General features: G+C 42.5%; 2 protein-coding genes across 2 annotated transcripts in view; one reads left to right on the top strand and one right to left on the bottom strand.

Annotated features, from left to right (window-relative positions):
- The window catches only part of si:ch211-127i16.2 (amine oxidase [flavin-containing] A), a 41,826-nt gene extending 22,984 nt beyond the window's left edge, over window positions 1–18,842 (top strand). The window contains exons 8-12 of the mRNA XM_061068564.1: window positions 86–186; window positions 6,912–7,070; window positions 9,294–9,380; window positions 10,907–11,007; window positions 18,265–18,842. Of these exons, the coding sequence (XP_060924547.1) occupies window positions 86–186; window positions 6,912–7,070; window positions 9,294–9,380; window positions 10,907–11,007; window positions 18,265–18,376 (560 nt within the window). The 3' untranslated portion in view covers window positions 18,377–18,842. The remainder of the gene's footprint in view (window positions 1–85; window positions 187–6,911; window positions 7,071–9,293; window positions 9,381–10,906; window positions 11,008–18,264) is intronic.
- A 12,746-nt stretch (window positions 18,843–31,588) lies between these two features.
- lrrtm4l1 (leucine rich repeat transmembrane neuronal 4 like 1) lies at window positions 31,589–89,222 on the bottom strand. Its single transcript, XM_061079721.1, has 4 exons — window positions 89,187–89,222; window positions 88,538–88,733; window positions 55,662–57,292; window positions 31,589–31,654 (listed from the first exon to the last, which is right to left on the bottom strand). Exons 1-4 carry the CDS (start codon window positions 89,220–89,222, stop codon window positions 31,589–31,591), a joined length of 1,929 nt encoding a protein of 642 aa, XP_060935704.1.
- Between the last annotated feature and the right edge of the window lie 54,957 nt (window positions 89,223–144,179).

Raw genomic sequence — 144,179 nt, forward strand, 5'->3', positions numbered from 1 at the left:
AAGTAGTCCAGGTGAGAGCAGGGGAGGGAGAACTAAAGAAGCCAGTTATTAGGATTCATGATGCACTGTTGTTTTTTTCCACCAGCAAAGATCCAGTACCATCCAGCCCTGCCCAGCCAGAGAGAGTTCCTCACCCAGAACATGCCTATGGGCCACCTGATCAAATTCATTATCACCTACCAGACGGTGAGTAAAATGAGATGAAGCTCAAACCTGCAAAAACATTAATTTGACACAATCACATCTTTTTTTTGGGCCTCTACACAGTCGGTGCCATTTCTACATTTTCTTCTCTCCTGTGAGTCATGTTTGCTCTGAACCACGTTAGAGCGTCCACATCGATATCGTGTAGGTTGGCAACAGCAGATTATTGAACTGGACAAACATGCCATGTTGTGTAGTGAAGCTTTTTCAATCGACAAAAAAAACACAGTTTTTGTGAGGAGTTGTTTCTCAGAACTTTATATAATCATAAAAACATACATTTCCGTGGGCGATCGGAGCCGATCCCGGCTGATCATTGAGTTTAGGCATGGATTCTGTCAAATGGCTGCACAGTGGGGTCCAGATATGAGTTAGCAGCAGGAGATCATGCAAGATGAAGGACATAGCATATTAATAGTTATTACATGTTCTTGTTTACAGAACATTGACACCAAAAGCTCTCAAATCTCATCCTCTTTCCGAATTGTTCATAACTCTTCTTTATGTCCTGAGGTCTTTGTACTTCTTTTCTTATTTCGAGTTTTGAGTCGATCGTTTGTTAGAAACGTCTAAAGAGAAATGACCATTTTCTCCTGGTGGATCCTCCAGATAATCCAGTTCTCACTCGGACGTTATCCAGGGTTTTTACCAGGTTTCTGGCAGGAAAAACCTCTGACTCTGATATTTACGTTCCCACATACAGGGTAACTTCAAGAGATTACCTGGAGTTTGGTGCATGTGTGAAAGCAGTTATATATCGAGACAACTTAACATCATGTAAACAGGCATGTTTGATTTACCCAGAGAAAACCCAGAGACTCCATCCAGACCCCGGTCAGTCGGCAGGTTCAGACCCAGACACTTTTTGCCGCCCTGCTAAACTCAAAAGTTCAGCTAAAGTTCTTCCTCTCCTTGCTACATTTTGTATTTCCAAAGTTGTTCATGCAGAAGCTTATTTCCATCGCATCAAAAATGTTGGCGGCTGCAGTTGTTGTGGCTCTGCAAGTCGTGTGTGATCTCTCATGCTTTTTGTTTGGAGACATTTGTCGAGATTAGTGGAAGACGACAATATTTATTGTGCAATAATCCTCTCTGTGTCGAGATTCCAAGACAACTTGTAGTTTTCCAGCATTCTCAACCCAAAATACATCTGAGATCAGATTCCCAGAGCGTGGTTTTCTTTCAAGAAAAAAAACGAAACAATGTTTTCCTGTGCGTAGCAGCATGAGCGGAGGTGAGAGGAAACTGTTCTCGAATACGTCTTTGTTCTCCTGTTACGAGACAGAAATCCTGCAGCAGCACATTCCTTTGGCACAAGTTCGTTATGGAACTCAACACTTTGCGCAGAAGAGCTTCCAGCACATGAAATTTGATTTGTTCTCCGTTTTGCACTTAATTAATTCTGACAATTAATTAACCAAATGCTTGTGCACGTTGTTAGCCGACTGAATTTGCCTATTGTAATGAACACAGAATCATTTATTTGATCTGTGCGCTGGTGTGTTGCCAAGACGCCTATTTGAGTTCTGATGAAAAGCTCAAAGATGTTTGTGACGTGAAACTCTTTCTGTTTTCTCGGTGACTGATTGCAGAGCTGCACTTTGCTTGCTGCAGTTATGAATAGGACATGTTTCCCTCTGCCAGCTGTGATTCAGGAGGCGGAGCTCCGGGGACAGAAACATGCAATGTACTCTCACACTAGAATGGAACTGGAAATTAATCTCGGGGAGCAGAGCCGGTTTCCCACCGACTCACAGCGGCCGTGATGGAAAATAATGCAGAGGGAACATGTAAGAGATGAGAGTGAGAGAAGGCGGCTGAGGGTCAGAAACACAACGACATGACAGAGGAGGCAAACTCAATTAGGACCGACAACAAAAGGCTTTGGGGGGGGTTCTGCATCAAGGTGCACGGTTTGATTCCCAGCCTGGTTGCATGTTATACCTCCTCTCCACATTTCCTGTCTGATAAATGCAAGAAAAATACCTTAGACAAGTTCTGATTTCAGATGTAATTATGCTCAGAGAAAAGATGAAATCATCCTCTGATAGCTTTGTTATTTTTTATACATTTTAAACTTCTGGACATCCCCTATTCCATGCACATCCTCCTTTAGAAAAACTGCTATGAGGTATTATGGTCTGTTTCTATTGCCAATATCATCATCTTCAATAATCTGGCCCCTCTTTTATTATGGAAACAACATCCAAATACTGATTTAATTTGTAAGATTAAATTGAAACAGATAAAATGAAGCTATACACTACATAGTGTGGGTTTACACACTATGTGGATCGGTAGCACGAAGCAAGGAAACATGTATTCATAATTAATTTGTTTAATTATCCTTTGTAGGAATTGATATTGAACACGAGGCGCACACAATTTGCACATCGTGATTCTAGAAGAACCAGATTAATTAAATTTCATTAAGGATCATTATGTTTTATCAATTGCTGGTATAACAGTTTCTCAGGGTGAAGAGGCACATTCACAATGATCAACAACAAAACGTGACTGCGCAGAACAAAGTCCACTGAGCAGCCTTGCCTCGAGTCTTTTTGGACCTTGACGTTGCTTTTATTCGTTAAATACATAGATGTTTTTATAACGTTCTAACTCAATACCAAATTAAATTAATTAAAAAAAAGACCTGCCATCCAGGGTTTATTTGCCTGAAGCGATCCTCAGGTTAAAATATCAAAACCTTCAAGTCTGTGTTTACTTAAGTTTGGATCTGAGATTTCTTGCAAAAGCTTGGAGGGTAAAAGCTTTACCCACAATGCACTGGTTGGTGATTTTAATCTCATATGTGGTGGGTTATGTTTTCTTGTGACACTGTCGTCTTACCTCCTGCAGGAAACACTGCAGAGGAGAGTGATTAAAAACCAAACCCCATGAGCAGAGGACATCACTCAGACACTTTGATAGCAGGTGGCAAGAGGCCCCTAGTAGCACATTCAGAGAGAGAGAGAGAGAGAGAGAGAGAGAGAGAGAGAGAGGGAGAGAGAGAGAGAGAGAGAGAGAGAGAGAGAGGGAGAGAGGGAGAGAGGGAGAGAGGGAGAGAGAAAACAAGGAGCTGACGGAGCACTTCGATGAAATGCTCTTGTCATATCACTCGTGCAGGGTTCGTGGATTTTGATTTTTCAGCATAAATGTTTGAATCTGCATTTCTGCTTTGAATTAACTGTGCCTCAGTCGGGGGGGGGGGGGGGGGGAGGACCCCAGAAGCTCCAGCTTGTCCTTGTAGGCCGCCCGGGGCCGGGGGCGTCACATCTGTGCCTTCACTTACCTGTGACAATGTCCCCCGATGTTGGTTAATTTGCCAGGGCAACGCTCGGAGCAGCTGAGTCCTCTCCACGCTGTAAGGAGCTTATGTGAAGTAAAAAGAGACGACGTCAGCAAATTCTCCTCCGTTAGAGACGCCTCTCTCCCAGGAGTGGATTACTGTAGGAAACCACGTCAGGCTGAAGGCACCACCTCTCGAAGCACGAGGGTCTGTGTACACCTTCATGAACAAGATCCAACAAGGAGGCAATTACCAGAGCCAGTGAGTCAGATCCTCACTGAACGGAACAAAAGAACGGTTTATTTCCTCAAAAGTCCAGAGTCCTGATTTGCCCTGAAAACCTTTCTCACTTCAAATTGGTCTTTCAGTGCGAAGTCAAATTATAATCCAAGAGCATTATGCCTTCATTTTTCTTTTTTGTATTGTGTCAAGCAACAAGCAGGTAAGTGCAAAGCCCCGGCTAAGTGACCATAATGTGAACGACTTGAGAATGAATAACACACCTGGTGTTTAGATTGGTTCATAATAGGTTTGACTTTTCTTTCTTTTACCAAAAGCGTCAAAGGAACAAAGGAAGTGATTCAGCTGCCGCGTAACCAACAAACAAAGGATCAAGCTGTCGGTAGCTTTTTCCAGGAGGTGGAACAACACCAGTAATTTCAATTGGATTCTATTTGTGTAGCTCCATGTGTCAACTGAGATCTCCAATCACTTTTCATAGTCAAGTACATTCAAGAGAAAGCCAACAAAGAAAGAGAACAAGGCAAAAACTAAAAACTGAAGTCATTTTGATTTTTAACTGTGTTTTGTTAGCAGCTATTCTTTTGCTAAATTGCGCAAGACAACCGGGAAACTGAATATCTTTCCTAAGAGATCATTTAGCAAATCAAGAAAGCGTTTGTTAGGAAGACAAACGACAATCAGATACAGACGCAGCCAGATGCAGGCCAACATGTGTAGATGTAATTATTCTGAGCACGTGCACGCAGACAACTACACAAAGTCGTTTTTCCGTTTGTCACTAAAACGAAGCTTAAATAAAACATGTGAACGTGAAGTGTCATTCGATGCCCACTCACAACAGTTGTCGTGGCCAGAAGCCTTTGGTTGCAGGTACATTAGAGTCACTTATTATTACATGAGGCTTCAGGGTTGCCAGCAGTCGGCACAGAGTAAGAAAGCCAACTGCTTATTAATATTTCAGGAGGCATTTGTCTTACATTTCTGAAGCTTTCTGAGGAAGCACCACCGAACCGCCCTTATATTAGATTTGGAAATTGTAAATTCCACCCGTATGAAACATATTTAAATATATTCAGGGTTTTGTACACGGTTGTTTATACTACACTGCATATTTTATGAATCGATGAATGAACGTTCCTTTGATTCTTGCATGCAATCGCTTCAACTCTCCGAGGAGGCTGCACAGCATTCAATTTGCAGACTGCTCATTCGTACTCACTTCACAAACATGCATGGCCTCTATTCTGTTTACCATGACGTGAGTGATCCTGTTTATTGCAAAAATTCAGCCAAGCAGAACAAATAATATCTAAAGGTGACTTATACGCTTGATGTCATTAAGGATTTGAAGCATCTTCCCCCTGGAGTGTGGGGAAAAGTTTGAAAGAGCTGCTTCACCTGGTGAAAATCTGGTAACTGAAATAAAAACTACTTATTTCCCTGGAACATTGACAAAGATGAGACACAGGGAAGTGGCTTGTGCTGCTGCTGTGGACCTGCACAGGAAATAATGGAACAGTTGAAAATGTCATCTATCTCTCTCTCTCTCTCTCTCTCTCTCTCTCTCTCTCTCTCTCTCTCTCTCTCTCTCTCTCTCTCTCTCTCTCTCTCTCTCTCTCTCTCTCTCTCTCTATCTATCTATCTATCTAGCTATCTATCTGTCTATCTGTCTATCTATCTATCTATCTATCTATCTATCTATCTATCTATCTATCTATCTATCTATCTATCTATCTATCTATCTATCTATCTATCTATCTATCTATCTATCTATCTATCTATCTATCTATCTCTCTCTTTCTCTCTCTATCTATCTATCTATCTATCTATCTATCTATCTATCTATCTATCTATCTATCTATCTATCTATCTATCTATCTATCTATCTATCTATCTATCTATCTATCTATCTATCTATCTATCTATCTATCTATCTATCTATCTATCTATCTATCTATCTATCTATCTATCTATTTATCTATTTATCTATCTGTCTGTCTATCTATCTATCTATCTATCTATCTATCTATCTATCTATCTATCTATCTATCTATCTATCTATCTATCTATCTATCTATCTATCTATCTATCTATCTATCTATCTATCTATCTATCTATCTATCTATCTATCTATCTATCTATCTATCTATCTCTCTATCTATCTCTCTCTCTCTCTCTCTATCTATCTACCTACCTATCTATCTATCTATCTACCCATCCATCCATCTATCTATCTATCTATCTATCTATCTATCTATCTATCTATCTATCTATCTATCTATCTATCTATCTATCTATCTATCTATCTATCTATCTATCTATCTATCTATCTATCTATCTATCTATCTATCTATCTATCTATCTATCTATCTATCTATCTATCTATCTATCTATCTATCTATCTATCTATCTATCTATCTATCTATCTATCTATCTATCTAACATAGCCTTCACTTTAAACTGCATTTTTACATCCAAGCTGTTTATAGGCCAGGTGTTACCGTTTTCTTTTACAGTGCAGTATCCAGACTGTTTATGTATTCCACTTTGATTTAATTAAAACACGTCCTTGTGTGAAGGAGGTCGTGCTGCCATGACCTGTGATACTCGTATGACAATCAAGTTCCGTTCGTGCAGCATTTGTGTTATTGGTTTGTTTGACCATTTATCCAGGACAACATTTTGATACTTAACTTCTGAACCATGTGGTCCAAAGTGCATGAGGTGCATTATTTTTTTTGCTTTTTTACCATGTCCGATCCAGGAATGCAGGTAGCTGTTATTAAATATTGCCCCAAAACACCTGCAGAGACTCACTTTGTGTTTTTGTGGAGAAACGTTGGACCAGTGAACCGTGAAAGGAAGATGGAGTCTAGGCTCAAATATCTGCTGTTTACACTGGAAGCCTCAAAATATCAGCTGTTTCCCCCTGATGCTAATTATTTGTGAGACGATAACTGATTTTCAAATATTCTTCCAGAAAATCGGTGTTACTTCTCCAAATTAAATCTGATCCTCAACACATTCACAGACATTTTGGACAAATTCAAATCGTTCATTTCAAATTAGATCTACAGTCCAGCCTCATGATTTAAATATGTCCCTGCAAAAGTGAGTACTTTGGTTTTGAGGTGAACAACTGTCCTTAGTGATGATCGCCTCTGTGTGTCTGCAGGCGTTTTGGAGAGAGAAGGGCTTCTCTGGAGAAATAGTCACAGGATCCTCCACCGAGTGTCCGTTCTGCGTTACCTTCGACGCCACCAGCCCCGGGGGGAACGCTGCTCTGGTGGGCTTCATCGCCGGCCAGCAGGCGTCTCAGTGGAACTCCAAAGAGGTAAGGAAATATTTCTCTTTGTATATTTCTCTTTATATTTCAATACATTTTGTATTCTGCTTTTAATTGTCATTCGATATGGTTTCATGTAAACTCAAATAAAAAGGTAAAGTGTGTCCTCCAGTTGCTATTGGAACACACATCCACAAGTCTACGAAATAAACTTTAATTGTGTTCAGGCATAAAATACAGTTGCAGAACATCTCTCTACAACGAGTTGCCTGTAGTGAGACTAAACACTTTTTCCAAAACCAAACTACGGAGTCCTGGAGACGAGGTGTTTAAATTCAGATGTGGGCGAGTTGTTACGATGCCTCGAGAAAAGAGAAGACAGCGGTTGAATTTCCAGCGTCCCGGGTGTGCGTGCGTGTTGTGTTAATGCCGTGTGTGGAGACAGATGCAACATAACGTGCAGCATCCAGACGTTGTTGTTGTGTATAAAAAAAAAATGCTCAGGGGCAGCATTATGAAAACGGCATGAGAGATTGTGAACCAGCTGACCTCTGGAACACTGGAGCATATAGACTGAGAACAGTGGGGCCCTCCTGCCAGCTGCCAGCAACACTAACTCCAAGTACATGTAGAACATACACAGTGTAAGTTCCCTTCAATTTAATTTTTTATTATGACTTTTAGATCTTTATTTGCAGCGGGTATTTGCATAATCGCTTGTTTATCTCCTTTAAGTGTCAGTCAGTTGCAGTGAAGCGAAAACAAGCGTCATAATTGCACATGGAGGAAGGTGGAGGTGGAGAGGAGCCCACTCGCCATAAAATGCAAATAAACCAGTTTCCATTTTAAAGTTTAAGGAGCCTCTTGGTTGCTCATTGCTTATCCACATTAAAAGAGCAATCTCATAAGAAATGGCTTTAAAAAGTACCTGACTGGATTATTCTGGATTATAGATGCAACACAGCATGATGGTTAAAAGTGACGGGTGTCTTTTGGTTGCGGGTTAGTTTCCCTTTATGCCTGCGTTTCTGATTTGGAATATATTTTTTCAATTATTGCTATTAAAACAACCCATGAGCCCCTGTTCATAATTCTTCATATTTTAAGTTTCCAAGCTGAACAGTGGAGATAAATGCTGGTATTTAAATGACTTTTAAGTTTTAATTGATCCACAGTTCAGCATTTCTCTTCAATTTGCTAGACCGGATTCGGTTAGTTCCACACTTCTCACAGGAGATCCTGCCTGCACCCCACTAACTATCAAATTAATATAGAAAAAAGTTAAAAAAGTTTCATTGTATTCCTGCAATCTTCTTCCTCCCTTTCCTACTTTGGCACCACCCTCCCTTCTTTCTCCTTCTTTCTTTCCCTCTGTGTTGACATTACCATTAAATCCCAGTGCTTCTTCTTCCACCTGAAGGAATAAATGAATCCAGCCTTGTCTCTCGTGTTGTTTTGGCATCTCAGCCATTATCCCGGCTTGCCACAAAGCTTTAGACTAGCCCCCCCCCCCCCCCCCCCCCCCCCCCGCTGTGCTGTGCTGCACAGGGTGCTAAATAATTAACCTCCTCTCGCTACTCCGCTGCTAAACAGAGCAAAACAGTGTTGGTGTGTGTGAGGCGAGTGGCATCAAGGTTACGCTGAGCTGTCCAAGTGTGATTCAGCCGTTAATTTTAAAAAAGAAAAATGTTTTTCTCGTGAAATATTTGACTGTGTTCTCAGTGCGCAGATGGTTTTTTTCCGTTTCGGTTGAAAGTGGCTCAGAAGCGTTGGAAGGGCACGCTGCCATTCCTTGTTTGTTCCCCTGTCAGGAGGATCAGCTCCAAGTGGTCCACAGTGGTTTTGCTGGGAGCAAAAGGTAAAGTGACATGCAGATGAGGATCCGTCAGGACGCTCTGCGCTGATCCGGCCTCTCGGTCCTCGGGCCTCAGCTGCTCGGTGTGTAACTCACCGTGTGTGCTAATACAACCGGGAGCAAGTGCTGACCACGCTTGAGTTATTCAAATTGACTACTGCTTCCTGTGTCCAGCTTGGACTGGTTTCTATAGAGTATGGATTCATATCTCAGGAGCTGCTGGTATGGAAAGTATATACCTCCACCAAGGAGGGTGCGTTTTCACTGTTCAGGGGGAGGATCTATATAAAAGGGTGGGTCCAATTAACTTTATATAACACAGGGATTTGAAGTATTCGCTCTCAGCGTTCCCCTCTAGTTGCAAATGAAATGAGTTTAATGAGTACAGGCATCTTCTCCCTTTGTTTTGTTTCCAGGCTGGAGAGAGAAGGGAAGCTGTGGTTTCCAGTCTGGTCAGATACCTGGGACCCGAGGCTGCGTCTTTCATCCACTATGAAGAAAAAGTAAGTGGCAGCTGTTGGATGTAATAAAACAAATAATCCTTTACCTAAACATTATTGTTTCCTATTGACTGATATAGCAGAGATAAAAAAGGGGTCATAAAATTCACATTTCTATGAGCCTGTATTTTCTATTCCAGCATTTTTTTTTATTAATTTTTTTTTTTAACAATATATTTATGGAGTTTTACATATAAGAAACATACATTCAAACATTTATAAACATACAAACGTTTATGAACACCCCCAACCAACAATCAAACACTCAGGGTAAAGAAAAGGAGGCAGAAATTAAATAACTTAAATAGGATTAAATAAAATAATAAAAAAATACATATATAAAAATATAAAAATAAATTGAAGTAAATAAAGACATAATTATACAAATACAAATAAATAAAATAAAATTCCAATCAATCAAATCAAAAGCCTAGATAAAATAACGTTCTCTTATTCATAATATTAGTTAGTTACAATTAATATTCATCCTATTAGGTGCAGCTATTTTATTCTGTTTCTATTCCAGCATTTTAATGCAAATCTAGATTGATGCCAGAGTGGACCACAGATGTTTATGACACAATCCATATTTGAGACAGATCGCTAGATAGACAGTTCATCTAAATGTCAGAAATATGATGAGCTAAGACAACTGAATCATCCTGGATTAACACTGAATAACACCAGTTGCCTGTGAGGGATCAACACGTGTTCCGGCGAGCTCGGAAACAGCCCAGAGACGTTTTAAAAGAAGAATTGCAGAGAGAGAGAACATCCACAGAGACACTCATACATAATGCAGACAAGCAAATAAAAAATCATTATTGTATATCTACTGGGTTATAGGGAGTAGGCGTGTCTTGCCTGCCTAAGGAGAGCAGAGCCAAGAGCCTCCGAAGGGAGCACAGTCGTTGTATGAGCAGACGTGAGCCACGGCCACATTACTGAGACCGTTTTGCATGCAGTTGATAACCCCACTTTCTTAAATCATGCCGTGACACACATACAGAATTAGTGCTCAGGTCCATTACATGATGTACAGCACACATTGGCAGCATGAGAAGCAGCAGGTTTATCATGCAGACGCAGGATCCCGGTCCCCGGACGGCTCTTTCTCTCCGCCGCTGAAAGGCGAGATTGGAAAGAACATTACTCCCGAGGAAAGTTGGGGCGGGGATGTTGAGGGGAACATTGTGATTTCACTTTGTTGACTGAGAGACTCGAGGGGAACATCATTTTATATAGAATACAATAACAGGAACTCTGAGTTTGGTGAAGAGACGTAAAGCAGACGTATTGATGGTATAATGCTTGGCCTGGTTTTAAAGCGGCCCAATGGGCATTACAGTTTATTTATATTATACACTAATTATATTTGTATATTTTATTTATTTAAGTATGAATAATACAGAAGAGACAACCCACGTGTAGTTTAAAATGTCTCTTGTGGATCCTGGTGGGTTTATTTTCTTATTCGGGACACGATCGAATCTTCACAATGTCGTCATTGAACTGTTCTGCTTCTTCAGGACTGGGCCGAGGAGGCCTACAGCGGCGGCTGCCCCGTTAACGTCATGGCACCGGGTCTGCTGACATATTACCACCCGAGCCTGAGGAAGCCCTGTGGCAGGTAATCACACAGCTGGTGACAAATACACAGCGGCAACACACCTCTACGTCTATCTGCACTCTGAAGAGCCTCCTATCCTCCTTGTTCCCACCAAAACAAATGGTTATGCACAGGGATAGAGTTGAGTGCACCGGGGTGACAGATTCTCTCCTGATATAAATCTTTTTAACGGCTAAAATTGGAGTTTGTAGATTGTATCACTCTGTTTGAGATACGGTCTGTGGGTCGCTGGATGTTTTTACTACTTTTACGGCACAGAAACAACAGAACGAGCACCGGGCGCCCACAGATCATCGAGATGAGTGGTGGGAGTGATTGTGCCTCCGCTGAAACGTATTAGTCCTGTTCCAACAAAATGGCAAAGAGGTCGACCGGAGTGGGTGTTCTCATAGGAAAAACGTCCCATAATCCATTTCTAATGGCCTGCTCAGAGATGCACCGAGCCGAGCGGACACGAGCGAGAGGTGGGGGGGGGGGGGGGGGGGATCCAGGTAATTCATCTCCATAATGGCATTAAGTCCGCGGGGAGCAGAAGAAGCTCGTTTCGTAACATGACTCAAGCAGCGGCACGGGGCAGGAGCCCTTTTTTCCATATTCCCATATAGCAAATGGATCTTCAAGGACACTCTGCGACCTTGACACTAATCCGGCACATGTGATGAAGCCAGGTTCCCGCATTCGGAAAAAAGATGCAGCCGCCGCCGCTTCATACATTCTGTATTTAACAGCGCCACCCGTTCCAGTTGGTGTGCGGTGGATTAAGGGATTTCACTCGGAATAGCAGGAATCTCAATAATGACCAGTGTGATTTGTATAATTAGAGTGATTATCCCTGGTGGATATATGCCTGCATGAGTGGTCAGTATGTGAGAGGCCCTCCCTTCTCTATTCTAGACGGGTCGGGGGGGGGGGAGTGAGGGAGAGGGAAGAACCGCTGCCAAGAACTATGAATAAAATGTACCCCTGCGGGTCTGTGCTTTGCTAAGTAAAGCCTCTGAGTGCATTAAACACAGCAGACGTGCTTTGTAGAAAGCTGAATTTTCCAAAAATCGTACGAAATGCTTGTTGTTGCTGCTCCTTTACATTGTTTTGATAATTTCCACAAACCGAGGAGGATTAGTTCATTCAACTTATGACCCAGGGATGTAATAAATAAAAGAAAAATCACAGGTTTATTCTTCACCACTTAAGAAATGAGGGCGATAATTATATCCCATAACTCTGGTCATAGCAGCTAACTCTAATAATTACATGTGGAGCTCTCGGGCTGAGCTCTGGGGGTCGAAGGTCATATTCATAGCAGCACTGCTCTTCATCCTGAGAACACTGAGATGACTTTTCAGAAGGTCCTTCGTGTGATCAGGGAAGAAGAGCTAAAACACCTTGATTCTCTTTTCAAAAACTTGATTCTCAGAAAGAGAGGCTGTCACAATAAATGTCTACACCGATTGAAGGATGGTTGTCAGGAGAACAAGAAGAGGAGATGGCTGAAGCACTTAGTGACAATGTTTTGTGTGTATTAACAAAGAGAAGATGGAGCCAATGACTAATACATGAGATAAAGGGACGCTCGGTGAATACGTGTGAGTCTCCAAGGTCAAAACAATTATCACAACTCCCCACACTTAGTAGAAGATAAAGAGACTCAAGAAGAATGTATCTCTGTGAAGGCCAAACAATGCATCACACCATCGCGTTGCTCATATAGGAGAAATCTAAGAAATTGGAAAATCAACAACATTTTAAAGAAAGGGGAAAATAAATTCCTCACTAATCTGCACAAAAATATATAACGGTGCCATCACTCCACCAAGTTCAGGGGGAATTGGTTCAGTAAATTTAGCTTAATCCTGCTCCAATACCCTGAGAATCATTTTGATGGAACTCTGACTTTCACTATAAGGAGAACATCCCCTCTTTCGTTTCTACTTCCCACCCTGGACGCCTGCTCTTGCTCCAGGTGACTTTGGCGAGTGGAGCAGATCTCCCATGAGAAGACTGTACTTAAGATCAGATGAAAAGACTTAGAAGTCATGAAAACCAGCTTTCATCTTCCATATCCAGCGAAGAACCTTTTAAATTATTGACAATTCCAAATGGAGTTAAGCGACTTTGTTAAAGCAACAGTTCTCCTGGTCCGGGCGGTCGGAGATCATGAAAATCTACAGTTTGCAGCTCACTTTTTTTCTGTGACAGATTTTAGTCAGAATACTCAACTGTCCAGAAGTGCTTGTTTGATCTGGGTCGGATAAAATTTCCGTCCGTTGGTCCGAGGAACCTTTCACACGTGTCACTGTGGCTCTGATCAAACTGAAAAGTTAGAACATCAGGACCAAACAAGGTGGGTTTGAAAGGTCAACGGTAAAAAAAAAACATTAAAGTTTAATAAAGTTGGACTTTTAGTTCAGCAGTGACATGTAATCCTTTCTTGCCCCAAATGTCCTGAAAACCACCCCTAAATAAACCCAACAGGTCAAATCTGATGAGCCGGCACAAACAAGTCCGCTGACTCAGCAACTATCACGGTAGATTAGCATGAACAAGCCTTGGGAGGATCCCGTCCTGTCAACACATAGAGCTGGACTGTAATATACCCCAAACAGAACCACCAGCAAAGGATCTGTTTATACAAGGACAACACAATCAAAACATATCAATCCTCACTTTCTTTAATCAATAAGACAAAGTGATGGAAACCTGCGGAGGGTGACAAATTGTCAGATACCTGTGTTGCGATGGGGCAAGTAGATAAAGGAAACCGGTCCTTCCCCATCTTCTATTAACATTCACTTGCTGAAACACAGGGTAAATGAACCCTGACTTCCCACAGTGAGCACAAACAACCATCCACACAGATCTGGTGGAGATGCAGAGTTTCCAACTATCACAAGCACCAACTCGAAAAACAGAGAGGAGATCCCACGAGTCCGCGGAGACAAAGGTTTACTGCTTTCGTGAAATCATGACGAAAATATAAACTATGATTTGCAGTCAACCTTTACACCAGGGAATTATACAAACTTCTGAAACAGGCGAATAGCTTAGGATGCGAGGAAGCGTCGGAGGAATTCATCCAGTCAAACTAAACATGCAACTCAATTTCTTATTTTCGTATATAGACACAAGGCATTTCATTATATCTTATCTTTTTGACCTCTAGATGATTTGGCTTCACCTTTAGGGAGCAGTCATTTCAGTTATATGCCAACGCCTGGTTTTTAGAATGGATAATAATAATAGAAACAGAAAGAAAAAGCCTCATCCCTCCGTTGGTCTGTTCTGCTTTATGTGACAATGAGGAGCAATTTCTTTCCAAACCCATTTTGTTTCTCTCCTATTATATTATTTCATTGAGCCCACTGGGAAATGTGATTAAATTCAGCCCAACAGAAGAGCAGTTTGTATACAGAGGTCAAAACGATGTCCCAGTGGCTCACAGGGATTCTTTTATCTTTATTCCCAGTTCGGGAGCTCGGATTAATCCCAGACCACCGTATTCACCAGTGTTGCATTAAAGTCACGGCTGCTGTCAGACGAGCAGCATCGGTCAACGCTTATCTTACTGGCACGAGTTTAAACCAGGCTCCAATCAAGTTCCATCGAGGCCACGAGGCGTTCTCTTCAATCTGTCGTCTCCGAACGCTGCTGCTAATGTGACTGCTCACCACCACCTGCTGTGCATGCTGCTGTAATAAATGTGTTAACTGATCTCTCTCTCCAGCACTTTTTCCAAAGTAATTTCTCATTACCACACAGGGAGTATGCATTGCTTTCCTTTCACATTATCCCTTGTACATCCTGTGTCTGGTTCTTCTCTGGGTTTATCACGCTGAGGCACGGCTGAACTCAGCTGTTACAGAACAACCCCCCAAACAAATCTTTACAACTCTTTGCTGCTGTATCTGCTTATGTATCCTATAAAGGTTTTCTCTGTCGGGCAACTGCAGAAAACATTTTCAGGCAATTTCATTTTTCCAAGACTTGAAAACCCAGTCTTAATCAGATAGAGTCCATTCATATCTGAAGACCTCTGAATGAATAGGCAGCTGGTGAGCGTTACCAACAACAAGCTTGTTGACATGTTGTCAAGAGTCTTCTCAGTCCGAGGTCCCGAGCTCTCCGCTGTTCTGCAGATGAAATCTCATATTGCATCTCGTAGTATAAGCTCGACGAAAGCACTTCTGAGTGGATGTCTGTCCGATCCAATGACTATTATTACGCTAATTAAAGGTCAATTGAATTTGTCTGACCGTGATACAACACAGCTGCTTCTTACTGGATGTTCCCTGAGCTTCTGGGTCCATGTCATGCGTCAAAAATATAAAGTTTATAAACTTCAATTATTGATGTGACACGAATGAAAGTTGTGACACGAATGAAAGTTGAATTGGGAGAACGCGACCCCCCCCCCGACAGTGACCCGGAACGATCTGCTGGAAAGACGTCGTGTCACTCGGGCGAATATGTTTGAACTTAAGAAACACTTTCACTCGTGCTTGTGCGGCGGTGGCGGCGGCGTTGCAGAGTCGAACTCGTCCTCTCACAGAATATCTTTGACAGGCACTGACGGCAGCATGCAGAGAGCACACACGCCGACAACAGCCTAGTTTAAAGGAGCGTAGCTGCAACACTTGCAGGATAACGCTGCTGTAACAGCATTAATTAATCATCACAAGGTTCCGGAACAGATTAAAGGTGGAAAGAGGGAACCCTTCTCCCCTCCTGATTGGCTGACTGGGGCGAGGGGCTGGTATGGGTTCCACTTGAACCTTAAAATATTAAAGCGGGGTGGAATGGTGAGTGCAATCGTTCTGTCAACCGTCACCGAGGTAATTTGAAGCCGGGATTATAAGAGAATAGGGCTTCATGTTAAAAATATTGCATAATTGCTCATATATGAATCTATGTATAGTCGTAGGTTGCTGCGGCTTTCTGCTCTGCCACCGTTCATGTGTCTGTAGAAGAAGGTTAATTCTTTCTCCTGATATTTTCTTTTTACATCAACTTTTAGCGTTAAAACCTGTTTAAAACTCTTCATCAACTTTCCCAGGCCTTAGCAAAAAGCTTTCTTATTCATATGTGAATTTAATTTTGAGATCAAGCTCGTGAATAAGCCCGCCAAGGAGTTTCCGAGCCGTCTCGATTAGTCCAGCCCACAACCTGTTGTTTATAGACCTGATGATATGATTCCCGGCCCTTAGACAGACCTTCACTAGCTTGTTGTGATGTGTGTGTCTCCACTGCTCCATGAATAAAACTCAGACTTGCACCTGGAGGTATTTATATTCTTCCACACATCCCAAAACCCCAGAACATGTTGTGCAGAAGTAGGTAACAAGTCAATACAGCCTCTTTTCAGTGGGCTGGCTCGAAACTTAAAACACCCAGATGTTATCTTGAATCACGCGCTAGAGACTAAAAACAACATGTGAAGTTATCTTAACGATCGCTATGCTTCTCACATCAGCATGTTCCTGCCCTGAGGCATGGAGAATCACAAACACTCAAACAGCACAGAGAATACTACCCCCCCTCTTGCTGTTTTCTGGTTTATCAGAGAATAATCGGACTAAATAAGAGACTTGATGAACTGATAACTTCCTGAAGAACACTCTAACTTCCAGGAAGGGGGCCTGTCTATAATCTGGAGAGGTGGCCTCACTTGACAAGACGACTGAACAGAACATAACCTATTCACTCCGTTAGGAAATACAATCAGATTTGATGATATCAATCAGTGCTCGCAAGGTGACGAACTCTGGAGCAGACAAAAGGAATTCAAGTACAGCAATTGCACTTCTGTTCTCACCTTCACTGCTCCGCTCTCACCGGGTGGATTGGACCGATTGAACGACTCCCGTCGAAAGGTTGAACTCTTCACGTTGGGCTTCGGCTCAGTCGCTCGTTTCCAATCAACGCAGCCACAGAAGCCAGAGGAGAAGCACCTCAATCTGTGATCCAGAACAGTAATCTGTGCTTAGAGCTGCACCGGCACTACCCAAGGAACATTGAGTTTAATTCTTCCACTTTATGGTGTGGGGTGTTTTCCAAAAAGAATCTATGGATAATGTTACCTTGTACCATTGGACTCACATTAAGGTTCCTACCTCTTATCTGACTGCAGAGGTTATATGAGGAGCTACAAAATGTTCTTCTTCATTTCCACAGAGCGATCGTGTTCGATTTCTCGTTTGGCATAAACACGACATTAGAGTCCTGCCACAGCCATGTAAAGTTTTCATGTTTCCTTTCAAACTTTTTCCAGCCCTCATGATGTGCTTCTAAATGTGTTACTTGTTCTTGTGTTAAACTTGTGTAGCATTGAAAGGTTAGACAAGGTGAGTAAAGCTTCACTCTCAAGCAATGACGTGCTGCTTCCATTGTTGTGAGATGCTAATTCAACGACGTGCCCGGCTTAAAGAAGCTTTCAAAGCAAAGTTACATCACTCAAAAGGCCGACGTTGGGTTACCTCAGGTTCTGTGTGGTTCACCTCCAGGTGTCTCGCCAGGTTTGTGATTTTCTTCCCATAGATTTCGTAGCCGCAGGGCTTCTCTACCCCCCCACAAAACTCCTGACTCTCACCTTTTCTCTCTTCTTTTTTAAAATGAGGCCAAATGTCAGCCGCTTTTGTTGCCGTCATGTTCTTTTCCTCTCGCTCTGTTATATTCAATCTCCTGCAGACGCACAGCATGTAAGTGGTGGAGCTAAAGTCCAGTCGGGAACAAGAAAGACCAATCAAGTGCAGGAAGAAACTGTCCAGTTATAATTATACTGTTGTTAAAAAGTCATATTTAACTCCTCGATTCTTTTGAAAATAGAATAAATTACTTTCTTTTTCTTTACTGCACCTCAGTGATGGAAGAATTTTGCTATTCAGTTTTTCCGCACCCATGGAACAGAGAAGAAGTGAATGGAGAGTTGTGCTGTTACTGTGTTCCTCTGAGTAACCCCTCCATGCTTGAGCAGCCTGATTTCCTGAGCACGTACTTTCCTTTCACAGAGACACGGAACATCTAAGCCTACAGAGACTTGTTAAAGGGCAAAACTACTGTATGAGTTCATCAGAGTGATCTCTTGTTCCCCGTAAAACTTACAAAGCAAATGAATGTTAATGGCTTAGGACGCTGTGTTAATGTCCCGAAAGCGATTTAATTACTCTAGCAGAGAATTCGAATATAAGCCCTTTTTTTCTAAAAGCGACATTAAAAGCCCGGTGCTGGGAGCATGGCTCACAGATGATCTTGTTTTATTTGCAGGATCCACTGGGCCGGCACGGAAACAGCCACCCAGTGGTGCGGGTACATGAGTGGCGCGGTGCAGTCCGGGCAGCGAGCCGCTCTGGAGGTGCTGTCTGACCTTTGCCCTTAAAGCCCGACCCCGGACGAGTAGCAACACATTCAAAACTGTCCTGCAGAGGAAACACCATCATCCAGTCTCACCTGATGCACCTGTCTGGGAGAAGATCGGCTTTCTCTCTCTGCTGTTCTCTCGCTGCCTCAGTGTCAAAATGCACTTGATGTATTTTCAACATCAAATTGTAACATGTTCCTTTTGTAAAAGAATTCATGTCATGTGATCGTTTTGGATTGAGACGGATTTAGCTGCGTTGCTCTAGCTGAGTAAAGATGGCTTTGCAGATTACGGATTTAAATGCTTATTAATTAATGTCATTTTATAACAGTAAATGTGTTATAGCTGAACAAATTGAAGTATATATTAAAGCTGAATGTGCAGATTAGATTCTATGTGATCTTTATTCATTAATCTGTTCAATCGTACAATTTGTGTTTATAAAACTAGAATAAAACCGGATGAAGTCAGTGATTTAAAATAACCTTCAAGGGGCTTTACTGTCATTTTTCAGTTCATCTTTTAAAATATTCTAATGTATGCCAAATAATAAAGTAAAAGGGAAACACCATGTTAGAAATCAATTAGAGTTTGCACTATAAGCAGCACTTTACCTCATTCGCCATTCTGCATATTTATTATTGATTAACTTGAATTAAGGTTGTGCTCATGAGCTTTAGAGCTTCACAGCGATCATGTCGTGTGAAAACCAGTTTGCCTACTGGGAATCTGGGCTTTCACGTTGTCAACCTCCCATTGTTTCCCAAAGAGCCATAAAACCTTCCTGAGAGGCTTGGAGCCGAGCCACACGTGTGGGTTTGTGTTTCCACAAAACCACCAACGTTCAATCCAGTGAGCGTACGATGGATGAAGCCGTCAGAAAGTGGAGAAAGTGATTTAATCGCTATCTCTTGATTGCACAGTTGATTGAAAAGAGTTGTGTCTCCTGCAGAGAGAGCAGCTCCGACGCCTGCTGACCATTTTAGGGGAAAGTCTCCATCCGTGCCTTAGCTTGCTATTTGTCTTTGTTATCACCAACTTGCACTGAATCAACTGCCCTGTTCTCCCTTGTTTTATTTAAACCTCTCCAGGCCGACTCAAGGCCGACAACCTGTCTCTAAACACAGCCAGTTTTTCCGCTCCATTCGGCCCCTGATTTGGTCGTTTGCTTGACGCTCTAAAGGTTAATGTGTTCTCGTGTGGATACGAGATTCTGATCTCATTTCCTGCAATAAATTAAAACAATACACTGGAAGATATAGTTGCTTTTTTCCCGGACCTGACCCGACTTTGAATAAAACAGATGGCTGAGCTATCTCAGGGACATCGCAGTGCTAAGACTTCTTCTTATGGTATATGTCATCACCAGCTCAAGGCATGTATGCGGTAACGTACCATCTGGGGATTTGGGCATCTTGCCTTGTCTCTTCCTTTTCCCCAGTCAATGCAGTTCAGCGCTTGGAGTTCCAGGGTTAATGCATGATCATTGTGAGAGATGAGCATTTAATTCAGTCTGCTGAATCCGAGGTTAAACAAATCAAACCAAAACGGGCGAAGCTTTGGACGACGAGCTGCACAGTGCAAGGGAGTGAGAGGAGAAAACAGCCGACCCTTTTGAGAGTTAATCATTTTTAATAAGCAGGTCAATGTCAGATTTCACCAGCGTCCACTTAATAAATCATGAAGCTTCTGATTTGATTTTAAAATCCAGAATCTATTGAGTTTGATTCGATGCAATTCTCCATGGTTCAGTTAAATCAGACCAACTAGTGCAAAACATTTTAATATTTAAAAACCTGCCCTTACAAGAGCATCATTATTATGCATATTGAAAAAAAAGGTGAAGCTGGACTGTTGGTGGCAGATTCTTCATTTCTACACAGATATTTACTTTAATGATCAGGCTGAGCACAGACAGGCTCCTCACTTATTCATGTGAACTGTTTGTGTTGACAAGATGTCAGCGGGATGTGTGTCTGTGGTACTCGTTCCCAGTCAGAGGTCCACTTGCTAATGTAAAAAAAAACAGACCACGCCTCTCGTAGACGGAGATCAGATCTTCAAACTGACTCAATCTGAGCCCAGATGTGTGTGAGCAGTGTCATTTTTCAGTCAAACCCTCCCAAAGATCCCAATCTCTAGATCTGTAATGAGATAGACGTAAGTCACCTAATCCTCCTGTAAAGTGCGACTCAGTTAGACTCTCAAGTGTTTACGCAGATTACAGAACTGACAACGTGATCATCGTCAGCATGTCACAGTTCATTGTGGCTTAGGAATAAAACTGTTAAAGATAGAAAACGTTCTTTGAGTTACAATGAGAACTTCTTTTTACGTAAGAGGATCTTCATCGCCATGGTAACACTGATAAACTCTTTGTTCAGGAAGGTCCATGGATTTTTTTGTGCATCTTATATATATTTCTATTTTTCTTTTTTCCTTTATACTTTCATTTCTCTGCAAAAGAGTGATTTTAAAAAAAATCTTTTCTCATCTTCATGTCAAGGAGAGTCACAGAAAAGCTTTTCACTGCACTTCGTAATGTTGCGTATGTGAGAAATAAGATTTGAATTTGGATGAGAGATAAATCTTTGATTGATCGATGTCTGGTGTTGTGTTGTTCCACAAGTCCAAGTCAACACTTTAAAGCTTCAGACCACCTGACTTCATAATTACTTACTAGAGGCCACTAGAGATCACAAGGCAATAAATGTAACTGCAAGCTGTGACAAGGTGCTTAAATTTATATTACATATTTTAATCTAAACACGTATCCTAATGCAGGGGAAATAATATTCCATCACAAAACCAAACAATGATATGCAACAGAGAAAAACAGCTCTGCATCTGTGACCATCAAACTCTCCCCTGCACTGTGTGTGTGTGTTTGTGTGTGTTTGTGTGTTTGTGTTTGTGGGAATCTTGTGCCAATTGTTTCTCTTCAAATATCCAATAAAAGATTTCCGGTAATGGCTCAGTGTATGTTGTTGCACTTACCGCAGCCTCTGTAAACACCTGTCGTAGGACTTGCCTCAGTGTTTCCCCCTCGGGCAACAACATCAACTTTAAAAATTCATACATTGCAGTACAGTGGAAACCAGTGTGTGTGACTGTAAACAGCCATTTCCTCAGGTTTAAACCAGCTTCTCTCTTTAAGCAGGGGCACTTACTATCACACATTACGTGCACACTGTGTTATCTCGACACACAGGACCTCCTAAGAGCACAATTACAATCCAATCCAATCCAGCAGCTTTGGATTAAATACTTCCCTTTGCAAAGTTTCCTTATTTTAAATCATGACAGCGAGGGGTTGATTCAACAATGGTAATTACCTTTCTACAATGTTTCGCTCTGTTGTTATGCAAATAACAAATCAAGTGCCTCTCAGTTAATGTTGGCGAAGGTTGTCTCGCGGCCTGTGCTCCTCCTTCAGCCGTCTGCAGCATAGTTTCTGATTTCTAAGTCTGTTTTGAAAACGTAATGAGTTGTTACGTGATGTGCTTCTCTTTAAAGTACAAGGTTTGGTGTCGATTCAGCAGCAGCGGTTTGTGAAAAGTGTTTAAGTGTGATGGGCATCTGGCACATTGAATTTCCTCAGTGGTATTCAGGTCCCATCTCAGATCACTGCCCTCCCATTCAACTCGAAGTTCAAACTCAGAGAGATCATACCCGCACCAAGGCTGCAAATGCCACTGTACCACTAACTTGAATGCTGAGATCAAAGCCCTGTCAGATTTTCAAAAATGTTTAAAAAAGCAGAGAAACACTTTTTTACATTTTGCGAATCCACCTCAGAATTTAATGAGCTCTTTTGTTGGTCATTTCCCACGTATCAAGGTTCAGCAGTTTTTGAGCAATCCTGCAGACAGACACACAAACAAAGGGGGAATTTAACAAAACATTATTCAGGATTATCACATTAAAAGTCATTTTATTTGGATTTGCTGGGTTGTCCTTATCAATATTAGGTTTGGAAATGTTGACATTCCGTCTTAAATGTTAATCTACAAACTCTACTATTCATTTATTTTGCTCAAGCTTTTATTAATGTATTTTGAAGAAAATATTGGAAAGTTCTCAGAGGCAACCCACTGGTCTGTGCTCTTTCTTGTAGATAGAACTGCAAGAACCAGAGAGACAAAGTGGTTTGAACTTGATTGCCCTGTTGATTGAAAGGATTCTTCTCAGTCCCCAGTTTGCTCCTGGAGAGGATCCCTACACTCACCGATCATTGAACGGCCCTCGGGTGCCAAGGCTCACTATTTGTCTTTGTTATCACCAGCCTGCACTGGATCAGCCGCCTGTTCTTTTCTTTAAGCTCGTCCAGGCTGAATCAAGGCCAGCAATCCATCAACTCTACATACACAGAGCGGAGTCGGTGCCAAAACGAATCTGACAGACGGGTTTCCACTCAGGTGTACTGATATCCTGGGAGGAGGATGCACAGGCTGAACGATAGCAGCGCACCAGAACTAACATTCATGAATACAACACTGCTCCTCAACAGATCCACGATTCTGCCCCGAGGGCAGGGACAAGGATGAAGACGAGCAGGAGAGCTCACAGATGTGGTTGTGAGAGATGAGAGATGCAGGTAAAATAAATAATCCTGAGCGGTAGTGAAGCACCACGTCCAGTAAAAATAGACTTTGAGCACCTTGACAATAGCTGAAGGCGATGAAGGTTTGTGATGAGCTGTGTGAGGCTGACATCTTTCCAGTTGTTAATGCGCTTTACGTTGAGTTCTCCGCTGAAGGCCAGCTGCTCCAACTGTCCCTCTCCGAGAGAGAAACAAGGATCCTTGGAAATCAGTGACATAGAAAGAGAATCTCTTTTCTTAATGTTCGCCGCCCCACATGTGTCATAAAAGAACGCATGCTTGAATTCAGTGAAGAACCCCTTGGCCCTCGGGGGGGATGCGACAGTAACAATTTGCACCAGCATCTGTCTTGATAGTTATTTCAGTCTCAGTCCTGAAAACCCTATTCTTTCAAATCAGATTATGTCTGAATGTTGAGGTCGGTAAATCTGTATTTTTGGTTAAGTTGTCCCGAGCACAGACCTGATGACAGAGAGATGGACGACATCTCTGTGACAAAGAAGCTCAGAACTCCTCTTTACTCCACATTTGTCCTGGAATCATTACACCTCCACATATTTTGTTATACTATGTCGAATTCTTTGGCTTGATGATTTAGGAAAAACTCTAAAATGGACTGTAAAAGGCTGTTAAATCTATTTTATGAGCTACCCCAGTTGTGCAGTCACTGGATTTAATCCTGGGTCTAATTTATCCTTAATATGCCCCTGTAGGAGACACAGCCCAGTGACTTCATTGTGGAAAATATAGGCTACCAGCTCTGTGTCCTAAAACCATTTGGATTTTAGCACTGAATCAATTGTATGAAATTCCCTGTTAAACTGAAGAGAGCCGAGCTGCTCTTGCTGCTCGGGGAGAAACCCTGACCTCACCGTGGTCTTCATTTGTCTGACTGGCTCCCAGTTGGACTCGGCGCTGACTGGGGAGTCTGTGCTGCTGGTTTTGAAGCTTTTAACTGGGCTGGATAGCCGAGACCAGTCGGGTCAGCTAATAGAAGGCTGGTAGTAAATCCACAGAGAGCTTCAGCTTTTGAGGTTTGAGGCGTGAAAAGCCCTGAGGGGAATCTGGCAGAGTCAACTTCCTCTTCTGCTTTCTGGAGCCACTTGACAAGGCTGTGAATGTGTTCATGTTTGCATTGTGCATGTATGATGTGTTGTTTTGCAGTTCTAGTGAATCGTTTGTGTTCAGTTTATTCATTTTACAGCATCGTGATCGCCCATGGTTGTTTTAAACTTTTATTTACTAATAAACTTGGCTTTATTTGGACCTAGCAACACAGCTAAATATTTATGATAAAGTTTTCATGTGTTTTAATGCATATTCTAATAATTACAGAAGATAAGAGACTTTATATCCTTATGTTTTATGGGACAAAATATCCAAAAGACTATGTTTATCACAATTTTTTTTAATATTTGAGTTGTTTAAGAGTAAAGACGCTATATCAATTTGCTCAGTGCAGGTGAAGGTGCAGTTAGTCAGTGTTGGTGTTGAATCTTGTTCAGATGAATTTTCCTGCTGCACTTTGGCAGGAATCCACTCTTAAGAGAAAATCCTTCACTCGATGTCCCGTCCAGCGACGAGACAGAGGAGGAAGTGAGCTGATTGTAAAAAGTGATTTGTCTGCATAGTACAATAAACAGATTGAACGAGAAAATAGAGAACAACAAATGCAGCATTGAGCTGTAATGCTAATGAGGCTGGAAAAGGAAATTCAGATGCTCAATGAACAGCTTGTTAGTGGCAAGTCTGCTGATTTGAATTATATTGAATTATTGAATTAAATCACGCTTCACAAACCATTTGTATTTCTCCCTTTAAAGGGCCAAGTCCAGTTAAATGACAAATAGGAAAATTAACTTATTATGTCCTCAACGCTTTCTATCCTCCATTCTGGCTCATTATCAGACTGAATCTCTGCCAACGACAAGGTGCAGCAACAGAGAGGATAACACAGAGAAACCCTTCAGGCCCGGGTCCTGCACGGGACGTGGTCCTGGGGTGAGGTGAGGACACAGGGACATGAAATATGTCCTGCAGGCTTATCCCCTGTTTCCAAGCAGGATACCATCTAACCTTTAAGATAAGTAATTACTGTGATTATCAGTAGTGAAGTTACTGGTGCATATTTCATGTAATCATTTAGAAATGAAACTCAAAGTGTGAACATGTATATATCTGTTTTGCTTTAATGTGGCTTATTAGAGGAGAAGTACTGCAGAACAGAACATTGTAAATGAGTAAAGGAAGGTCCATTCGATGGGATTTTTATCTGAAACCAGTAATGGGGTATGTATCTATACTTTTATGGCCCAGAAGCATTTCATTTTCACACGCTCCCCCGTCATTAGAGGAACTTTATCATGAATGAGCCGCAGTTCAAAACCCAAAGAACCATTAGGGAATATTGTTTGGACAAAATGTACTGGAGGCCTAGTGTTAAAATCCATTTAAAGGTATTTTTACCTTCAGCTAAGAAAAATAATTATTTGATGGGTCCAAATTGGCCAAGAAACAGAACGAAGCCTTTCACAAACACCTTGAGTGTTGCTGCACTTTTCTCGTCTTTCTGCATCAGCCTGTGCTTTCTTCTTCTAAAAAAAACCTTCTGACAATTATAAATACCATTGAGAAAGTCTCTTGAGAAATGTTTTCTGTTTGGAGCAGGGACAGATCACATGAGGAGACCTGTACTCTCTCAGGGTGAAGGTTCATGGATTCAGCTCCAACAGCTCCAGATCAAATTTAAAGATGAGTCAAAGAACCAAAATGATCCAGACTCCGAATCTTTACGCATAAAGAACTTGGACCTTGTGTCAACACCTGCATTTCCCTGAGATGGATTTATCATCAGCTGAGAGGCCAGAGGTCAATGCTTCTGCTTCATCACTGTGTTGTTAGCTTGATGTTGCTGTGTGTGCAGGATTCATTTTTGTACTCTCATGGTATAGTGATATCTCAGGTGCTTCCTGTGTGTCCGTATTGATTGTGGGTTAATATCCTGTGGATGAGCTGATGTGTAGTTTGCTCCAGTTCATCGCGATACTCTTACTCTGTCTTATCGACGGGTTCTCATGTTTGTGCGTCATGGGACAAATTAGTTTTGATTCTTGTTGTTCTGTTTTCTTTTTGGTCCAAACTCAGACTCACCGCTGTTTTGCTCCACAGCCCATTCAAGCTATTATTTCCCCGTATTATGAGTTTCAAGGGAAAACCAATATGTCTCATATGGACTTTGTATTCAGGTAAATATTAGAAAACAATTTCACCTCAAAGCAGAGGTCTTATGAGGCAGCTTCCTATAATACACGATCATATTGCTGAGCTCCCGTTCAGGGCTTTATTCCGCAATCAAGACAAAACCTTAAGCTCCGTGTCCTGGTACTGATGGTCATCTGCTGCTTATCAGGGCCACAGGGTTTTTCATAAAAGAGACATTCTGCTCCAAGGCACGACTTTGTCCAATTTTAATATCTAGGCCTGGTGATTCTCTACATTCCTGATGGTACAGATAGTAGTTTCTCTGCAAAGGTTGTGGATCAGCTGTTGAGTGGAGGAGAAGATGAACGTCACCGAATATCAACATAATCACTTTCTTATGAATGAGATTAATGTAATCCAGCTCCTTCTCAATGCCATGATTCCTAATATGTAAATTAGGAATTTTGATAAACCAACATTGTAGGAAGAAAACATCGCTTTATTTTATCGTACGTCAAAATGAAAACACTTATTTGGATCCATGGACTTTAGAACTGCTGAAAATAACAGGAGCCATCATTGAATTAAACCTATTTAACATTTTATTTGGACTTTTTAATTTGCTCCCATCTACTAACATGGAGGAGTTTATTACCCACACTGCAGCCAGCCACCAGGTGGCGATCAACACACTCTGGCTTCAGGCTGCAGAAAGCTTTTGACTTTGAAAACTTCTTTAAAGGTTTGAACGATGCTCGGGCTGCGTGCTCAGAATCAATGATTCACGGTCAACAAAACAGCAAACACCCCCTTCGTTGCCATGGCATTGTTTGCTCATCCTGATTGAAGGTTTGAAAGAAGGAGGCGAAGGAGGAAAGCATCAGACCAGCAGTTGGCGATGATGCTATCGGAGATGATCAGCAGTAGATGGCTGAAGCAGATGATCTGTTGAACACCACTTGTGGTGGGTGGGTTGGAAAAAGCAGCGATTTTCCTGCTTTGACAACAAGTGGCGCCGACATTAACAGCCTTCGCCGTTTGTCCGGTGATGGAGTTTGGTGTTTTAACTCACTTCTCCCAGGCAGCCGTTGACTAATTGCTCCAGACGCCCCGGTAGATGTTGTGTGAGCCGCCCGCTGAGCTGAACTTCAGGTTTTTTGAGATTACCAAGGCTCGGGTGATTAGGAGTCATTCCTCGAGAGGAACAGACACAGCTGAACGGCTCCTGAATGAAACTTTGCATCGGAGTGTCAAGCGTAATTAACAGGCCTTACATAAAAGAGTGATTCAGCGGTGAGTCGGGCGCTGTGAGGTTAGGCAAAGTTATCAGTGGCAAATTTGTCTGAAGGGAATTAGGAGGAAGAGGAGGAGGAACACGGGAATCAGACGACTTGTTAGGCAGTTTCCTTTCATGCTTTGCCAGTCATAAAATTCTTCTAAGGGATAAAACAATATACATCGAGGCTCAGAAGGGGATGCTGATTATCTTTGCTGTGTCTTCTTGCTCCGACAGGATCGTTCTCTGTATAATGTGTCAGTCTTGACAGGTTTGAAATGTGCAACAACATCTGACCTCTCCCAAGTCGCTGAGAAGTCACGAAAACTCTTTCTTTCCATTTGTTTTACAGCTTCTCTAAAGTTTCTTCATCCTTATCCATAATCATGCTCGGCCTGTTTGTGCATTTCTCTTCTCCACGGGGTTTCCACACACTCTTAAAACCGGCACTCTATCATTCCAGTCCGAGCTGAGTGAGGAAGACGTCACGTGAAAGTTACGATGTTTACGATGTCACAGCAGCGGCTGGATAAATCTTAGATGGGTGTGTTTTGCTTATGGCTGAACATCGTCCCGGCCCGGCCCCCCCCTCGGTGGGAGCATTAGAGAGAGCCAACTGTTTGGACTCGGGTCAACGGGGAACCCAAACTGGATGAATTATGCATGGTGTCTGCTCTCAGGCACACAGGCCTGTCTGTGCTGCCCATGGACCTGCAGCAGAGTCACAGGAGCAGACATGAAGCAGAGACAGAGATACAGCAGTAGAAGGAAGGATGAAGCTCAGAGGTATGTGCATAACATGGATGAGTATTTTTTTATCTTTATTCAAGAGCGTGGCCGTTCAGTTTGAGGGACAGATTCATGGATTTAATTGCAGAGATTTGTTTAGTTTAAAATAGCCTCTGATTGTGCTTGTGCTCACACTTTGCACTTACACTCAGATATGTTGGTGCTTGGACGCATTTCCTGCTCTTCAGCTCTTCTCTGGATTTGCATTCTCCTGCAATTGGATTTTTTTGGTGCCTCAAGTCTGTCGAAATGTCCCAAACCAACAGAAAGCCCCCCAAAAATATCTCTAATGCAACTTTATTTCCGTTAATCTGTCATTCAGGTTTGCAGTTGTGTTATAAAATGGAACCTCAGTTAGTCAAGGAAATGTCGTCAGGATGTTTTTCTTTTGACCAGAAGTTTAAAACTCCAACAAAAAATTGTTAAAAAGCATCATTGTGCAACTTTTTAACCTTCAAATGGCAGCTTGAAAATCATGTTGAAGAGTGGTGACTGTCATTCTCTACCCCCCCACTCTCCCAACGCCTGCACTTGTGCTGTGTCACTTTGGTGAGTGGGTAAGTGAGTCAGCGTTTCCGGGCAAGTTCCAGAGTCATAGTGAACTTTAGATCAGTTAAAGAGTCTTCGATATTCATAAAGAAAAGTTTGGTGTGTTTGCACAGTGACAACACTTCTGGTTCAGGGTTGTCGGGGACAACGAGGGACCTTTACCTCAAGGTAAAAGGATAAAAACCTCCTACAGCTAATTTAAAACTCAGATTGGTGATCCACGGCAAAAACAAACTGTCCTCTCATCAAAGCTTCTCCTCCCTAAACACAGAAACGTGAGCTGGTTGACAACTGCTCGATCTCGACTGTTTTGAGATTCGCTCGCTGACTTCTGACGAGCATCTCCTCTTCAGTTATGTAAATCTACAGTAACCGGTTTTTCATCTTTTTTAAACATTTTGTCAGATCTGTTAATTATTGAAGCTATCGGGTTGTGAGGATTTCAAACTAAGTTTCCCAGAAGCACCGTTATCAACCCTACGTTTAAAACATCTTAGTGGTTTGAACCATTTTTCAGGACAGAACCACAGAGGAGTCTGGGAGAGAACACATCAGATTAATCAGTAATGAAATGGGTAAATGTTGTTTGTCGTGCATGAAAATCTGACAAAATGTTCCACTGTGTTTATCCGTCTCCCCACTTGTAGGAAAGAAAGTGTCAAACAGAAACTATCTGCTTGGACAGACATCACCAAAGAGGAGAAAGAATCTCTGTAACTTTGGGGAAGCGACCATTTGGACAGACGGGGGGGGAAGCAGAGTGAGACGGAGACCACCAGAAGTGTCATAAATAATAGGAAGGAAGTGAACGTGAGTGAGAGGAAGGCAGGACGAGCGGGTGGGAGAGGGCAGTGAGACAGGGGGGGGGGGGGCACTTAGGTGTATATGAAAACACCACAGGGAGCCGCGGACAGATCGGCCATCTGGACCTCGGGGGGGTGACAGCTTGACATGAGGCGAGTGCAGCGGATGTGGAGCAGAACTCAGTGACACATTCCCCGAGAAGCGTAATTAGGAGCTGGTGAGCGTCACCGTGACAACAGAACCGGTCGAACGAGGATCAATGTTCCGCTCTCTCTAAGTTAATGAGGCTAATGTCGACGTGACACACTCGTCGCCCGCTGCAGATCCACCAGGGAACCGGGTTCCCGGGTTTCACATGGAAACAAGAAACACACACACACACAGAGAGTTTCAACACAAAAGAAATGATTAATGAATATTTTAATTTGAACCAATTCATATTGCTCACCAGTAAAGTCATTATTTTCATTATAAAACATACTGTTGAAAGTGAACAAAGAATACAAGTGCTTACTAAATATCAAGGGGGGTGTAGAAGGTGGGGGGGGTGAAGCAGAAATTTACAATAGAAAATTAGCATTTTCCGACGTAGAAAGATGATGATGTTGGGGCGGGTTGAAACAAAGAATTCCCGACTAAACTCGTCTCGGAACTTAATTAAGAACGTCTAATGGACCGGGGGGGCACGGCAGGAAATTCTCTCTTTAAGGGTGGTGGGGGGGGGGAAAGTGAAGCGTGTGTTAAACATAATAAGTCATAAAAAAACGTACAGCAGTGGATCAAAGTTAATCTTTCAGACAGGATCTTCCTAGTGAAGACTGCCGTTTGCGAGATTTGTTCACGAAGACGTAACACACGTTTACACACATGGAAAAAAAAGGAAAAAAGCTCGTTCGGTAACACGAGCTCTGCCGGATGTGGGGGGGGGGGGAGTTGAGGCTTCTTTAGATTTTTCCCTGGGGAACAAATCCCGGGATCTGTCGCCGCACCGCCCGTTGGTTTCCAGAGCCAAAGGCAGAAAAACGCTCCGTTTGGCTCTTTGGTATTTGGTGTTGAAAATGGCAGAAACACATATTCATTAAAGTACAACACTAACAACATTACAACTGCAGAAAAGTACAATTTACCCTCGATAGGAGCTTTTTCTCTTTTTTTACCCCCACCAACCCTCTTTTGCGTCTGCTCTCCGTTCCCTCTCCGGATCAAACCACATCATCGCTGTGATTAGAAACAAACTTTAAAAAAAAAAACCCTCAGCAGATGTCACGGCTCGGCGATCGCTTGCTTCCCTGCGGTGACTTTCCCGCACGCTTCAAACAATCTTCCAGCCGCTGACTTGATTCCCAGCAGAAGAAGAAGAAGAAGCGGGTTCCCTCTTCCACTGACAGGTGCACGGAGAAAAACCAGCGAGTCGTGAAGTTTCCGCTCCGCTGAGGCACATTTACATCATCCTGGCCTTTGATTAGTCTTTCTCCACAAAACTAAATCGAAAAGATGAGAAACACGAAGCTTCACCTGGAATCAGAATATGCAAAACCCCACTTCCTGTTGCACGTGTCATCGCTACGTGTTCAGTGCAGTTTTTAATATTCAAACAACTCATTGCTCACTTTGCTTTTTTGTCTTTTTAAAGCCTCTTGAAGCTGTACAGTGTTTTTCAGTCCTCATGGAGACAATAACCTCTACAGTTTCCATGTTGCTCATCCATTAGTGCTCATGAGTGTTCTCCCAAAGCTCTGTTGTTCACTAGCAGGCCTGTGTTCCCACACGTGTCCTTCAGTGTGGCGGGAACACGGCGACCTGCAACACAGCCGGTGATCGACGACCACAGGCCAGACGAAGGACGTTATAAAATCTTGACAAAAAGAAAAACACTATCTCCTCTTCGCCGTCCTCCTCTAGCGTGAAGGAGCGTTCTTGAACGTATTCTCGGATGTGGACAATTGGGAGTAGGATCCTTGCTGTGGTCTCACGTGGCCCCTCCCGTGTCCCCCTGCTCGGCCGGGAGCTAGCGGATGCCGGGCACGTCTCCCAGCCAGGCGCCGGGCAGCGGGCGCGGACACGTGTACTCGTTCTGCCGGGAGGAGAAGACAAACACAGACGGGCAAAGTTAGAAAAAACCTTTTAACAGCTGGTGTGTCGCTGCTACGAGAGGTGGTGGGTACAATGTAAAGTTAATTACAGTGCCCGGTGATTTGATAACAGCACAATGGGGCTGCGGCGCTGCCAGCCAAGCAAATTAGGGTGAGCAATTAAGCAGATGATGAAACATCAAGTGCTGAGATAGCTCAGAAAGGCTTTAGGTGGACCGGCTTCCCCCGTGTCGGGCGCCGGATTCACACAAGCTTTCATTGGGAAAAAGTTAATTAAAGCCGAAATAATCAAATAAAGAAAAAGTTCAAATGAACCCGTCTAACTCCGTCTCGTCGTGTCAGCTATTGTTCGCTGGATTTGACATTTCAATTATCCTCCAGTCGAGCGCTGATCCAGTTATACATACATATATGTACAATTGTACAGTTTCTACATGGATTTATGAAGAGGAATATATTTCCCTGTGTTGCCTCATCATCAGATATTTGATGTAAAACGTCTTTTCTTCACTCAAATCAGAGACATGTTGATGAACCGCACGTGGACCCTATGATGCAAATACAGGATTATATTGCAGTGAATAGAGTTATGGTTATTTTTAAATCTGATTTATTCCAGATTCTTATTATATTTCAACATTTGCCGCTGCACTGCTGAGTCCAACTGAATTTCCTCTCTAGGGAACGGATGAAAGTATATCTTGCATTTTTTTATCTGGAGGATGCAGACGCAAATAATAAAGGCAACATTTCCGTCATGTACTGCCTAGGCGGCAATTTAAAAACATAATGATATTTTACTCAATACTTTTTCAATAACGCCAAACTAAAATACCTGGACACGCTCTTATTTCTTGGATTTACTGCTGATGTAATGTGTAGTAACACCTCTTCACGCAGTAAGAAACACATTCAGTGGAAATGATCTATCTGCACTTCACACATTTGCATCACTAGAAATTCCAAATTAGAAATCATGACAAGTGAATAATTCGGGACCTTTAAATGTCAGCGCTCTGGCACAGGTCACCCCGGCGTCGTGGAAATGTTGTTTCAAATTAATAAGAGACTCTGACATTCTGCTCCCATTTAAGAAGTGATCTCCACACTGAGTATATCCCAGATTGCCTCTCAGCGTTTGTGCTTGGAAACTCTCTACTTTATGACTTAACCTTTAAGAAAGAGCCTATTTGGGACTTGGCTACAGGTAAAAACCTTAATAACACAAATGCTGCGAGTCTTGCCGAGCTCAGCAATTCTCAAAGCTTTCAGAATCCGCCCAGAAATTATCCCGGCTCAACTCTTTTTTTCCCTGCTGCTCAGGCTGAGCTTGTTGTCGGCGTGAAAGCAGATCTCTGCGCCCTGAGCAGGACTTTGATTCAAACCTTATCAAACAAGCTGACAAGTCTTCACTCCACTCTTTATCTACCTCTCAGGTGGAGTGTGAGTGAAGAGCAGACAGCTGCGTGTGTTGTCGGGCCTCGGACACTTTCAGCGGTGCAGGGGCACAGGCAGGGAAACGACTCGCAGCAAATGCCCCGGCTGTGCTGCGTGCACACTCGCACATTAATGTCAACTCCGATGAAAGCAACACAAACGCTGAGGGACGCAGGCATCCCCAGGCAAACACACACATACACACACATACATGAGTCTGCAGCTATCCTTGTTAGGACACTGCATTGACTTCCATTCATTGTGCGAACACTGACCCGAGCTTCTCAAGGTCACGATGCCTTCACCAACCGATCAACCTAAACCGTATCACTCCACCCTGATGCGTGAACCGGACCGTCTGGGTCTGAAGCCGAGAGGTCAGAAGGTGAATCCTGAATCAACCGCTAACAAACTGAAGCTTTGAAACTTCGTATAAGGCAAAATACAAGTCAGAGACACTGAAACCACAAACTAGGACGACTGACAACCCGAGAGACTGAGCCTGAAAGTCTTAGATACGATTGAGGGGACGTTGACTGATGTGCGCCGGCCAGTGCATTAACTTCGGCTTCCCAGTTGATCTGCCCAGTTGACAGACGAGGCAGCTGGTGTCATTGAGATCACTTAACCATAATTCACACCATTACAACTCACATCCGACACCACATGCTGTGTAATGGCACAGTAATTGATAGCCATACTCAATGTTGCCCCATTGAAAACCAGTAAAGTGGTGCATGTGCTGCCATTGACAGGGTTGTTTATCTGGAATAATAATAAAGAAACCTGTTATTACACCAAACATGACAACTTGGAATATCTCTGTATATTTCTGGTACTGTATTCACATATATAGACGTATATATGGGTTAATTGCTTTTACTCTCAGCCACGTTGGACATGAATGAGTCCAGCGAGCAAATGTGTCCCAGAATTTAAAAGTCTGTTCCCCAGCATCTAAATTCTGACTATCGTGAGGCTCATTACGAGCAATTCGATGGTAAAATCTCACAATTTGCACAAGAGGAACCAAATGTTAGCTTTTTATTTGTTGTCGTGTCTGGTTTTCCTTTCGTTTTGTGGCTCTAATGACGCACAACTTCACATATATCTGAGCTGTTGTTTGCCAAAACTCATTATGCCTCTCAAACCTGATTGTCTTCAAGGGGTCGGGCCAAATGAGGAGTATTGTAATTCACTCTAGTGCTCGCACCTTTTCAAACGGTTACTTTGCAAACACTCATTAGCCGTTCGATGGCTCTTAGCCATAAACTGGAGACTGAGTTTTTCGACAACACTTTGCACGAGTGCACTGGAGAGTTAAGGATGTTTTATTTCAACACACTCCACCAAACCTCATCTCTTCTGCCCCCCCGGGGATTCAAGACCCACCGCTCGCTTCCTTCACGGGTACGAGAAACACCGAGAGGAGGTTTTGTAGTTTGACTTCTTCGATGTGTTAGAGCTGGAACTCAAATGATCTGCTGCTGCTGCTTTTTAAAAGGTTATTTTCTAGGGCAACATTTGTGGCCTTTCCACAACATCACAACCTGTATTTGAGGAATAAGTTGTCCTCCTCCACCTGCCTCTGGCAACATCTGAAGATCCTGCTGACATTTCCAGGAAAGCAGCACAAAAGCGGTTTGTCTCTAAAACGAAGGCTGAGGCAGCTTCCTCTGCTTCGGCCAAAAAGTGGGAGTTTCTTCTCTCTGGCAAAAGCCCAGGGTAAACTTGGAGAACATTGTGGTCCGGGGTTCTTCCTCACCACTAATTCAAGTTGGCAGTGTGAGGTAGAGGTGAAGCTTTTTGGTTATTAATACCACTCAGGATCACAGAGAAGCCCTGTCACTGTCTCACAAGCAAACACCAGGAATACCAAATGCCAGGGCTAATGCGATGTCCAGTGACAAGCCGGCTGTCAGGACACATCGTGAAAATTGCAGTGTGATCTCAAAGTTTGGAGCGCGGAGCTGGATTTTTTTAGTTTTACCTAAAGGACAAACACTCACTGTCCATTTTAAATCTTGTCACCTCACATACCCTCGAGAATGTTATCGCAAATATGACATTTCTATGCAAAGGAAGCTCTGAGCGATCGGAGGAAGAAGTTATGAGACGCTGGCAGCTGGACAGCGTTATGCTTGATACTCGGAGAGGACTTGGCTCATGTAGTCTCCACTGTCACAGCAGCAGACGCTCAAGGAGTGAAATCCTCTGGGGAACTTGTCCCCTGTAGTGGTGACAAATTACTGAAAAAACAAAGTAAACTCTTGGAAGTTTACTATGTACTTTATGAAGGTTACAAGGATTTAATCAAAGTACATGCACGGCCCTCGTCAGCCTATACACAGCTCTGGAGAATATTACTGCTCAGCACTCCCATAACCCAGCATTGACTATATTCCATAAGCAAAACCATATAAGGTTAATGTGAATAGAGATTTGTTTCTTATGCTGCAGATCCTATTCGTCCATTTTGTAAAAACAAAGTAAAAACCTTCTGCAGCCTCCAGTGTTTTTACTGCTGCATGAAAACTGAACAAAGTCCAAATAAAGACTTTATGATATGTTTGTTTTTGAAAGCTGCTATAGCGAAGGGCAATATAATATTGTTTATATTTATTTTTAAATTACCATTGTTTCCCCCATGTATATCTGTGTATCTTTTTTTATTTGTCCCTGCTTGTATTTATATAAAAATGTAATTTCATAGCTTCATCTCGACCAGGCCTCTCCTGCAGAACAGATATTGTCTCCTAATGGAACCTGCTTGGTTAAATAAGGAATAAAATATGATGTTGATAATAAATTGAAAACAAACAAAAGGTCCCACGGGTCTCGATCCAGATGTTGCGTAAATTTGAACCAGAAATTCAATAAAAAAAGAAAATACAAGCCAACGTGCACTTTGATCTACTACTTTTAATGCAAATATTGGAGGTGGAGGGCATCAAGATAAACAGCTGGGGGCAATAATTCTACAGGGAAACGCCATTAAACCGCCGAGGAAGAAGAGAGCATAAAGATAATGTAATTGAAAGAGTCGTTCAAACCTCAGACGGTGGAAATATATGATGGATATATGGCGTTTACGTTTGATTTATGCGCTGCATTAATTTGAGTAATGTTACACTCTCCTCATCGCCTCACACACACAAATACGATGCTCTCGTTTGTCGCCGCTTTCTTCCCCCCCCCGCCGATCGTAACGCAAGCGTCGGCTGATGTTTGAGTCGAGATCGTTTCACCTGCTTCACGATTTATCCACCAGGTCTGTTTTCATTTCAAAAAACATATTTTGCAATAATGTGAGTATTTTTTTTTAATTTACACATTAAAATAAGTGGATGGAAACCGGTTGGGTCTGCAGGTTTTTGCAAAACTTGGCCTGTGATATGGCAGTTTTATTTATACATTGTGAATATTCCTGAGTGGTTGTATCAGTAGAAAAGGCATTAAAGAGCGCAAACCTCCGCCAAGGCCCCAACAGTCTCCTCATGAAACCACCTTTAAATTCACTAGATCCAGTTTCTTACTTTAAAATGACATCACACATGGAACAAACTCATAAATATCTCTCTGTTAAACAATGTGTTCATCAAGATCCATGGGTTATTTTCTGAGAAATAAAGGAAAATGTTAGAGAAAGATAACAAAATATTCCTGAATTTTCCCCCTGATGCAAAATCTAACTGGTTCTTCTCTGACCCACATCCCATCCCACCAAGTTTCGTGGTAGATTTCGCTTAATCCAGCTAAACAGCAGACAAACAAATACATGCAGATGAGCAATTCCCTCCTAGATATCATAACATATCAGCTAAAAAACGATAAAAAAAACTTAATTGAAAGGCAAACATCATGTGCTGTCCTTTTACAAAGGAATTACCCTCCTGTGATGAACTCTGGTGTTCTCAAGAACACAGGTTCCATGTCCAGAGCGACATCCTACCCCCCCGAACGCCTTTATGTGTTTTTAATTAGGACACTAATTAGCAGGATGCAGACATAAGATCATTAGTTTGCTCAGAGCCGGGACAGCTGGAAGCATCACGGACATATGCCAGCCGCTCACAGAAAGTGATCTCAAGCCTCCGACTCCACTCACGGCTCCAATTACCTTGTTCCACCTCCACACCCCCTCTGTGTGAAGTCACCATGTTCCCCCTTCGTCCCCCAAAGACCCGGGAACACAGAGGCTGGATCCACTGAACGTGTGGAGAGGATTCTTTGTGAGAAGTCAAGTTAACGAGACGACTTTGGCGATGACATCGAGGTGTGTGTGTGTGTGTGAGCACAGCTGCTCTCATTTCAGCCATGTTCAAACGTGTGTGTTTGTGTTTGCGTGCCCATTTAAGATGTACAAGTCAGTTGAGATCATGACAGACACGGCTCCGCTCTAATCTCCATTTAGGATACAGACAAAAGGACAGATTAACGCCAGGCTTATTCCTGTTTAAAGGGAAACAACAATTATCGGAGGTAAAGTCTTCCCGGGGAGCTGATGCCTGAATAAGCTCTTGATCTCTGCAGCACAGATACTTAGTCTTTCTCCAAAGCTCTCGCTGACACACAAACACACACACACACTCGGTCCCCGGGTTTGATCGTGACCAAGTGACATTTCTCGCTTGAAGAAGGAAAAAAAAACGAATCTACGTATTGATTCACTATTGTTTGATGTCTCAGTTGCCGGCGAAAGAGCGGAAATCAAAGTGAGGGAAAAAGACGTGGACGGATATCTGCAGGAGTTGGTTTGAGGTAACGAGGGAGCGGCTCGCTGAGAACACGACACAGTTCAGTGGGAATACAAAAGGCAAAGCAATGGACTCCCTTCACTAATGGTCTGACAAAAAGTCATTCATCAAACACGTCTAATTCTGTTTTCAGCAAGGTCAAAGCAGCTGTGCCCGGCTATTAGTGCAGCATATTAATGAAGCCATGTATGTATCAGGGAAAATTAATTATGGGACTTGTAGCTCCACCAGCCCATCTGTTGGATTTAATATTGTTCTGCTTGTGAATTGCGTCCCCGTCTCTTTTTAAACATTTACATTTACTGTATAGACACATTAATATTAGTGCTGAGAGTGTGAAAGTATGAATATATAAAGCAAGTGCAATATTCTGCCTCCAGCCGTGCTTTGAGAGGGCGTTTAGGAATTTGTAGGATATCAAGAATGGGAAATATCCAGTAAGCAAAACTGTATCAGTGAAATCTGCACGAGACACAGATACAAGAAATCTTTACAAACACGTATGAGTGTAAACAATTAATTTCAATGCAACTAGAAGAAGAACTACAGCAGCATCATCCCCCATTGAGTTTAACCTGCTAATAGTCAGGGTTCATTTTAATCTACTTTTGTGTGAAACATATTTGACCAGAGATTTTTTAACTTTGCACAACCTTTAAAAACCTGAATAATACATTTGAGGAAAGTAAACCTAAAAAAAAGTCTTAAATTTCTCTTTTAGAAGAGGCAGCATTTTTGTTCCTCTGGAAATAACCTTTATTTGTATTTCATAGCATGAAGATGTCAGTGATTGAGAAAAGCCTAAATATGTTTAACATATTTAGAACACTATCCTCGCCTCTTACATCTCCAAATGTATCTCATTACAGGAGAATCTTTACAGGCTCACGCATTAAGTGGGCCGGAGGAGAGAGAGAACCGCTCTGAAAGAACAGCATCATCTGAAGTTAACCAGCGGGCGGTTCTGTGTGTGTGTGCATTAAGCAGGAGATGCAAACCCTCGGTGTGGAGGTGGAGCTGAACGCCTCCCGGAGGAAATCTCACGCGCTGGAGTCGCAGCAGCAGCGAGCAGACGGAGAAGGTCCCTGATGAAATGTCTCACATGTTTATGTAAGTGCGTGCACATGCATGTTTATCTGATCTCCAGGGTTGTGATTTATGATGATTGTGATTTATGCAGGTGATGGATGACCACATCAGGAACAGCAGCAGCCCCTCCCCACCCGCCGCCGCCCCCACCGACCGCATATATTCATCATGTGTGCTCACATTAAAAAATCTTTTTTACATGTGTGGAACAAAGGGAAACGTACATAAAACAAAGCAATCAATAGGTTCTTGCCCTTGTTAGGACGCATGTAGCGTCTGAGGGGTAATTTCCGAGGAGGTATTCTGCTCGCGTCCCGGAGGGCGTGACCACGGCGTCGTCCATTACCCGTGTCCTCACACCGAGCAACACACAAACCACCACGGCACTGAATTAATACCTCTTCCTGACGGAGTGCTTCTTGGGTGGAGCAGTAATCTCAGCCCCTGTGGTTTAAAACATCATCAAAAATAATAAAGACTTTTTCTATGCCGCTGATTTTTCTACTGCTGCGTTGCTAGGCAACATGTAGCTTAGCTAAAACACAAGTGGGCTGACATCAGCTTGACGAGGATATGGCTGTGCCTGGATAACAGTTTTTTTTTTTTTTTTTAAGTCTTTCACCAAATCTAAAAGAGGGTTTTTCACCGTCACACAGGTTCAGTGATTATCGCCTCCGAGAGCTGGAATTCACTTGAGATGGAAGAGAACAGAAGAGCCTCACGTACGACAGGATATTAAAAGGATCTTTTCAACGGAGATAAGCATCACAGAACTGTCCCTCTCTCCGTTTCCCACCTCCCTCCCTCTTTCTCCACGTCTTTTCTCTCCATCTCTCTGTTATCTGTGCAGGTGAAGACATGTCGGCCTCAGCGGTTCTGCCCACACTCTTCCCTACAGCTGCAGGACACCTGTGCAGATTCCAAAGCTCTGATTAACTAATAACTAGCAATCAGGTGCAGCTCCATCATTACGTTGACTATGGTTTATTTTGAAACACATTCACCATAATGAATGCTGTGGCTCAGGAGGCGCAGCGGGTCGTCCACAAACGATGAAGGCCGGTGGCTGAATCCCTCGGCTCCTCTGCTGCACATGCCGAAGTGTCCTTGGGGAAGACACTGAACCCTGAACAGCTGTGTCAACACAAACACACTGACAAAAAGCTGGAATGCAGAAGCTACACAACGGAAAAACACAACCACAACAGACGGGACTAACGACAGGTATGAAACAGGTTCAGGTGCTTGGAGACAAAAGACAAACATCTCATTTGAAACGGCATCTGATCCGTCCAGGTTTTCACCAACGACAGCTCACTTCACCAACCAAGGAAGTATCTTGTCATCGTTTCATTGTCGTTTCACTCACTTTCGCTGTTGTGCTTTCGTTGTAGCACCTGCCCCCTGACTGTGACATGTTGATTTGCACCTGCCCTCTTTTACACGCGTGAGTCAGACTTTCAGGCGGATTAACCTGCGTGTTGCTATGAGGATGATGATGTGCCGTTATTATGGTTTGAGCGAATATACAATGGAGGAGGACAGACACACAATGGAGGCGGACAGGCAACAATTCAACATGTGTGACTCACCAGCAATAAGCGGTGACATTTCCCTCACCCACTGTGACCCACCAGTTTTGAAATAAACAACAATTTTCCTTCCCTAGAGCCTACGCTGGTTATGTGGAAAGCATGGGGGGGGCTCAGTACCATAGACTCCTGCAAAGGCCGGCGAACCATGTGATCTACGCTCTCACCTCTCCACGAGCTACTGTTGAGAAATCTATGTTTTGTTCTCTATCGTATGAATATATTTGACTATATTTTACCTACATTATATCCTGTGAATCAATATTAGCTGTGTAATCTATAGAATTAACAATATTACAACTGTTTATTTTATCCAGGAGTGATATATAATTTCTGGACTCAGGTACAGGGTCAAACACAGAGTGCAACCATCTGAGGGTCAATCTGACCGCAAAGTGCAGCTTGGGGATGCGTGAGAAGGAAATCCATCTTGAGATTTTCCATTTACCATTTTCCAAGTTATTATGAGAAAAAGATATTAAATCCTCCTCTAAAGTCTAATCTCCTGGGTCTCTCCACTGCGAAAAACTCCCTTTTTTAATAAGGGCATGTGGTGGGAGACACCTGGTGGACCGGACCTTCTCTCACAGAGATATGCTTGCAAAAAACTGCACTTTGAGAGACAGTACACATCTGGCCAATTGCTGAATGCCCTCAAGAAAAGAACCGCCTCTGTGTTGCACTCTGTGTCTTTTACAAATACTGTGGACTTGGGAAAGTGGGAGCTTCTTCTCGACATGATCCAGTGACCTGGTGACGTGTCCAGGAGAACTCCAGAGACTCTCTGTAAGTATTGTTCTTATACAATAAACGTATTACTGTGAAACTTTTGAACACTGATCTTGTCTAAATTATTAACCTTTCCCACTTGAACCTCGAATCAACGAACACGCTGTCTGGTCCAGAAGGGACCGGGCTCGACACTACACACTGCGAGGCTGCAGAACCAGAGCTGGTTGAATGAGCCTCTCCAGGTTTGGCTGTAGACTCCTCCAGCCTCTGAGCTCAGGTAAACAACTCTGCAGCCGCAAGTTCGACACAGAGAGACTCACAAAGCTTTTCCCTTCCTCTGAACCAGCGGGACGGCGAACAAGCCTCGGCCTCGTCTGGCTCTCTGTCCTCTGTGAATACATCGCCTCTCCTTGTGCTTAATTTGACCTCCTCTGCTTCATAGTTTGTCTGTCTACTAGCAAGATTATGTCAAAAGGACTTAACTGAATTGCGCCATTTATTTCGTTTCACTTTCTCAGGAAATCATGACTTCAAGTGAGACGTGCTGAGATCTGGCGGTTTGTGCAGCTCTGTGCAGGTTTAAGAGCAAGACAGACTCCAGTGGGATTGTTTGGCCTTGGTGGAAGTTTGGCATTCTACTGATGGCGACTGTAGTTCCATTAAACATATATTCTTTCCTTTATAATCATGTTATATTTTGCCAGCTTTTCTTTGTCTCATATTTAGCAAGATTTCGCAAAAAATTACAGGAGAGATTAACATGAAACTTAATAAAAAAGGATGTGGATCCGGATCAGGGATTTCAGATCCAGAAATTTTATATTCATTTTCTTTAAGATTGTGAGTGTTTTTCAACTCTTGACATAGATTTCTGAGTAAATAATTAATGGTTTCTAATGATGAAGATCATGTTGAGAGGACTGATATTCATGGAACAGTGGATATCCACTCTCAGTCCCTTTCTAGTTCTAATTGTTGATTCTTAATTTTACCATAGTCTATTAGCTCTGTCTTAAGATAAATCGCTGGAGACAAACATTTCTTTTGACAAACATTTAAATCTTTAAATACCAAAATTGATTGAATAACTTTTCTGGAGATATAATTCTCTGTGAAATAACTGCAATGAAATATCTGTATATTGCTCGTTCGAAGAATGAAATCACAATCCGGTACTTCAATGGCTTCACACTGTGCAGGGGCAGCTCGTTCGCTAATAACACAACAATAACATCTCTGCAGTTGACAACTTTACATTTTCTTTTGCATAACAATTGTCATCATATATGATGTATCTCTCAGGGCTCTGCTGGAAGTGGATTGCACTGGGTTTCTGCTCTGGTCCTGTCTGCTTCCTCTTATCTCAGCTCTGGACATCACCTCAACACGTCTCTCCCAAACTAACACAACATTTCTACGACTGTGTTTTAATTTGAATAAAAACAAGCTTTTTGTTTCTCTTCAAGGACATCTGGCTTTTTATTTGGGAATAATGGCTCATGTGAAAGTAAGAGAATTAAAAGCACCTTTTGTTTCTTCCACACAGCTGAAGCCAGCTTTTTCCTCTTAATTTTCTTCTATTGACTTATATCCTCACCAGAGAAATTCAATGGCAAAGCGTTTGACAGACTGTAATGACTTCCTGCAGGAAATAACCCAATAATAACTAATAGAGGGAAGGAAAAGTCGTCCGAAATTAGAGCTCATGTGTATTATTTCTGTGGCCTGAGACAGTTCAATTAATCAACATTTTATAAGCATGAATAACTCATTACCGGAGCCACACAAGGGAACAGAGTCTGGTGTGTGAAATCATGTAATATTGTATAAAACCTCGCAGCAGCGACTCAGACAAAACTAAATATTAGCTTCCAGTGAAAATATCACCGTGACGGAATCGTTACCACCGACATCGACTTGGAAAAACATCTGCGCATGAATCAAAATCTGTACCTGAGTCAGAAACTCAATTCCGGGGGCCTGTCTCCACGCATTACAATGCATTGTGATATGATTAAGTGTGATAGAATTGTTGTAAACACTTTTATTATTACGTTATTTCCAGCGGACAGGATTTTGGCCCCCGGGTGCAGAACAGGGGGGGGACGTTGGCATCAACAACAGAGACAGATGTAAATTAAAATAGACTCCTGCACATTGTAATAATCATGATAGAAACCTTTTTGGATGATTGAGCACATTTGGTTAGGACAGATATTGGTGCAATCTTATTTTATTAGGAGTAAAAGAGACATAAGTCAACTCAAATTAAGCCTTTGAAACAGGCCCATGCTTTATCCGTAACGCTGTTCTGCTGTCGTTCATATACTGAGTGTGTGGTGTCTTCAGTAATTGATTCTGACCATGCAGAGCGGCTGGTGAGTGAAGAATACTGATGGATTCCTAATGGCAGTGCTACAGCTGGATGTAAAGTGAGTACTTCACAGAAAAATCCCAGGCATTTAAGAGCTGCACTTTAAAACGACACACTCTGAATATAACCAGAGGGGAGTCAATGTATTTTACAATAGCTGCGTTAACAAATTCACAACAATAGTTTCATAATGTAGACGTGGAACATCAGTCTTTGGCGTACGAGTAGATCTTTGACTTTTAATCAACCTCACAGATTATTACAGATCTTTGACTTTGTATTTCGAAGGAGGAGACAAGGATTCACTTGTTTTTTCGTTTGCATTTGTCTGTCAGCCAGCAGGATCACCACAAAACTAAACATCTGATTCCCATTAAAATTCCGTGAAGGGACGGGACATCACTCAAGGAAGAGGATATTGGATAAATGGGCCAATCCAGGAATTTTATTCGAGCACCCTTCGAGTTCAACAATGGAAAAGTCCAATCAACAGTGTAAAAGTCGCTGATCAAATGGACAATGATCAATGTGACAAAGAATGCTAACAACTCATTTTAAGTGGGTAACACACTTAGTGCAATTGGTCAATTAATCCGTGTCAATCATATCAATTTGTGAATCATGATAGGTTTAGTGACAAGACTAAAAAAAACGACTTTAATTGTATTAGTTTTGAAGTATTAGCTGGACAAAACAAGTCCTTGACACTGGACTGTTGGAAAAAAATACCCAGCAGGCTAAGTGATATGAGAAGCCATGAAGATAACACTTGAGTCTCATTCATACACTATAAATGGACAATATTTGTATAGTGTTTATCTACCTTAACGGGGAAAAGCCCTTAACGACTTCCTCTCATTCACACAAACACAGAGCTGCCATGCATCAGGAGAACTGCGATCAGTGTCTTGCTCAAGGACACGTAGACAGTGGGACCATCAGACCACCAACCCAGTGACTAATGGACGAACATTACCTCCTGACTCTACATTTAACCGTGCGTCTGTGCTCATGAATAACAAGTTTAACTGTACCTGCAGTGGCGGTGAGAGAGATGTAAAAAGCGACTGCGTTGCCTTGATAACATTTGCAATATACGGCTCAGTCAAAACTAAAGTGCATTAAATCTCATCTGTATTTCATCTCCAACGTGAGCTGGTGAAAACGACTGGTATAATGGGGCCGTAATGTCACATTCACACGACTGTTCCACTCGCAGACATCAATCTGTATCTACTTAACGCGTGATGTGATCGTTCCACTTTATTGTCTAGGGGGCGTCGGCATCGCTCAGCACGACCGGCGCCTCGTTCGGCGATAATTCGGTCCTTATTTAAAGAGGAGGGACGAGTTACGCTCACACTTTGCAACTCCCCCTCGAATCGGAAATGGCTTTGACCTTTTTGATAAAAAAGGCTGCTCGTCAAAAGACTTCTATCGCTCTCAAAATAATCGGGCGGGTTGGAATGTATCAATTATTCCACAGAACTGACTTCCTATTAGATGACATCATTTCCTATCCCCAGAATTGCAAAAATAGACGTGTCAACTGTGATGTCTTTATGGCTCTCGGGGCCAAACTGTTCATGATCTCTCATTAGTTTCCTGGTTTGAATACGAGAGGATAAAGAAAAAAGATCCTTTAAAGTTGTATTATTCAAAAGTGGATTTCCTCTGACAATGGAGACGTGCTATGGAAATGTAACAGCATCCAAAAGGAGCTCGGCCCGGCGGCTGAGCGCTCGAATAAATCCAACAAACACAGTTTTGTCTTCGGGCTGGTTGGGACTCGGTTCCTGGTTTTCTGGCCAAAAGGAAGCGCATGTTTAATTAAATTCAACTTTTTACAAAAAAAATGTTGTTTAGCTCTTTAAATTCATTCGTTATGATTTCCGCCGGTAGCCTGCTGGCACGCTGAAGCGGTGCCAGTAACACAAATGCGCTTGTCCATGTTTAATGTCTTTGGACACCAGCGGAACCTACGAGGCATCTTCTCTTGTCTTTCTAGACTTTGTCAGAAGTTCTTCTCGCAGATCCTCCACTCACACGTTTTTCAAATCCTCTGTGGCTCTCCGACATAACAGGACTTGATCCTGAAGAACTGCCAGATGGCTGCAGGAGACATGGTTTTCATTTCCCTCCCCTCCCCTCCCTGCTGGAGTGGCTGTTGACACTTGCCAGAGGGTGTAATAGTGCAATTAGCACTCCCACTGCAAGTGCTAGTGACAGTGTCACAGCAAATAGCCGCCGTAATGTGACATTTAACAGAAAATAGAATGCAAATGATATCATGATCCTGACCTTTTTCCAGCGTTGTGGAAATAGAGACACTATGGTGACGATAACATTCAACAGCTCCAAACTGGAGAAGCGGTTGTTTCCTAGAAGTAAAAACGGTCTGAACCACTGAATAAGTTCAAAGAAATAATAGCGAATGTTTAATGGGGTGCGAGAACTTTTCTACATTGATCAACAACTTAATGTCAAACCGTGTTAAGCTTGGTCTTTAGCACTCGAGCTCCAGCTCTCGAGCTCTTCCCTCCCACAGTCGATCTCCATTTCACCACCTCCGGCCGGCGTTTGAAGGCTGATCTATGTGTGTGTTTGCTGTTTTAAGTGGTGAGCTCCTGTGTGGTGTTCTGGAGTTGATATACTTTGTGTGAAGTTCATGTTGGGTAAAGTCCTGAAGGGCTTCTCGCGTCATTAGTTTTAACAAGAACCGATTAAAGGTTGTTGTTGGGTTCAAGGAAAAAAGGGTAAATGTTTCCTGTACGCCTGAAATCTCAGTCGAATCAGATTTAGCTCCAGTATTTGACGATTTGTTCATTATTACAAATGAACTAAAAAGCAATGTTTTAATGACTTTTAGAATGTGTTCCATTGCTAATGTCAGGGTGACAGAAGAAACACACATTTTGAAATGGATCTGCACCGAATTTGATTCAAGATCCATGATTTTTTTATCTGAGAAATCTACAGAAATGCAGCAAAGGATCCAATATTGCAATGAAAGTGAAAATAATTCCTGGTTCTGCAGCGAAATTAAATGGTTCCTACCCCGACCTGTTCCTCCATCCAGTATCCAGCATCTATCCTGCAACCTAATAAACATAATCTCCTCGGTGGAGGTAAAAGCCAAATAATCAAGCTAATATGTGCTAATTAGCACTAACTGATTGGAAATGTGGAGCCAAAACAAAAGCCAGAGGCAAAGCTGTGAGCTGAGATTCCAGCAGCTCTGAGCAGACGGGAGGAGACAACGTTATCCTGACGCCCGACTCTGAAGCTGTCTCGTTATCAAGCACTAAAGAAAGCCAAGGACTGCTTATGAATTCATAGCATCACCCGTGTCATAACAAATTGCATTTCACATACCTCAACTGAACAGTGACATTTTTATGTGTCGTAGTAAGACTGGTCCTGGAGATACACTCCACACAGAACATTACGGCCTCTCCTGCCTGGTTGTAATGTTGCTCCTTCACATCCTGCTGTTCCAACTCAATGTGCAATACACGTCTGGCAGGATAATCAACGGCATCCGCGAGTGGTCATCGTGGTTTTGGCTCATTGCTTCACGCGAGCATGTGGAGATGCAGTGGAGTGCTGCAACGATTATTTTCATAATTGATCATGGATTGTTTTTTATCTGATTAGACCAACTGACTAACCAGGGTGAGGTCTTCACTTCAGGTCAATCCACTGCAGGGAATCCAGAGACACTTAGTTCCAATTGATTAATTGATGACCTGCTCCATCCACACGATGGGTGATATTCACCATGGAGATCGGACTGGATGGTGAGTTCTCTACACTTCATTTCTCACGACGACATTGTGAGCATGCTGGTAGTTTCCTGTTTGGCAGCGGCTGTTATTCTCCCTGTATCTGTCCCGACTGAACACTTCCTCCCTGCAGCTCGACACAACCCTATCTGCACAGTTTTTATTGCAGTTTTATTTCTGTTGTTGCTGCTTCTTCTTTTTCTCGGGAATCGTCCTCACTCATAATACCTCCTGACTGTCACCAGGCAACTAGCATATTTAATCTTAATGTTTCCTCATCGTTAATATGACAGGATGCAATTATGTGGCAATAGCATATGTAAGCAACTTAATCGAATCAACGTTTCCACTTAATCAGACGATAATCAGACTGAATACTGAAAAAAACATACTTCAGAACAATAGCAGCACTTGTAAACTTCTGGGCCTCGGGGGGGTCACTCCGAGGAGCAGCTTCAGGCGCTGCTAATCTATTCTACAGCGATGGCCTCCGTGGGCGGCTGTGGCTGCCGCCTGGTTCCAGCAAATCACGATTTGCCTATAGGGCACTATTAAAAAATATGTGATCTTCATAAATGTCTTGTGCTCCCTCCTGAAAACCACACTTTAATAATTCAAACATTTGCAGAGAAGCAGCCTGAGCCTCGTGAAATTCAAATGAATGTGACAACGAGAGGGGAGGAAATAAATATAAAGCATATTTTCAGCAAAAAAAAGAAGCCAAAGGATGAAGGCGTTACAAAGTCATGAACTATAGATCATACTGTGGAACAGTTTTAATACTGCATGAGTCTGAAGATACCGGCAACTTAAGAAATATTGCTTATTATAAATATGCATATACATACTGTGGCATAAGAGGGTATAGACAATATCTGCCCTTATATCTGTGGGTAGTATAAACCTAAATATGAGCAGAATACCTGCCTTTGAAAGTCAGTTTTCACATTATTTTAGCACCTGTTTGAAATATGCACCACCTGGAGTCAAATGGACCAAATATCAAAATTCTTGCTGATTATTTTCCTACTGATCGACTCGTCTGTTCCTGCACTGTGCCACAGGTTCATAGCTCTAAGATGAAGGAATTAAGGAGGTTTATTATCCAGCGTGTTCGTTTTCATTACACTAAGTCTGTGTTGTGCAGTCATGTCAGGATAGTTCTTCCCTCTCAGTCTCTGCACCTTCTCCTTTGTGTGTGTTTGCAGTTCCCGGGAGACGATGGCAGAATGAGACGATGGGGTGTTTTGCGACAGAACAAGTGAAGGTGGGTGGGTTGATGCTACTGTTATCAGAGGATGAAGAATACAGCGGCTGCCAAAGCCTGCGGTAAAAGGGAGAGGGGGGCTGGTGTAGGAGATTATAAAATTCAATTTAGGGCAATAGAGGGGGTGGATCTTTTCTATAAGGTGCCACTGAGCTGTTTCCCCCCTTTTTCCGTCTGAGGCACAACACACTCATGCATACACTTTAAAAAAGAAATCTTCTGTTCTCTCTCGTATTGTTTTTGTTGTGATTTCCAGTAAAACAGAAGATCCCTGTTTGTGTTCGCTGCAGGCCCGGACCAGGGAGCTAATAATACTCCACTCACCGGGGTTTGTGTTGAGTGTGCATGACTGTATCACTGCATGTGTGATAGGGAGGAGCGCCCCGGGGTCAGAGCCACGCTTTACAACATTTCACTACATGCATCCTCATCCACCAGGGGAGGAGTTCCTCTGAGGATGACCCAGCGATGGAGGAGGAGGAGGAGGAGGAGGAGGAGGAGGAGGAGGAGGAGGAGGAGGAGGAGGAGGAGGAGGAGGAGGAGGAGGAGGAGGAGGAGGAGGAAGAGGGCATGGAAGTGCAGCGCTGAGAAAGAGAGAGAGAGAGGCTGTCGCAGAGGATGAGAGGAAACACTCCACCACCGAGGGCATTGTCGTCTGAGAAGCCGCATTCGGGATACGTTGACAAACAAGCACGTTTCCAGATCTCCTTGTTTTGTCATAAACATTCATCTCGCCCTCATTAGCCCCCCCCCCCTTTGCCGCCGCTTCATTAATAGCGTTGGAGTGAAAGTCTGACAGGCACAGCGTGATCCTGCTCCCGCTCCTGTGAGTTTTGAAAACAGTCATAAAAAGCTATTCTATTAACCATAAAAACCTCTTAATAATTCAGCCTTTTTAAAAACCCCTATCTTGTTTGATCACAGAAATGAAGACTTCAATAATTCAAGGGCCAGGGAGGATTTCATGATGCACACATTAAAAAAAAAGCTGCGGGAAGGCGGAATTTGGGGGAGAGGGAGAGAAGGATGAAATGAAAAAAAAGGGGAAAAGCAGCCGAGCAGATGACTTCACAGGAACCTGGAGTATGAGACCTACAGTGTATTCATTAAGATCCCTGTGTCTGCGGCGTGCGCCCGCTTGCACTTAAGCTCTTAATGGTTCCCTTAAACTGATGAGGTAAAGGGGAGAGGGAGCGGAAAATGAAAGTGTTCTTCTAAATGGTTTTTGGAGGAATGCCTGTCAAGTGGAACAGGGACTGGAGGGGGGGAATTAGCCAGGGGACATGCAAAGTGAGCGCCGTGGCTGGCTGTGTGACATCCTTCTCTCTCCCAAGCTGTCGAGTGGGGGGAAGGGCGAGGGAGGGAGGAGCAGCACAGTATCTACTCGATGCAGCGAGCGCTTGAGGAAAGGGCCACAGAGAGACGGGCGAAGTGGCAAATCGGTCTTTTTATGTGTCCCGCAAGAGGACGTCTCCGCCCGGCTTTGAGATTTTTGTTTTTTGGCCATGAACCTATTTCCGTATGTTTACTTGTCCTTCCAGGGTTCGGATTTCGACCGTCTCTGATACTTAATTCAACCCGTGGAAGATTTGAATCGTCAGTTTAGGGGCCACGAGTTCTTCATGGGGATATTTCCGTGTCCCAGAAGCAGCTTCAGAGCGAGAGCTTCTCAATTTCACGCTGCCCTCTAGGGGTCACATGGTTCCAGCGTGTCAGGTCCTCATGTCTGCCACCGGGTGCAAGCTGCTGCAGACCCGGGCCCGTGCTGATTAATAATGACTGTAACCTCTATAACAAGCCTCAACACATTACACAACATGAAACACACGTTCGTCAAATTCCCTTTTGTTCCTTTATTCATATCTACAAGTTCAGCCTTTGTCATTAACGGGCCACAGAAGTAAAGTGCGATGTCGTCTCCTGGAAACTAAACTGCTCTACTGACGTCACTGCGGTGGAGACATCTGCTTGGATTAAGTTCAGAGATGCACCAACTAAAAGCACTTTGGTTAAGGTAATGGAAAGATTGTGTTTTTTCATGATATGTAACCAAAAAAGTTGCGTCTGAAGTTTGCAGACTTAACTTTTTTGTTTTAAACTAAACCGCAATCTTGCTGTCAGAGCCGATTCGTTAAGTCTGTCCATGCTTTAGATTCTAGAAGAAGACATAGAAAACTAAAGAAATATTATTCTTGATTATTCAGTATCGAAATATTCCTTACTTATATTTAACTTGTTATGATTTAAAACATGCAGTCACAATTACGTTCTTAGTTTAAAAAATGGTGTCGGGCAAATTAGTTTTTTTTTTCATGAACTATGACTAAAATACGCAACCTCTTGTGTTGAGTATGTAGGTGATCTTGACTTAAAAGGTGTTTTAACCAGGAAACATAAGGAAAATGTATTAGTATGATACAAAGACACTCGGACCCTTTTCATTCTAAGGCCATTGCTCACATTGCAACCTCAAAAGAACATGACATCACTAAGCCACTCAACTTCCAGTCCCCTAAACATATCTGATCAAGATCCATGAAAGATTCCCAGAGAAATGGTTTCAACATTTAAAAACCATCCTTCCTTCTACCGAGTTCTTTTATAATCCGTCCTCTAGTTTTCAAGTGCTCATGCGAAGAAAAAAATGCAAAGGTGATAAGACGTGCCCAGCCTTCTAGAAAGTCGTTATTTAATGAGAAAAAAAAAATCTGGGAACATAAAGGATCCACAAAGGCCTTGGGAATTCATTGAAGGACTCGTGACATAAAAAAGCGTTTGAAGAACAATTCTCTATTCAAGATTGATTCTCAGTTTAATAAAAAGAGAAGATGGCGCTAATCTCACCCGGCTGCTACTCCACTGCCCTCTGTGCCAAAACCATTCCGTCATGTTTCAAGTCGACTGAAATGCAAAAAAAAAAAAATGAAATCAGGTCACTGTCACCGTCTGTGTGTGGGGGGGGGGGGGGGGAGAAGACAGCTTTGTATTCGGAGATAACGGCAATAATGAAATCACAGCGTAACGGTCACGTGCTCGCTGCCACCAGGGGGCTGAGCGTCCTCTGCTAAACCAAAGTGCTTTCACACCCTCTGGAGTAAGAGCGTGGGGGTGTGGGTGGGTGTGGGGGGGTACGGTCAGGTGGATGGGGGTTGGGAACAGCGACAAGACTCTATCATTACCCACATCCTCGTCTGGACGCTGGTGTTGACATGAAACAGACTGTGGACCGACTCGCTCTCTTCTTCCTAATCAGAGCCGCCTCACACGTCTTTGAAGATCGACGACACTACTACACTATTGATGACTTGAATTCATTATTTTCCCGACTTTTAATCATGTGAGGCACGATTACAATTGGGCGCTCTGGTGATATTAAAAATGTCGCACTCTTTTAAAAATCCCACTTTTTTAGGCACTAACAATAATGAATCGTTCCCCGACCCGACGAAATAACAAAAGAATTTATCTAATTGCGTTGGATGTGGATTAGCCTGAGCTGAGGGCTTTGCTGTTATTTCGGGACGAGTTTCTTCATCCGTCTGTTGTTCTTTTCTCCACGCGAGGATATCGTAGCCGACAGGAACCTATTCCCAGCAACCCCCCAACGCAACGCACCACCTCCCGTTTCTCCCATTCAAACGCCGTGCATCTGCACTCGGCGTAATGTGAAGTGAATGCAGCACTCGGGGAAAGGGATGGAGGTGATCTCAGCCAACTCCCGGCAGACCTCCGTCTTCATCTTCCGCCAATAATAACTAAATAACGACACCTGTGTGGGTTTGCGGCGGCTGTTAAGTTTCCAGCCTTTAAGCCTCTAACAACCAAAGTGAAAGAGACAGGGAACTGATCAAACTGTTTTCCCGCTGAGCTCTGACACCATTCCGTGCCGATACCTCGCTAAAGCCGAGCCGCAGCGGGGTGATGGCATTGTGTCGTCTTTTGTTCTCCGACGTTTTCTTCCGCGGGGACCGCCGCCGCCGCCGCACAGAACCGTAATGAAAGGCAGAACCAGCTGTGCCGGCCAGCGAAATGCCACTTTCATCAGTGTACGACAGGCCCACGCCAGTTTGTCAATTATTTAACGCCTGGAATCAGCCACAGTGTAGAACACCAACAGCCTCTGAACACACTGCTGCAACACACCCGTCAGTGAGGCTGACAGGGAGATTGTTTTAGACATAATGAAATTTGGATTATTGCTATGTAGCTAAAGAGACAATTCTCTGAAGTCGTGTGCTACAGAAATATCTTCGGATTCGTGGGGACATCAGAACAACACCTTTGTTGTGCACCAAACAAAAAGGGTATCGGTGCCAGATGTGTGACGAACCCAGCAGGAACAACACTGATCTAATGCTGGGCCTGTCAACCATTTCTTCGTTAAGGTGGGATCTTAACTGAATATGTGTGACAGGCAATGCTCGATATTGGTTTAAGAAACAAAGACCAAATCTTACTCATTTATTTTCAGTGGAAAATACACATCAGTGTTGGGTTTTTAACCAATTAGCTTGGACAGTAAATACACAAAGGATCAAGGATTGAAGAGACAAACATGAAAGCCACATTTCAACCATGGGACGTGTTAGGGATCAAAGTCAAACTTACACCAACTTTGGCTCGAAAACACTGAAAATAATGGCCTTGATAAATCCCAGTTAACAGTCAAGGAGCCCACATATATCAAGCAAGCAAACAACACCAGTAGCTTTGTTCTTTTTTTCATGAACAGTACAAAAAAAACCATTTGTCTTTCTACTGAGGGAACCACAAAGCTGCGTTTCAATCTCTGGACAGCAGTTCGGAACTGGGCACATGTCATTGAACATGCTCAAGAACGTAGTGGTGAATTTAATGCGTATGTATATGAGAGTTTCTGAGAGAAGCCAAACCTCTCTGCATAAAGAGCCTCCTAATTGGCACTAGATTTAACTCTGGATTGGACCTTTGAAGTGCACCTTCACTCTGAAAGCAAAACCTTCAAGCTGCTGCCGCTTGATCAGCTGCTTCCTCACGAACGCGTAGGAATTTGGAAACAGTTTCCTGTCTGTCACTGAGGCAGATGAAAAATACATTTCCCTCCAGTTGCACATTGTGAAACCTCAGAAATGGATTTGATCTCAAATACTGTTCGTCAGCGTCGCTTTTTGAAATTGCACATAAACACAATCTTCCCAATTCCAATAATGACGCTATTACTCTAAATGGCTGCACTTATCATGTAAGTAGGCTAGTTTTGTCATACAACCCAGTACTAGAAAAAGAAAAAGGAAACTGAGAGGAGAATCTGACAGGTGCATGCGCTCTAATCCTCCTCGACCACCTGTCAGACTGACCCCACGCACACACTTCACTGGCAAACTTGGCATAAAGAAGCAACTAGGACATTAGCATCCCCCAAAAATAACTTTACATCAGCAGCTTGGGATTTCTTCAGATGTCCCAAAAACCCAAATGTGAGTTTGTCCTTGAGGGAACAATTATCCAGTTTGCAAAATGGCTGCCAAACAAGGGAACATGTCCAACATGTCTCCGAGAACAACATCCCTTCAGTCGGGCTGTGTCCAATTCATTAATTTAAACCCAAATACAAAAGAAAAACATTTAAACTATGATCAAAAAATGTGTTATAATACTTATATTCAGTAAAACCTGATAGACAAACACACTGACCCTGATCTAACCTATAAAGACTTAAATAACATATTCCTGGTGAATGCTTCTTCAACAATACATATGATTAAGAAAAAGTGGCAAATTTCCTCTTGTACAAAAACACTGCAACCTGACAATTATGAAATAACGTTTTAAATCCACAGTAGACTAATTACAATTCAGTGTTTGATAGTTTCCTGCAGTTCTTAGTACTTTTGACATCTTTTCAAACACAACGTCTGGCAGGCAGTGTTTTAATTAACCTTTCAGATTACGCCGGGACCCCTTGGTGAAGCTGTCATATGTAAGCATTGCTTTAAAGGCCGTGTACCTCCTCAGATTGAACAACGACGACCTAGAAATCAACTTTTCCGTGCGGGTGATTGTAATTACCCTGGTTAATAAACGGAACCCTTATCACAGCAGGGGGGTCCGCTTGTAAGTCAAATTATCATTTTTGGGATTTCCACATTGCCTCACCTCTGTGCCGATTTCCATAAATCTCCCCACACAGCTGGAGAGGTCTGAACTGTTCTGGAGAAACTCGCTTCAACAGCGAAGAGCAAGGCTGTGTTTATCACAAAGCCTTGTCTATAATAGATTTCCAACCTTGCACTGAACAAATTTATACGTTCCGATGTTTTGGTTAATTAAAAACCTTTGAGGCAAACCAGCTTCAGCAAAATTCTAAAGTTCCGATCAATACCGAAGCTCTTGATAGTCCTCGATGTGAATGTTCTCTTACAACCAGCTTAATAGAGTTATGACAATGGGGAAGTTGGCATGAGTAGTAAAATACACACAACCCTTTCACACAATCTCTCCACACACAAACACTGCACAGATTTCTGAAACACGAGTGAGCCATGCCATGCCGATGTGGAGTGGTGTGTGAGGTCGTTAGACAGTGTCCAATTAGTCATGGTCCCCAAGAGGAACATTTTCTAAAGTGAAATAATTTAGATAACAAATATTACGGAGAAAAATACTGAGTTGCAGAACAACTACACACAGAGTAAAGCTCTGTAATGTGGTCCATGTTGTAGATTACCCCCCCCCCCGGATCAGATTGGTTCCTTTCTGGTTCCCACTTAAAGGTTGAAGAGTGTTAACCTGAATAATTGGAGACATCTAACATTTGAATTCAAGCACGTCATGAACAAACAGTGCAGGAGCTTAAACTGTGCTTTAACAGTGTCTTTCTTAACAGGGTATATTCGATAAAGGATTTACCTCTCTGTTGAGCCTTTGTATTTTGATTTTGAGTTTTTGATTTTTAGCTTGATGCGATGGGTCATACCTCACACTCCCTGGAGCCAGACATTGTGCAAGTGCAGGAACCAGTGCCGTTGCTCAGCACCTCCAATGATTCCGGTGTGGCAGCAGGGTTGTAGCTCATGTAATACTCTTGGAGCTGGGAGCTCAGGTTCTGCTCCGGCTCGGGACTCTTTTTGCGGCGCTTCCGTCCCACCATGGATCGCTGCTGCAGCAACCTGGTTGCGCCGGGGTACCGCCGCCACAACACATAGACAACTGTCAAGATTAGGGACATGGTGAAGAAGAGCGCCACGCTGCCCACCACCACTTTGTGCAGAGTCATGTGCTCCATCTCCGGGGGTGGTGTGTGCGTGGGTCGCGTGAGAGCCACTGAGTCTTTAGGGTCCTTGTTCAAACGCCCTGGAAAAGTAGGATGAGCGATAGGTCGTGGTCTGAATGGTGGCAGAGGACCGAGGGTGTTGCTCGGAGGCATCGGTGGAGAGGTGCCGGTCGGGGAGAAGGTCGGTTCGGCGGTGGCTTCGGAAATGAGCTCTGACATTGGCGAGGGTGTTTCAGTCAGGACGTAATCAGTCTCCTCACAGATGCCGTGGCTCATTGTTGCTTCCATAATCTTTTCTCCCTGCAGATACTTTGGGCTGCTGCATATCATAGTGGTGTCTTTACTGCCCCGGAAATTCCTCAACCAAGCCACCAGGGGGCAGATGCCAGTTGCACAATCCCACATGTTCCCAGCGAGGCTGATGGAGGTCAGTGAGATCCAGGCTGACACGGCCTCCTGAGACACGTTGGACAGCTTGTTGGATTCCAGGTTGAGGACCTGGAGGTTGGGCAAGCAGTGGAACACAGCCGGATCCAGGGTCTGGATTTCATTCCCTGACAGATCAAGTTTCTGCAGAGTGTACCAATTCCACGGGAGGCCCTGGTTAACCACCCTGATGCGGTTCCACTGCAGATACAGCGATCTCAGGTTGGCTAACCTTGGAAACAGAAAAAAGTTGATCCGTGAGAACTGGTTGTGCTCCAGATGCAACTCCATCAGCTTCTGCAGGCCCAGAAAGGTGGTGCGAGTAAGAGCCTTGATTCGATTGTAGCCCAAATCGAGGAACTCCAAACTCCGGCACTCTAGGAATGCTCGGATCGGGATGTTGGAGAGACCATTGGAGCGCAGGTGTAGATTTTGTAGCTTACGTAAGCCATGGAACTGACCTGGCTGCAGGACTTCCAGTTTGTTGTAGGACAAGTCCAGACTGCGGAGATTGGGTATTCCATGGAATGTTGAATTGTGTAGCGACGTGATCCGGTTGGAGCTCAGTATCAGCTCCTTAAGCCTGCGGACCCCCTGGAACGCTCGACTGTCAACGGCAGAAACGTGATTGTGGTCCAAGTAAATCCAGAGGAGCTGGCCGAGGTGAGCAAACTGATAGGGCAGCAGGGTGTGCAGTTCATTGTAGCGCAGGGAGAGGCCCTGGCAGCCGACTGAGATGTTCTCTGGAACATCTAAGAAGCCAGAGGAATCACAATGGACCGTTTTCCCCTCACATCGGCAGCTATTGGGGCAGGTGCGCTCACCGAAGCTGAACAGCAGGGGAGCCCGAAGGAGGAGGAGAAGTGGAAAGAGGAGGTGTGTCAGTCGTCCATCACACAGCAGTGGACCTATAGGAGATAACGAGACAGAGAAACAGGGGTTTACAGAAGATCAAATCACATTTAGAGGTTTTATCTGCAAATAAGCCATGGTAATAACCAAAATGCATTATCCTCTTGTCAGATAAAAAATATTTCATGAGTTTCAATCATTGAAAGTGAAGAATTTAAATCTATACTTTGGATAACATACTTTGTATTAGTCTGTATGTGATGACAGGTCACAACAAGGGTTTCTGAGAAAGTGTCATTCCAATGATTTTGCTTCCATTTTTCCACTAATTATGAGAAAGTGCTTTTCTATCAGGGTTAGCACAACCCCTCCAGATTCTGTTTTTCAGGTTTAATATTACGTGCAGATGCATTTTCACTTTGTCAAAGAAGGTGTCTTTTCCTGAAAGTGAGACATGCTCTGATATTTCTCACTCCCTTGCAGTGGCACAGTCCCAAACTCCATCTACAGCGCAGGGTCACTACTGCTTCTTCAAGTTTTCTTCAACCTAACAAAAGCTTCCGCTATTGTTCAATTTGTCTTTGTAATTTTTTGTTTCATTTAATTACTCATCAAACTCTATCAGCAGATGTCACAGATGCACAAAGCTGCAAGCCTTATCCAAACAGCAATTCACATTCAAAACATCAGTGTCTATAAATGTAAATATCTTCTGATCTGGATCAATGACAACCTTAACTTTTATAGATGAGATGATAAACTATATTAATGCAATAACTGACAATTTACTGATTCTTTCCTAAGGGCTTAAATATGCATAATTCAACAATTTAAGGACAAAAGAGTAGGACAATGATCCCTTAGGCCTATCAGGGCCTTGGAGCAGAGAGTTGTTGAATGTCATAGTAAGTCACTTCAAGTTTGTCCCCCTCAAATGAAAGCTGACAGTCGGCCCTTTGACCTTACAGTCTAGTTTGATTTCAAATGTTTCATGGTGCACTACAGAGCCAGCAGCTTAAAAGATATGTCAGCGTCCTGATATCTTTCGACTCCGCCATATGTCAAGGGGACACAGGGCTCTCTTTTTGTTTCACTCGACCAATGATCAGACTATGGATATTCACGTCTACAGAGAACGCTGCTTTTAAAAATATACCACTGCCTCTTCTGAAGCATCGGTTTCGCTCTCCTGCTCAGTTTGGTGTTTCGGCCGCTTTGTGGTGAGCAGCCACAGATTTGACAATTAACAATGAAGAGCTACAAAGGCACCGAGGGAGGGAGGTTGCTAATCTTGTTTGGACAGAGTGGGAAGTGGGTGAGAGCATGAATGATAAGCAGCATTGTGTGGATGTATAAAGCTGTATTTGCACCAGGGATCTAATTAGACGTTTAGGCTAATTGGGGGAAATGAAACTTTCTCTAATAATGCGTACTGCCACAGGTATGGAGTTTTTCTTCAATTTATTTCATTGGGATATAATTTGTCAGCGTATCTTTTTCTATTCTATCTACATTAATGGATAACTTCATTGTTCAGGCCCTTTGGGAATTCTAACTCAATAAGATATTTTTTTTTAATCATATTTTACGGCTCATTTGACTTTTTTCTTTGAAAAGCAGACTTCAGGCCTTTTCTACAAATGTTATATATGAACAACGAACGCCTTCACCTCCCTACGATGGGTTGTCAACTAAATAAAGCCTAAGTTGTGAACGGTTGCATAATGTAAGCCGCCCATGGACAATGTGGACAACACACACACATTTGTACAGCTTCATTTGTGAGGATACTCACTGACAAAATGTCCTGTGGATGTTCCAAAGCATCATTTTAGTTAGATACCCCTCAAAACCCCTTATCTTAACCTCCACGTAATACTTCACTCGTTAAGACAAGTGTTTAACCCCCAAACTGCCCTTTAAAGAATGTCTCAGCTTCTTTAAAATGCCCTCACCACTCCCACTCCCAATTTCCAAAATTGAAACAGGAACTTGCAAAAACAAGAGCAGACACACACACACACACAGCGGATGGTTTGTGTATGGATGAGAAGTTACTGTTTGACTTTGGACAAGGTCTTTAAAATGACAGTGAGGAGACTGACATGAATACCAACAGGAATGCATCATGTTAGTGGGAGGACGTCCCTGCATACAGAGACGTGCGGTATCAGTGTGGACGCTGGACAGACGCTGGACAGACGCTGCTAAAGATGCACGGCAGAGGGAAGGAGACCATACAGATGCCGGAAAAACTGCATGAATTCACAATGCGAGTTTCTACATTTGCACATCACGCGCATCGTAATCTACTTATACAGTAAAGCATTCAAATTGACAAGTGCTCAGGAAGCTAAAAATAAACAGTGTTGGGTAATGCCTCGTGATAACCATTAATGAGCTTCATTATGCAGCTTGAACAAATGCAGGAGGAAGAGTGAGAAAATCCTCTTGTATCTGAGCGCTAACCTGTGAGGGCACGCAGGCGTTAAACACCGTGACACCGAGACGATTTCATGCTAAAGAAAAAGGCTGCAAACATGTTTTATTATTGCCGCAGTCAAAAGGTTTAATGATTATGCCGGATTTCTTGACAGCCAGGTTTGTTTACAGCCGGGAAATAATGAGGATCTTTATTAACAGGTGATTAAATGTTCTCTCGTCGCACGTATTCCAAGTCAAGTGTTTTGCTAAAGAATTAGATGTGACATCAAAAAAGTATTTCACCTCGGTGAATCACACCCCCGCCCACAGGAAATGTTGTTACATGTAATAGCGTCTGATATATTCTAATGTCACTTCTCCATCGATTTTAATTATTGCATATTTTAATGAGTTCTGCTTCCCAGTAGGCTCATAATGATTCTGATCCAGAGAACACAATACACGTGGAAACAATATTGAATGCAATGCTGCACAATACTCACTGCCTCTCATTACTAATTCAACATTAAATTGACATTGTAAATCATATAAATCACGAGTGTTTTCCTATTCGAAGATAGAATAGCTGCACATTTCAGTCCATTCGTGATTGAGGGATTTTCATGTTTGCAGTTGTTAAGGATTTTTTTGTTTAATCAGCCCAACATGGACAATAACCTTGAGATTGCAGAGCCTCGAATCAGCACTTTGGTTTATAAAACTGAATAAATAATTTGGTGGTCTGTAGTGAATCTTCAAACAGCCACTTATATTTAAAACTATACATATTCCTGACTCAGCAAGACATGTCACAAGGATTATTGCTGTGTTGTTTTACCAGACACATAATGGACTCTTATTCAACAAAGACATTATTATTGAGGTGAAACATGCTCTTACTCCCTTGTATAATTCAGCCTATACATAAACATGGTATTTTTCATTTTAATCAATCACAAATCAAACGTTTGGTAGAAGTAACTCTAAAATAGCAAAACCCTGTAATTTTCATTGTTTTGAAACAGAGGCTACGGGTCGTTAATGTACACACAGCAAGCGAAGCGTAACCGATTAATCAAAATAATTTTATTAGAACCCAAAAAATTAATATGATAAAGTAGCCAGCTGGACTTAGAGGAGTATTCAGCTTTTTGGCCGGCAGCCGACACCCATGGAAAACTCTATATGAACAATAGGTATCAGACTATCAGAATATGCCAAGTTCAAAGTTTGCTAAATGGATAAATAACTTGGTTTTCTGGGGTTACACGTCCAAGCTCCATGGTGACATTAATAGGAGTGAGTGTGCCAGTGCATGCTATTGCATAATCACACTTAAAACCTTCATGCTCAAAGTTCATGCCCATAATTAGAGGGTAGGGGTTTTAAAAAGAGACAACGCTAAAAAGCCCCTCGGCAAAAAAAGTAGAGCAGCAGAGAGAAATGAGGTGGTAGAGGAACTAAACGAGGTCTAGTGACTCTGAGAGTTAAGATACACGCTCTGTGGAAACGCTCATGCTATAAATAAATCCCTTCAATCCTCCCAGCAATGCATTCGCCACCACTTCCATCACCTCCATTAGGTACCGAGCGATCTGGCCGAGCATCCACGGAACGACACTCACTCATTAGTTTTCCCTAAATGATAATCTCATTGGAGCATTTAGAGGGCTCTGTTGTGAACCCGCAGGGAGGAATCACTGTGTCATATCATATCACTGACACCGCTCGGGCGATCCAGCCTGCGTGCTCCCTTTAAACACAGAGAGGAGGAATCTGGCATATTTTATGAGTTTGAAAATTCCGGGGCGATAGAAAAGCTACACAACATTCAGCCCCTGGCGTCTCCGCATGACAGCATCGTTTATTAGCCTTGGCGCAGCATGGATTTCTGCATAGACAAGAGGAGTAATAAAAAATCCACTGGACATGTGTAGATCAGGCTCCTATGGGAGGTTCAACAGGGCGGAGAGAAGAGAGACTTTCACTTTAGTCCAGATTGATTATTCCATCATTAAATGTGGTGTTAAGTGCAGACACCACTCTGGTTTTCTCCTGGTTTCATGCATCAGATGTCGTAAACACAAGTGCACTAATACCCCCCCCCCCTTCCTTCAGTCGCAATCATTATAAGAAACCAATTAGAATTGAAGAGATGTCAGTGTTTGTATCATCGTTATTGGGAAAAAAGGACATTTGAAAATATAAAAAGAATTCTGCATTCATGAGCGGCACTGCTATCGGATCTCTTCCCCCTCAGAGGAGATTGGATCTCCTGCAGTAAGCCACACACATCTGTTTACCTGGCTGGCTCTTCTAAGCGGAGCGTGACCAATCAGAGCCGGAGGGTTTTCGAAGATTTCATATCTCGGAGACGTTAAATCCTGGAGATTTAAACTGCGTGTAGTACATCAACACACGAGTTAACCTCAGTGCAGCTATCACAGAGGGAGATCTGCTCCAGTTAAACTTTGAAAGTGTTAAGTGAATGGCTTTCTCTCTTAAGTTTGTTTCTTCTCTTAGTTTAAGATCCTGCAGCAGATATTAGACTTTGGAGGGTCAAGCCTGGGTCTAAATCCCTAATTCTCTATCCCTGCTCAGTCCGTGCTCCCACAACGAGGCTCGGATTGAAATTCAATGTGAAGTTAAAGCTTTATAAATAAATAACGCTAGATTAAACCCCATTTTAAAAGAGTACTCCACCATTTAACACTGCATGCATAAAACATAGTTGGACAGTTTAAGCCAAACCGGTCAAGTTACATCACTTGAGAATTTAAAAGATACGAGTAGCTCGCGTTGAAAGCCACAAAAAGCTCTTTTACTTTTATTCCTGTTGCAGTGGTTCTCATGAAGACCTGGGGAATTAGTGCACTTCCCTTTTTTTTAGAAGAATATTAAATTGGAGCAGCACTCAGAGAGAGACAGGACGTGTCTCAGAGCAAACCACTGCTTTGTATTCTATTGTGTGCAACCGATTAGACTTCACCACAATTGCAGCTGATAAATATTAATTAAAGAACAGACTCTGAGCTTCACTACCCCCCCACCCCCTCTCCTCCTCCCTCCCAGGCTCAACGACTCCCCGACTGGGACACGTTAGCCAAAGCTGGACTCAAAATGTTCCGACTAAAATAGGCTCGCGAATGCAGAAAGACAAATGATTATTTTATTCCGAAAATACATCCTTTCGCCAATTACCTCAGCCGAGGTCAGATCCCCACGGCGACCTCTGTGAAATCTCATAAAAGTGAGACTGCTCCCCCCCCCCCCCAGCAGAGTCAGCTGTCGTCCTCCTGTTGGCGGCGCGACAAGTTGATATTTCATTTGAATGCACCGAGCTCAGAGCACTGATGCAAGAGGCTATTACCCAGAGTGCCCGGGTGGGTTGGCCAACGGCGCCGTGGCCGCACACCGGGGCACTTCAAAGAAATGAGGAGTGCGCTGAAAAAACAAAGTATATCTAGTATTTCTTATTAAATGGTCGACTGTAGCACAGGTTATACACATTAAAGTGGGATGGCGTTTCCTTCGTGGGAGATCAAGATCAGATTCAAGGTTATTGACTGCCGGGAAAATCTGATTAAGCTTTTGCATGTTTTCTTTTTTGTTATTCCTTTCTATTCCTTGCCACTGCATACTAATGTTTCTACAACAAACTTAAGTATATTTATGAGAGTAGAATTTTCAAAGATTTGTGAGAAATTGGACGCCTTACCAATAACTAAGGCGTAAAATCTACTCATTCAATCATTGGCTTTTATTTTATTCATTTAAATATGTTTATCCTTAATTGTGCTTTTACTTTTGTAGATGAGTTTTCTTTCCAAATGTCCCTGTGCATCACCTTGAATGAACCTCTGTTTAAAAAAAAGTGTTTTACAATCAAACTATCTTGTATAACAGTATTATATATCTACTCGTATATAGACCTTTACGATTCAGATAAGTACTTTTTCCTTCGACCACACCTCCTTCCTCCTTCCTCCTTCCTCCTTCTTCCATCCTCCCTCTTCCATGCTCCTTCCTCCTTCCTCCTTCCTCCTTTCTTATCTCTCCTTCCTCCTTCCTCCTTCATCCTTCCTCCTGCCTCTTTCCTCCCTCATCCTGCCTACTTCCTCCTTCATCCTTCCTCCTGCCTCTTTCCTCCTTCATCCTTCCTCCTTCCTCCTTCCTCCTTCCTCCTTTCTCCTTCCTCCTTCTTCCTTCTTCCTTCCTCCTCCCTCCTTCCTCCTTTCTCATCTCTCCTTCCTCCTCCCTCCTTCCTCCTTTCTCATCTCTCCTTACTCCTCCCTCCTTTCTCATCTCTCCTTCCTCCTTCCTCCTTCCTCCTTCCTCCTTCCTCCTTCCTCCTTCCTCCTTCCTCCTGCCTCTTTCCTCCTTCATCCTGCCTACTTCCTCCTTCATCCTTCCTCCTGCCTCTTTCCTCCTTCATCCTTCCTCCTTCCTCCTTCCTCCTTCCTCCTTCCTCCTTCCTTCTTCCTTCTTCCTCCTTCCTCCTTTCTCCTTTCTCCTTTCCTCCTTCCTCCTTCCACCTTCCTCCTTCCTTCTGCCTTCCCCTCCTCTCCTCTCCTGTCGTCCTCCCTGATGCGGGCGCCAAGGGTTTTAAAGTGTGTGATGTGTGACTAAGCTTAGGCAAGCGAAATTCTAGGGCACAGCAGCATGTGTGATATATTACATTATTGAGTGTGTTCACTCAGATTTAAGGCACATAAAATTAAAAACATTTTCAGGGGCACGGGAGTGTGTGACATATCGCCAGCCGCAGGGAGCATCGTGCAACCCCTGATTAATTGAACACGCAGGCATTACAATATTGAAATGAATCACCTTTTTACACACTTAAAACCCATTATTTTTAAGCCCTTTAATTGGAAAATTGGAGTCTGCTGTGATTTCAAGTCGCAGGAAACAGTATAAAGCGGCAGATTTATGATAAAAGCTTATTTTACTACTACTGGAACTGTACATACATGCGTGGAAAAGAGGCAGAGCAGCAGCCGGGGGAAACGCACAGCGAGATATATGGAAAGCAGAGCTCGGCCGGGTGGCACCAAACCATTAATGGCAAAATACGGCTTAAATGGAGCAGTGTCTATTAAAAGTTGAAATGAAGCGAGTGGTCGATTCTGTTAGCTCGGTTATTCCATCTGGATTTGTGAGCGATGCGTGTCGAGGGGATCACGTGACCGACTCGAGCATTACAGAGAGAGAGAGAGAGAGAGAGAGAGAGAGAGAGAGAGAGCAGGGGGGAATGAAGACGGACGACTCCCTCTCACAAAGCTACTCCGGGGCCACTTTATAGGAAAAGGAGAAAAAAGGGGGCCTAAATTATTACCACTTAAAAACCTAACGACTTGATTAGGTGTATGGATCCGTTAGAGTCTGAGCATCGAGCGGATCGATGAGATTAGCAACGTATGGAGCAGAATTCTTATTTATCCACGAGACAAAGTGCCTGTAACGTACATGAGCGTCTCGCAGTGAGGGAGGTGCAGCGGTGCGGCTCGCCCTGTCCACTGATTGGATCGTATAACAATCACTTAAACTGAAGCCACTGATAGTTTCTGATTGGCTGGCAGGTGAAGTAGCCACATAGTATAACCAGTTATCTTCTCCGTTAAAGAGATTCCGCACACTTACCTAATTATATAACTTTTCTTTGATGAAATACATTGATGATTGTTTATCACTTTTTTTTAACGAGACTTGTATGAAATAATCTATATTCATGTGTTGAACATGGCTCATAGCGCCACCTAGTGTTCCAAACTGTCTTGGACCTTACAAGGCCGATGCTAACATAGAGTGAACTGTCTGTGTCATTACTTTTAAATACATATTAAAAAGTTAACATCCTCTAAGCAAAAGGTGATGGTTGGTTTTAGGGTTAGGGTTAGAATTAGGTTAAGTTTAGGGCTAGGATTAGGTCCATGTTAGTGTTAGAATTGGGTTTAGGGTTAAAATTAGGTTTAGGTTTAGGTTGGGGTTAGGGTTAGGGTTATCTCTCGGTTAGGGTTTGAACAAGGGTAGGGTTATGTTGAGGGTTAGGCATTTAGTTGTGATGGTTAAGGTTAGGTCAAGGGGCTTGGTAGTGCATTATGCTAATGAGTGTCCTCGCTAAGATAGAAGTACACACACGTGTGCTACTGTGGCGGGGGAAGTAGGGCTGAGCATATCTTTAAACTGCTAATATGTTTGTATGAACCTAGAATCCAATAAAGTTGGGTCCCGACAGATAGGACTGCTACACTCAGCCATGTTATCTGCAGTAAAGCCGAGAGGCCGGGGGGTCCGCTGCAGGGGGGGGGGAGCGGGAGAGTAGAAGTGTTCCATCGTGTAATAAAGCAAACGGGAGAAGCCTCAGGTCGATGTGTGTGACATGGAGATAGAGAGACCCAAACTCGTAAAACACACTTCTTTCTGTGTAAATGTAGATGATGCATTGAAATTCAAGGAGCAGGGGTTCACCGACGCCCGGGGATCATATTTTATTAAAGTAAAAACTGAAAAATAAGCTTTAAAAACATAAATTGCAAATGCAAGTTTTAATATGAGTGCATCGGATATATTTTGACGTTGAGGCTGAGGGCGGTATCACCCACAATGTGTAGTTTAGAGTTTTAACTGATAATTCTCTCGGATTTCTTTATCCAATTGTCTACAGATGATGGTTAATGTCATTATTAGTGATGAGTAGATGATTCCCAGCTTTAGGTGACGTGTTCAACTTGTTTGTTTTGTTTGACCAACAGTGAAGAAATCGCATTTACACAGAAATAAAGGAACGAACAGCAACACGCCCTCAGTCCTAATTAGGTGGAAACAGATGTTTTCTATTAGTTCTGTTCAACGAGTGAATCATTCATCGTTTCCCTGTTTTCTTATTAACTCGCAGCCAAACCAAACGATGAGTAATCAGCTAATTGTTCACATCATATCTCAGGCAAATAACGACACTAATAAATAAACAGTTTCCCCGGAAACTAACATCTTTTAAAGTCCCAGGAGTAGAAATCACATTGTCTACTTGTCAACGGAGTAATATATAATTAGCGAGGGGCTGGTTTTTGATGTCTACATTTTCACACCAGCAAGATGATGGCCATCTGGAAGATGGCAGAACTCTAATGAGAAGTGTTGGATGGAAGTTCACTTCACGAGGAAAGCTTCAGTATGAACATCTCGTCCGCTGCCCAAACAGTCACCTTTCAATACATGTGCATTTAATTAACTGCACTAAACTAGAAATAACAGCCCTAATACCAAGGCTGTGTTTTGTATCATTAAAACTCTAATTATGTTTTGATCTGACATGATGTTTGTGCAAACGATGATTTAGAGTAGACATATTCCAGCTACTGGCCTCATTATCTTTCCTTAGACATAAGTAGCAACTTAATTAATTGGCTATAAAAGTACTAAGAAAGATGGACGACACAACAGCTCCCTAATCCAATATAGAAATAGGTGAAATATCATGATCGACACCATGATCACCGCTGAGCACTTGGTGATGTATATATATATACGTATATATATATATATATACAGTCCATGATAAAGATACACCAAGCTACCTACTCACAAACTAACCACAGTGGAAACCGTTAAAGCAGATGACATTTAAGAAGTCTGCCTTTTAGCTTTTATATCTACTTTAGTTGTTATTTGTTAGTTTTATTCATCACAATCAACGTAAAGAGGAAAATGTCAGTTCCCTGAACTCACACAGCAGTGAACGGCATGAGGCCGATAGTTTGCTTCTCTTAAATCACTCACATCAGCCTTCACACCCACAGCGCTTAACATCTGGACTCGGCTCAGGGGTTCATAATATCTCACATATCGAGAACTGCACAGACACTGGCTTTCCTTTTGACCCACACACACAAACACACACACGGGTTATTGGTGTGTGTGCAGTGAGGCCGGGAGCAGCGGTGATCGATACGAGGGCTGAGCAGAGCTTTTCCACGCGGAGCTGGGGAAGCCAGCGGGTGAAAGCAGTCAGCAGGAGACGGGAGTTTGGATATGCAACCTAAGCCCCACTAATATGTTTGTCTACTGGATTGTGAGCACGGATAACTGGGTTTTCCAGAAGGTAAAAACAAAAAGAACAGATTTGATCTCATATGTTCTGACAGAATGTTTTACTACATCAAATTCAATATTCAAAACATGACTTGGGGCATCTACATTATTATATATATTTGTTTCCCTTCCAGATACAGATTCCAATACGTGAACTTGCTGTAGTTGTTTGGCCAGGCTCAGGTTAAACCCTCTGACAAACGACTGCATGCAGATAATTGACGCCATAGAACCCTTAAAACTGAAAAAGGACAAGTTTTGGACATTTGGGCTACATCTGGCTGATGCTACACTACGGGAAACCACTTCTTCCTGATCTGACAACAGTACTTGCCAAAGCAGGACAGCAGGATTTATCTTGATAAAACTAGTAAAGACGTGTTATCAGATTGTTGCATAGATTTGTATTCTCCAATGCCCAATTTCGACTGATATAACAGCTGCACCATCTCAGTAACAAGGACTGGAAACAAATCTGAAATGTCAGTAATACTCCTGACGTTGAAATACTGCTGAAGTTTAGAGAGAATGACGAATGACAGACACGAGCGAGTCCCTCGTCCTGTCCTCTGTCCGACTCCCTCTGCCGCTGATGTGATTCACTGCCTGCAGGTACAGAGTGTGTGTGTGTGTGTGTGTGTGTGTGTGTGTGTGTGTGTGTGGGGTGGGGGGGGGGGGTCTCTGCTTGCGTCTCAGCCAACAGGAATTTGCCAATATTTAAAGATTCATGGCAAAGTGAGATATTCCCTTAGACTAGAGACAGTCTCAATGTGCACCCGAGTGAATTAAATGATTCCTGTTTTATTTACTGTGACTTGGCTCACTTTACCCTGAGAAATCGGCTATTGTATATTAGCTAACTGGCTGTATCCCCCGTGGAGCCCCCTGAGGCGATGTGGTGGAGGACATTATAGATGAGGTGGAAAGAAAACACCTTCCTCTTGCATTCTTTCACAACACATTGGTTTTTTCTTCCACCTGCAGCAACAACAATAATAATAACTCTGGCACCGATCTATCAGAATAAAAGCACAGCCGTTTTCTGAATGGTTATTGAATAGAAAACATACATTTGGCATAAATTACTTTCCGATAATCCTCTGGATCCGGGAAAGCATTAACGTGAAAGGATGATAAATAAGAAAAGATGTCGTCCTGCAATGTATTTATTTGTCCTTCTCTGTGGAGATACTTTCAAAGAGTAAGTCCTCATCAGAAGGAAATGACAGCGCCGGCCATTTGTTCCAGGCCCTGAAGACCTAACTTCAGTCGGCTTGTTATTATGAGCAATGGGCTCCAACATCATCTCACATTTTTCTGCCGGCGCGAGAACAGGCTGATTATTTCCCATAAGGGATTTTCTGTGTCTGTGTTTTTTTGTCTCCTACTGTCTCCCACCTCCTTGAAACGTGTGCATCGCCGTGCACAGCTCAGGATTCAGCAAAGCTCCAATCAAAATGTGATGGCTGAGTTGAACTTGTGTGGTTGTGTGTTTACTACCCAGCAGGTCACACAGCTGAACCCCTGAGCCTTAAACTCTTAATGAATGATTCTTAAAGATGTTGTTTCCTGAACTTTTGGTTGTCATTACATTTTCCAGTGTGTAGGATTTAGTGGCCCCTAGTGGGGATATTGCATATTGCAACCAACTTGACTACCTTCCTTTATCTCCAAGTGTGTATCTACAGTAACCTTCGGATAACATAACAAAAGACAATGTTTGTGTGTATAGTTTTTCCGTCCTGAGAAACATCTTCCTGTTTTGGCTGTAAAATATTTACAAATAGAGCCAACATACCTTTTTTTTTAAGAAATTAAACATGTTCAAATGTACAGCACCATGACAACCAATCATAAGCTGCACTGTGCTTCAGTGACACAAAACAAACACACACAGCACAACATGGTGTCGCTCTTGATTCAAGGTCTTTTGTGTGCTTTGCGTGTGGTTTGTGTGTGAACGCCGAGCTCACTGCCAGACTCATGTTCTCACTGTGTCTGTGCCGCGCTGCGTGAGTTCAATATGCAGGACACATTGTTTTTGGGGGGAAGTCTTTCACAGTTAATTCAGAAATTTTTCAAGGAAAACAGGACTTGGTGGAAGTGCTGCTGTTGAATAAAGTCCAACACTGCTAAACAACGAGGAAAAATTTCCGACAACAGATGTAAAGTGAGAGTTCAAAGTGATATTCTGTGTTATGATGGTTTGATGGCGTGTGTGGGCAGTGGTGAAGTGACTATTACCAAGTGCAACAAAAGGGAATTGGCATCGCACTGACAGAGCAATCCTTATAGAAGGCTTCAGCTCCCATATTTAAAATCAGCCTCAGCTCGCTGCAGCACTGAACTGTTCAAGGTTTGTTCGTTCTTTTGTTCTTCTGTTCTCTGGGGCTTTGGAAGAGGCATGAATGTGAATTTCATAGGTTTGGGTCACAAATATGTCGATGGAATTAATCAGTGTTAAGATGGTTTGTATAAGAGCAGGTTCTTCCACCTGTTACCCTTGAAAAAATACATAATTTCCCAGCACTTGATAGATTTGAAAGAAGAAGTTGACTCGATCCTTGGTCGACCAACACAAGTGGTTCAGCTCTGTGTAATATATCAAGCAAAAAGGTTTCTCTGGGAGTTTTTTTCTGGGAGAATTTAGTTTTTTACTTTTACCAGGTTTATGTTTTCACCCCTGTCTGGTTTGTCTGTTTATTATCAGGCTTAAAAAAATATGACTGTCTGGATTTCCACTTGGTTTGAAGGATGGAACATAACATTTTGGTTTGGATCAGGACAGAGGATCAGATCCAGACATATTTCATCACCTTCTTCAAGATTGCAAAATATCACATTTCCCACAATTTCTCAAGGTATGATTCATGAATCTTGATGAAAAACATGTCATTTGAGCAAATTGACAGAATTTACAGGGAGAAGATGTAAAGAGGGATCTGTGTGCCATTCTTGTTTGATAATAATGTTTTGACAATACTTTGTTGGCTCAATAATTGGTCAATCAACACAAAATGTTGCCAACAACTGTGTTCATCAATCAAAAAGGTCAATCATCTCTGGGTTGAGCTTCTAGAATGTGAGGATTTTCTGTTTTGACTGACTTACTGAGTGATTTGTCAAGAAATAATTGATCAGCATTGAAAATTGTTGTTGATTTCAACTGCAGATGCTGAACAGCTGCTACGTAGCTGCAGCCATGTTCCTCCCTGAGAACGATCCGGGAAATCAAATCACTTCGATGTCAGGTTTAATTCTTCATTTGTGGAAGATTGCTCGTGATATTCTTTCTCTATAAAAAGAGCAGTGGAAGGAGCAGACGCAGCGGGAGAGCGCTGGCCACGAGTATTGATGCTCTCACAAACGCAACCATTTAGTTTTGGCTCGGGCTGGAGTGTAATTGTAGTGAAATAATTAAAACTGTAAAAAAAAAGTGGGCGCTCATTAGCTGCACTAAGCTGCTCATTAGAGGAAAACGCCACAAACTGTGCACAGATGTGTGGGCAGCATGCATCCCTCCACCAGCCTGCACCAGCTCCTCACTGCATCTCAGAATAAACCACACACACACACATACACACACACACACACACAAACACAAGAAATAGAAAGTAAAATATACAAGAGAACAGAACAACAGCAGCAATTCAACAAGTGAGAGGAGGAGGAGGAGGAGGATAGAGACTCGCAGCTCCAAATCAACTCCAATGGATTCGTCTGCAGCTAATCTCCTGTCACAACCAACCCTGCGCGTTCACGGATCCCCTGCGCGTACGCGTGCGCGAATAATAGCCCCCCCACTGCGATATTCAACAGCAGAAGTTGCGTGTGGAAATAAGGAGGAGGAGGCAGCAGCTTCAAAGTGAGACACAATGCGATTGAAAATAAATATGCGAAAGGAGAAAGAGAGAGAGAGAGAGAGGATCTGCGGTGCGCAAAGAGAAGTGATGGTTTGTGGAGCATCCTCACCCTCATGAACTGGAACAAGGGGAGGATGGGGGGTGATAGGGGGGGGGGCTGTACAGCTGCCTGGGGAAGAGGTGGAGGAGGGGAGGGGGTGGGGTGAGAGGACAGGAGAGAGAGAGGACGAGGAGTCAAAACATGTCAGAGGTTTTGGACAGGGGGTAGACAAGGAGGAGGAGGTGGGATGGATGGATGGATGGATGGATGGATGGATGGATGGATGGATGGGGGGGGGCCGCGGTAAAAACAGACACGTCCCCCCCTTCTCTCCCTCTCTCCCTCCCTCTCTCCCTTATTCCCTTCCCACAGATTTCAGCCATTTGAGTTCAGGTCGGGAACGTGTGGATGAACTTGTCACTGCAGCTTCAGCAGCTTCAGCAGCTTCAGCAGCAGAGACGTTTATCTGGCACATAACGAGGCGTCGTTCACCCCCCCATCCCCCCCAATCACATCATTATTAAACTGAGGATTAAAAAGGTGCATGAACCACTTTGACCACAGACAATAGAAGAGAATGTGAGGAGAACATTGTGCAGAGGAGCAGAGATGATGGAGCCAAAGTGACGCTGCAGATGTGTGCGCTGCAGGAATAAGGATGAAGTGAGGAGAGAGAGGGTGAATCAGAACCAAGCACTCCACTAACAGGTCCACTGGTGATGATGATAATGTGCACCCCCCACCCTGATGCCTCCTGGTTCTAAATGAGACAGTCCTCCTCCTCTCATCCTCCACTCACCCATGTTGTCTCATCGGTGCGTCCCCTCCGTCCTCCCGTCGCGCAATCCGCCTCCCGGATCACGACTTCCCCCTCGGAGCTGTGCGAGTCCTCTCAGGCTTCCTGTGACTCACCTGCCTTCATTTGCTTCACTATGAATTCAATTTAAAAAAAATAATGATGTCTGTCGATTTATAAAAAGCTTTGAAAGTTTGCGTCCATGCTCCCTGACGCAGCGCAACTTTCCAGCCCTGGCACGCAGAGCTGTGCCATCCAGCCTCCGAGAAGTTCAAGGTTCTATCACCCGGTGGAAGGAGGCATGATGTCAGACACAGGTTCCCAGCGAGTGAGTGAAGAGGAGGAGAAGAAGAAGAGAGGAAAAACGGGAAAAAGTTGAGACCAAGGGGAAAGGAAGCAGGAGATGGATGCGGTCACCGGAGGGAAGGAATGTCCTCTGCGCAAGGATCCGGCGGAGAGAGGCAGGTTCCCGTGCACGCGCCCGGCTGCGTGGGGGTACGCGCACCAATGTGGGAGAAAGAAAAGGAGAGAGGGAGAGAGAGAGAGAGAGAGAGGGGGAGATTTCAATGCAGTGTTTCACAGCTGCAGATTGGCTCCAAAAAATGAGATTTGCTTTGGTTTTCCTTTCTCCATCTTCATCAACACATCGGTGCTGCAGCCGTCCACCTCTTCATCATCATCATCCCTTTCTCCTCCATAAGTCCATTATGTATGCAGGTGTGGTGGAGGATATGCTCAGGCTCTCCAGAATATGTGTGGTTATATAGCATGAGTGGGAGGCCTGATCCTACCTCATGTTGCGTAATTATTGGGAAAGGCTAAATGCTGGAGTTGAAGTGGAGCAGGGAGGCTGTCGGACTGATTTTACCTTGTTTAAAATACATATTTAACATTTCAAATTCGCTCATTAGGCTGCAAAAGGTTGTTTTTAAGCCTGGATATGGTTTTAATTTCATACAATCATGAATAGGCTTGCGGATATTACGCCTCTTTGGCAGTAGGTCCCACGGGTTCTCTAATTTGAAACACTCACAGTTGAAGTTCTATCCATAACACTTTCAAATATTTGATTTAGTCCCGTGTTTTAATCACTTCACACACACAGATAATTCCTGGAACAGAGGTTTGAGTCTTCTTCGTTACTCAGAAGACGAGAGACGAGAGAAAAAAGATGATGAATTATGAAAAAAGTGTCGTTATCAGAGAAGCTGGTCTGACATGACTTTCAGTTTAGCTTTGTCACACTACGTGGTGACTTAGTGAAAGTTTAATGACAGTGTGGAAGTCCAAGGTGAGAAAGTAGAAGGTTTTGAGAGTTTGCGTAGGGAAGAAGATTTTTAATGGTCAGGCTCCATTCACCTTCATTTTGGAATAAGAAGTATTATATATTAAAGAGGAATTGCAGTATTTTTCAACCTGGGACCTATATTTCATTGAATCAACCAATTAATCAAAACTATTAACAAATATTTATATATGTAGTATGTGTAAATTAATGGTAGTTGCAAAAATGTCTGAAATCAGTCCATTGGATGGGCTCAATGTAAAGTTATGGGGAACTGGGACAGTTCTGTACTAGGCTGGGCCTCTGTTGCAAAAGGAAGCACAGGAGACAGAAAATAAAGTACAAAATAAAACTTTACTTTAACAGTCCAGAGGTCATTCACAGGGAGGCAGTCAGAGAAGCAAACAAGTCCATTCAGGGAAAAGGCACAAAATCCAAAGTCGTTAATCCAGGCAGAGTCCAAAACAAGTTCGGTAAACACACGGAAGTTATCGCTGGAGAGCTTGAACCCACGAAGGAGACAATGACAATCTGGGTGAGAGGAAACACAGGGTATAAATAGGGAAAGCTTAACGACAAACAAGGTACAGGTGTGTGGGGAAACCAACAGGAAGTAGAGCTAGCCACTAGACACAAGAACCCAGACAACAAAATAAAACAGGAAGTGAATACAAACAGAAACAGACTGAACAGATTGTTACAGCAGCGACACTTCATGAAATGTCCCTTATAAGTGTTTTTCTGCAAATAGAAGGTGCAACGCATGTGAGGTTACCAGACTCTTACCCAGAATAACAATTTAAGCCTTTTGTCTGCAATTTCATTACATGAATTTCGTTAAATGTCACAGTTGCCCCATTCGATTACATTGTAGCCACAAGTTTTTGTAAATATCATTCATGTACACACCCACATTTTTAAACATTAGGCTGAGTTCCGAAAATATCGTAATTCCCCTTTTGGAGAGCCAGTTTAACTTTGGCCACATAGTTTTGTTCATAATCACTATTTTCTCTGCAACGAGCCAAAAAGCTCAGGATATTTTACTAGAGGGTTGATGGTTTAAAAGAGCTCCAAGTGCTCTTGTAAAAAATACACTCTCCAGTGGAGTAATTTATCTTTTTTATCATAATTATCTGACTTTAATCTCTTCGGCTCATTTTGAAAAGCAGTGTCCAGTTCAAACAGAAAGACACATGAACTGAAAGTATCCGAACAAATACTCTTACCCAGAATAACAATTTAAGCCTTATATCTTACATGAATTTCATTAAATGTCACAGTTGCCCCATTCGATTACATTGTAGCCACAAGTTTTTGTAAATATCATTCATGTACACACCCACATTTTTAAACATTAGGCTGAGTTCCGAAAATATCGTAATTCGCCTTTACTTTGGAGAGCCAGTTTAACTTTGGCCACAAAGTTTTGTTCATAATCACTATTTTCTCTGCAACGAGCCAAAAAGCTCAGGATATTTTACTAGAGGGTTGATGGTTTAAATGAGCTCAAAGTGCTATTGTAAAAAATACACTCTCCAGTGGAGTAATATATCTTTTATCATAATTATCTGACTTTAATCTCTTCGGCTCATTTTTAAAAGCAGTGTCCGGTTCAAACAGAAAGACACATAAACTGAAAGTATCCAAACAAAGACTCTTACCCAGAATAACAATTTAAGCCTTTTTATCTTACATGAATTTCATTAAATGTCACAGTTGCCCCATTCGATTACATTGTAGCCACAAGTTTTTGTAAATATCATTCATGTACACACCCACATTTTTAAACATTAGGCCGAGTTCCGAAAATATCGTAATTCCCCTTTACTTTGGAGAGCCAGTTTAACTTTGGCCACAAAGTTTTGTTAATAATCACTATTTTCTCTGCAACGAGCCAGAAAGCTCAGGATATTTTACTAGAGGGTTAATAGTTTAAAAGAGCTCCAAGTGCTCTTGTAAAAAAAACACTCTCCAGTGGAGTAATATATCGTTTATCATAATTATCTAAATTTAATCTCTTCAGCTGATTTTGAAAAGCAGTGTCCAGTTCAAACAGAAAGACACATAAACTGAAAGTATCCGAACAAAGACACAAACCTGAGTTGTTTTCTCTTCCTGCGGATTTCTGACATTGTGTGGTCAAACTGACGTCTCACAATAATCTCTAATGGGTCAGCGCTCCTGTGAATGTCAGCTTATTTTAGTCAGTCACACACTAATAGGGATTTCATCTATCAAGCCGACCACGTCTCCGGGAAACTCCTCCAGGTTCGACCTTTCGCGTCCCAGCCCACGGCGCCATTAGAGGGCATTCAGCCTCTGCTGCATTTTCTAGAAATGTTCTTATTTCTTTAAACTAAAACCTGCTCGCAGCATGAAGTGAAGCATGAACCAGTCAGGCCGGACGCCGGAGACCAGGAGAGACAAGCGCCATAAAATCTGTTTAACAAGCAACGCGGAGGGATCTGATTGGAGGTTTTGAAGGTGGCCCCGCGGCGTGGAGCCACAGTCATAAGGAGGTGGGGGCGGTAAATCAACAAGGCTCATTGAGATCCCCGGCCCTCCTCCTTCTCCTCTTCCTCCTCATCCTCCTCCTCCTCTCTGGCCACAGACAAGCCTGTGATACCAGCAGTGAGGTGGAGGGTACAACTACTGCGATGAGTGTGGAGGCTGAGGAGATGTCGTGTGAGGACAGGAGGAAGAGCAGTGACGACACGGCTGAAAGGAGCCGGTGATCAGGCGAGTAACCAGAGGCAGGTCAGCCCGAGGTCTCTGAGTTTCAGCCTCGGCCTCATTAGTTTCTATTTAAAGCAAATAGAATCAGACTTTCTCACTTAGCTCAGCCATATGGAGCCAAGAGAGAGCGTGCACCCATAACATTACATTATTTATGTTTATGTCGGCGTGACAAAAACCCAGCACATGCCATACAGCAGGATTTTGAATGGATAGTCTGACATGTGAAAATCACGTCTCTGAGGAACTATGGCTGTGTTCCACATCACTCAGAAACATATTCTATATTTATTCAAGTGGGAAAATACGCTCAGTATAATATGGATATGGCACGTTTTAACTGTCCAACAACAATGACGTGCTTATCAGAGCAGAATTTACCAACTACAGACTGTACCGAAGCCCATGAATGTAAATACCTGGTTAAAAGAAGTTCCAGCAAAGCAACAGACTTTAGATAAAAGTCATTTTAAAAGCATAACAGAAAGAACAGAAGTAAAGAACACATTTCCACTAAGGACCAACTTTCCCCTTTAATTCATCAAGCTGCACCAAATTGTATTGAAAATTTTTTTTCCCCATCAGGATCCAAAAATTACTCCCCGTGAAAATGTCAAAAAACATCTTGCAATTCCCCGTCCCATCCTTCCACTAAGTTCCGTTGAAATCTATTAGTAGGTTTTGTTTATTTCTTGCGGAGTTGAATATTTTTCACTGTGGTTAACAACTTCTTTTGTACCGAATACAACCAATATTTGGATTTTGTGATGTGTGCATTTACAAAAAGTATTTTATTTTGAACTTGAATATGAGCAGATACACATTTGTGATAATTTAATTTCTCTCCATAATTTCCATATATATATATAAAGAAACAGCATTCCTTCATTTTGTTGATTCAAAACTCTTAGCTTTTTCGCTCCAAACATATTTCCCTTTTGCAAATTACATGTGTTTAAGCATAATTAGTCTTTGAATAGACTCATGTAGTTCGCATTTGTCAATACAGGCCAGGATTGTGTAGAGGGTTTTTTTCACACAGGTAATTGCAGTGTTGTTGTTGTTGTTGTTGTTATTCGGAATGCTTCAAGCTTGAAATGTTTCCTCATGTATTGATGCTTGAGAATTTTTAATGGTGAACGAGTTCAGAAATACCTTCAAAATCTGTGTATGATGAAATCATCTGCATCTTCTTTGAGCTTGGCAGGACACCGGCTCCCGGGCTAAATGTATCTACTCGGAGGAAACGTTGGAGAATTTGCGGTTGCTGCTACATGTAAGTATTAATAAACGGCATAAACACTCCCTCGTGTTGTTACTTCAAAAGCGGTAAGAGGCTCGTCGGTCGTGAGAGAGAGAGAACGTGGCGAGCAAAGGCTTCCACTCTCCTGTCGCGTGTGCGTTTATCTCTGCGAGGATAAAAAGTTGGAATCAAATATCTGTAACAGTGTTTTTCCCGCGGCCCGTGGTCCTGATGTGATTAGGATAAGGATCCATGCGTGAGTCTGCCGTTGAATCAGACGCGAGTTTTAAGTCAGTGTTTGAAACTTTTTGTCATATCTAGGACAACAAAATCTTGTACTGTGAATAACAAATGTTAAATGCCTCAGCTAAGCAACCATCCTTCTGTATCACATCACCCCTGCTGTTGGAAGCCATTACTGTCTGAACACTATCAGGGGAGAGTGAGCACTCTGAAGAAGAGAGGAATGAGGGACACTGTGATTAGAAATGCAGAATTCTGAATTTGAGAACATTTACTCTTGTGTTTTAATTGACGTAAAGTGCATTTCAGGGCTTTGTTATATTGTGGTTATGTAGTTTGACCAATTTTTCCGGCGTTCTGCAACATCAAACATCCAGACTAAAACCAAAGACTAATTTTCTCGACTATTCCACCGACATTCAGCGAGAAGACATGTCTTTGTTCAAAAGGCCGAGATAAGAGCGAGTGTGCCAGGAGCTGTGCAGCCCCCAGACATGGCATGATTACTGACATGCCCCCCCGTCTGTGTTCATCCACCAATTGACTCATAGCGGGGTAGATCTATTTCTCCAGTCTCCCACCTTTTGATTGAACACAGCAAGTTCATACAATCTTCCCGCAGAATTGCAGGAAATCAATAACTGAGGTGGAAGTGGAGCTGAGAGGGAAGAGTGAAGAAAAGAGTGAATTAAAAGGAAGAAACTTCACCTTTGTAATGAATGTCAATGGGATTTCTATTAGCGCCGCCCGCATCTGGCGGTAAGTAACAGATAAACTCGTTATCGCTGGATCTGCCAATTATTCTCATGATTGGACAATTAAATGTTTAGTCTGTGAAATGTAAGGATGAAGTGGAAAACAGTCCACAGAGATGCAAATCACAAATCAGAAAGTCACAGAGGTCTGGGACTGAGGAGCAGAAAGGAAATGTGACATTAACGTTTGATAAATGTCAAATACAGTATAAGTATTTGATGACTGAAAATGTTGTTGACTTCTCTGCATCGCTCTGCACGCAGGCGACCATGTGACCTCCTGTGACCAATGAGAAGTCCCTGACTCAAACCTCTCCTGCTGCTCGAAACTCCTCATGAAACCACAACTTGTAATTCTTTGTGTACACATTAAACTGAAGAAATCCACTGTGTTTGTTTGCGAGCTGGTTCCTTGTAGTGTTGTTGAACTTTGGAGTGATTCAGGTGAACCGCTGCTTCTGCTCCTTGTGCCAAGCAGCTCCCTGCTCCAACTCCACGTGCCGAAACCAGAGTGGTATCGATCTCCTCATCTTACTCTTGGCAAGAAAGGAAATAAGTGTTTTCACAAAATATCAAAGGCTCGACTAAATGCCCTTTGAGTTTGTTAATCCCCGCAGCTGTCGACGAGTTTCTGTGCCATTATCTTAGGATATTAATTTCCTCAGTCTCCCGGGGTGACTTGTAAGTGGCCAAAGTCACTAATTCTCAGACTTTCTTCGGGGATTTTAAACAACTCAACAAGCCCGCAGGTCCCAGCAGATCATACCAGGTCATGTAAATATTCCAAAAGCCCCCAAAATAAAACTAAGGAAGCAGCCTTCATCCATAATGAACTGAAGAACATCTTACCAGCAACTACTGCAGGGACGGGGCTGAGTGGACAAGATGAAATATGAATATTGTCGCCCAATTTTGATTTTAATTTGCAATGTTCTCCCTTTTATTCCTTTTTTATTGTTGTTCTTTTAATTCTTCATTTCACTGACGTTGTTTACACTTGAAGACACAATATGCAACCTCGGTCTGTCGATCAAAACAACAACAAAAGACCTTGTTTGACGACGTCGTGAAGCAGCGCGGGATCATGGGAGTTGAAAATCTATCACCTGACACACGTGGCTGAACAAATCATGTTCACGGGTGTGTACAAGTTTTATCCATGTTACGTAAAAATGTGTATTTCTCTCTAAGGACACAAGTCAACAAAGTTATAGTTGTTTTTTAGATATTTGTCATCAGTTGTGAAGATGACTAATATCTCATCTCATTGTGGGAACAGTGGGTGTTGCTCAGGATTCAGGGATGGTTCCATTAACTCACAGTGGACCGTGTGATGACTAAGCCGCCCTCACTGCGACCAGGTATTTATTATCTGGTTCGTTCCAGCTAATAAAGGAGGCCTCATCTTTTTTTTTTTCTGGTATTGTTCATTTATTTCCGTTTACCTCTTGAGGGTAATTCTCTTCAGCATGTGGTGAGCGGAATAAACAAAATAAAATACTGTTTCATAACCGAGGAAAACACTGTTTGGAAATTGATTACAATAGTAAATAGCAACCGTTCTGTAAAGGGAAGAATTACAGCTTGATGAAGAAGAATGAAAATGTGTTCATTTTAAAACTGTGCATTAGTAGTTCAATAATCCAGGGTCGGGGTGTGTTGCTATAGTGTGTTAATCAAGTGCAGGCTCCGGGGCTGGAGTCTGTGTCTTAACCAGCGTAAATGGTAAATGTTAAATTTGACATGAACAGTGGAAGCAGAGGTCAGTCAAGCGGATAAGGTCACATTATCATAATCAGCCTCCGCTCATCCTCTCCGCTGAAGTTTCGTCAATACTCATCACTGACAGCGAAAAAATCATTTCAGTAAAGGAACGCAAATCAGTGCGTGTAATGTGATTTTCTCAAAGACAAAACCTCCAAACGCTTTGTAGCAGAGCTGCACCTGATGTCCACGTGGGTTACTTATCTAAATACCCAGGTAAATCACCTGTGATCTGTGTGTGTCCATGAAAGGCCTGAACGCCCAGGTGGCATTTCCTTTGAATCGAAGAAGGAGCCGCATCTCAAAGACTTCTCAGCAGAATGTTCTCATGCTGATAAGGCGGCTGTGAAATGGGACACTGAACCGTGTCCTTCTCCTAATCGGAGCCATTGGGCCTCGTCCAGCCCGCTCAGCCTGATCGCAGCGGCACAAAGTGGCCAATGGATCCAGTGACGAGTGAGACGTGGACATGCCCAAGTCCATTCAGCGAGGAACCCGCAACCTCCTCATCGTTATGTCCTTTATTGTGTGATTCAATGAAGGAGAAGGAGAAAGAACAATGTCGCCCCAGTGAGGAAAGAATCAAAAGATATGCAGATGAACTCCCTCTCAGGACGCTGACACCGTGCTGGAGGGTCATCGAGGACACCGGCGCTACGTGTCCCCACTCGCCTGCGTCCTCATCCACAACAATCAGTCCTCTACGTGTGGATGAATCCACATCCCTCCTGCCAGCAGCAGAGCGAGTGGAGCTGCCATGCGTCTTGTGAAGTGAATAAACACAAGATACATGTACGTGGGGCTAGTGGCAGAAACTTGGACTATGGGCAGAAAAGGTCTCTGGTTCGTCTCTGGTTCGTCTCTGGTTCGACTCCACGGAGAAACAACAAAAAGACGAACCTGGATTGATCTGTCCAAAAATCCAAAAAGATTCTCCCTACCCTGTCTAGTGCCCCTGAGCAAGGCACCTTACTCCCCCAACATCTGCTCCCCGGGCGCCGTACAAGGCTGCCCACTGCTCTGTGTGTCCTGCACCAGATGGGTTAAAAGCAGAGGTTAAATTTCCCCTTGCATGAGTGTGCCTGTGCATGTCTGTGCATGTGTTTTGTGGGATAATAAAAATGTATCTTAATCTTAAAGTCCCAAGTGAGGAGGACATTATACTGTAGTTTTCAGCCGTGTTGTCTCTTAAAGATCCCTGACAAGAGAGTCTTTAACCTTTCACCTGTCAATTTCCCGCACAATAAATATCTTGGTTACAAATCTTTAAAAAAAACAAAGACCTTGGTTTCTCCACTGATGAGAAACAGAAATTACAGGAAAAGTCGAACTTCAGTAAAGACAAAGCAATGACAGGTGTGCATTGACCTTTGACCTGGTTCAAATAAAACAGAGGAAAATATTAATTAATAACAGCGATGGATTAATGTCCCAATGTGTGAGGGGTTTATCAACTCAAGCTTATTCTATCTTCCTCAAAGGGGGGTAAGGCACGTGAACAAGTTCGATCAGATTTCAATCATCAGTTCAATACGTTTTAAACTAGAACGCTAAAACAATGGGAAAATCGGCTGTTTGTCTTTGGACATTTCTCACTGTTTTCTCACATTTTAATATTGATAATCACTTAATCAGTTAATCAGTCCTGCTTCTTTTCTTGGCACAAAGTAGTCACATCTGCCTCTTGCCTTTTGTCATTGTTTCGTCGTCCTGCGTTGGTTTGACTCCAGATCGAAGTAGCTTCGCCCGGACACAGACATGCTCCTCTCCAGATCTGTCAACCTGACACAAAGTAATTGCAATTCATGTATGCATCCTCAGCCCCGGTCTGACGTGATCAATGCCACTTCAAGAGTACCTTCCATCTTCCATCGTGGGCTATAGCTTCACACTGAAGAGGAGGGAGAGCAAACAGTGCACACCACGCCGAGAGAAAATGAGAAGTAAACCTGCCACCGTGACCAGGGACTTGGTTTTATAAGATACTCACCACAGATATGGGCAGTAAAAAGATGTGGTTTGTTTAAATGTATATATTGTTGGTATGTGCATATTTGGGGCAATCAATTCGATCATACATCTTGAGAAAATACCTGACATATTGGATAGATATTGTATTTACAACATTGATAATGAGTTTGGGATTTATTGCAGTTAAGAAAGCATCAAGTTGTCATGAAACATACACTCCAGGATGTAATTTATCCAATAATAAATACCATTAAAACGGGTCCCATCTGCAGTCGGGTCCTGTAATTTAGGGTGACGTTTAAGTGAAGCAGCAACCAGACTGAATGTCATGGTTTTTAATTGCTCCTATAAATATGAAGGGGTTTGTTAATAAGCACTGGTAGCTGCTGTTTCCTCCTGAACCTTATGAATACTGGATCTGTGTGGGCAGCTCTCTGGCCCAGGGGTTATTTCAGCGTTGGTTTGAAGGAACAGCTGCAGCTGTGCCAGTCGCACCGAAAACTGTGACATGAAAAAAACGTGTGGGAAAAACAAATCTGACTGACGGCTGCTGCAGTGTAAACTGTTTGTTAATGTTATTCAACAGATCCTGTATTTTTTTTTTTGTTTTTTGTTTTTATACATTCGATGTGGAAACTTTCGGTTGGAGACAGATGCAACTATGGTGGGAACTCAGTAAGCTGTCGGTTGCCGTAGCAACCACATACTGCCAGCGCTGGTTTGATCGCCCGGGTGAAAAGATTCTCCCGTCGGTGAATGCCACAGTTTGAGACTCTTTGCTGCATCACATCAGATTGCATTCCTGCTTGTTTGTTTGTTTGTTTGGAATCTGAAAGAGAGAAGGTGGGTCATGTTGCCTTTTCTCTGGTGGCAACATCTGAAGTCTGGTCCTGATTCAGTTCTGATTTCAGTGTTTGGCTGGATCAGTTATTCCAAAAATAATAATCCAAGAATCTGACTCTCACATCCCAAACTCTGTGGTGATTAATAAAAATCTAAATTCAGACTTGTAATCAAATAGATCAAATCAAGAAATCTAATGATGCTGCAGACCTTTAGAATTATAACTATTTCAGTGTTATGCTTTAATTAGCTGGTGTTTGACTTAATCGTATGTTTTAATTTCACAGTTTGGATGAAACAGCCAGAGAAAAAAAAACATCTTCTCTGCCTGAAGAGCTGCACCGCCAGGAGTCAGCTTAGACTGAGAGAAGGCAAATGAGGTTCAAAGGATCAGACAGATTAAATGTGCATTTAAGAACAGATGGAAGCGGATGCTGCTGCTGCTGCTGCTCAAGATTCAAAACATTTTCTCTCCTCCACAGTCACCGGTGGACCTCTGGTCTGTCTGAGCAGCTCCGGGCGTCAAAATGCCCGGAACAACCAGATTTGGGTAATTATAGATATCCTCAAAGTTCCACTCACACAGCACACCACCTGTGGCTTCCAGGAAAGATGATACAGAAACTGAAATAAAAATATAACAGACTGAGAGGATGTGCAAAGAAAACCTAAAAGCCCGGAGGTGGACGGCGCTGGAGAGAAAATAAAGGTCCTTCGTGGCAGAGATGGAAAGCCATGTCAGACCTTCTGGTACTTTCCTGCTATTGTGAGTTTCAGTGAAGGCACCACTCATGTTCATGGCTGCATGTTTTAAAGCACAGGCTTTAAATAAAGGAAAGTACCTTGTGGGAATGTGTGCCCTCGGATTCCTCCTCTGCTCTCGGATTTCTGTGTGCAAGAAGTCGGTCAATAAAGAGCCAGGTGTGGTGTTGGTCGTTGTGGGTGCTGAAGCTTTACAACTTCCAGAGTCCAGCGCGGGCGGTTACTTTCCATATACTCCCGCCCCCTCTGCAGCTTTATTATTTAACATTATCACAAACCAAAAAAATAATCCGAGAGCAGAAGATCTCCGAGAGCAGACGTTTCAGAATAAGACACAGAGGCAGCTCGAGTGTGAGCAGAGCTGAAGTCGGACAGTTTGAAGGGTAAGCAGAGTGAAAGCATTATGAAACCTGAACATGAAATCAATAAGTCCTGCTCTCAAACTGAGAGATCACACTCTTGAAATAAGGATTGAAGAAGGGAATACTTCACCGAATACTTCACGTTAAGTTCAAGGGTTTTCCCATTAATCTACACTAAGAAAGAGGATTGACAGTTTTTTGGCAATATTTATACTTCTATGAGTAGTAGCAGGAAAAAGGTTGTGAAATCTTTGCGGTTTGAAAAATTGTCCCCATTACATCACCACTTCAAATTCCAAGCAAATTAACAATAGAATCAAATCTCCACCAATGCGTCGTAATTAGGGTATCAAAATTCCGGGAATATTCAAAGTTGGAAACTTTCCATGGGAATTAACGGGAATATACGGGAATTAACGGGAATAAACTGGAAATGTTGTGGGTAATTTATACTAACTGTATTTACCTTGTCATATACAGACATAAATATAAACATTTTGTTTTGTCATAGGCTGATTTGAGCCCTGAGGAAACTTTGGGCACTTGACTATATGCTTCCGCATTGTCGTGTCATTCTTAACATAGGTCTTTGCACAGTATTTGCAAATGTACACAGCCTTTCCTTCTACATTGGATGGGGTGAAATGTCTCCACACATGAGTGCACGTGGCATTGTTCTGTAGAATAAGATGAGAAAAAAGTTTGTAAAAAACACTAATGCAATGCCAGAGATATAAATAGTTAGCCAAACAATTGGAATAGTCAGTAAAAAGACTTTATAATTGATGGATAAATTAATGGAAATATGCTAGATGAACAGATGAACAATCCTCAATCAGCATGCTAATATATTTTCCCCCAGTAATATCATTGAAACTTCCCTGACTAGTCCTGCACACTACAGCAGGCCTCATTAGCCCTGCTGTAGAGTGAAGGATGCTGGGAGTTATCTGTGCAAGTGATGGAGGAATGCACAGTGGAGGGTTGAAACTCAACGTGCAGTGTGTGCTGCATTCCATACATCTTTAAAATAGTGTTTTGAATGATGTTTTTATTGCTCAGCGTTTAATTTGCATATTTTTTTTTTTTTCAAAATTCCCGAGCTTAATATTCCCGTGGAAAGTTTCCGGAAAGTTTCAGGAAATTTACCGTAAACTTTCCGGCCCTATGCAACCCTAGTCCTAATTAAGACATAAAACATGTTTGTGATGCTCAACCAGAATGTTTTTATTGTGCCTCAGCCTCGTGCACTTGTTGTTGGAATGGATTTGTGTAGTTCCTGCCCCACGCACATTAAACATAAGGGTTATAAAAGACTCCGCTGAAGAGCAGTGACATCTCCATTCACGGCTGGTTGGCTGGCAGCTTGTGGGAGATTGCTGAGGTGATTCTTTCTTTGTAGTTGCTGGATAAAGAATCAAGGACTTCCTTCTTCTTCTTTTTTTTAGCAAACTGATAAAAAACCAGAACCCCGGGCGTAGTGTACTTTGTTTGGAGCTGAAGATGAAGTTTCAGTTTTTTTCAATTTGTACAATTTCATACAGGTTAATCTTAATAGAATCTTCAGTGCGTACGTGTGTGTGTGCATGCATGTGTGCGTCTGTGTGTGTGTGTGTCTGTGTGTGTGCGTGTGTGTGTGTGTGTCTTTGTGTGTGTTTGTGTGTGAGCCCAGACGGAGAGGAACTCGGCGAAAGACAAAGGGAAAAGAAACGACTTCTCATCAATCTAGCAGACAGTCATCAATGTTCATTTGTATAGCTCTCCTGTGGCGGCTGGTCTGAGCGTAGCTTCGCTGTGGAGCCGCCTGAACTGAACTTCCTGTTTTCTCTGAAGGTCAGCGGAGCAGTTATCCACTTCACGCTGCTTTGAGAAACGATGTGAAAACATCAGCGCAGCCGCCATAAATCACGGCCTTGTGATATTCACGCCACAGTCGAAGGTGGGAGTCTCTTTGGCATTCTGCTGGTGTAGGTGTCCAGCTCGTGATGTAGAGGGACAGGCGCACGGATTAGTTGCTAGGTTGCAGAGTGCATGGTGTAAGACACGGAGGGGAAACCAGGGAGAAAGAAGCGGCAAACTTTTATTAGAGCTGCGTTTTCCTGCACACACACACACACACACACACACACACACACACACACACAGACGGACACCTTCCTCCCTCGGTGTAGCTGCAGCTGAGAGGACAATTGTCTGCTCTGGGTTTCTAGCTCCACTCTGCTATTACATTTCTTAAAAGGGGGGATTTCACCGCCGGAAACAGGGCCATTATCTTCACATTTGGGGCTTCGCGGTGAAAAGTGAGAAAAATGTTGTGTATTTCACCGTCGCTCCAAGGCAGACACTCCTGAATCGCCCACAATGCATTGCGTGAAGTATAGCTGCCAGACTACTCCTGCGTCCACTCCTTTTATTGGCTCTTTCCAAATTGGTACCGCTGGAGATTGATTTTCCATGCTAGCGAGAGTTTTTTAGCCGACATCTCTTCGCTGAGTCTGTTTGCTCAATTAGAGGTATTTTTTTTGCACCGATCACGGAGTTTGGGTTTCACGTCAGTAACTTTTTAAAAATATAAATGTAAGTGAGCTTTCTGCAGACAAGACACTGGAAACAATAACAGAGAAAGTGTATCAATCCATCTACTAACAGAGAGCTGCGTTTTCCTTTCACACCACTATCTCGGCTTAGAGACAAATACTGAACTCTATCTTGTACCTCAAGGTCAGGACGATGAAGAAATTCCTGTCATTCTTCAAAAAGAAAAACACTCAAACACAGAAAGCAGCAGCCCTGTCCTCATTGTGCAACAGGTAGGGTATCTCAGGGGTGAAGGTTTATTATGAAGAAATATTTGTCCTTGCAGAATCAGTTATCCTTATTATGAATCTCTAAATGAATATACATATTAGACATAGCTACCCTTATGTGAAGTAGGAGACTACAGAGCTGCAACATTGCAAATAATAAAAGAATACATGTACTTCAAATTGCAAAAAATAACCCATCATTATCATTATTTTTCCCAGTGGACGGACACCCATGCCCCTCACTCTAATTGCGCCCACCCCCCTCTATAGATTTTTTGGCTTGAGTGACTACCCTGATATTTTATGACCCCATAAATTTGTTACAGGAATTGTGATGAAGATGTGCACTGAGTGAACCATTTTACAGCTCCGCGCAATTTAATGGCAAACATTTCACCCTTCGTATATCAGGGGTCAGCGATTAGGTTCAACCAGGGGCCGGCTTTTACAGCTTTTCTCAAAAGGGGATTATTATTTTTTATTAAGAATTTATCTGAGGGCAGATGTTATTTTCCCCCTGAGAGATAGACGCTGCCTGTTGGCTGCATGTGAATGAATCTTCTATTTTCCACCATGAGAGCAGGGATACAAATGATAGGTTATCTACAGCACATAAATAAGTGGGCTGCTTTATGGATGAGGAGAACATACTGCTTAAAGTCCACAACCTGTTATTTGCTGACATATGGTAGAGTCTCATTTGACCTTGAGAGATGTTATCATATTTTTACATTTTAATTCAGCTCATTGAATTCAAATTCGACATGTTCTTATATTCAGTAAACCATACAAAGAAAAATCAGTGTTCTAATATATTTTGATAACTGATATTCAGGATGATTTGGGGTTCATAGTTTTATTTCTTCTACTAAAATGTGTCTTTTGTTTTCCTCTTAAAAAAGTCAGAATGGATTAGTCCTGTCGTCAGTGTTTCTAATCAGGATTAAAAAGGGAAAAGGGGAATTAACATTTTCAAATAATGAAGAATGTGATGAAGATCTGAATTTCACAGAAGAAAATAAAGAGAGTGAGGAAGTAAACTACCATGGTGGTCAGGTTTTAAACTGGTGGAGTGTCCCTTTAAGGTACATTATCTGTAGGAGCTATAAAAACAATATTACTGGAGGAAACTGAGCTTTAATGGAGTGTTTTTTTTCCACCTGACATTTAAAACACAGACACCACGACAGTTACTTAGAGACAAACACTAAAGGAGACATACTGTTAACATACTGGACGATATAAATAGTCCTTACATCACTAATCAATATGACAACCATGTTCATGACCTGTCTCTGCAGCCAACTAACAGGTCCACAAGCTGCCTGCAGGCGGGAGCCACTCTGCCCCCCCGCCAGCACCACACCTCAGCCCCCTGCGGCACGTCAGCTCCACACCTTCGTCAGAGTGCAGCCGGTTATCAGGAACTGTCACATATCTGTAAAACATGGAGTCAGGAGTCACACTCCCCAACTCCACTAGGTTCTCGACAGATACATCCCACGACTGACGTTAACGCAATGTAGAAGAGAGTGAAAAAATCTGCACTTTTATCCTGATCCACTCCAACATTTAATGGGTTCTGTTCTTCAAATCATCAAATTTTGATTTGAATTTTCTGTTATTATTAGAACTTACTATTATTTTCAGTCTGAGATCAGAAACATCCAGTCTGAACACGTCTGAATTCCCAGAGTTCTTGCTAAGTCCAATGACTCAAATCCGATGTGTTTTTTTCATTCAGACACCTGAGCCACTTTTACTTGTTGTTCATTATCTGCTTCACCAACATAGAACGATCAGATTTGACTGAAAAATCTGAATTTAGCTTTGGGACCTGAAACGTGACTGAAGCCCCAGATGTCAGGCGACGAGATGTGATGGTGAGATTTCACATCCACGTACAGCAGCTCTGGTTCTGGAAACACTGAGATTAACCTGTAAACTGTCTCTGTGTACCCTCGGTTCCTCAGCGTCTCCTGTGTGAACCTGCATCTGGTATTCCTATTGTGTTACAACCTCATGTTGTAGAATCCTGTTGTTTGTTCCTAGACATTTAAGGCAGACTTTTAAATATTAGATGAAGCGAAGACACTTAACTGCAAAGGCACATTCATGCTGCAATAAAATAAAGATGGCTCTATTCATGGAATTATGAAAAGGCCTGTTGACGAAACCAAAACAGATGTGGGAGTTTAGAGGTAATCCTTTGTCTAGATTATATCTGTAGGGACAATTAAATAAATAAAAGCATCTTTAATATTTACTGGAAGTCTTTAAAAAGCACATGAAGGGAAGTATCCACCTTGGTAGGAGGTAATAATGATTGTTGTGTCTTTCGTTGCTTTTCGGACGTCCCCTGAAACGTTGTGGGTCAACTTTTTAAAAATCAATTGTTCCTATTTTGTCTCTTTTATCCATTGACATCGTTGCCATTTCTCCGATATTTCCTGTCGCCTCTGGTCAGAGTTAGTCCTTTAATCTGCGTTGGTTCTCCGCCGCCATCGAGTTTTAATAAACAAAGACACGAGAACGCTGCAGTGAGTGCACACACATTTGTATGCTCGGCTGTTTCTGGCTGTGTTGCTATTTCAGGCGACGAACACTTCATTGTTTTCAGTGTTGTTGCAAGAAGAGATATTGTGGAACCCCCACTCCCCCCCCCCCCAAGAGGATGTCAGCGGTGCCATGTGAAAACATAAGCATAACATCATTGGCATATCAAGTAGAACTGGAAGAGGAAGAAAATGATTTTTGTTGTTGTACGCCTGTGAGGACTGTGATATCTGATAGTTGTGCTGGTTATGTCACATGGTCGACTTGGGGCCTGTGATCTTGGCTAAAATCAAGATGGTTTTATCTTCTGTCATTTTGGCTCTAAAGTCATTTTCGGTGTACAAAAATAAAAGGTCTGGAAGATTCAGGCTTTGGTTTTGCTCACAGAAAATGGAAACCGGCGTGGGCCCTTAACTCCAAGAGCTTTTTGATATCAAGCATATTTTTCTTCGCCTCCGTCTTCTTCATGTTTGACACTTCTTTTTGATCTTGAGATATTTCGTCAATCACCAACGTCATCGACTCCCCCTCTGTAGTCTCACGCTCTGACATCTTATCAGGAGGTGGGAAGGAAGATTCCAGAAAGTGTCGACTGACTCAAACGTTTTCCTTCTCAAAAACAGCCCCTCGGTAAAGTTTCAAGAAAATGTCCTGGCCTCTGTGTCTCAAAGAAGCTTTAGAAAACAAAGTACACACCCACACCCGCCCATGTTGATGACCATTAGCACATTTCCTTGCTTTGCTGTAAACGCTGACCTGAGAGGAGGCAGTCACAGATTGACGAGGAGTTATTTTTTCTTTCTTTCCGTCTTTTTATACCGTTTCTCCAGGCTCTTAAGAAAAAACATGAAAATCCACTCCGGAGGTGCAAAGATCTGACCTGACCTCTCTCCGTCCCTCTCGCTGACTTTGAAATATCTCTCCTGCTTCTCTCGCCCGACCATCTGTCTCTATAAACTTATCTGTAGTATTTGCATATGCTCATTTTTTTATATGGGGGTTTCACCTTATGTTTACTGACTGTTTATCATACAGTCGGCGAGAGTGGGCATGGTTAGAAAATGGGAAATGGCCAAATCACCGTTATGGCCAATGTGCAGATGTTATACGACTGTGGCATTATTGTTGGTGCCAGATTGGCTGATGGGAGTTTTCCCGGAAGCTGAACATCCACTGAGGATTTCACTCACAGCAGCTTCTAGAGTTTCCAGTGAGCAGAAGCCTTGTGGACATGAACATTTTATCATTAATCGATGTCAGAGGGGAAAGGCCAGGGTCAGACTTTGAATCCACCAATCATTTTCTTCCATCCCAGAATCCATTATGTAGGTTTACCACTTATCCTTTTAAATGTCACTCACATTCACAACTACGGTTAATTTAGAGTTTCCTGTTTAACTCTATTATTAATCTGCATGTCTTTTGACTGTGGGAGGAAGCTGGAGCATTTTGAGGAAACCATCAAAGAAACTGGGAGAACATGTCAAACTTGGCTGTGTAACCGTGAATACAACCAATAACGTTGTTGCCGAGATGTGAAAGTGAGAACCACTGCAAGGGAAATGTTCTTGCCAAATTCTCCTTCAGGTAAACAAGTGACTAGATAATTGCATTAATAATCATATTAATTTTCACCTTTTTATCCTGATTAATGAGTGAAACACCCTGCATTACGCAAAAACATTAGTTATTTCTTAAGTCACTTGTCCTTTAATATCATCCGGTCAATAGCTACCTTTGTTTGTTGTCTAATATCCAATTGATTTGGCAAATAGATCCGATGTGCACGGGTCAGCATGTTACCGTGTCCTTGTAGTTTAGCTGAATAGATGGTCCCACATTCCCATCACATACAACCTTGAATCATGTGTGAGGTCAGCACCTCTCAGTGTCCCAGAGGCTCCACTTCTTACAGCTCTCATGACCAAACCTGTCTTCAATATGTATTTATTGTATATAACCTCACTCACACACACTCAGCATCATTTAAGTTGTAATAATGACACTAATTAATGTGTTGTTTTTGTCCACACTGAATTCATAATTATAAAATTCAGTGCTCATTGGATAAAGTATGTGAACGTTGAGAGTAAAGACATGAACAGCAGCAAACTGGAGTCAGAAGAGAACGACACTGACAGTGGGTTGATTTCACGGCTCCACAAAGCCCCCCCCGGTCCCCATTTAATTTAAACCAGATTCATTCCACTCTCGTGCATTACTGAGAAATGTTATTAAAAAAAAAAATCTGGATTCGCACGTTTCATCTGCATCAAAATGTAATGGTTTCTTTCTTGGCACATTTTCATCTTTCCACCAAGATTTGTTGGAATTCATTCTGTTGTTTTTGTTTAATCCAACAACAACAACTAACAAACAAACCAACTAATCAGCTGAACTGAGATGACAACGTTCTCTTTGGTGTAGGTAATGATCTAGGAGTCAAGAGTTGAATCTGGTCCCTATAGTGTTCTCAGGTAGTGTGTCGTAACTCTGACCAAAAGTTTTTAAATAACTCCTCAAACATACGTTTTTACAAAATATGGACTGAGATGACAATGCTCTCTCTGGTGGAGGTAATGAATGATCGTAAGTCGCTTTGGATAAAAGAGTCACCTAAATGTAATGTCATGTAATGTAATGATCGAGGAGTCAACAGTTGAATCTGTGTTGTGGTAAGTTTTCTCAGGTAGTGTGTCGTAACTCTGACTAAACAAGTTTTTAAATAACTCCTCAAACATACGTTTTTTACGAAATATTTACTAATACATGATGTTTAACTCGTCTAATGTCAAATAAATTAATTTACATCATTGCCTCTATTATGCCAGTGGATCACATGCACAACATGTCCGTCTGTTTTTTACTGCCGAACCAGGAAGCCCAAAAGAGGAAGTTGCTAAACCGGAAGTGATGTCACTGCGTAACACATGTAGACAAATAATATAAATTTTTACCAACAAGGTTGTTAAATTGTAAAGTAATTATCCATCTTTCATTTTCAACAAAAAATAGGCACTAAATAAATATTTCAAGAAAAATGTATTCCTTAAAGGTCAACACAGTTATAACTAACACAAACATCGTGAGTCAACTATTCACAAAAGCAACACTTGATGTGAACCATACTTTCACAAAGAACATCTCAGAGGACTTATGATCAAAAACAGTTGGCCATTTTTTGACAGGTTTTGAGATAACTTATTAAACCCTCGCAGCTTTAGGCAGAGATTTTGTTCCACTCTTTCCAGAATGTGATTGCTGGCCGAGACGTCTCCAAATTCACAATGATCAGCGAGAGGAAATCATGTTACTCGGTCGGGTGGAGCCACAGAGGAAGCCCCCCCGGTGCAAAGGTCAACTCAGTTGAGTCATCGCATGAAGTCATATAGCAGCCATGTGGAGGTATTGATGCTTGAACCCATCACTGCCACCAGACATCCATGATGTTCTAAAGCCTGCAGTGATTGCCTGACTCACGGTTGAGTTTCAGTGCAGTGGGGGGGTGGAATTCCTGCTGGCTTCATGTGATTGGCGCTCAATGGAGTCCGCCTGCGCTGGTGCAGGGGCCGGAATCCTGCCGTCCGTCGATAACACTTCACTGTGCATCAGCAGCCCGCTGACATGGTTTCCATCGCTCGTGGAACGACCCCGGTCACTGCTGGACATAGTCGTGCAAATGAAAAATAATTGTGCTCTCCACAAATACACAGAGTCACAAACATGCATGGACGTTACACATTTGAAGGCAAAAGTCTCATAGAGTGAACCTGCAGCTTTACAGTATACTCCTGGATAGCACCTGTCAGCTAACTGAACTTACTGTGTGATTGGTGATCGGATGTGTGAAACTCCCCCTTGATTAGTAAAGCTCTAGTTGCACCTGAAAATTAAGCCGATGATCCAAGAGGCGGTGGACTAGTGGCAGAAACTTGGACTATGGGCAGAAAAGGTCTCTGGTTCGTCTCCTCCTCCGCTGCATCGAGGGCTCCCACAAAAGTGTCATCAGGGCACCTTAGAAAACAGAACATGAAGAAGAAGAAGAAAAAAAGCAGCCGCTTGGGTCGGCCTGGCTGGCGTATGGGTATGAATATCAATACAGAATTCATTTGACACAACACGCACACACACACACACACACACACACACACACACACACACACACACACACACACACACACACACACACACACACACACACACACACACACACACACACACACACACACACACACACACACACACACATTTGAGGCGGGAGAGGCCTCTGACTAAAAACTTGGAAACTTGGACTATGGGCAGAAAAGGTCTCTGCTTCGTCTCTGGTTCGACTCCACTGAGAAACAACAAAAAGACGAACCTGGATTGATCTGTCCAGAAATCCAAGAGGATTCTCCCTACCCTGTCTAGTGCCCCTGAGCAAGGCACCTTACTCCCCCAACATCTGCTCCCCGGGCGCCGTACACGGCTGCTCACTGCTCTGTGTGTCCTGCACCAGATGGGTTAAAAGCAGAGGTTAAATTTCCCTCCTTGCATCAGAATCAGAATCAGAATTCTTTTATTTGCCAGGTATGTTTGCACATACAGTAAATTGCCTTGGTGTCATTGGTGCACTACTTTTGTACATAAAACAACAATATAAAAAACAACAATATATAAGAAATAGAATAAAATAAAATAAAATAAAATAAAATAAAATAAAATAAAATAAAATAATGAGTGTGCTTGTGCATGTCTGTGCATGTGTTTGGGACAAATAAATGTATCTTAATCTTAATATTACAGTATATACTATGATGTTTTTCATGGTATTATGTGCCTGAAAGATTTTGACGGTGGAGTGAACTATTGTGCAGGTGATGATGTAAACAGGGAAATTACGCCAACATGTTCTGCAGAGAACAACCACTTGACTGAGAAGCAACATTCAGTTTAGACCAACAAGATATGTTCAGTCGGTAATTGGGCTAACTGAAGACAATTGTACCTAACCGTTTGCAAAGGTGTCCTAAATCATGTGAAAATTGTGCTTGTCATGTGCAAGGCTGTGCTAATACAATTGCAATTCGATAAAAGGAATGAGATATTCCAATCTGTTGTGAACAGGTGCCCAGTGGTTTGGAGGTTTGCACGTGTTGTTTTGAGAATGTCATTTCCGTTTCGTGAAATGAGCCAAAGCAATGGAGAAAAACTGTAATATCTTTAGCTGCTTCCAGACATGAACTCCGCGGTGCCTCTGTATTTTCTCTGGAGGAGGTTCATGTGCAAAACACAAATGTCCGAGTGAGACGCTCCACAGTTTCCGCGGGAGAATCTGATGTGTGAACACGAGGCGCTACAGGTGCAAAGGCTTCTCCACCTCTCGCCCGACAAATGCAGAGGACTCATGGTGATGTGCAGAAAACATCCCGCTGTTGCCTGAAGTCTCTGAATCTCACACAGACGCCGGCTTCAGCTCTTATCCACACAAACCCTCTAAACACGAACTCTCTAGATCTTTGTCTTCTACGTGTGTGACTCCACTTCTTCACCTGGAGATATTAGTTTTCTTTTCTCTCACTGAGTGTGAGAGTTTTTGATCAAAACGCATCTTTTTCTAAACCTCTGAAAACTCTTTGTGGCTCCTTACATAAGACGCTGAGATAACACACGTCTCCCTGTCATGTACAGTTGTTAGATTCAGATTGTCATCAGCCCAAATGTGTGATTTGTGTAAACAATTGAAGCAACAGTAATGTTTTTAATATTTAATGTTACGCCTCAACAGCTAAGAAACACCGTGGATCAGAAATTCACCGCGCCCTGCTGAAGCACTCAACATCATCCACACGGATTATTTTTTTCTAACCACTGTTCCATGAATTTTAATTGGCTGCAACTGTCGATGTCATTTCTTTGAACATACTTTGGGAGACTACTCTTCATCTTTGTCTGCTTTGAAAACATCTTCTCTTCAGATCTCGAAGTAATGAAAAAAAAAAGACTTCTCTTCGCTGCAATAGGTGATGAACAATTGCATTTATAAGGAATCTGCTGCGGAGGGATAGACGGATGTTTTCCAGAGGCGGCTCTCTGTCTGGTCTCGGCTTCTGTGTGAGTTGATGGCACGCTGAGATCTCGCTGTGTAGGAGGAAGCACGAGTGGGTTTCTGATTATAACCAGAGGTAAGACAGCTCATATACATGATGCTCATTATTCTAAATACCCCTGTCTATGTGCGAGCGGCTGGTGGATGGCACGCAGGCAAAGCGGCGGTTAATTGTCAAGTTGTGAGCCCCCCGCGGGCGAACTTCCTGCTAACACCGGGGCCGCAACATTTCAAAACCTCGTCAAAGCTGGAATGGCTTCTCTCTCCTCACCTCCCTGTGATTCATCCTAAATCGCCTGACAGCGACGCCGCGACTTTTCCTTCTGACTCGGAGAACGAGCAGGAACGACAGCGTTGCCTCTGGCTCGTGAGTATTAACCATTAGCGCCCCCCCCCGTGCTGCAGGGGTAAGTGAATCCCAGTTGACCAGAAGCTCCCAGCCCGCCCACGTGCATGAGTCTCGGAGGAAACGCACACTCCTCACTGTTGTTCCAGTCGTGTCAGAGCAGACAAGATAAGCAGCCATTGATTTCTCGCCCCTTGACATTGGCTGAAAGGAGAATCCTGCCCTGATATAATTGTGCCAGGTCCTTGGTGAATAGAATATGAGCCGGCGGACGGGTGTGAGCGGTGAATGACTAATATGGCACAAGCTACACACACACACTCGACCGACAACTGTTTTCACGCTCGATTGCCAAACGCTTCAAGGTAAATTCCTCTCAAACCAGAGGTGAGCTCCAGAGTCGGTCACTGCAGAGCGAGTTGGAGCAGAAATACATTCACATCATTCAGCTTCATTCCTTCTTCTCCTTCTACCTCTTCTTATAATCCACTTCACAAATTTGAGGATTTCATTGATATTTTTCAAACATTCCTGAAAAAAACTATTCATGATGAAACGTTGCCCAGAACAAGCCTCCGAAGACATCAGTTGTTAATCTGGTTTCTATGTGCACTTAACATTCAGTTCATCTACAACCAGAAGTGAAATCCTTGCAGTGAAGCAGATGAGACATGTGGCAATTTCGTGGAAATACATTCATTTATTCATAGAACAGCTGCAGCGGTTCATGTTTTGTTTTTGTGCTTGCCAGCAAACGGCTGCATGTGCACATATACAGGACATGTGGTGATTTGTCTCAAACAGACTGTAATATTTTCACCCCTCCTGAAAAGCCGCCTGTGGCAGCGACTTTATAGCCGAGCTTATGAACCATAACTTAGTCCCTCAAGGATTTCACAGAGGTTTTTCTTCGGCAGCTTACGGCGGAAATTGTGATGCAATTTTCAAAGATTTGGCCAAAGTTTATTTATTATTTTCTTTTCAGCAAAAGCACAAGAAAGGAAAATCTGCAAAAGAAAATCTGCAGCTTGGTTCAGTCAGAGCTCACTGTGAGCTACTCTCCTGCAAACATACTGTACCTGAGCAGAAATCCAGGATGAGCACACACGTCGTGAATCAGTGACACACAAACACAAGAGAAACAACGTGGATGTAGATCACTTCAGGATAAGATTGCACTTACATGTCTCATTCTGTATGGTCGGATAAAACTCAAAATTCGTTGTGGGCTTGAATTATTCACCAGACCCGTGTCTCACTACATAAAAGCTCCAGATTTGTTTGCCTCTGAGCCAGGAGCTCCCGTGGGAGAACCCCTCCTGCTCTGGGGTTGCCCCCCCGTCTGAGTAAAAACACACGGGAAATAATAAGAGAAATAACAATAATAATACTATGCACTTTGTATTTTTGACTTCTTCCAACACTTGCTCTATGGCTTAATGCTCAAACTCAACTTGAGCAGCAAACATTTCATATTTTTTTACGAACCTTCAAATGTTAACGAGAAAATTATAAGTCAGGATTGTTTTACTGCTGTTTGTTTGTTTGTAAGAAAGGATTCTTATTTTATTCACTTTCTTTGACATTTGGAGGCAATTTGTCTATTTTTTTTGGCATTTTCACATTTTTTTTCAGGAAATAATGAAGTTGTTAAATAAAATACTGTAAGTGTTAAATGTCCAACTCGTGCTGCTCATGTTACTCATGCTGCTTCGTTATAGTATTAAATTCTTCCTGTACTGTTTTAGGTCAATTTCGTTTGTTAATTCAATGATGCTGATTCTGATTCTGTGAATATGGCCGTGAGCAGTAAGTAAACGCTGTGTGTCATGGCCGCTCCCTCCGAGCAGGTTAACATCACGACTCGAATGCTGATGGTATTTAAATGATGGCGTTTGGATCTGAACGCATCAGAAAAGCTAGTGGCCTGTCTTCTAATTAAATGTTTTAGTTGAGCAGCTTCCACCGATGCATCGCGGGATATATATACGGCCGGCGCTTTTTTTCACCAGGGCCACTTAGGAATATCTGTGCCCCCCCCGGCAGCTCGGCTTTTCAGCAGTGATGCTTTTTTTTTATTTGAACCCAGACGTCAGCGTGTAACCGAGCGTGCTGCTCCTTGGCAGCAGCGCTCGAGATGCTGCTGAGCTCCGATGTCTCGCACACGACTCCGTCAGACTCATGTCATGTTTTCTTAATGGTGATGATTTACATGTATATTACAGGATGGCGGGAACACGATAACCTCCTGTTATCTAGCGATACGCCCGTTCTCACAGGATATAACTTTAGTTTTATGTTTTTAAGTTGCTGCGGGTGATATTGTCTAATCTCCTCTGATAATGAATTATATAAAAACCACTACATCTCAAACTCTGATAGATTTTTAACTACTTTTGTTCAGAGCTCTGGGAGAGTTACATCATCACAGCCAGTTTCTTGAAAAGTCTTATCTTTCTATAAGTGCTGCCTTGCTCAGTGTCGATAAGAACAAGCTTACATGTCCTTTCTGTTTGTCAGTGCGGGACCTGAGTGCGTCTGAAATGAGCACAAAAGGTTTTTCCTTTTTTTTTTCTTCATAAATTTGATATTCTGGAGATTGTTATCGTCCGTTCAGCTTGTTATACAACGTGAATCACAGCCTATAGCTGTTTTACAGAGTTAGATATTTAAATCGTGTTTTCACATCAGAGATGTTCAGGGCTGCTGCTGCCTCTAATTGAGATTATACATGCTCCAGCTTTACTTTTTCAATAGCAAACCTGGAAAATGCGAAAACAAAGATATGATAATTTGACCCTGGTTATAAAAACATGTTTTTTATCCTCTATTATTAATAGATAACACTTTTTAGCTTTAGTTTTGTGTAAATAAACACATATTATTGTTGTTGAATATTCTCCCGAACATTATTAACAGACTCTTTCCAGTGAGATCAAATGACTTTACTGGGTGACGTCTTACAGAAGTTAATCATTTGCTCCGTTTGCTCTCATACAAACTTTCTTTGAACTGACGATGCAATTAAGACAAAGTTCCTGTAAGAGTCAGTGAATGGAGCCGACTTATAAGTGAACCATGTTCTCCACAAAGGAAGTGTCTGAACCCTGTGGTGACAAGTTTTATTAATAACTTTATAACTACACCTCATAATTATCGGATATTCATTTGAAACAAACGCTGTCAGACTCGGTAGATAGATAGATAGATAGATAGATAGATAGATAGATAGATAGATAGATAGATAGATAGATAGATAGATAGATAGATAGATAGATAGATAGATAGATAGATAGATAGATGGATGGATGGATGGATGGATGGATGGATGGATGGATGGATGGATGGATGGATGGATGGATGGATAGATAGATAGATAGATAGATAGATAGATAGATAGATAGATAGATAGATAGATAGATAGATAGATAGATAGATAGATAGATAGATAGATAGATAGATAGATAGATAGATAGATAGATAGATAGATAGATAGATAGATAGATAGATAGATAGATAGATAGATAGATAGATAGATTGGTGGATGGATGGATGGATAGATAGATAGATGGATGGATGGATGGATGGATGGATGGATGGATGGATGGATGGATGGATGGATGGATGATGGATGGACAGATAGATAGATAGATGAATGGATGGATGGATGGATGGATGCATGGATAGATAGATAGATAGATAGATAGATAGATAGATAGATAGATAGATAGATAGATAGATAGATAGATAGATAGATAGATAGATAGATAGATAGATAGATAGATAGATAGATAGATAGAAAGATAGATAGATAGATAGATAGATAGATAGATAGATAGATAGATAGATAGATAGATAGATAGATAGATAGATAGATAGATAGATAGATAGATAGATAGATAGATAGATAGATAGATAGATAGATAGATAGATAGATAGATAGATAGATAGATAGATAGATAGATAGATAGATAGATAGATAGAGACCCTTACTTCAGCGCAGTACTTTCAGGACTAAATTCCCTCCAAACCTTACATACAGGGAACACATGCTAATTCCAGTTTTGGCATGCTGGACCGTATTATCCATATTGACTTAATCCCCATTACAGTGAAAGCTGCAGAGGATGTGCAGGACTACAGTTGTGTCTGACTTTGAATACAAAAAACATGTTTCTGTATTCTGGAAACGAGAACCTTATAGATCCTGTTCACTCCCCCCGGCCCCCCGCTCGCTGTATAGGAGGCTTCATGCCGGGGACTATCTGGTGAGCTCATCAACGAAAAGAACAAAATCTTTCGAATGGCACTTCAAAAAGCCAAATGATAATAGCTTTTGTATGTCGATTACATGTTATTCACATAAGATATGCTACTGTAGAACTCTATGACTGAAAGTACTGTGGGTAATTATATATAAAATTGCATGTTTGTATTAGCAATTATCTTTAAATGCCAGACAACAGCAGCCTTTGTATGAATGAGAGGAGGCTGTGGAGCCAAGAGTATTAAAGTTGTTATTTTAGAACTCTTTTTACTAAGTACTGTACATTTATAAAATAACTTACGTATATTTGAATGGAAGCCGGCCTTTTTGAGCCACTTGTATTTTATACGCTCGAACGCTCGACTCGATAGAAATGTTATAATAACGTGAATCTTGGGCTTCAGCTTTGTTGTTGAGTGTTTGAACCACTCAACCAAGTGAGAGAGTGCAGGAGAAAAGGTTGTGTGCTCTCAGACCTCCGAGCATTGAGGGGGTCACAATGAGGAATGATGATGTTGTGGCAAAGTGGAAATATAAAAACCCTCGTCCTGTACCTGCAGCCTCAAGTCCGGTGACTTATCGACATAGGACGAAGTTAAGGGTTGTGTGTTCTCGCCGTCCTTGTTGTGGCCTAAAGCTAAATCAAAGAAGTCTGTAAATCTTTAAAATGATGGGAAAGGTGAGCTGAACCGGACCCGGGCAAAATTTATGATCAAATTAAACCGGAAGAAATTTTAAACATGTTCCCATAAGAAGAAAAATGGCACTTTTACTTCAGGAGAACAGGAAGACAACAAACAAACCCCACAGCAGAGGTGACGGAATCACTCAGTCTGAGAGCTGAGCTGCCGACACATTCTGCTGCTAGTTTGGCCGAGAGGACCGGTGACTCATATATGTAAACACCTCCCCGGGAATCCTGGGTATAAACTTGTAGCGAGATCGGCCTTTCGACCCCAGAATAGCGTTTCATAAAGTGAAAAGATTAGTCATTGCCCTTGAGTTGTGCAGATTTGATATGAACGAAAAACCCAGAGACGGGCGATGACGTCAACAGGAAATGAAAGTTAAAAATAGAAATCGCCGCTCTGTCCCGATCTGTGCCTCGTTTCGCTGCACTTTAAATGTTAATTGAACCTTGTGTGCAGAGTTTGGTGCAAAGCGCACGTTTGGATGTTGTGTCACCATCTGGATAATTTCACTTTTAGGAACGCTCGCTCCTCATAATGTGCGATAATGGCGTTTTGTGGCCTCGTGAATCCTCCTGCCATTTGTCTTGAGAACTTTGAGCCTTCACAGCGGTTTACTCGTCCATCTATCACAGACCTGCGGCCCGATCCCGAAAAAGCAGGACTACTCTCACTGCCCATCACTTTTTAATTAGTTGAAGCAGCAGCAGCTTCATGAGGCGCCGCCGACGTGCTGGGAAAACACTCCGGCTGTTCCATCCTAACCTTGTGAGAAAATTAGAGCATTTTTAGAATTAACGTCAATTACTTCCCCGTATGAATTATTTCCTCCCTATTAAGAAGCGATTAAAGGGACAAAAACAGGTTCAGCAGCTCTCAAGGGATTAGAATAATTAATAACCTCTAGTTTGCCCCCTGGTGGCGGGCTGCAGCATGGGTCATAAACCCTGCCTCCTCCATGTTAGCAGATATGACATGAGCAACACTAAAAAGTACAATTCTTGATGGAAGAGGCTGAAAATTCTGCATATTTCTATCATATATTGTTTTGTGATTTCTGGTCGGTCCAGAGAAGCAAAACCCTTCACTTCCCCTCGCTGTTACGTACTGAAGGACGTTGTAAATGTCCAAGATTAAAGTTGTAATATTTCAAGAGTACAGTCGTTATAGTACAAGAGAAAATAGTCGTAAATTTGGGAGAATTCATTTAGGCTACGTGTTTCGGAGAATCCAAGAGATCAACTGGTCACGGGCATTAAAATGAATTGATAAAAGGAACGTGGAGCATCTTGCTAAGGTGAAGTTTTATATGTTTAATAAAGAAATAATCTTTTGACACATCAGCACCACATAATGAATAAGTTTGAGAAGATAATAACAATAACTGTATTTCTACATCACTTATTCAAACAAGGTTATAAAGTGCTTCACAAAGTTAACATTCAACCGAATCAAAAGCATATTAAAGTCGAGACCTTAGAAATTGTAGAGAAACCAGACATTTCCCTGAAGATTGTTAAAGAAAATGTCTGTTCTGAAGAAATGTTTGTTAGTGGTCGATTGAAAGATTCAAGATCCGGAGGGAGAGGAACTCTGGAGGAGCAGGGGTTCACTGTGCTGCTAAATTCCTAAAATAGCAGATTTTTTACTTTATCCTCAATTATCACTTTTAACACTTACATTATTGCAATATTTCTCAAATTTAAATCAGGCAAGAATACTCCATCATACAAAACAAACCTGTACAAAGTCCTTCAAAAAGACAGACGGATAAAAAGCAGCAGAATTAGCAATAAAAATAACATGTAAAATAATGTATATAGCTAAATTATCCATTAGCATATTTGCAGGTCAGTAGATGATGTGCTACATTTATCAAAGCCCTTTAACACTCTGAGTCATTTGCACACACACACATTTGTGCATCACCTCGGGCTGTTCAGCACTTCTCTATCTCACATGTACTCAGGGGGGCGGGGGGGGGGGGGACATTTCGGCCAGAGGGGCCGCGGCTCGAGTGGAACTCATATGAATAATAATACTAGAGATAACGCCAGCGCCGTCCGTCACTTTTCCCCAAATTTAGGGGAAACCTGTCTGTCGTTATCAACCACAGACGACATCTACTGTTGCATGTTAATGTTTCATCACCGCAGTGATTTATGGAGCAGATTGTCCCCATACCCCCCCCCCCCCCCTTGCTCCAGCCCTGCAGACCAATAACAGATCATCTCACAGACTCACTGACACAGTTTTGTATCAATGGACTTTTCCCTTTGTGCTCTAATGACAGGCGTTGATAAGCCTGTACTCGCTCTCACAGCAGATGCCCTCGCCGCTCGCCGCTGCAGTCACAGTGTGTTCTTGTGTTTTGTGTGTCGCTTTGCTCCTGAGTCATTTAATGGGTGTTCATTGTTGAAGGAGCACGTAATTCTTCTCCCTCGTCCACTTTCACACTCTACTTCATCTGCTCAAACTGTTTGCAGCATATGTCAACATCATCTGCCCATTATTTATTCTATTGCCTCCGATTATTTTATGACTTGCCACATTTTTCACAGCCTTGTTGTTGCACTTTTCACAATTTTATTCGTAATTTTGTCTTCATATTGCTCTCGTTGACTTTGCCACAAGAAAAAAAACACACATTTCAAAAAACTAACTAACTAACTAATTTCTAATGTTGGTTACTGTTGGATTATTCAACTGTTGTGTCCTTAATATATTGTTTTTTATGTCTATCTGACCAAAACTTCAAACCCCAAAGTGTTTATTAAAAACAAAACTAAACACAAAAGCAGCAAATTCGCTCGTTTGAAAATGTGGAGGCGAATGAAAGTGATAGTTCACCCAAAAGTGAACTCATTATCAATTTGCCACTTTGCCGATGGAAGTGTTTGAATCCACGAAACACTTTTGGAGTTTAACTGTCCCTTTGAGTGACTCATTTTTCCAATCCTTTGAGATGCTCTGGTCAGGTTCAGTCCATGTCTGCTTCCTTCTCTGTGGTTGTCAGTGCTGCTCTGCCATTGTTCGGTTTAGTGACGGCAGCAATGGAGGCTCTGATGTTCAACTCGCTTGGTGAGACGGGTCCCTGGGCCTTTGGACTGATAAAGAATTCACTTTTAACGTCCAAACATGAAATCCAGCTGCACAGACACGGGGCAAAGCTTTTCCTACAGCTGCTAAACAGAGCAGTGGCTGTGTGGTTGATTTCCCTCTCTTTTCTTTCTCACAGTTTGCAGTCCCACTACATAAGAATACTTTACATTCAACCCATTAAATAGAGCTACAGGCGACATTATTCCACAATAGATGAGGTAAACTGTAATTTCCTCTATGCAGGAAAAGGAAAATCGGCCCTGGCATGTGTTTACCTATGAAGCCGTTCGCCTCCAAATTGCTTTCACGCTTCAAGTCATCGTCTGAGTGGATGGAATGAGTCTGCGATCGCTGCAGTGGAAGAAGCTGTTTTTGTATCAGTACTTTGGCGACGGCTGTAAACAAAGCACTGCACCTTGAACGGGCTCCAAACTTGAAACCGTGGTTACGAAGGCATCAGTCTGCAAAGTCCTCAATCTTCCTCCGCTGTTCTCTGTGGCCTGTCAGCTTGCATAAAAAACACATGTTGACAGAGCTGCGTATTATTTACCTGATTTTATGTTAACACCCGCTGCTGTCAGAGCCGTCCGCTGCATGCGGCACGACGCTGTCATGAGAGCACAAGCACTTCTGTCACCGAATTTATATATTTTTATATATTTTCTGAGCTCGATGTCCCCTTGAGGAAATTCAATAAATTGTTTTCATAGCCGTGCTGTCAGCTGGTTTGAACTCTGAAACACTATTAAAAGTGCAACAGTTGGCAAAGACGCTCCCGAAACAACACTTGTGTGCGTGTGCGTGTTTGTGCAGCGGATGCTTTTCTCTGCTTTTCCCTGAGGAGCTCCTTTTTTCCGCTGCTTGCCGGATCAGCATTTCTTCTCTACCTGCGCCTCCCTGTCCTTTGTGCACTCGCTGCTTCTCCGCAGTTGCGTCTCAAGGTAACAGGAAACGAGAAGAGGCAGGACGTGAACGAGGTTGACAGCGGTGGAGGTTGTGAAATACATTATTTTGGATTTCAGTACAAAGTACGTGCGCTTGTTTGTTTTTTTTCTGCAGGAATTTTGCTGAGGACACAAAAAACTGTTTAAAACAACGGTAGTTAAAGGATATAACTCCAGTTCTCCGAGTGCACGTGTAACCCTATCTAAGAGACTGTATAGGTAATCATGAGGAAGTGCTCTGCAATAAAACCCCAACACATTCACATCTCATCTCATTCTGTAACTCTACATAGCGTGTGAATGGAAAAAGGGACGTTTTCTGCATTTAAATCCAATTCTATGAGTGGGTGCTATGTTCAATATCTACAATTTCCAACTGTGAGGTTGAGGGTTAAAAAAAAGCCACACTGCCTCTCAGCCTGAGAGAGGATGAATGGGTTTGGTATTTCTCTAACCCCAACACCCTCTCCACATGAGGCTAGTGAGAAACCACAGGGGAGCCAACGGTACTGATTCATTCTCCTGCAGGGAGAATAGGAGAACAGGAGATGTGAAAATATGTGGATGTCATCCAGTCGCCCGGCTGGATGACATGTAAGGTAATGATTGATGGTGACCATGCACGCTGTGTCTGTTCGGCCCAGCCAGGTCTAGCATCTGTTCGCAAATATCTTGAGTACAAGGAAAAAAGCCAGAACTACTGACCCACTTAGGAATGAATCATCACAGCTTCCTTATTTAAAGGGACTCTTACCTTTGTTGCATTTGAGAATTACAGCACATTCAAATCTTCCCGCCTTCCTCCAATGCCCCACCCCCTCGTTCCCATCCGCGGTGTTTTTTTGAAGAAACTTTATTTACAACCTACTGCCACCGCGCACGCACGTGAGTTTTTGTTTACCAAAGCAATGGATTCGGATTCAGAAGCACCGGTAAGTTATATACATTTACATTCACATATATATTTTTCAGTTCAATGGTTATTTGCACCATTTACTTGCGCCACAAGAAGCAGACGGAAAACCTGCATGTCCATGCAGCAAACAGACAGGTCTGTCGGCCAATAAGGTCCTTCGGTCCGAAGAATTTTATTGGTTGAAGTTTTCACTAAATAATAATTATGAGAGTAAAATAATTGTTTGTTTTTACTCCTGGTGGGTCTGTCTTGCATTTTAGAGTGTCATTACCTTATTAATACCAATTTAACCTTATCCAAAAAAAGTGTAAAAATGCAACAAAGGTAAGAGTCCCTTTAAGGAGAAAGGCCATTTCCTCCAACGCTGCTCGCTCTGCAGTGAAAGAAAGAACTGTTTGAATGACTTCATTGAAAGGTGGAGGCAGAGCTGCTCACCCTTAGCCTCCGGTGCATTGAGGGGGGGCAGAGGTACAGACAACACTAATATTTGCACCTCAAGTATGTGTGGAGCTGTCAAGGGTCTCATTCTGATCTGCAGGGGACGACTCAGCCACAGGAACCTCTGACCCATCTCAAACATGGACCCTTCTCCATTCATGGAGCCGGGCAGATGTTATGTTTGGACAAACAGAACCTCCTCGGTCCATGTCAGTGCACCGGAGGGAAGTTTGTTCAGAGAACCCAGGGAAGCCGAGGCAGCACCACCACCACCACGGAGCCAGCAGAGCAAGCTTCACCGATGGGACTGAGATCTCCCGTCAGAGAGGGAGAGGGAGTGAAGGGTTGAGACCCGGGGATGGAGGGGAGGAGGCAGATCCTGACTGAATCCTGGGGTTATGGAGAATTTCTTGTCCGACTGCTAGCCATCAACAGTGAAATGCAAACCTTGTTTATTTTTCAACAGGTCTGTCTATTTTCTTTCCTACATATGAATTGTGTATTTCCTTTATCTTTTATTTTGACACCATCTCACATTGTATAGATTAATATCAGCAGCTCAAAAGTGACAAACAACCAAAAAGCTTAAAAACCAACATCAACTCCGGGCTCTTTACATTTCCGTATATAATCGACAAAAGAAACCATGAAAGTATGGGAGGAAAACTCCAACGTTCCATATTCATGCGTGAAAAGACATTAAAATTTCAGTTATTAACCTTTTTCAGAGCTATAATCAACGTGTGTCAGTTTGATTAGACCCGATTCACAACACCCCAACACACACAGACACATCAAATCACAGTAATCTTGTCACCGTGATAAGTTCAGGTGTTTCAACTCATTAACGTGTGATAATGATATGTCAGTGGTGTCCAACCTTTCATCTGGCGTCTAATAATAGCCCGGGCGCTGGTGTATGGGGGGGGGGTGGGAGGCAAGCTCTACTCATCCCACATAATGGGCCAGGATTTCAACCTGTCATTCTTAATATAACGCTAACTCAATGATACCATCAAACATGCTTCAGTCTCAAACACGACAGGAACAACATACATGTGGATTCTGTGTAGTATCTTTAATTACACACAACATAGGACAGTGATTAAGGTGTAAAACTTAATAAACCCTGGCGACGAAAGAGCATGAGAAAATACATTTTTGCTCATTGGCTGATCTTTAAAAACTTCTTCCGACAATTATCTGATCTGAGTCAATGTACAAACCAGACCAGTACAAAGCATGAAAAGGTTTTTTGAGCTGTAAACTAAATCATGTGACTGTTCTGTGATTTTGATTTCAAGGTCAAATTAAAAATACATCTTGCAGGACCAATGTGTCAATAGTCATTTATATCTATTTTAAAAGATGGGTTACTATAGCAACTGCACATGAGTGGCCTCATCAACAACTATTCAGAGATGCAGAGGCCACATTAGCAATTTTATTTTATTTGATTGAATGTGACTATTTTAAAAAATCAGGTTTGCAAATGTTTCATGAGGAAGGAGAAATGAACATGTCTTCTCTGGACCTGGTTTTCACTCGGCTTCTCTTAAACTCGCTGCTCTTCGTTATATCAGATCCCCTCATTATTCCAAACCGAGAAATAATAATAAAAAAGGCAGTTTTATCGACGTGCAGGTGTAGAGTTCATTGCCTGGATTGAATTAAAATGGCATCACCGCAGAGCTTTACATTTGCGAAGGGGCCTTGAATGTGTCCGTTCATTTTTAGATTCCACGGTGGCGTTATCAACGGTAGCGGGACCATAATGCCTCTGGACGCACTGAGCGAGCATGAATAAACATGAGCTCGCCGATTGGTTTCTAGCCGAGGACCGAATAGGTTTGCAAAGGAAATGGAAGATTCTCCCTCCTGCTTTGCAACGAGCCGCTCGTCTCACCCCTCAACTTTTCTCCAGTCTCTTGATATCATGTTCCTTCACTTTCCTGCTTTTTAATCCTCCCACCGACACAGTGAGTGATGGGAGATTCTCCCGTTTCTCACTTTCTCCCCCGGCTCATGCTCAGGCATCACTGTCAGCCGGCAGCTGATGACTGTAAGTGAGCGGCGCACTTCATTCAGCACATAACTCAAACTCCACAATGGTGCTTTCCCGTGAAGGGAGGGCGCGTAGGAGGGGGAGGATTGTGTGTGGGTGTGTGTGCACTTATACGCATTAATGTGCCTGTATTTGCGAGGATTGAGGACATCTCCAGGAATCCACATCTATCCAGAAAAAAAGAAGGAAATCCACATACAGATGCTCGGCTGGCGAAAGCTGCGAACAGGCGGCATGTGGCTGTGGCATCTTTTTAGTTTTGGCAGCGCTGTGATTCGGGCTGCTGCTGCTGTGCACCAGCCAAAAGATACAGATTGCTTCCATGGAAAATCTTTCAAAATCATGCAGCTCGAAAAAATATAATTTGTATAGTGGAGGGGAGAAGGGAGAGAACATCTGGGTGACAGCAACAGGAGCAGGTCACTGGCCTGGGTAGAGATTTACATGGGTATGGGGTAAAAACTTTTATAATTGGCACGGATGGATAAATAGATGAGTTGTATGCATGAATTACTGGGAATCAAGACATGCACTGGCAGATATTTCTACATCCATTCCTGTATTTCAATGTCATGTACCGTACAGTGTTTGAATAATGACTCAAGCACTGAACCCTTTTTGGTTAAACTCTTGCGTTGCACTCTTTCTGCCGCTGAGCTGCTCTCAGCCGTCCCTCTGCGCCCATGAATATCCTAATGAATATGGCTGTCTGTTCTCCGGAGAAAGCACCCACTGTTTCTCCCCCGTCTCAGAGGAGGAGGGCAAGGTGCTGCTGCCGGCTAATTTAATGCACGTCACTGAATGTAGGGCACTGTGAAGCTATCTCAGAGGGATTGATGCACTTGAAGAACCAATTAATGGAAGGTGCAGGTTTAAACTGAGGTAAACAAACAGCCGAGAGGTAAGCGAAACACACGTTTCATCCTATTCTTCACGCGGTGATTGAATTATGCCTTTTATTGTAGATAATTGCAAAGAGGAGCATAGAAACATGCAAAGAGAAATCCTGTATGAAACCCGTGCAGTGTGAGTGGCGAGGTGCTGCTCCAGGTGAAGAGTCCTGGTGAGAGGAAAGTGGGTTGAAGCAGAATCTCCTGTCATGCAGATGCAGGATCGTGGAGCTCAAGAAAGAGGTGAAGCCCAAGCTCCTTATTTACCAGTCCATCTGAATTGCAACCCTCAATTATAGCCACAAGCCTCGGGTAGGAGCCCAGAGAACATGGCCGCATTGTGGGCTCAGATGTCTGAGAGTCAAAAGAATTGGAAAACTGATCTGTACAAAGCTCAGATCATTTTTGATCTGTTGCTTTTGATGCATTTTCGCTGTATTTCAATCCACTGCGAGCGGAGGCCTCTGTGTCTGTGCGTCATCTGCGAGTGCTGTGAATACCGAGGGTGGGAAGAAACAAACAACAATTACTTCTGATACATTAACCTTCAATAATCAGGTCCGTATCCAGCTCCTCTGCTCGCTCATGCTTGGTATAGATGAAGAATCGGAAGTGTGAAGAAGACCCTGCACACGCCAATCAAGCATCGCTAACTTTTTATTTAGTAGAAATAGGGTTGCAAAGGGGCAGAAAGTTTCCGGTAAATTTCCAAACTTTCCATGGGAAGTAAAGCTCGAGAATTTTGGGAATTTTGAAAAAAAAAAAAAACTACGCAAATTTAACGCTGAGCAATAAAAACATCATTCAAAACTCTATTTTAAAGATGTATGGAATGCAGCACACGCTGCACGTTGAGTTTCAACCCCCACTGTGCATTCTTCCATCACATGCACAGATAATTCCCAGCATCCTTCACTCTACAGCAGGGCTACTGAGGCCTGCTGTAGAGTGCAGGACTAGTCAGGTAAGTTTCCATGATATTACTGGGGAAAATATATTAGCATGCTGATTGAGGATTGTTCATCTGTTCATCTAGCCTATTTCCATTCATTTATCCATCAATTGTAAAATATTTTTACAGAAGATTCCAATTGTTTGGCTAACTATTTATATCTCTGGCATTGCATTAGTGTTTTTTTACAAACTTTTTTCTCATCTTATTCTACAGAACAATGTCACGTGCACTATCTCATGTGTGGAGACATTTCACCCCATCCAATGTAGAAGGAAAGGCTGTGTACATTTGAAAATACTGTGCAAAGACCTATGTTAAGAATGACACAAAGATGCAGAAGCATATAGTCAAGTGCCCAAAGTTTCCTCAGGGCTCAAATCAGCCTATGACACAACAAAATGTTTATATTTATGTCTGTATATGACACGATAAATACAGTTAGTATAAATTACCCACAACATTTCCAGTTTATTCCTGTTAATTTCTGGTAATTCCTGTATATTCCCGTTAATTCCCGTTGATTCCCATGGAAAGTTTCCAACTTTGAATATTCCCCGGAATTTTGCAACCCTAAGTAGAAATGCAGTTTGATGCAATAGCGTCTTTATGATGAGCAGATATACCTCAGAAAATGCATTTCCAAACATCTACATGGATGTATCGTGACTTCCTCATGTCTGATGCAGATAAACCTGAGATGATGATGATGTAAAACACAGAGTAAACACACACTTTACACCACAGGCTGAAAGGAGGTGATTCTTCACTCCGACCCCAGACTTCTCCTCTCATTTCTTTTACAGAGATTTCCATCTGTCGGCTCAGACTTCGCCCGGATTAAATCTCCCCTTTCATTTCAGGTTGGAAAGAAAAGCTCCTGTTCAGGTCTTTGTTTCCTGTCACTTGAACTACAGGTCCACATTATTCAGATCAATTGGACACTAGCTCAGTACAGACAACTGCAGCAACTGGTCCGGACGAAAAGAAAAACATCAGTTTCTCTTCACTTTCTGTCTTTTTGCAGTAATCGGCTGTAGCCTTGAGAAATCACTTCACTTGTAGTGCTTGCTATCAGGGCTCAGGTCAGCTTTAATCCGTCCCACATCCCTGACCTTTATCACTTCACTCCAGCTCCTACCCTGAGGTCTGCTGACTTCTTGTTGTTCCCAGGTCCTTGTTGGTGACAGCAGGAATCGAGTGGCTGCGGTAAGAAAACCAAAACTATCAAAGCAATCAATCATCACATTTTATATACATGGTCCATTTTCAAAAATCATATTTTGTCTCATAGAGCTTTAACAAGGTGCAACATCCTCTGTTCTTAACCCTCAACAAGAGTAAAACTACCAAAGGAAGAATGTAGAAACCTCAGAGAGCCACATGTGAGGGATTCAACAAAATTACAATATTTAAAACATTGATAAGAAGAAGCAGTTTTAAACATAATGAAAAGGTGAGTCAATGTTTAAAGTATTATATTTAACAGACTTTAATGATATAATCTAATAATTTAATGTATTTATCTTCTCTCGTGTCTGTAAATATCTTCTTATATTAGAGTTGTTATAAAGAGGCATGTGGACGCCCAGACTCCACCTGGAGTGTGAACGTTTGTTAAATGCTTGTTGTTGTTGTTCCAATGTCATCTCACTGATTCTATTTCTATGTAAAGCAGGTCTCCCTCCACGCCGAAATATAGTCCCTGAACAAATGGTCCCAGTTTAACCTTGACATCTGAGAAAGTCAAACTTTTCATATCCATCCCTGTTTTTTTTAACCTCGATATCTACAAACCCTGTAACCTGCAAATCAACCAACCAAACCTCTCACGCTGAGTCTGGTACATATTTTTTAACTTTCGTTTTTTTTAATTCCCTGCAGGAAATGAAATGACACGCAGCCCTCCAGCAGTGATGATTCCCTCATTTGCAAGGGGTGGGGGATTTCTCCAGCCGATAACGAAGCCACAGAAGATCTACAGAAGATCTACTCCGAGTTTTAAGGATCACGGTTGGACAAATTAACAAAGATATATCTGAGAGTTCACATCAAAAAGAACCAGACCAATTACCCCAGTTCAGTTGATCATGAGCAGCACGTGGAAGCAAGATGGAAACCCGATCATCATGGCTACTCTGCTACTTTGCCTCAGGGAATCATCAGCTTCAGAAATAATGCTCACCTCTCTTCTCCAGTTAAATTCAGTGAGAACAACCTCTGAGGTTTTTCACAGATATGCAATGGAGCCTTTTTCCATGGATTCATTTTTAGTTGCGGTATTAAGATGAAAGAGAGAAATAGGAGTGTGACGGTAAAAGGTGGTGAAGAGGAAGATGATTGCAAGCTGTCAATCACGAGCATCTCTAATGAATCTCCCATGCAAGACACAACAGGTGTTGCCTCACAAATTGCAGTCAGATCTACTGATGTCAGCCCAATTCAAGATAACCACTGATCCCAAGGGAGATTTGTTTTGGACATAAAAACTGCAAAATATAAAATACATTCATACAACAGGCATAAAGTGCAAAGAACTGGCACTCACAGACATAAGTGCATTTGGATACATGTGTAACAGCTATATGAAATTCTGAGGTTTCTAAACGTTAGTGTCTGCTACAAAAACTGAAATGTGAAAATACAGACATGATCGCACACATCTGCTAATTACAGGTCAACACAATAAACAGGCTGGTGATACCATACTAATCAAGGGCACCAATGTGTTTGTAGCCCACACTGACACATTTCTGTTAAATAGGTGTAATAACTGTTGCAATCATTGAATTATGGGAGTGTTATTTTCTTTCTTTTGGCTGCCGGGCCAGTGAAAATATACAAGGATCCAGTAAAACTGATCTAATGGGTCAGTGGGGAACAAACGCTGGAGCTATGATGTCAGATGAGCAGTGTTAGTCCCGGTAGGGCCTGGCCAACCAGAAGCACATTAAGTGTTATCAACGCTGCTCGACCATCACAAGGTCATTTTACACTTATTCCCTCGCTTATTGCATTAATTGGGTTTCTATTTATGTTCGTGCTATTCTCAGCTGATGCTCTTTTTTCAGATTTAGGGAGAAAATACTTGAATCTTTTTTAGTTGTGGAACCAAGATGCTGATGTGAGGCCGAGAGCAAAGTGTTCACCGAAGGTTTTTATCTTCCATAGATACGTACGTGGATGTTAAAACTAACTCTGGGTTAACTGGACTGATAGTGTGTGTGTGTGTGTGTGTGTGTGTGTGTGTTAGTGTGTGTGTGTGTTCTTGCTGCAAGCTGCCTGGGTGGGAGATGCGGGGGGGCCTTATTAGTCCTGACACAGTGCCTCGTTTTTCTTTGGTGTTATTTGTGCCTGCTCGTTACACGACTGGGCTGATAGCATTAGCTGGGAGCATGGTTTTTGGCCACATTAGGTGGTTATGGAGAATGACATTCTGGTTAAATTGGCTTTTAGGGAATATGCAGAGTGTAGATGAGGTTTCTTTTTTCGCGAAGTGTTCATTAAAGATACGTGTGATTCACAGCTGGATCCACAGGAACAGGAACTCACAGTCCTGTGATCTCAAAACGTGGTTCGTGTGGACAAAGAAACTTCCTCTGAAGGCAGGTGGAAATAAAATTAAAAAAGCATTTAATCTCAAACGAGCTTTGATTTATTTCACTTGCACCGATCCACCTTTAAAAAGAGGGATTAGTCATGCAGTGGTAATCATCGGTCACCAGCAAACAGCTGCGGTTGACATATTTAAACCTGAATATTCTTCTGTATCCATTACAGGTTCAGATACGGAGGCAGCGACAGAAACAGCTGGCGAAATTTGCATCATGCAGCGAGTGCGGTGGGAAGGAGAAAGAATAGATTGCGAGCGTGATATTTGTTTGCAGGAGAAATGCATTTTTTAACATTGTTGCATGCTTTCACCCTCATTTAACATGAGTAATTATAGCACAGGATGAAGTCACAAACAATTTGTCTACAAGATACTTCATCTTCATATTCAATTAGCATTACCCAAAGCCTGTGAGCTTGTTTCCACACTTGCCTCGCTGCATTATGCATGACGATTAGTTGTTTGTATAAATTAGATGTGAAAGCATAACGCCGGGCTCTAACGCCAAACTTGCGGGAGAATTTTTCCGAGATTTGGAATTATTAGAAAGAGCGAGACGGAGCAGGAAGTGACCTCGGCAGGTCAGGCGGATTAATTCAGGAACAAAACTCAGAGTGATGTGGCGGAGGGGAGCTTTAAAAACAGAAAGCAGTTTAACTTATCTTTGTATGAAGGTGAAGCTGGAAAAGCTTTTAAAGACTCCTACGTTCAAATCAAGAATGAACAATAATCTCTTTAAGCCACATGTGTTGTTCTCTCCATAGTTAGGCCCAACACACTTTGATTTGCGTCTCAATTTGCGTCTCAATTTGTAGCTTGATAGGAATATCTAGTAAGGCTTAATTAGAAATTCGAAAAAAGGACCATGCTTTCAAAAACCGTCTGCCCATCTCCGATCATCACAGTTCCCAAAGAAGAGCAAAAGAAAAATGGTTCTCCCATCGGTTTGTCACCTGCATGTGTGAAAGTTGTGGTCAGAGAACACACTGGTTAATATTCAGGTATTTACTAAATCAACAGCCTGTTTTCACTGTGATCATATTTCATGATACGGCCTTCGCCTCCAAACAACCTGAGCAAACAACGGCTAATTTCCTCTTCCTGCCACACCGCTGCTCTTCTCCAGATTAGACCAAGATTCGCTCCTGTTCACTTTGTTGTCAGATGCATTTAAAAGCAAAGCGACGGCTTCCGATGGAATTAAATGCTCACAACCCATCAAACTTACACAAACAATGTATACAAAGTAAATGAAACTGCATAGAAAATACCTCAAATATTGTGGTTTGTTGTAATTGCACCTTAAAACTGTCTTAAAGCAGCACTTTTACTCAGCAACAGCGCCCCCTAGAGCTGCAGCCGGCTTCCTGAACCAGAAGAACAGCTGCTGTAACAAATCCACCAAACCCTGTTCAGAATTCTTCATATTATAAAAGCTTCCAGCTGAACATTGGAGATAAACTTCTAAGTATTTACAACTGATCTACAGTTCAGTTTATGTCCTATACTGCATCAAGCCACTAGGGGGTGATCGGGACACTTTGGCTTCACTTTGTGGAGCCGCCATGTCGTCCATCTTTACATACAGTCCACGGATGGTAACACACAAGTGAATTAATGATGTGTTTCATGTTGAATAATACTTGATGCTGCTCACATGCAGTGAAGCAGTGTCTCTGTCTTTGTAGAAGTTTTTTTGACAAGGGGCCAAACAGCATTATTAAACCGTTATTGTTCATCTGCCATTTTTAAAAAGGGGTCCGAGGAAGAGGAGCCTTCGTTGAACCTGAAAGAATAAGAAAGGACAATATCTTAAAGATGCAAAAGTGTTGACATGCTCAACACAAATATCCAAGCATGGCGAAGAGATGCAGAAGTAAATGTTTAAAAAAGAAAAAAATCAATGATACTTTAGTTATAGAAAGTCATGTTATTTTCATCACTTCTCAGGTACATCTCCCACACCTCCACCGTGTCGGCCTCCTTGTTTTTAGCTCCGATCAAACGACTGGCTGTGGGTTGCCGGGGCCACACAGTCAGGCTTGTTCTCCATTCCGTTTTATCCTACCTTCCTTCCCGTGTCTTTTTGTAGCTTCCCGGTGAACTGCAGCATTCTGTGTGCTAGAGCCTCAAAATCAGGCGTCAGAATGAAGGATAGCCGACTCTCTGCTACAAAGAGGCGACATGTTGACCATTACCCCCCCCCCCCCACCCCCACCCCCCCCTTCCACTGTCATGCTTCCCCTGGCACTTCACCAGCATCACATCATCATCCTGCATAGTGATCATTTTGTCCACCTCCACAACACTGTGTGAGAGACGCACTGCAGAGGAGCAAGAAGACAGACCGACAAACTGCACTTCAACACTGCATGCACTTGTGTTACCGCATTTTCAAAAACTCCCAGGAGGACTCCCATTAACCTTTTGAACCAAAGGCTATACTTCACTTTTATACACCTATATATTAAGGCTAATTGCATCGTCACTGTATGTTTCAGCCCGATATGTGTATATATATATATATATATATCGCCATTTTCTGGACAGCTTTAACTCCTCTGAAATTGCATAATTTGGCTCGTCGGTGCTATTATTCATGATCCTCATTTGCCACACAAAGAGTATAAAGGGCTGAAACACACCAGCCTCTGTGTGTAGCGCTGTGCACAGCAGAAGGAAAGGTAGCAAAGAGCCAGTCTGGAAAGAAAATCGCTGGTTTTCTGCAGCACTGACAGGTGTCATGCAGCGAATATATTTTCCCACCCAGGCGTTTTAAGCTCTTTTAGGCATAAATGTATTTTGGGAAATGAAAACAAGGCTTCAATGTGCTGCCCGTTTATTCATTCCAATAATAATGGCTCAACAAGGGTATTCTGCCTTTTTTGTCTTCCTTGGTGAATGACACACATAATAGGTATGTCATAATCCTGTGTCTCGTAAATGTACATGAGCAGATTTGTGGTCGCAACACTCGGTTGACGTCAGCTGAGGATCGTGATCTTGGTTGAATATAGAAAATATGAATCCTGACCAGACATTTTCCACACAGCAGGATAACAGAAACAGCAGCTCTGGATTGACAGATTTGGACATTCTTTCCATCCTAACTTTTGTGCAAGTTTAAAAACTTCAAATCTTGGGATTAAAGGAGGTTTTTGATCTTTCTTGTAAATAGTGTGGAGCACTAACGTTGTCCAGATGGAAGCTCATCACCTCTCAATGATCTTTGTAGTATCTGTGACTCGTAGTACTGTTGTTGTAGTTACGATACTTTCTGACTCTTTTCTGAACATGAGCCACATTATCAAACCAACAGATGAAACATTACATCAATAACTGTTTTTATTTTGTATTCTTTTTGTGACTGTTTGTATTGTATTGTTTTGTTTTGTGATGTGTATTCTGTGTAAGCACACTGAGAGCCACTTTTGCGAGTCAAATTCCCGGTTTGTGCAAACTTACTTGGCCAATAAACCTGATTCTGATTCTGATAACAACGTTGTCCTCTCTTTTCTAAACCTGACTGTGTCTCATCCACTGTGTCTCGTCTCTTGTCCCCTTGGCGACGCCTGATCCCCACAGTGCTATTCTCTTACTATTCTCTTATTAGCAAAGAGCAGCGTGGAGTCACACTTTCACCAGAGCTGACCGCACGTCCACTGCTTACAATGACAAACTCAGCTGGCGGCATGTCTTATCAGCTATCGCTAATTAATGTTAATTAATGTTAATTCTGCGAGTAACTTGATGGCAGGCCAAAATTAAACTTGGCGGATGTGTGGGCTTGTGTGCTCTCAGCATGCCGCTGTCTGTGCTCCGGCAAAGATTGTTTATGAGGTACTTTAATGGCTCCTATTAAAGCTGCTGTGAAAGAGAGAAAAAACACCATTAAGAAAGCTCTGTATCCTGGTCTGATCTCCAGGTAGTTGAACACCTACTTACTCAGACTGAGACCAGGTGGGCGGCCGCGCTGCTTCACCACAGGCCACTGCAGAAACCACTTCTTAGATGCTTTAACTGTGTATTTCCAAAAATACAAAAACATCTCCAGTCTCACAAGGTCACTGTGACCTCTGACCAGCTAATACTGAAATGTGATCAGTTAATTATGAGTTATTGGTAAAAACTTGAAGAAATTCTCCAAAGGCAGACTTGAGATATCACATTCAAGTTTGTGAAAGCACCTAATCTGTCAGTCTGTGAGTGAACATATGTGCCAAATCTGAAAGGTTTCTCTCAAGATGTTCTTGTTTTTGTGAAGACTCTCAGTCAGGTCATGCTTTATCAAGAGATGAAGACAGGTCAGGTGTTTTCTGCACTCGGATATTCTCTCAAGGTGTTCTTGTTTTTGTGAAGACTCTCCCGTCATCCAGGTCATGCTGAAAACAGCTCAGGTGTTTTCAGCACTCGGATATTCTCTCAAGGTGTTTTTGAGATATTGTGTTCACAAAAATAGCCTTGTTTTCAAGTGTGCGTTTGTTGACGGGATTACACAGAAACGTCCGAGCCTTAGAAATGAGCCAGGGCAAGAAAACATCTGGATAAATGGGCAGATCCCGAATGTTTTTCTTCCAGTTTCTTTAACATGTTGAGGTTGGGAGATTATCCTTGAGATACAGTATGCACTCTGAGTGTTGTTCAAGTTAGCCTTAAGTTAGGCCTCTCCAAATAACCAGCTAACTCACGCTGTGGGAAGTTGGGAAAACATTTAAGCTGTTTAAGAGAGAGAACATCTGGTCTCCTAATATTAACGGTAGATATTCTTAGAGTCACCTACAAACCCTGTGTGTCAGCACACCGATAACAAAAATGTTTGTGAGACGCCAGCAGCTCTGACAAAGCAACACCCCAGTCAGGTTAAAGACTAAGTGGAGAATTGATGCTTTTGGGAACAATTGCGACTACAAGCTACTTTCAGTGCAGTCCTCACATCCCTTCCCAAGCCACTGATTCCCCCGGGTGGCAGCGTCAAAGGTGAAAACCCTCGACAGCTCCAGAGAGGGGGCATCTCTGTGGTTTTGACCTTTAGTGTGATGGACACGTTGGACTTGATAAGCTGGCTGACTGCAGGCACGGATTCTTCTCCTTCTTCTTTTTTCCTCTGCCGTCCTCTTTCACTGCGTGTCCTGTCTTTGGACACAAACAGCCTTGTCTCCGTCCTTGAAGCTCTGAACAATCACAGAGATAGTGCACGATGGGTGTGAGAGGAATTCAATCCACGATGGAGACAACCTCGAAACACCACAGCTACACAAAGCCTGCAACATCGGGCCTCTTTCAAAACGCTTTCTCATAATAAACAGGAGTTCAAGTAATGATTTTCAATGCGTTGATTAGTATCAAATGTTTGCACATCCACAGGAAAAAGAATAATTTACAGCTAGGAAGATGGAAGCAGAAAATATGATCCCCACCTTGTCAGTCAATTATTATCGATGTATTATTTCAACCCTCTGGAGAACCAATATTTGCAGAGTGTGCCAAGTGCTGATACACTGTGTGTGAGTGCATTCACACATGTGTTGTATATCAATGCCTCCGTTCAAGCCTGGGACTTCATCAGTCTATCGGATGCTACCCAGCAGCCAGCTGACACATCTGGGGAGAATTCGCTGTCGCTTCCACAGCACCTCCTCCCGATTATGGTTTCAAAGTAAAACTGAAAGCCCCTGAAAGAGCGAACATGCCCCTGCCATCGTGTTTAGTCACGTGCAGCAGGGACGTATCCAATCAATAAGCACGGAGGGTGAAGAGAGCTTCCCTCTTCCAGCTGCTCGGCGGAGCACCTGCTGGTGTCAGTGCCTGGCGAACTCTCACTAATGAAGCTATATGAAGCCTCAACATTCTCACCTGGCTCCAGCATTTCACGTATCAGACAATTGCATGGGAAGATGAATTACAATAAAAGTGCTGCAGTGATTATTTGCTGCCTGGCGACGATTTGAACAGATCACAGCTCCTCGGAGCTTTTCACCTTCGTGCCAATTTTCGACAAACTCCGTCAAAGGAAAAAAATGAGTCATCCACTGAGATGTGTTTTATAGATTACAACTAAAAACTGAAGTAGCAAGAGCCCCTCCTCTTGTGTTTACTGCTCTGAAGCCTTGTGTCTGCTTACATCAAACCCTGGAGTGTGATCACAGGCTGGGGGGGTGTACCCCTCCTGTAGCTGAGCCCTTGTGATACAATATTATAATATTCCCGCTGGGTCCTGACCAAAGGCAGAGAGAGCTCATCGATCTCTCTCCGCCAGTGATCTCACTTCTCCCCCGTCCAGATGGATGAGGCGTAAGGTTTAACCCCCCCCACACACACACACCCCCCCCCAACACCTCTATCAGGCATGCAGCTCAGTCAGTGCATTCTTCAGCCCTGCTGCCAACAACAGTGTTAAACTAAGGACACAGTGGAAAACTTTGCTGGAGGGTCCGTTGTGATTGTCGCACTGTGAATGTGGCGAGTGACCGTGGTGGAGATCGACGACCAGTTAAAGAAAATGATGTATTGCATTTACAGGAACTTTGACGACTAGTGAAGGCCAATGAAAGAAGAAATATAGAATATAGAAATATACGAAAACCTGCAGATATGAGTCTTTTAAAGATAATATCGGTTTCTACGTTCATCATATTAAATCTAAACACTTTTCTCCCTCAGAGGCTGCAAATCACAAAGTGTTCGTAGGCTTAATTTTCTGGAACCAGTATATTTTTGGAACGTGCTTTTGTAACAGTTTTGTTTGTCAGGTGCAGCACAGAGACGTGTTGGATTCTGGACACACGCTTGTCCATCTGTTCTTTGATACAAATAACTATATCTGCCAATTCTGCAAACAGCCGACGTGTGAGGTCCGGCAGCGAACAGGGACAGAAGCAAGAAAAGCTGGAAGAATTTAAAGCTCTTCCTACGTTGACACTGAAGTGAACCTGCCTAATAGTTATTCTTGTGAAACAATCCTTGTTAAGCCGTTGAACTTCTTTCTGACCAGCATGAGTGAAGAAGCAGGAAAGCAGTGAAACGTGAAGAAGAGGTGACCAGGGAACCTCAGGATGAAGAAGGTGTAGTGCTCTCAAATGAAGGTCGTTGGTCAGTCACAGCACATCGTTTGTTGTGGTGCTCAGAGCAACTGGAGGATTCTACAGAGGCAGCTTATGTTGTCTGAGGTTTCACTTCAGAGGCAGGAGAAGGGGATGTGGAGGTGTAGGCTCTGCCTGAGCTTCAAATATAAAGATAAACACGGAAATAATCAGCTGAAAACGATGGACGAGAATCTTAAATTGTTTGTTAAATGTAATGGACAAACATCTGAAGCTGCAAGATACACAGAGGGTCTAGTTGGAGCATCGAGTATTTTAAACACACACACCATGAAGTTCATCCAGGATTTCACTTTGGGTTTTTTACCCAAACATTTTTGCATCTACTTTGCAGAGGCAAGTGAAAATTGTTAGTTTGTAAAATGCTTTCACTCCACGTTCAAACATAATTGTTGAGAAAATATTTTCATATAATTGGGCAAGACCGTAGAGTTTATAGAAAGATGGATGACTCATCTCCACTTCTTGGTAACATCCTGCTAATACAAGGCCTGGTTTCCGATTTCACATAGTTGAAGCTAAACTTACCAGAACAATTTCAAATTTAATGTAGGTTTACTGCACAGAAATACTTTTTTATTTATGTAGTAAAGTGTAGATACTTGGCCCGTGCCTGACGAGTTTCTTGCTCTTATCCGCTGTAGATTAGATGGTTACCATAACAACTGCCTGAAGCTTTCAGCAACTCGACAGCGCGATACCCAGCATCAAATGGAAGAGGCGATACTCATCCTCACGTCTCCCTGTGTTTTCTTATTCCTGCCTTGACAGCATCTAAGGCTGGCATCTGAGATTAGAGCTGCTTTCTCGTACACTGAGCCATCCTTGGAAACATGCACTGTTTATGTCGCCATCCTTTCATCCGCTACTTCAACCCGGCGCTGGGAATTTTCCAAAGCACAAAAGGCGTCTTGTGAGAGCTGCATTGGAAGTCTCATCCTCTTCCAACCCTCGCAGGACTCGATTCAACATTGAATGGTATTAAATATTTCATCGTCACTTGCACTCTCATTGACACTTTGTGTTGGCGAGAGTTTTATACAGTGCGTCATGCGAGGCTGCCTGTTCGATATCCTGTTACATACAGTGTCTTTGTCTTGAAGCGTAATAGAGCCCTGCTTGGGATTAATCTCATCTAAAGAACCAGTCGGTCTTTGCTAAGTCAAACTGTTTTTGCCCATTAGTTCACATTTGTGCCGGTTGTAAATTCTCCACAGCAATTTTTTTTATATACTAAAAGACAAAATGGCACAAAAGCTGAAGGAGAAAAAAGGAAACCTCCAAAACCGGCTCACAGAGCATCACTGAACTCTTTGTTTTCCCAGCAAGCCACGAAGGTTCTTTCTGGGGTTTTTTTATTCAACATTGTAAATGTCTTTGAGAATCGCTTTGCATCCCAGAGAACAAGAGTCAAAACAAGTGGGTGAACCATCAGCAGGGCAAATAAATATCAACAGTCAGTCAGCTGTGGCTCATTCCCCCCCCCTCCCCCCCTCCCGAGCACGGTTTGAGTTCTGCGGTGTTCTGTTGTCTCTCGGCCAGTAAAGTAAAATAGATGGGTTTGAATATGTCCATTTATGTATAGGACAGAAAAGGCCTCGGCAGCAGATGTCAGGCTGTTTCTGTGCTGCAACAAATAAATACGGTCCACTGGGGTAGGCACTGGGACTATAGCAGCACATATGAAAATATCATCCTTCATGGTTAACAGCCCAAATGCATTTTTGAGCCTCCGGGGGGGTTGTTTTATCCCTTCAAACATCTGCAGTGGGGTAATTTGAAAAGATGTTCTGTAAGAGAAGAGCCGTGTAAATAGGGAGCTGGGGTCAAGTGGCTTTGGACACAACCACAGAAGAGACGGAGCACCGGGTCAACCACGTCGATACCAAGGTTATTTCAATCGCTCACGAGCTGACGAATGGATACGAAGGAAGAGAAATCGCAGGTAGATGTGGTTCATGCTGGGGATCATATTCTGCTGGAGGCTCTCCGGTGCATGACGGGGAAAACAGAAGACGTATTGCTGGGCACAAAGGATCTCACACTTTGGAGCTGTTGCTTCACCCTCTCTCTCTCACACACACACACACACACACACACACACACACACACACACACACACACACACATTGACCTATTTGACATATTAGGTTGGGTTCTATGTTGCAGCTGTGGCCATTGATTCTAATGGTAATCTAAGTGAGACAGGAGATAAGCAGAGCTGCAATCGATGTGAGGAAGTGTTCTGCTCTTTCATTACTATGGAAACTTTGCAGAATATAATAGATATAGAATTAAAACACCATGTGCATTTAGATGTAATAAATATAAGAGTCCTTTTCAGTTTGCATTTGTGTCTGCGGAAAATTGTAGGCTCAATTTACAGGAAAAAAAGGAAGAGCATTTGCAACTGTGCAGCCAGAACAGAAGGTTTTTGTTTTATCCCCAAGAAACAGTGGAGCAACCGGGAGAAAACTATACCAGGCAAAAATAAAAAGGCCACTGAGGAGTTAGAGACGTGGGAGAAGTGGGAGAAACAGTCGTAGATAACACTAGAGTGAAGTCTGGATGGGGAGTCACTCATTGGAGAGAGACATGGTTTGAAATTCAGTCCCGGAGCAGAAAGACGGACGGATAAGAGACTGAAGCATGACTTGTCTTTATCCTTAGATTAACAAGTGTTGCTTCCTCTGCACAGGAGCCAGGCTCATAGCAACATGATGCTGCATGTGCTAACAGACACAATCCAACATCTAGGATTTATTACCAATTTGAAACTCTCTAGAAACAAAGACAATGTTTTCTGGCAGTGGTGAAACTTACCGAGGAGTTAATCAAACAGAGCAGCCCGGTCTTCACGGCAGTGCCAACTTTAATTCCTCCTGGATTCACTCGTCTGTTGCCACTTTTTTATTTTATGTTTTATTCCTCTGTGGCAAGAATGCCTTGAGGGAATTTTGTAAAATTTGCTATAAATATCCACTTGGACTCAAAGAATGAATTGATAACATTTTTGGTGCCTGAGGGTCATAGGTCAAGGGTCACAGTGGCCTCAAAAAACATGTTTTTCAAAACTGCTTGATGGAATTTCTCAACCATTGTTCTATTGTCACTTGTATTTAAAGATGTTGTTAGCTTTCAGTGGTCAAAGGTCAAAGTGACCTAAATTAATCCCTGGTGAACTTCCCTATACAACTGCAGTGCGGTTCTTTAGTTCTGTAATTATGATTTGAATGAATAAAATCACTTTAAGCTGAAAGAATCACAAGAGAGTGTGTGATCCTTGCAGCTTAGAGTGATTTTATTCATCATTCTTTTCAGCACCAGTGGAATCCAAAGAGGATAAATAGAAAAACCCAACTTTTATCTAAAGCATCATTTATATTGGCCTTGTGCAATTTGTCAGATTTCAAAGTGACTGCTGTTTTTTAAATATATGAAAAGAAATTGATCGTCGTTAGAGGTTAGTGCGGAGCGACTACACAATGCACAAACTTCACTCACACTCCCTCCCTGTGATCTTCTTATAACTATTAATGATAACTTGGCGAGAAACATTTAAACTTCAATCAGAAGCGACTGCTGCGTCTGCAGGATGAGAAGCCGAATTCAATTCACTCGACAACAGCTGTGACTGCGTTTGATTAACTGCCATCGACAGTAGCAAGGGATTCTTCTTTGGAAAACCTCCTGTCACTTTTAAAACACGCTCCTGTTTAGGGACTGCTGCAGCCATTCACTTATCCGTCTTGTCATATTACTGAGACTAACTGAATCTGCCCTCAGACTGAGAGTGGATAGAGATTGTTGAGTTGGCACAGTGGGGAGATTGAAGATCATTCACTTTTGCTTGGCTCTGTCAACAAGTGCTGTTTGTAAGAGGCCCGATCGAACCATGAAATTACAACCATATGTCACACTTCCTCTCAAAATATTCCTGTAATGTCGCCCTTTGTTTTCGTCCCCCGTGTACTTACCTCAGGATTCATAGTCTTTAATAAACCGTGAACATGTGCAATAAAATCCCCTAATTTAGTTCTTATTTGTTGGTTTAATGCGTTTTTCACTCGCTGTTTCTTTTCATATTTCTGTTACCGCAAGCTACTCTTCCCTAAATAAATACTTCTGAATCCTTTTGATCAACGTCTGCTCGGGAGTGTTTCTTCCTGCCAGGCTGCAAACCAGATTCCCCATGTGAGACATTAGAGACTGAACCCAACACAGGCCGAGACACTTTCTATTCATTTTTCCACTTCACCCACCACACAAGGGTTTTGGAAATGTTTTTTCTGAAGTTGTGCCAGCTCAGTGGTCCGGCTCCGCTGACTCGGCACAGCAGAAGTTGCCGCCCCCCCCCCAGCCCCCACCCCCACAGCGTCATCAAAATCACTGGACTACAGATTTATCTCCGCGAGCCAATCTCCTGATTGTGGCAGTTCCATATTGAATTATATCCGACTGAAATGTCGCCATTATAAATGTTGGTGTGATCAAGCCGTCTCCAACCTGAAATTTATTTCTATTGTCAATGCACTGATTAACAATAAAGGCAATCATTTCATCAGAAGGCTGGCGAGGGCTTGATCGCGCCAAAATTTATAATGAAGCCATTTAGATCTGAAATAAATAGAGGTGTTACAATCGGTAGTCGGTTTCCATGGTTCTTTCATATTAAATTTAATGAGATTTGACATCAACTGACTAGAATGAGGAACACGTCAGAGCTCCAGATACGTCATTCGAGGCCAAACTATCCTCACATGACTGCCTGGGTCTTATAGGAGGAATAGAAAAGAAAAAAATAGAGATGTCTCATAACTTATATGATTCACAACTTCCTCAGACGATGTTATGTTTTCACACCAGCTGCTGGTTTGCAGGAATATGAAAGAATTACAGAACGGATTTCCACGAAAATTGATAAAAGGATGGGACATGGGCCTAGAAAAATACCCAGTACATTTTGAAATTGTTTTTTCATCACTTTCCTTAACAGTGTGAGATTGGGTATTTTTTTTACTTTTTCAACAATTTCCCAGGATAAAGTTAACGGGTTCTTCCTAAACGAAGACATCATCCCTCTTCCAAGTCCGGTGAAAACCAGGTGAGTTGTTTTTCCATAACCCTGATAACAAATAAACAAGCAAACAAACCAATCAGAGGGCCCAACAATCCCTTCACATTAAAACAAGCCTCATACTTCTCATTTCTCAGCTACAGATTAGTGGTCAGCAGCTGAAAGAATCCCAGCCCCTGTGAAACAACATTTAAATCCACAAGTTCCAGATTTCTTTTTGGAGTTCCATGAAATTGCACTAGCTTAATCAATACCAACCACCTAAATGTGTCTGAATATTTTAATCAAGATTCATCCTTAAATCCTGGATAATTCCTGGAGCCCCCACCAATGCAAGATATCCCACCTCTTTGAACCAAACCATCTTAACGGTGATAACATTTGGGGCAACAGAAGGAAGTGGCTACTCCACCACCTCTCACAGGGACACATGACTGACTCTCACTGTTCCACTCTCCCGGCCAGAGATGCACTTTCAGCCCTGTCGCACCACTTTCACATTTCGGAGGCTGTAGTTAAATTTTAAGATCATCTGCACTTTAGGCAAAGCCATGCCATTTAGTACCACTTAAAGGAAGAAGAAAAAAAGGAACTTGTCGAACATGCAACATCAAACAATCTAGTGAGGGATGTACTGATGGAACCTCTGAACCAATGTTTCTTTTAAAAGAACGCTAGAACTCAAAGCAACTTTTGTAAAGAAATGATCTCCACCGCACCCGAGCGCCGGATCTCCCAGCTGCTCAAAAAGTAATGAAGCTTGAGTGCATTGTCTTGTTGTGCCTCTGGTAAATCGATGCTCTAAATCATTCATTTGGAATAAAGCGGGTCCCTTGTTTGTTTCTCTCAAGTAGCATCAATGACAACATTCACATGATGACAGACTATACAACACCGAGCCTACTTTACCGCCATGGGTGCAAATTAATCCCCGGCACAGAATCATCATTTATTCACACTTTTATCTCCTTTTCCCAAAGACACATTCACTTCCTCATAAAACAAGGTCATTACCATAATCAAATAATAAACAAAGTTGGTTCACTTGTTTTTTTTACACGCATTTGAGTGATGTCAATACTACAGAGAGAAACCTCGACAACAAAAACCCACTCAACATGTTCCTGCCTCTCCATTAACATGCTTCTCAATATTGATAGTAATTTCTTCAGCGATGAATGGGTCTTTAGAATTCAGTGAATCACAGCAAGTGCAACTTAAGTAAGGACTGGATTATCCCGTCTGACTTGACTTCGCTCCCTCGTGTGTGTTGCCGGGTGTTGTGTTCCTCTGCCAGACATATGTCACGGGCTTGTTTTTGAGGATTTCTGAACACGCAGCTATGAATCATTCTTCGTTTGCAGATTTGTGGTCCAACACAGCAACAACAAACCAATTTGCATGTTGCACAGAAGTCTTGTTAGCATTTCTGCAGCAGAAACAAATAGCAGTAAATTACGATGGAAGGAAGGAGAGGAAAAAAAAAAAACACAGAGGCAATCTTGCTGTGGAAAAAATGAGAAGCTGAGTTACTGCGGCTAATTCATGGCAAAGATAAAGAAGGCAGCTCCCACTGCCCTTCATCTGGCTGATGAACCAGAAGTGAGAGCACAACAACACGTGGCCTGGGAAGTGACACAGGGAGGTTATTATCAAATCAGATCAGGTGACTCAAATTGGTGCAGGTGCAGTTTCTAAAATCATAGAAATAATCTGGGTCTCATATCAGGGGCTGCATCCTTCAGAGTGGGGGTCCAACCGGCCCGAGGAGACCACCTCCTCAGTGAGCTGCGTAGAACCCGAAGACCGGAACCAAAGACCAGATGCTCTGGACCACCGAGGCTTCTCCGCGATCTGCGTAATCAGCTCGTCCCACTCTCATTGCTGTTGCCTAGCAACAGAGCTGAAGTTGGACACATCTAGAAAAAGGTTTTAATGGACCTTGTTTTTTTTTCAGCTGTTTGTTGAGTTGAAGCTTGATAGTGGAGCACTGAACATCTCTCCACTTACCAGTGCCATTACCTCTTCGATGCACAATGAATCTTGGCATAGATCGGGCCGTTGCTGCCTTCGTTTCCAGGAGATGGAAGGACGCATTTGGACGAGCCCTTGAAAGTTTAGTCTAGATCTCTAAAGATGGACGTCATGACAGCTTCAATAGTGAAGCCAAATCACCGTGATTTCCCCCTTGTGGTTGGCTGCAGTATTGGTCATTGGTCATAAACATGTTGGTCGATGGGACATGGACCAAACATCAAGGTTGAACAAAGCTAAAAGAATTGTTTGCTTTGTTTTACAAAGATCTTTTCACATACAGTTATCTGATTCAATAAGAAAGAGGTAAAACATTATGACTGACACCTGATAGGATGAACGTGTGTATCTGCAGGACCTCGATGCTCCACTTCATGGTCACTAATGTGTCCAAATAATGTCAAAGGGAAAGATGGAGGCACCCGTATCTAACATACTAGTTTCATTGTTCCACTATAGGAGGAAAAAGATGCGCCGTCCATCCTCATATACGATCCAAGGTCAAAACCTGTCAGTGTATAATGCTTCCTTTCCTTTCCTTTCCGTCATGAATGTTTCCAGTCATGAAAGGCAGAATTCTCCCATTAAAGACAAAATAAAGAAGCGTGGTGCTGAAGCTGGCTGCTCGCTGTCACCTCTGACCGGCCGTGAAGCAGACAGCAGCCCCCAGGAGCCCTTTGTTCTCCTGGATTTCACTGCCCTGTAAACATTAGGGTTTGCTAACCACTGGTTTCCTTTTTTAGAAACAGAACAAAAAAGGGCCAGAGCTTGTTGTCATGCAGGAATCGCAGCGAAATGAGAAGCACAGAGGAGGCGGCCACACACACACACACACACACACACACACAGAGTGACAGAGCTACCCGACGACACGCCAGATGACACAAGAGATACGACGCAGAAATGAGAGCTCATGCGGCGAAAACTCTCGCTGTGTTTTTGTTTTCTTGTCTGAGGGAAAGTAACAGGGGACAGAGGAACTCCTGCGAGCCCGCGGGGGGGAAGTGGGCACAGTTTAACACAGCGGATTTCTTGGCTGAGGATTGGCTGCCTCCTGCCAAAACAGTGATGTACTTCAAGCTCAGGGACGCCACAGGAAGCCTTTCATGTTTTAATCTCTCTTTTGGTGTAATCCACTTGAGTGCAAAACGCCAACTCTGCAACTCCAGTCACAATGAACCTGTCAGTGTTCGCATGTACATCATTTTATCTCTGATTGAATCATCATGTCGTAAACATTTGGAAGCTCATCCTTCCGTGTTGTAGCAGCTTGATGCACATTGTTTTGGTTCTACACTGTGAGACAATGCTGCAGATGTTCTGTGAGTCTGTTGTAGAAACTGTGAGCAGCAGGTCGAGGGTAACAGACGCCAACAGACTCAACAAAGGGATTCATGAGGCCAGAGAAGTTGTGGGGGCGGAGCTGGTCTCTGACAGCGTTGTTAGAAATAAAGATGCTGTCCAAGTTACAGACTATATTGGACGATGTCCCCCACCCATTCCCTGACGGGTCTCCCACCCACTTCACAACAGAGCAGCACAGGAAGTCTTTTTCCTGCCTCTGGTCCAACTTTTCAATTCCTCCCTGGGAGTTTCAAACACTGAGTCAATATTTTCGGCCACCTTTTGTTTATTGTTTAATATATAAGTAAATTTACCCATATTTTTCCGTTATTATAATTTTCTTGGTCCATATTTTCTATTCAGAATCAGAATCATAATCAGAATTATTTTATTTGCCAAGTATATTTGCACATACAGGAAACTTGCCTTGATGTGGTTGGTGCACTGTACATAAAACAACAATCAGACATAAAAAAAACAATATAAAACAACAATTTAAAACAACGATATATTCTTGGTTGAAGCGGCTGTAACGAAAGGCAATATCCTCCCAGGATCAATCAAGTGTTTCAAATTCTGCTGCTTTAGCTTCAGCAGTTTTTTAGAAAAGTCGCTTTAATACTAAAGTTCCTGCACAATTCAAACGATTTAATAACTCTGTTATTTTTATGCCTTTTGCCTTCATGTGGTGGCAACAGTGGAGACAAAAAAGCAATTGTTGTCAAGGTTTCATATAATTGCTTAGTGCTTTATTCCATCCGTCAGTTATACCACACAATAATTAAGACACAATATTGAAATATACAAGGTAGTTTCTCTTTTACACTTGTGTCAGTGGGAGATGGTCACAAAGGAAAATCTGAAAGAATTCAATGAACTGAACTCATGAAGTGTTACCATTATATTTCAAGTTGTTCCAGACACTTGTAACCAGGATCCATGGCTACGCTGTTAATGTGTCAAACCCTTTCAGCATGTTGTTATTGTTCTGGTGCCAATCAGGTTGTGCATCTCATTTTCTTACAAGAGATTCTGAGATTAGTCAAAATGGAAGTTCTCTACTTCCTCCCACAAAAAAAGAAGCCAAAATACCTCAGATATTGGTGACGCCATCTTGGGGGGTCATTGAGGCACTGACTCAACACATGCTGGTCCAATTGCAAGTCAGTCTCTGCTGTCAATCGTGACATTTTAACCCATCAACTCACTTATTCAAAAACAAATCTTATGAGGAAATGTGCATTTTGGAGATGGTCCCATCCAAACCGGTTTATGAGGTATTCTACAGCCGGCCACAAGGGGTCAATCAAGATGTCTTGGCTTCACTTTTGTAGAGCTGTCATGCTGCTACTCTTAAAAATGATGTTTCAAAAGCATATTGTGCTTAATTTAGGTTCATGGAAATTCTTTTAATACTGAAATGTAGGAGAAAGAAAAAACCCATTTGGCATCAGACTCCCTGCTCCAGTGGCTGTTATGAAATGAAACCGCAGTAACATCATCTTCTCTATTTCTATCCTCGGTTTGGTGTTCGCTGCCAAAAGAGTGTGGGCGGCTAATAGCTGTTAATCAATGGTCATTGTTGAGGATTAGAAATACCTGTCACATTGAGTTTGTGGATGCAAAGACGTAAGAATAGCTGCGGAGGGGAAAGCTGCCGTGTGGTTTCCTTCAACTCTGAGAACCGCCTCTGATAATTGTCTGAGGCCGTGTGTGGTTCAGAGAGAAGAACATGTATCTTCACTCAGTTTGTTATCATTAAAACACTTGTGGGTTTTAATGATAACTTCACCTCATTTCCCTCGACCCACACGCTGCTCAGTTCTCCGCGAAAGAAACTTAAATACACGAATCCACATTAATTCACAGATCCTCTGAAATGTCTCTGAAGACACATGTTTAACTATCTATATCACGGTTTAAATCACTTTGGTTTGTTTCTGTTTCGTATCTGTAACATTTTTATTCTTATATTTGTGCTCTTATGTTGTATAATGTGTGATCTTCCTATTGTTTGCCCCAAGTCCACATTTCTCTTCATTTTTACCTTTTTTCATTTTCTCACTGTTATTCACCTTGTGACTATTTTGAAAGCTACAAACATAACGTTTTTAATTACCGTTATTATAATCTGAAATGGCTGATTTGCAGGAGGAATCTTCTCGTTAAAACCGACTCTAATTGCTTCAACTCGCTCGGCAAAGCGTCCTGAACGCGGCACATGCTTACAGCTTCCTCGGGAAATGAAGTTATTGTTACATCTGCTACTTCCTCTGGAGATTCACTCTTAATCGGATGTTTATCTGGACACTTAAAGCATGAGAGGCTGTTTTCGAGGTATTTAAAGGCTTTGAATGTGATAGTTAATTTCACAGGGTCTGTGATGACGTCTGTGGAATGACTCGGCAGAACGGGACACATACAGTGGTGATAAGGAACGTGTCACCTCTTCAAGCTGCTGTACGTGCTGACAACACAAGGTTGACAATTTTCCCGGGAGCTGCTCATTGTTCAGTTTCTGCCCGGGCCGAGAGCCGGGCGAGCGTCTCTCCGGCTCCTCTCTACCTGGAGAATTAAAAAAAAAAGCAGTGTCAGCAGATCCTGAAGTGGGCGACAGCGAGATAAGCCCAGGGCTTTGCTTCCACCTTCATTAACAAAAAACATGTACACTCATTCATGGACTAATGATATGCTGCAAGGGAGATTTCAGCGTGTGACGGAAAATCTTGAATTATCTTTCACATTTTCACCCGAATGAAGAGTTTGAAGTCAAAACAGGTGTAAAAAAAAAAGAAAAGAAGAAAGCGTCTTGTGTCACAACAGCTTCATCACGTCGTTGAGGGGGCGAAGAGCCGCCTCTGGAGGGCATTTCAAAGACATCAATCTATTTACAGCGTTGAAGGGGCCGGGGCTGGAGTCGAGCTCTGAATCCCCCCCCCGGGGAAACACACAATCATCTCACAGAGTTTTCCACAGTTCCTCTCACACCCTCGTAAACTACACATGGTCGCCCTGTATGCAAATGAGACGAGGATTACATAAATGTTTCTAAATGCGATGGCACATTCCCTGGAAAAACAATTTTACAGTAAACGCCCCACACGACAGCTTGCAATAATCAGCTAGGAGCTGCTGCTGGAGCCGATCTGAGGCCACGCTGATTTAATTTTGATGCATCCATCTGCGAATTAATGGGAAATAATGATACAAACAAATAAGTTGTGTGCAAAATCACAGAGTTAATGGTTATATAGAAGTGGGGAAAAACTGGGATACAATAACATTAAAATGTATAACCCGAGGTGGGAAAGATAAGGAGCCAAACAAACGCTTTTCTAAAGACGGTAATTAAGGAATCCTTGCTCTTCTATTCCATTTGATCCGGTCGCGAGTAGCTACTGTAGTTTGTCAAGTCGTGCATTACACCGACTGAACCTTTTAGTATCTTTTTAATGATGTGCTTCGGGCGTAAAAGAGGAAAAACAATAAAGGAGCAGCCCAGAAATCCCTCCGGTTACATGCTCCACAACAATGTGGGAGACAATAGAAAACACATCACAGCAAAGCGAGTAATTAGATGTGTTGAGCTCGACTGATTGAGCAACTGGTTTTCCAAATAAAAAAAAAGAATGTGAGCGTTTTCTTACGTTCTCATTTGTCCCCATATTTAACAATATCTCTCTAACCCTCAAACAAGCACATCAAGATCCCTAAAATCACCAGAAATACTCCAAATTGAAATTATATCTGATTCAACTTGTTATAAATTACCGTTTAGTTCAGGTGCTGATCAATAATAATACAAAATAGGCTGTAAACGCTGATGTGACTCACTAAATCAATACATTATAGAGTAATTGTTATAATAAATTACACAATCAGATAAAACTACTATAATTTAGAATGGTACAGAAGATAATGGCAGTTAGAAAGATTCCTGCATTTCTTTACTTTTGAGCCTTTTGGATGAAGTGAAGAAACAACCATAAGCTCTATGAATATATTTATAAAAAATATGTCAGGAAAAACTTGAGGCGTAGTTATAAAATGCAAGCACACACCATGTTTACAAGTAAAATACCCTCACCAACACATCACAGTGTGATTTGGATATTAAACCAAAATAACAACTGCAACAAAATACGGTTTCAAGAGCAAAATTGGCCTCAACAGCTTTTGATTCCAACACCACCTGTTTATTTTAGCATTTTATTTTAGGTGATAGTGTTTTTCCTACAAGCTGCCACAGTTGTAATTATACCCAGGAATGACTAATAACTTTACGAGCAGATTATTCTTAATCAACATTATCTGCAGTAGATAATGAGTTTAATGCCCAACTCGGCAGGAGACACACAACAGAGCCGTTTTAGTGCAGGGATCAGATCTGACTCACAATGAACCTGTGGCTCTCAATTATACTGAAAACACATAATTCAACGCACGATAAAATCCTATTAAAATAAAACATAAAAACTTGACTGGAGGTAGATTTGGATCAAAAAGTCATGTTTTGCTATTTCTAGCATTATGAACCTAACTGACTCCACTGAGAGAAAGTGCAGAATCATAAGCAAATCATTTGTACACGGAGGCGAAGATATCAGGCAGGAAAGACGATCTTTTACGAGCATTTTTGCTTTTTACTGACACCAAAAGCTGAATACTGCTTTTCAGTTTACAGTATTCAAAAAGAAATCTAATGTTTTGGACAAGATCATGATCAGCTCGTTTGAATACCAACATTATAAACCAGAAACCACTTATGAAACCCAAGGATAAGTGTTGGTGTGATGGAAATAAGAAGAATCAGATTATATTCATCTATTCTGCTCCTGTGAGGAAAGAGACTTGTTTGGAGAAAAGCCCAAAGTCTCTCTTTACAAACTTATTTGACAGTCGTCCTCGGAAACAGGACGGACACACACAAACACACACACACACACACACACACACACACACACACGATGACAACCAATTTTCATACCTTTCTCGCTGCCTTTTTTTCACAGTGGACTGGAGGGGAGGGGGCTTGTCTGTCACTCACAATAATCTATGAGCATAACCAACAACAATCCTTTACAGTGACTGATTATTGAGAACAGTTATTAGAGGGAACACAATCAAAATGATGCAGTTTCTCTTTCAATCCATCAAAATGCAGTTGACAGTTTCAGAGAGAACCATTTGACTAGTACCTGGCATTTTTTAAACCTCTTAGCACTTTGCAAACCAGTTGTTGAAAAGTGATAGATAAATAAAATGGTATTATTATTGTTATTATTATTATATAACATCTTGCATTGCGCTCGCTGCGTTGACAGGAATAATAATTAGATGAGCGAGGACAGGGTGAAGAAACCAACCTGTAGACGATGCTAAGTGCTTTTATCTAAAGTATTAATAAAGTTTGAAATAAACAGTTAAAGTTCATTGTGGCATCATGTGATTGCACAGATTAACTTCTCCCACAGCATGGAGGCGATGCACACACACGTTATAACAATGAAGGATATGAGATTTCAAACAGCTTGTGGAGACTTAAACTGTCGATTTCAAAATACCTGATTTATCCAACTGTAACACAACCGCAGTTACACACTTTACTGCCTGGCATTAAAGTGAGATGACTTGTATGCAGCAGTATCGCACACAACTACTCATATCGACTTCCTGCTCACCAAGCACCGCCGATGCCAACTTAGCAACTTCTTCTTCCACCAGATCTGGCAACTTTTCAGACTTTTTTTTAGTGACTAAACACGGCACCAGAGCCAAGCAACAAATCCAGGGAGAAATTTTAGCAGGCATCAGCGACTTCCTCCCGCTCACAAATCTGCAGCTCACACACTGTAGCACTGCTGGCTCTCACACTGGAGCATGTTGGCCAACGGAGCTGGGACCAGTCGCCAGAGTCCGTCCGACCAATTAGTCGTGAGGCTGAAACATGACTGAGCCACTAATGGAACGAAAACACTGAGGTCAAATAAACAGTTTGATTCACTTTACATCCAACTCATATATTAAAATATCAAACATTTCCAGCTGGAGTATTGGCTACTTCACCATTTAATTATTTGAATAATGAATTTGTATTTTTCATGTGATTGGTTGAACAAAACCTTGGCTCCTGTTAAGGAATGATTGGAGCTCATCCTCAGACATCTAATAAAGAACAGAGTCCCCAACTGAAATACCCACAATCCACCTGGAACAAGTCATGTGATGTATCGGCAACACATATCATGATAGATATAATACTATACATAATTTAAATTCAGTAATAGTTTAACATGAATCCACCTCAAAAGAACCACAACACATCCAATTCTACTCTTCTTCATTTCATTTGAAGCAAGCCTCAAGATTCACAACTACTCTGCAAAAGTTAATTTAGTATAATTTTGCACAGTTAACTCAAATATTTGTGTATCTCCCATAGTTTCAATTATGTATTGCATTTAAAGACGACTGTAGTATAAGTAAAGACACAAATCAGCATGTTTAAACAGTAATGAACCAGACTTCAGTAATGTAACGTCTTCCCTGTCCGTGTCCACCCGGTATTGGACACTGCCGTCCTCACTGTGTCTCAGTGGCGGCTCTGCACTCGAGCAGCGACCTTATCGGAGTTGTCTCAGGATGATGTGATCCTGTGTTGAGCTCTGGAAATCCTTTTATCGCCCGGCCCTCCACAGATGGGTCAGTGCAGCTGCAGCTGGTGGGAGCTCAGTGGGACTGAAGGACAGTGAAGCTGCTGCTGCTGCTGCCTGGTGATACAGTAAATAGATTAAATACTTTTACCTGGTGACATTCTGTAGAGCAGCACTGAATCCATTTGCATTACAAATAGATATTGTAGACCTAAAGCAAATACCAGATTTGACAGCTGTTTTCTTACACCTCATATAACTTATTAAATCCAGTGTTCACTTGTGTTTTCGCTCAGAGGGAAAGATGTGGCTCCGGAGCTGCTTTCGAGCTCGGCAGTTATCAAACTAAATAAATAAAAGGCGCTCGAGTGCAGGCAGAGAAATCAGGAGACACCATTTTGTGAGGTAGACGAGACACTGGACCAACTTGACAGACAGTGAGCGAGGCAGGGAGAGAAGAGCACGATGCTGAGACAGGCTCCCAGTCAGTGTTTGCAGGGAACCACACTCACGTATCAGAAACTCAAAATCCAGTCAGGATGACTCAGTCAAATCTCAGGAACACGACAGGAAGAGAAACTGGAGTAAACAGAGTCGACAGTGAAGAGACAACCTGACAAAAGAAGCACAAACACACAAGAGTGAAGGGGAAGGAAGAGGTGAAACATGTGGACACTTGGACTAAAGCAGGAAACCAGAAGTCGAGAAGTGAGGGACACACAGTCGAGCAGCAACAGGAAGTCCAAACTGAATGGAAGCACCAAACAAATCTAAATCCAAGTTTCAAAACGACCTTACATAAGCAGATAATAACACTTTTACTGTACATTATGTATAAATACTCAAGTGGTCCAATGTTGTTATTGCAGTATTGATTACTGACTTTAAACTGAACCTTTTGAGTTGTAGAGTGAATATAAATAGAAATTGTTTTCTCTATTTAGACAAAACAAAGGTTGTGTACAAGTTCATCTTCTTGTATAGAATTTTCACTTCAATGCAGACAAAAGATGCAACACGTGATTTTGCTGTAGACTCACAAAGGCTCCACTTAATTATCACAGATCAACGAGAGATAAAATGACAGAAACTAAAGGGAACCTTGAATTCAGCGTTTTGATTTAAAAATCTTTAAAGGATTAAACGTTTTAAACTAATTTCCGATTATGTGAAACAGCTGCAGCAGCATTCGAGAGAAGAATTATCTTTTGTCTCATCTTTGTGAAAGGGACATTTGAAGGTTGCAGCTCGATAGACAATCCTGCACACGGAAAAGAAGACGGGCTTGTTTTGTACGAGCTGATTATAAATTACATTTCTCTCCGAGTTGTGCACACTTGTAGGCAGAGAACCCTTATTATCAAATGGACGCCGAGTGTCTTGCTCAAGGACACTTTAACACGGATCTCCAGAGAGATTGATTGTTGTGTGGATCCCACCTGTCAACTCCTCCACGCCACTTGTTCTGGCTCCGAGGAAGATGAAGTCTTAAGATAACACTCATATTGCTGCTTGTTCCGAACATAATTAGCCTTATTGACCCCTACACAGCTGGTTCCCATGCACACTGTGCAGATCTGGTTTGTTGTGGTGCAGACAAACAGGTTACAGCTGCGTGATGGACGTCAGAAGTCAGATTGTAATGTCAAAGTTCAACTCTCTGCTGCAGACGGAGTGAAACCACTGTCGAGTCGGTACACAGGATCCAGGCTCATGCAGTGTGTGTGTGTGTGTGTGTGTGTGTGTGTGTGTGTGTGTGTGTGTGGAAGAAAGACCAGGGAGCAAACCTGGAGATCATGAAAATACTGCCTTTGCACAAAAAAGGCCAAAATATCATTTTTCCTTTATTATTTTTTGGAGCTTGCGTCTCCAGGGTCTTGACAAGAAAGTGGCAGAAATAGACTCTGGTTATATAACACACGAGTGCACTGTGTTTGGCTGTTGTACTGGAGGTTGAACTGGAAAAAAACCTCCCCATCAACCCAATGTTGGAAATGAACGATATTTATCATTTGTGATATTTGCATTCTGCTTTCATAGGCCTGCCTCTAAAAGCCTTTTCAAATTAAGACAAACCGTGATGTTTTATGGGTAATGCACAGGGACATACACCTGCTGTTATCTTCTGCTGAAAGCTCTTCTCGCTCAGATTTCCTTGGACTGCAATGTGCTGTGGTCGGCATTTTTCCTGATTTAGGCCCAGCTTATCTTAAGCTTATAGAGACGTCAGCAAAACCCCCCTTTTAATAGTGCAAGGCTCTTAATTCATTACCAAATGTAAACTTTGCTGCAGAGCAGAGCAGGATGGGCTCGGGGTAAATTAGAGGGTGTATTCTACTCAACTAATTACTGTGTAAATTCAGGTTCCCTCGTGGGAGCGGAGGAGAAATCAAAACACTCGCATGTTGCTGTGTGCTTTCACGAAATCCATCTCCCCAAAGGCTCCAATCCCTCATTTACCATTTAGTGAGTCTATGTTTTTTAAGAAGAGAAATCCACATCTTTTATTTTTGATTGTATCAAAGTTTCTTCACTTGGCAAAAGCCACAAAAGAAAAGAAGTCTAAAAACAAAATCTAAATCTCTGTGATAATTTTTAGCTTCAGTCTTCATAATTTTTTTCAGGGTAATGTGAGGGTCACCGTGACCTTTGACCTAATGAGTCAATCTTTGAGTCTCTGGGTGAACGTTTGGAGCAAATTTACGTTATCTCAAGGTTCTCTGAAGATAATACAGTCAAAAGGGTTTCCTGAGATCACTGTAATGTTCACCTTTGACAAACCAGGTCAAACTGGAGTCCAAGTGAATCTTTGTGGCGGGTGTTATGAATTTTTGAAGGCATGCTCCTTGTGTATCAGGTTCACAGAGGTCACCTGACTTGTCTTTCACCACCAAACCCTCATCAGTGGATCCTTGAGACTGAGTCAATCCTCTAAATGTCGTTTTTGAGACATCGTGTTCACACAAGCTGAAAACATGACGCCTCCGGCCTCTAATGCTGCTGTGCAGATATAAGACATCAGCTCCATTATCCAACCACACGTGCAGCATTGTGCAGATTCATCCGACCGAACCCGGGCCCTCGGACGTCGCCCCCTGCTGACCGCTTTATTGCTTAACGACGCGGCTGCAGCCACAACGAGGGAAATATTCACCCACCTGCCTGCGATCACTGCCGTGATTAAAGCCGTTTGACGCCGAGCTGTCATGCCGTCAGGCCGGAGGCTGATGGGGGGGGGGCGACCAGAAGTCCGGTGAACTGGTCATTTAACAGCAGACATCACAGAGGGAGGGGTTGAGCCAGAGCAAGTGCTGCCTCCGTCTGCGGCTCCTGTCCGTCGTCTTGACTGTCTGAGCTGTCAGAATGTCAGACCTTACACACACACACACACTCACACACACATTCACACACACACACACACACACACACACACACACACACACACACACACACACACACACACACACAAAGTGACCTAACAAGGACACATTCTGTTGTCAGTGTCGCAGGTCGAGCAGAGAAAAGATGAGACCTCACAGAAAAATGTGAATCTTATATAGGAACACTCCAACATGAACGTTTTTATTTCTAGTAATAAACACGTTTTTCTCATGTGGGCGTAGAAGACTATTTGTAAAGCTTCTATCTCCGCCTGTTGTTGCCGTGCAGACTCTATCGTTCGAGAGTGATACTTCACTAGGCACGGATATAAATCTCTAGGTTACGCTGTGCCGACCCTCGTGACCTCTTCGATGTTTGGATTGAAAGAAAACGATAAACATGCGCAAGTCAATGATTGTTGCTTTGCATTAGTAAACAAGACGCTTCCTGCAGAGGTTCACAGAGGATTTGTTTATTTATATGCTATTTGCAAAAAGGGAAGGGTCCGTATGAGAGCACCACAGCGTGTTATCTCCTCGCTCTGCTCATCAGGGAATCAACTCGGTATATTTTTGGTCTGCTTGACGTGGGCGGGACGAGGAGTTTGTGTTCGCTGTATCTCACCCTTAAAATTTCGTAGCCAGACACTCGATGGAAATGTACAAAAAATTGGACGGAAGGCTGGTAAATTGCAAAATGAGAGAAAACCTTGAGCAGCCCTCGCTCTGATTTCCACGAATCAACCGGTATCAAGTGTGTCATTTTGCTCCTATATAATAAAACCATATTCTCATTTATCTGCTCATTGTCACGGTTCCAGGAAACAAACTGACTCATCCTGTGTTCTTTGTTATGCTCAGAAACTACATGCAGTAAATTATATATCGTGCTCTTAGTGCATCATCTCTCTCTCGTCTGCAGAAATAGAAATGTTTATCAAGTTGTTGTTTTTTTGCCTGATGTGGAAAATATAGACATTAAAGGAATAAATGAACCTCTACTGTCGTCTGAAAAAAAACTGCCTCAAAAACTTGAGTGTAATTATTCTTTGTATAAGTGATAAACTGACAGAATTTGTCATTTTAATTTAGATTTTAATTAAGATTTGATGGGTTTAAAAGTGCTGATCCCAGTCTGTCTCTGGAAACACTTTGCACGACAGCGACAACAAGTCTCCTGACACCTCCGTCTCTTTAAAGTAATCAGCCCTCTTTGTTTTCACTGTGGGCGAAAGGAAAGCTGATAAAAAAACTCAAGTCGTCATTGTGTTAAATCCACAGAGTGACGCACAATTACTTGAAACATGACTCAGCTGCCGGTAATGACAATCTGTCCATATTGTAACATGAAATATTAGGAATTAGATTAAAACGTTGTGGTCTGAATCATAGACGGTAAATAAAGATGGATGATGGGTCTTTACTTTTTTTTCCCACTGTCCACAAATGAGGACACAATATTCCGGTAACAGGCGCTGTCATCTTCGCTTGTATCAAACTCTCAAGGTTCTGTCGTTACTCAGACTTGACCGATAGTCTCAGCTGTCAGTCATGACGTTTCACCCTGTTTGATTAACAAAAAACATACATAAATCAGTGTGATAAGAACAAAGATAAGATACAAGATACAGATACATTTATTTGTCCCAAACACATGCACAGACATGCACAAGCACATTCATGCAAGGAGGGAAATGTAACCTCTGCTTTTAACCCATCTGATGCAGGACACACAGAGCAGTGAGCAGCCATGTACGGCGCCCGGGGAGCAGATGTTGGGGTAGTAAGGTGCCTTGCTCAGGGGCACTAGACAGGGTAGAGAGAATCCTCTTGGATTATTGGACAGATCAATCCAGGTTCGTCTTTTTGTTGTTTCTCCGTGGAGTCGAACGGAGACGAACCAGAGACGAACCAGAGACCTTTTCTGCCCATAGTCCAAGTTTCTGCCACTAGTCCACCGCCTCTCACTATAGATAAAATAGGGAAAAACACCTTTGTCCCATCTGTTAACATGGATGAGAAAGGGGTTGTTAACTATACTGCAGCCAGCCACCAGGGGTCAACAAGTCGCTTTTGGGGAGCTGTCACATCGTCCATCTTTTCATAGTGTATGGTATTTGGTGTTTGTAGTATTCCCTATGTGTTGGTATGATTAATGGTCTTTATACAGGTTTGTAATGCCTGAAATAACTGTACACAATTTGTGTAAAAGTACTAAACGACATCATCACATTGTACTGTACTTCTTTCCATCTGAAGTGTATTTATATAACCTTGGTTTGTACTGAAAGGCATTAAAGCAGAGACCTAATTAGATTCACATTGACGATCCACATGAAGCGACACCAAGTGAGAGCTTAGTAATCCAATAGTGGAAGAGCAGAACCACCAGTCACCTGTGCACGTGTGATTAGAGCGAGCAGCCATAGAGTATAGATCAGGTTTTCTCCTCCTTGAATAATAAAGACACTCTCATGTCAGCCTCCATTTAAAAGCCTTTGTTGCACTTTACCTGTTTATGCAGAGACATGCGTGAAACGTGAAATAGATCCGATAATTGTCTTATATATTACTTCACATCAAGGTTGTTCCCCTTCCAAGGTTAAAGATGCTTCTTTGACGTTTCTCTGTGTACAGAGTGACAACACAGTGTTTGGTTTCCTCCACACATGACTAATGATGTGTGAGTCACGCACAGACGGAAATCCAGCTTTTTTGAGAAGCTGTTAGAGGCGTTTAAATGTCAGTGTGGACTTAAAAGTCTTGGGAGGAGACCAGCAGTGAGTTATGCAGCGGCCCGGGACTCAGGGGAAAAGCCATTATGCGGAATATGAGTGCGTAAAGTTGTAGTTTCCTCTCAGAGAAGAAGAGGAGGCCTGGGTATTAAAGTGAAAACCACTGTACCTGCAGTATTTCTGCAAAATCTGTGAAGTGCAACCTAGAAACTTTCCTTGGTTGCACCGTGTTTATTTTAACAAATCGTGTCATCTCATCTCATCTCCTCTGAGACTTTACACTCAAACACTAATCACCAGTTATTAGGACCTGAACGCTGCTGAAGTTTACTTTGTGTTTGTTTGGTTCACACAACATTTAAAGAAACTCAGTTCACCTGCCACTCACAACAATACAATACAAACCTAAAAGCTCATCTAAATTATAACCATCCCAATCCCCTTTACTGGGCTAGAAACATATATCCTAAACCAAATGCTCCAACCCGCCATGGCAGCTGTAAAGCACATGTACCAGAACAGAGGCCAGAGCAAAGGATTTGAAGCAAAATGACGTTCAATCCGTTGATCGGAGGTTTTTAAATTCCTCACATTCCAATTTAAAAGCCAGGATACATCTCGAGAAGCCTTGATCTGAAAATGTTGGAGCACATATTTGCGGTGACGTGTAGTTTCAGGAACAAGAGGCTGTGACTCAGCTCCGGACTCAGACACACGGGCAACGAGCTGTTTTCAAGCGCTCAGATGTTCTCTGGTTTCTCCAGTTTAATTTCAAAGAACAAATTAAAAAAGAAAAACTGTATCTGTCTCTGTGACTTACCTCTATTTCTCAGAGAAACCAGGGTTTTCCTTGTTTTCCTTTGTAGGTTTTATCACTACATGGCTGTTTATTCGACAGGTGGTAGCTTGCAGCATATGGCGAGCTTCAGTTAACTACATTGCTTTAGGACCCTGGATTTACACTTGGCTAATCTTTTGATGTTTGACCACGGTTATGGACAACAATGCAAATGTAAAGGATGCATGCACGTGTCATATGTAAAGGCATAAATGAGCCAATTAACTTAATGAAAACATGAGCCAATCAGAGGCAGAGAAGGGGCCGGACATGAAGATTTTTGGTCTACGGGATGAAAGAGACATTTCATTCGTCATGGTTCTGTGTCACATCACGTGTTGTGTTTTACATCATGGCTTCTTTAGACTTGGTGCAAACTGTATAGATCCCAGAGGGGGGGGTGGGCAGCTGACGAGTCGTCACAAACCGACAGATTTCTAATTACGAGCTGCTTGTGAAGTGTAAATAGATCTCCTGCTGGAAGAGTAATATGTGGCTATATTTGCTGCAGTATTATCACTGATAACACCTTGCACGGTGAGTCACGCTGTGGAGAGGAGGGAGAGGAGAGGCAGAAGAAGAGAGGCAGAAGAAGAGAGGCAGGGGCTGGGAAGGGAGGAAAAAAGCACTATCTTACTGATAGGAGCAGAGAGGCCTTGTCTGGAGTGAATCAGCTGCTAGGAGGGGACGACGGCTCTGCAGACGGAGGCTTGTGTTGTGAAATCACTCCAGAGGTCTGAGGCCGGCAGGGAGCCGAGAGGGGGGGGGCGGGCAGGGCAGTGAGCGATGAGTGGCAAACAAACAGCTCGCTGAGTGACACTCATCGTACGCAGCATGGACAACCCAGGTCGAAGGTTAAAACAGCAGGAGCAGTGAACTCACCAGGGTGGCAGAGGGAGTGTGTGTGTGTGTGTGTGTGTGTGTG

Source organism: Limanda limanda, chromosome 1, assembly GCF_963576545.1.
Source record: "Limanda limanda chromosome 1, fLimLim1.1, whole genome shotgun sequence".
NCBI lineage: Eukaryota > Metazoa > Chordata > Actinopteri > Pleuronectiformes > Pleuronectidae > Limanda > Limanda limanda.

Excerpts from the sequence above, each read along its gene's own strand:
- lrrtm4l1 (XM_061079721.1), bottom strand. The coding sequence starts at position 89,222 with ATGCAGGTTCACACAGGAGACGCTGAGGAACCGAGG. Across the intron at positions 88,734-89,186 it reads GAGACGCTGAGGAACCGAGG|TCGTGGGATGTATCTGTCGA; the intron begins GTACACAGAGAC and ends CGTTAACGTCAG. Across the intron at positions 31,655-55,661 it reads CTGGCTCCAGGGAGTGTGAG|AACGAGTACACGTGTCCGCG; the intron begins GTATGACCCATC and ends TCCTCCCGGCAG.